This window comes from Salmo salar, chromosome ssa03, assembly GCF_905237065.1.
Source record: "Salmo salar chromosome ssa03, Ssal_v3.1, whole genome shotgun sequence".
Lineage (NCBI taxonomy): Eukaryota > Metazoa > Chordata > Actinopteri > Salmoniformes > Salmonidae > Salmo > Salmo salar.
In genome coordinates this window covers 68,815,560-68,959,738 of record NC_059444.1, presented here as the reverse complement: position 1 = coordinate 68,959,738, position 144,179 = coordinate 68,815,560, and the positions used below count along the sequence as shown (strand labels likewise).

The 144,179-nt window shown below is 43.1% G+C and overlaps 2 protein-coding genes across 2 annotated transcripts in view; one reads left to right on the top strand and one right to left on the bottom strand.

Moving 5' to 3' along the window:
• LOC123724057 (C-X-C motif chemokine 11-1) overlaps positions 1-9,328 on the top strand; it is a 16,316-nt gene extending 6,988 nt beyond the window's left edge. The window contains exons 3-6 of the mRNA XM_045716183.1: positions 8,297-8,415; positions 8,576-8,693; positions 8,803-8,877; positions 9,080-9,328. Of these exons, the coding sequence (XP_045572139.1) occupies positions 8,352-8,415; positions 8,576-8,693; positions 8,803-8,877; positions 9,080-9,161 (339 nt within the window). The 5' untranslated portion in view covers positions 8,297-8,351 and the 3' untranslated portion in view covers positions 9,162-9,328. The remainder of the gene's footprint in view (positions 1-8,296; positions 8,416-8,575; positions 8,694-8,802; positions 8,878-9,079) is intronic.
• Positions 9,329-26,524: 17,196 nt separating this feature from the next.
• LOC106601383 (ubiquitin carboxyl-terminal hydrolase 43) lies at positions 26,525-119,834 on the bottom strand. The gene is made up of 16 exons (XM_045715187.1): positions 118,867-119,834; positions 105,805-105,954; positions 79,977-80,080; positions 71,011-71,103; positions 63,219-63,354; positions 62,930-63,074; positions 52,356-52,518; positions 45,917-46,028; positions 39,725-39,828; positions 36,593-36,670; positions 36,266-36,395; positions 30,122-30,370; positions 29,951-30,062; positions 29,566-29,724; positions 28,516-28,686; positions 26,525-28,275 (listed from the first exon to the last, which is right to left on the bottom strand). The coding sequence occupies exons 1-16, from the start codon at positions 119,485-119,487 to the stop codon at positions 27,134-27,136; spliced, it is 3,669 nt and encodes a 1,222-aa protein (XP_045571143.1). The 5' UTR covers positions 119,488-119,834; the 3' UTR covers positions 26,525-27,133.
• Between the last annotated feature and the right edge of the window lie 24,345 nt (positions 119,835-144,179).

Below are 144,179 nucleotides of genomic sequence, written 5' to 3'. Positions count from 1 at the left end.
ATAAGTGCATGAATTAGACTATTTTCCTGTCCTGCTAAGCATTCAAAATGTAACAAGTACTTTTGGGTGTCAGGGTGAAAAGTACATTATTTTGTATAGGAATGTAGTGTATGTAAAAGTTGTCAACAAAAATAAACAGTTAAGTAAGGTACAGATACCCCAAAAAAGGACATAAGTAATGTAACGGCTGTCGTCGGGAATAGAGGACCAAAACGCAGCAGGAATGTGGATGCTCATCTTGTTATTTATTTAAAATAAAGAGAACACCAAAATAACAAAATGAAGAACACACGAACAACAAAACAGTCTTGTCACGCTCACACAGGCAAAACAAGAAACAATCTCCCACAACACCAAACCAAACAATTACCCATATATAGGACTCTCAGAGGCAACGAGAAACCACCTGCCTCCAATTGAGAGTCCAACCCCCCATCAACCTAAATATAGAAATACAACAAACCAGAAAGAACATAGAAATACAAAACATAGAACATAGACCAAAACCCGGAAATAATAAATCAAACACCCTACTACATACACCACCACCCCGAAACACATAAACAAAATACCCTCTGCCACGTCCTGACCAAACTACAATAGCAAATACTCCCTAAACTGGTCAGGACGTGACAAGTAAAAATACTTTAAAGTACTACTTAAGTACTTTACACCACTGTCCCGGGGTATGGGGTAAGTTGAGCTGCAGGACAGGGTATGTTAAGCAACCTACACATTTCTATATTGAATAAATATTACCACCTTTTTAAAACCATATCTATCTTTATTTCCCAAATACAGCACAATCACTTTTTTTTTTAATGTTTTAAGCATTTTAAGCATTTTTTTAACACAGGCTTAACACCTAAAACTATGTACTTTTTAAAAACATTTTCAACATAGACCAGGTCCTGTTATTACCTCATATCCCAGTGAGAATGCCCTGCATTACACCTGGGAAGAAAACACTTAAATTTGCTCAACTTGCCATTGGCTGACCATTGGCTCAACTTACCCCAAGGCAAAAATGTTGACAGTATTAGCCCATACAGCTACAAGGATGCACTTTCATGCTGGATTTAGGACATAATATTGAAGCTTATAGAGACACAAAATGATGTATAGAACAATATTAAAATTACATACTTTGGTTTAGATACCAGGATCTTGTAACCTATAACAAAATAAATGATTTTTTTGGGACCTAACTTGCTTACCACTTTCCCATGTGGTTTCTTCCTTGATGAAATGATGGCCTCTTCTAAATTTGGGGTCATTATTAATTATTATTAATTTTGTGTATGGTTTCCTAGAAAAAAAGATGACTCAATTACCTCTTTCTCCCCTGCTCTATATTTGACTGTGATATGTGATTGTCTCACACAGCTTTCTTAAGATGAATGCACTTACTGTATTTCATTCTGGATAACAGCATCTGCTAAATTACTAAAACATCAAATCTAAGTTTATTTGTGAAATGCGCCGAATACAACCTTACAGTGAAATGCTTAATTACAGGCCCTAAGCAACAGTGCAATTTTTAAGTAAAATATAGGTATTCGGTGAACTATAGATAAGTAAGGAAATAAAAAACAACAGTAAAAAGACAGTGAATAATAACAGTAGCGAGGCTATATACAGTAGCGAGGCTATAATAGTAGCGAGGCTATATACAGGCACCGGTTAGTCGGGTTAATTGAGGTAATATGTACATGTAGGTATGGTTAAAGTGACTATGCATATATGATAAACAGAGAGTAGCAGTAACGTAAAAGAGCGGTTGGTGGGTGGCGGGACACAATGCAGATAGTCCGGGTAGCCAATGTGCGGGGGCACTGGTTAGTTGGGCTAATTGAGGTAATATGTACATGAATGTATAGTTAAAGTGACTATGCATATGTGGTAAACAGAGAGTAGCAGCAGTGTAAAGAGGGGGTGGGGGGGGACACAATGCAAATAGTCCGGGTAGCCATTTGATTACCTGTTCAGGAGTGTTATGGCTTGGGGGTAAAAGCTGTTGAGAAGCCTTTTGGTCCTAGACTTGGTGCTCCGGTACAACTTGCCATGCGGAAGTAGAGAGAACAGTCTATGACTGGGGTGGTTGGGGTCTTTGACAATTCAGGGCCTTGTACGTTTGCCCACTGACAAAGAAATGGTCAGTCTATAATTTTAATGGTAGGTTTATTTGAACAGTGAGAGAAAGAATAACAACAAAAAAATCCTGAAAAACACATGTCAAAAATGTTATACATTTATTTGCATTTTAATGAGGGAAATAAGTATTTGACCCCTCTGCAAAACATGACTTAGTACTTGGTGGCAAAACCCTTGTTGGCAATCACAGAGGTCAGACGTTTCTTGTAGTTGGCCACCAGGTTTGCACACATCTCAGGAGGGATTTTGTCCCACTCCTCTTTGCAGATCTTCTCCAAGTCATTAAGGTTTCGAGGCTGACGTTTGGCAACTCGAACCTTCAGCTCCCTCCACAGATTTTCTATGGGATTAAGGTCTGAAGACTGGCTAGGCCACTCCAGGACCTTAATGTGTTTCTTCTTGAGCCACTCCTTTGTTGCCTTGGCCGTGTGTTTTGGGTCATTGTCATGCTGGAATACCCATCCACGACCCATTTTCAATGCCCTGGCTGAGGGAAGGAGGTTCTCACCCAAGATTTGACGGCACATGGCCCCGTCCATCGCCCCTTTGATGCGGTGAAGTTGTCCTGTCCCCTTAGCAGAAAAACCCCCCCAAAGCATAATGTTTCCACCTCCATGTTTGACGGTGGGGATGGTGTTCTTCTGGATTTTTTTGTTGTTATTCTGTCTCTCACTGTTCAAATAAACCTACCATTAAAATTATAGACTGATCATTTCTTTGTCAGTGGGCAAACGTACAAAATCAGCAGGGGATCAAATACTTTTTTCCCTCACTGTAAGTATTCAACCCCCTGAGTCAATACATGTTAGAATCACCTCATGAGTTGAATTGGAGTCAATTCCAGAATTGAGCCCAACCCTGTTGCTTACATCACCAAGTTATGGGTTTGAATGATGTTAACATTTACTTCAACATTGCACATTATCAGCTGGCCATAACTCTCTTACCCAACTTCTCCAATAAGCTTGGTGTTGGTTGACCTCATACATAACCTCCAAAGACATCAGGCATGTTCTAAATTGACTGAACTGAAATGCATTTGACCCTGAAACTACTAACCAAGCCTTATCCCTTCTCCCAGAGATAGACAAGCTGATGTAATGCTATTTTATCATGTTCAAGCCCATCTCATTTGAATTTCTCTAAACTGTCATGTCACTTCCTGTAAACTATTTACTTCACTTCCCATAGTGTGCTCCAAACTCCTTTTCACCCACGATGACATCCAGACAGGGACATTCCATTTTAGCCTGGAACTGTGGTCACTCTGCTGCTACGAACCCAAACAGGACCTGAAACAAGCATTGCCCCATCTTTATGGTTAAACTGATCTTTAAATTGTGACAGAACCACTTTTACAAGAAAAACATACTTTTTTAAAGAAAGTAAAAGGGAGAGTGAAAACAAAAGAAAAAAGGTGGAAAAAACGAAAGTGAGAAGGGGAGTGGAATCTCCCCTAAGTAGCTCCAAATCATTAACTATGGTGTGTATACAGTGCCTTCAGAAAGTATTCACACCCCTTGACATTTTCCACATTGTGTTGTGTTCCAAATTGGGATTAAAATGGATTTAATTGTCTTCTTCTTTTTACGATATACACAAAATACTCTGTAATGTCAAAGTGGAAGAAAAATTCTATTTTTTTTAAAGATTAATGAAAAATAAAACACTAATAAACCTTGATTAGATAAGTATTCAACCCCCTGAGTCAGTATATATTTGAATCACCTTTGGCAGCGATTACAGCTGTGAGTCTTTGGATAAGAGCTTTGCACACCTAGACTGTACAATATTTGCCCATTATTTTTTTTAACTCTTCCAGCTCTGTCAAGTTGGTTGTTAGTCACAGCCATTTTCATGTCTTGCCATAGATTTTCAAGACGATTTAAGTCAAAACTGTAACTAGGCCTCTCAGGAATATTCAATGTTGTCTCGGTGAGACACTCCAGTGTATATTTGGGCTTGAAATTTAGGTTATTGTCCTGCTGAAAGGTGAAATTGTCTCCCAGTGTCTGTTGGAAAGCAGACAGAAACAGGTTTTCCTCTAGGATTTTACATGTGCTTAGCTCTATCCCGTTTATTTTTTATCCCCCAAAGAAACTCCCTTGCCAATGACGAGCATATCCAGGCTTTTTGCATCCACCACCATGCTTAAAAATATGAAGAGTGGTAGTCCGTGATGTGTTGTGTTGGATTTGCCCCAAACATAATGGTTTGTATTCAGGACAAAAAGTTAATTTTTAGCAAAATTTTTTGGAGTATTACTTTAGTGCCATATTGCAAACAGGATGCATGTTTAGAATTTTTCCCCCCTTCTTTTCATTCTGTCATTTAGGTTAGTATTGTGGAGTAACTACAATGTTGTAGATCCAACCTCATCATCCTTGAGATGTTTCTAAAACTTGTAGTAAATTAAATTGATTGGACAATATTTGGAAAGGCACTCACCTGTCTATATAAGGTCCCACAGTCAACAGTGCATGTCAGAGCAAAAACCAAGCCATGAGGTCCAAGGAATTGGCTGTAGAGCTCCGAAACAGGATTATTTTGAAGACCAGACCTGGGGTAGGGTACCAAAACATTTCTGCAGCATTGAAGGTCCCCGAAAACACAGTGGCCTCCATCATTCTTAAATGGAAGAAGTTTGGAACCACCGAGACTCTTTCTAGAGCTTGCCGCCCGGCCAAACTGAGCAATCGGGGGAGAAGGGCCTTGGTCAGGGAGGTGACCAAGAACCCGATGGTCACTATGACAGAGCTCCAGAGTTCCTATGTGGAAATGGGAGAACCTTCCAGAAGGACACCCATCTCTGCAGCACTCCACCAATCAGGCCTTTATGGTAGAGCAGCCAGATAGAAGCCACTCCTCAGTAAAAGGCACATGACAGCCTGCTTGGATTTTGCCAAAAGACACCTAAAAGAACTCCCAGACTATGAGAAACAAGATTCTCTGGTCTGATGAAACCAAAATGTAACTCTTTGGCCTGAATGCCAAGTGTCACGTCTGGAGGAAACCTGGCACTATCCCTACGGTGAAGCATGGTGGTGACAGCATCATACTGTGGGGATGTTTTTCAATGGCAGGGACAGGGAGACTAGTCAGGATCGAGGGAAAGATGAACGGAGTAAAGTACAGAGAGATCCTTGATGAAAACCTGCTCCAGAGCACTCAGGACCTCAGACTGGGGCAAAGGTTCACCTTCCAACAGGACAACGACCCTAAGCACACAGCCAAGACAACGCAGGAGTGGCTTGGGGACAAGTCACTTAATGACCTTGAGTGGCCCAGCTAGAGCCTGAGATTTGAACCCGATCAAACATCTCTGGAGAGACCTGAAAATAGCTGTGCAGCGTTACTGCCCATCCAACCTGACAGAGAAACTCCCCAAATTGTCACGTCCTGACCAGTATAGGGGTTATTTGTATTTGTAGGTTGGTCAGGACGTGGCAGAGGATATTTGTTTTATGTGGTTCGGGGGTTATGTGTATTGTAGAGGGGTGTTTTATTTATGTATTACGGGGTTTTGGTGTATGTTCTGGGTTTTGTATTCTAGGTTGGTTTTCTAGTTTGTTTATTTCTGTGTGGTCTGTGTGGCTCCCGATCAGGAACAGCTGTACGTCGTTGTTCCTGATTGGGAGTCATATATTAGTTGCGTGTTTTCACCTGGGGATTTGTGGGTAGTTGTATTTCGCACTGCTAGTGATTATTGTAGCCTGTGAAACTGTCACCTGTCGTTTATTGTTTTGTTTCGTGTTATCGTTATTCATTAAATATAATGATGAACATGCAACCCGCTGCGCCTTGGTCATCTCTACAATACGCCAGCCGTTACACAAATACAGGTTTGCCAAGCTTGTAGCGTCATACCCAAGAAGACTCAGGGCTGTAATTGCTGCCAAAGGTGCTTCAACAAAATACTGAGTAAAGGGTCTGAATATTTATGTAAATATAATATATATATATTTTTTATACATTTGCAAAAATGTCTAAAAACAGGTTTTTGCTTTGTCATTTTGTGTAGCTTGATGAGAGAAAAAAAACGTTTTAATCCATTACTGAATACAGCAGTAACGTAAGAAAATGTGGGAAAAGTGAAGGGGTCTGAAGACTTTCTGAATGCACTGTGTTGGGTATATAGATGGGGTAATCATAAAAAAAATCATGTTAACCACAATTATTTCTTAAATAGTGAGTCCATGATACTTATTGTGTGACTTGTTAAGCAAATGTTTACTCTTGAACTTATTTAGGGTTGCCATAACAAAGGAGTTGAATAGTTATTGACTCAAGACATTTCAGCTTAAATGTTTTGTTAATTTGAGAAAAAAAACATTCCACTTTGACATTGTGGGGTATTGGCACAAAATCTGAATTTATAAAATTTTTAAGTCAGCTGTAACACAACCAAATTTGGAAAAAGTCAAGGGGTGTGAATAGTTTCTGAAGGAACTTTAATTAGTCCCAATGAAAGAATATGCAATAAAAAAATGGTAAGCCCACCTCTTCATAAAGTCTCTTTATCGCAATTACAACTGATCAATCTTACACACATGATGTGAGCTAGATGTATTAAATTATTTAACCTTTATTTAACTAGGCAAGTCAGTTAATTAAGAACAAATTCATATTTACAATGACGGCCTACACCGGCTAACGCTGGGCCAATTGTGCACCGCCCTATGGGACTCCCAATCACAGCCAGTTGTGATACAGTGTCACGTCCTGACCAGTATAGAGGATATTTTGTTATTGTAGTTTGGTCAGGACGTGGCAGAGGGTAGTTTATTTATGTATTACGTTTTTTTTTTGGTCACTGGTCTATGTTTGTTTTTCTATGTGTATGTTCTAGGGTAGTTTTTCTATGTGTAGGTTGGGTGCTGGACTCTCAATTGGAGGCAGGTGTTTCTAGTTGCCTCTGATTGGGAGTCTTATAAATAGGTGTGTTTTGTTTGTCACTTGTGGGTAGTTGTTTGAGAGCACTGCTTTTGTTGAGCCTGCTTTGCTGTTCCTGGCGTTAGTTTGTTTATTGTTTTTCCGTGGTGTTCGCATTTTTTTATAATAAATATGTTGAGCACGCAACCCGCTGCGCCTTGGTCCCATTCTCTCTTCCATGACAGCTGTGACATACAACCTGGAATCGAATCAGGGTCTGTGGTGATGCCTCTACCACTGCGCCACTCGAGAGCCCTAGAGACAAAACTCAGTTTGTCAATGACCACATAACTCAACAAATGTACAGTTGGTGGAAAAATGTGTGACATGTTTTTTGATGGGGAACAGAAAGGTGAGAATTATAAAGCTTCTTACACTGGAAATATTAGAGGAGGTTCATCTGCAGAGATACTACATGTGTTAATGATGTGTGATGAGAGCACTTCGGCAAAGACTCCCTTCGCAATGGAACGGTCTGAAACCCCTTAACACTTACCCTCCACCGTCACATAAAGATGCACGCACACAACAAACACAATATATTTTTAACCCATCTCTGAAACAATTGTTTGATGTATGACATTAAACATCCAGCAAATTATGATTGAAAATACATCACAGTCATAGATAGTTCTGAAATTATATTTCTATCCATTATTTCTGTTCCTAATTCTATTTAGTTACTACTAAACAGATTACATTAACATAACATTGTAATAGGCCTACTGAGCTGAAAAATCTTTTTCCACAGAGAATTCGAAATAATAAATAATATGATTTAAAGGCATATACATATTTTCCAGAAACTCAGATTAGGGATTTTGTTAATTCCTCTGATCTATAGAAATTGTATTTGTCACCATTCCTCTGACTAAACGATTTATTTAACTAGAATTTTAAAACGGTGACTCAAAGCCAATTTAATTACTATAAATCTTGAAAAGCCAGATGTATTATAATCCACACTAAAATTTAATAATTAAGTGAGGTTGAAGAGTGGGTGGAAAAGAGTGGGGGGCATTTTCTTGTGGTTGCTAGTTAGTTTCAGTTTCCATTATAAAGGGAAATTTCTTCTGATCACTGGAAAGATAAAGGCTGTGTATAAGAGGGGCCCCTTCTCTCAACTCCTCACAGTACCTCTCTCTCGTCTCTTCTCATATCTCTTTACACACTCAAATCTTATCTCCAGTCCTCCATCTCTTCACACCAGACAGACTCATCTCTACCAACAGTTGGACCAGCAGAGAACACCACAGCTTGAACACATGACCATGATCACCAGAATACTCCTGCTCCTTGCTGTCACCATCTGTGTCACAGCCGCCCAGCGTGAGTCTACCTCTTTTTACCATAATTGTTATTATTATGGTATGGAACGTTTATTACATGTGAATATTTTTTGAGCATGGTAATTGTTTTTGTATTATGATTTAGTAATTCCAAGTAGCTCGACTGTACTCAATTCATTGTCCACTGATTCTCTGTATAGGTTCTGTGAGCCAGCGATGTTTGTGTCGGAAGGTGCGGGACAGCTTTGGCGCTCCAAACACTGTTGAGGACATCCAGATCATTCCGCCAACTCCCTCCTGTGACAGGCTGGAGTTCATGTGAGTATATATAATCTCATCAGTTATGATGAGGATGATGTTAATATGATGACGTCAATTAAAATTAAAACCATTGCGAAGTAAATTTAACCATTCTATATCTTGATAGTGTTAGCCTTAAGAATGGAGTGCAGTACTGCCTGGACCCCAGTATGAAAGTGCAGAGACTTCTCACTCGCCTGATGTGAGTCATGTAAACCAATTTCTTTTCTGTTTACAACTTGGGAGTGTCATAATTTACTGTACAAAATATTAAATCATTCTTCAAAGAACTAACATTGTTGCATACATTTTTTTTATTATTTAGTACAACAGTATGTTGAGGACATATGAGTGAAAGGTGCATGGGCTTGTCTCACCATCGTGTCCAATTGCTTAATTCACAGGAAGAAGTCCTCTCCCCCAACTCTCCCCACTCCAATTGAGGCCATCCCTAATGAGAGAAGCACTGACCCTGCTGATATCTGATTCCCTGTCTCAGACTCCCTCTATGACTCCATTTAGCAGGGTTTCCCAAACTCGGTACTGGGGCCCCGACTTGCTGCATGTTTTGATTTTTGCCCTAGCACTACACAGCTGATTCCAATAACCAACTCATAGTCAAGCTTTGATTATTAGATTAATCTGTGTAGTGCTAGGGCAAAAAAAAAAATGCACGGGGGGGGGGGGGGGGGTTGTAGGACCGAGTTTGGGAAACCCTGCCACATTGGACCAGCTTTGACTCACAACAAATATCTTGTTATCCTATAAGTTCTGACATCCCATCACTCTGAATGTTTAAGACCAAGTCAATGTCAAAGCAGTTTAATGCAGAAGCTTCTTGTTCTAATTAACTTTATACTTCTATTTTGTACTTTTTTTATATTTCAATTTCATATGTCTGTGTTGGGATGTTATGCTTTATTGTGTTCTGTTTTGCACAGTTGTTGTCTCAAATGATTTAAAATACTTTAATAAATCTATTTTCTCATGATTTCGTACGAGTTTCACTGGATAATTTTGTTATGAAGCAAAATGTATCAAATGAGAAGGAACATTGTTAATTGTTCTGAACCAGGAATCTTGTGAATAGTGCTATTTTGTGGCTGCAAAAGAGCAGAGCACTCCACGTAAATAGAAATGACTGAGGCGGGTCTAGCTTACAGAAGGAAAGCTTGCACTCATGCCACATTGCAGGTACACTGTTCACAAAAATGATAGCCTATACTACGGATGTCCTTTCCAGCTTCTAATAAATCATGTGATCTCTGCGTCTTGCATAAACGTTCCTCTGCCTGAGGACTATCACATGCCATGGTCCTAGACGCTCCTACTGATGCTCACCGATCGACCATTGCGAGGCTGTGGTTATTTTAGGGTTGATATTAACCATGTTTAGACTATGTTTCCATTCCATGGTGTAGGGGTGTGTCTCTGGTCCCCAGATACAGACCACACACAAATACTGTAATAGTCTCCTCACTTTTTGGTGCAAATCGGTTGCAATCTTAGAGATCAGTTGTCTTGTCCACTCCAAACTAATGAACATGCATTGCGAAGAAATTCATCCAAAGTAGCTGAAATCTATGAATCTATTGCTACTGTATATACTATGTCGGGTCCAATCCATGTTTTGACAGGTTGTAATGTCATCTGGACTCCTTGTAGTTAACTGAGAAGAGGGTGTACATCTATTTATGATGCCTGAAAATTCCCCAGTCATGTGCATTGGGGAAACTATTGCGTGACTGACTGTGTGTACTGCCTTTAACAACATTATGCACTAGTAGTAGAGAGGCTAAAGCAACTCAATATCCGGAAGGTGTCCTTCATGTTTGTACACATGGTGTATATTTCAACTGTGATGTTTCATGTACATTCTGAACCTTGCTAATCTACAGATTGTAAATTAATGATAAATATTTTTACTAAGAGTGTTACTATATTGTTGATTGGTTGACAATGGCTTTCCAAATCTCCCAACAGTGCTATTTGTAGGGTTAGTTTCAGGTAAATGTGATTTTACAGACACTCCTGAACCTGTGACCAGAAACAAGCTACATAGAGGCAATACCAGAATAAGTGCTCAAATGATTGAATCTCTTCGCAGAAAAATCTGCAGAGCTGAGATGACTGTACTGAATGTCCAATATACGTAACATTCTGTTGGTGGAATGAATTTTGTATAATTTAAATTTAAAAAAAGTTTTGAATCAAGTGTTGTTTTGTGTATCAGTTCATAAACCATGTGCCATGGAATCGGAACATCAAAAATCTCTTCTCAGCTATTTTGCAACCTGTATGGTGCCGATGTCAACATTTTGGTCCTCAAATTAAACTGGTATATTGTCTATTTATGCCAATGTTGGTCTTTAATGAAGGGCAGACAAACAAGCTCCATACCTTCTCCCCATTCCACCTGCCTTCTCCATTTTTTGCAGTAATGCTGCAGTCAGTTGACTGTAATTTTGCATAGAGCATACATTTCCATATATTTTAGTTAACTGCATGTGTGGCATTTTTGAAATTGGGGTCGAAAATTTGGCTTACTGTTCCAAATTAAGAAAACTATTTTTGTGAAAACTATACAGTGGCTTGCGAAAGTATTCACCCCCGGCATTGTTCCTATTTTGTTGCCTTACAACCTGTAATTAAAATAGATTTTTGGGGGGTTTGTATCATTTGATTTACACAACATGCCTACCACTTTGAAGATGCAAAATATTTTTTATGGTGAAACAAACAACAAATAAGACAAGAAAAACGGATGCAGTGGTCTAAGGTACGGCATCTCAGTGCAAGAGGCGTTACTACAGTCCCTGGTTCGATCCAGGCTGTATCACATCTGGCAGTGTTTGGGAGTCCCATAGGGCGGCGCACAATTGGCCCAGCATCGTCCGGGTTTGGCCGGGGTAGGCCATCATTGTAAATAAGAATTTGTTCTTAACTGACTTGCCTAGTTAAATAAAGGTTACACACACACACACACGCACACACACACACACACACACACACACACACACACACACACACACACACACACTAAAACCAAAAAGTAATTTTGTTGGCATTTATGTATGTCCCCATTACCAGTAAAACATCATTAAAACCTAATTATTTAACTTACTTGTTGTGCTGCTTTGTTGTTAATTTGTTCAGTCATTTCATTCTCAACCAGGATTTCTATGGATCTGGATTGGGTCTTTGCTATGGAACGCCGTTTGGGTCTTTGCGTGTCAAAAAAGAAAACAATGACCAGTAGATAACACTAATAAGCTTGTTGACCAATCAGGATGTGAATATGACTGCACGTCACATTACAATTTAACGCGTTCGTAATTTCTATATGTCTTTATTACACATTGATTACACAATCACTTGTATTTCTGTCACGTCCTGACCAGTAAAGAGGTTATTTTGTTATTATTGTCACGATACCAGGATCAGTAGAGAGGCAGAGTCAGGTGCAGGAGACAGAGGTCCGGAGTGATAGTGGTTTTTAATAGGAAATCCGGGAACAACACAAGAAGCCGAAAGGCACAGGGCGCACATAAACTCAACTAGGGAAAACACGTTCCCAAAACAAAAGACGCACGGGGCGCAGCCCGGTAAATATATAAAACAAAGAGAGCAGCACTCACTAACAACTGTCCAGAGTTGACATAAAACAATCCCGCACGTAATCCTGAACTGAAAAGACACACTAAATAACCTAACTAATGACAGACAAGAAACAGGTGCGGATCAGACAGACAAAACCAAAAGACACAGAAACATAGATCGGTGGCAGCTAGTAGGCCGGCGACGACGACCGCCGAGCGCCGCCCGACCGAGGAGGGGCGCCACCTTCTGTGGATACTGTGACAATTATAGTATGGTCAGGGCGTGGCAGGGGGGTGTTTGTTTTGTGTGTTTTGGGATTTTGGGTTTGATCTATGTTATCTATTTCTATGTTTTCCTTTCTAGTTCTTCTATTTCTATGTTGTGTATGTTTGGGTTGATCTCTAATTGGAGGCAGCTGATCCTCGTTGCCTCTGATTAGAGATCATATTTAAGTAGGGGTTTTTCTTCATGGGTTTTGTGGGTAGTTGTTCCTTGTATAGTCTGAGCACCTTACGGGACTGTTTTTCGTTGTTTGTTTTGTTGTTTTTTCCTTCTAAATAAAAAGAAGATGATCACCTTAACCGCTGCATATTGGTCCGATGATTTCTCCTCCTCAGACGACGAACTTTATGACAATTTCATGTCACAATGATTCATCGATGCTGGTAAAGTTGTCTCGCGCACCTACAGTGCTGGTCATAAAAAAATCTAGCTTGCTCATGAATGCAAACAATGTTCTTCCCCAAAAATATAGCAAAATGACATAATCTGTTTCAGTAGCTATAGTTAGCTAGCTATCTATATAGCTAGGTGTCATCTAAAATAACTCTAATTTATAAGACCGTTTTTATTTGATTAATGGTGTTCGGACCCATCTATGTAAAGCTAGCCACAATAAGAATTAGCCACAATAGTGGACTTTGCGGTTAGCTTTCAAAATAAAAGTATGGCATCATTCTACTATTTCTATTAATTTCCATCACTGTCAATTACATACTTTTATTTTGAAGACAAACCGCAAATTCCTCTATTCCTTATTGTGGCTAGCTTCACAACATATAACCAAGTCCGGTCGAGCTTCACTAGCCAGATGAAGCTAGCTGGCTACTTATAAAGTTAGCTTTGGGCAACAGGGTTAAGTAGCTGTCTAGCTATTTATTTTCACTTTAGTTCAATTTCAATAGGCGAACAACAAGTGGCAACCTAGCTAATACTTACTCACAAGGATTCCTAAATAATTGCTAAGAGTAATGAAAATGACTTCAGTTTCTACTGGTCATTGTTTTCAGGCTGGTTGTTAGGGTGCTAGCTAGGTACCAAGCTAAATCTAGCTACCCTAGAAGTTGCGGTCGAACAAATTATGCTTTATTACCAAAGCAGTATTGTAAACACATCGTTCGTGGCCGGTGTTTGCTTGTTTACAGACTTTTTGTACAGCTTTGACAGTGCTACTGTATATTTTTTGACACGCAAAGAGTATGTATGTCTTGAAGCTTATAGCAGTGATGCTATTACTGTGTAACTCCCGTAGGGCAACATCTGAAAAATAGCGCACTTGGTAGTGTGTACCGGTGCTCGACCAGTCGGCGAAAGCCAACATCACCCATGACAGAGAACAGTTGATTGGCAAGGGCAATGAATTCCATTATCTTGCCTTTAATGGATTTCGCCTTTTGAGTTGTCTCGCTGAAATGTTATTACTCTTTCAATTGACTGCACGACTTGTTGACTGCTCGATCCACACAGCAGACATTGTGGGCAAGGTTATGAATGCTGTGTTGCACGTGTAGCGCAAAATATTACATGGCGTCATTACGGCATATACCTACGTTATATAGATATGCACATCAGCTTTTTGCACATCGGCGTTAAAATATTCGATATGTTCACCGATATATTGTGCATCCCTAATTTTCACCCATTGTGTAAGAGATTCTCCAAAATGAAAATAGTCCAGGCATTTATATATAAATTCTAGTTATACTTAATCAAAGTCCTTTTCTAAAGGCTAGGTACAAGGTCGTTAAGGTTCTCATTAGTAGCTTTGAGAATTTCCTTGTATATTGTGCTCTTCCATCAGGGGGCTCTGGCTTTGAAGGACCAACCCTGCCAGGCAGGCTCAGAATCTTGAGGGGGCAGTGTTGCTCTGGTAGGTCTCTGACCGAATTTATCTTTCTGTTTTGGCTGCATATAGGCAGCTTACAGCAGGCCCATAAAACAGATAGGGACTTCTCTTCGTGTATGGGTCGTTCAGGTGGGTGTATAGGGTTGTGGACCGTTCCATCATGATAGGACAATAAAATAAATTAGATGTATAATTTATTGTAAAATGTAGTTCCATTATGATAGGACAATAAATAAATAAATAAATTAGATGTATAATTTATTTTAAAATATATATATCACTCATCTACACAAAATTGAAAGCTCTCTCTCACAACCCCTGCTCACAGACACACATTGGTTCCGGGATATGCAACCATTTCCTTTCTCACTCACTTAACCTGTTATGGATAGGGGGCAGTATTTTCACAGCCGGATAAAAAAACGTACCCCATTTAATCTGATTATTACTCCTGCCCAGAAACTAGAATATGCATATAATTATTAGCTTTGGATAGAAAACACTCCAAAGTTTCTAAAACTGTTTGAATGGTGTCTGTGAGTATAACAGAACTCATTTGGCAGGCCAAAACCTGAGAAGATTCTGTACAGCAGAGATCCTCTGTAATGGATAGAGATGGCAAGACCATTTCTTGGCCTTCTTTGCCATCTCTATCCATAACAGAGGATCTCTGCTGTTACGTGACACTTCCTACGGCTCCCACGGGCTCTCAGAAGGCGGCAAAAAGCTGAATCGTGGCTTTGCAGGCTCTGGTTGAAACAAAGTAGCGCGTTTTGGTAGTGGCTGGTTACAGTACTGTGAGACTCAGGCGCGTGCCCGCGTCGAAAGAATGCTTTGTTTTCTTTCCTCTGTTTACCTAAACGCAGATTCCCGGTCGGAATATTATCGCTTTTTTACGAGAAAAATTGCATAAAAATTGATTTTAAACAGCGGTTGACATGCTTCGAAGTACGGTAATGGAATATTTAGAAATCTTTTGTCACGAATTGCGCCATGCTCGTGACCCTTATTTACACTTCGGATAGTGTCTAGAACGCACGAACAAAACGCCGCTATTTGGATATAACGATGGATTATTTTGGACCAAACCAACATTTGTTATTGAAGTAGCAGTCCTGGGAGTGCATTCTGACGAAGACAACAAAGGTAATCAAACTTTTGTAATAGTAAATCGGAGTTTGGTCAGGGCTAAACTTGGTCGGTGTCTAAATGGCTAGCCGTGATGGCTGGGCTATCTACTGAGAATATTGCAAAATGTGCTTTCACCGAAAAGCTATTTTAAAATCGGACATATCGAGTGCATAGAGGAGTTCTGTATCTATAATTCTTAAAATAATTGTTATGTTTTTTGTGAACGTTTATTGTGAGTAATTTAGTAAATTCACCGGATGTTTGCGGGGGGTATGCTAGTTCTGAACGTCACATGCTAATGTAAAAAAGCTGTTTTTTGATATAAATATGAACTTGATTGAACAAAACATCCATGCATTGTATAACATAATGTCCTAGGGTTGTCATCTGATGAAGATCATCAAAGGTTAGTGCTGCATTTAGCTGTAGTTTTGTTTTTTGTGACATTATATGCTAGCTTGAAAAATGGGTGTCTGATTATTTCTGGCTGGGTACTCTGCTGACATAATGTAATGTTTTGCTTTCGCTGTAAAGCCTTTTTGAAATCGGACAGTGTGGTTAGATTAACGAGAGTCTTGTCTTTAAAATGCTGTAAAATAGTCATATGTTTGAAAAATGGAAGTTTTCGGATTTTCGAGGAGTTTGTATTTCGCGCCACGCCCATCATTGGATATTGGAGCAGGTGTTCCGCTAGCGGAACGTCTAGATGTAAGAGGTTATTAACACCACACTTTTCCAAACACCAAAAACACACACCACATCTTCCATCACAATACATCCACATATACCCACATACTGTGCCTTCTATGTCTTCAGATCCTCCTCTCCACCCTCTCCGAGTTGGGCATCTCCGGCGCGGCCCACGCTTGGATTGCGTCCTACCTGACAGGTCGCTTCTACCAGGTGGCGTGGCGAGAATCTGTCTCCGCACCACGTGCTCTCACCACTGGTGTCCCCCAGGGCTGTGTTCTAAGCCCTCTCCTATTCTCGCTATACACCAAGTCACTTGGCTCTGTCATATCCTCACATGGCCTCTCCTATCATTGCTATGCAGACGACACACAATGAATCTTCTCCTTTCCCCTTCTGATAACCAGGTGGCGAATCGCATCTCTGCATGTCTGGCAGACATATCAGTGTGGATGACGGATCACCACCTCAAGCTGAACCTCGGCAAGACGGAGCTGCTCTTCCTCCCGGGGAAGGACTGCCCGTTCCATGATCTCGCCATCACGGTTGACAACTCCATTGTGTCCTCCTCCCAGAGTGCTAAGAACCGTGACCCTGGACAACACCCTGTCGTTCTCCACTAACATCAAGGCGGTGACCCGATCCTGTAGGTTCATGCTCTACAACATTCGCAGAGTACGACCCTGCCTCACACAGGAAGCGGCGCAGGTCCTAATCCAGGCATTTGTCATCTCCCGTCTGGATTACTGCAACTCGCTGTTGGCTGGGCTCCCTGCCTGTGCCATTAAACCCCTACAACTCATCCAGAACGCCGCAGCCCGTCTGGTGTTCAACCTTCCCAAGTTCTCTCACGTCACCCCGCTCCTCCGCTCTCTCCACTGGCTTCCAGTTGAAGCTCGCATCCGCTACAAGACCATGGTGCTTGCCTACGGAGCTGTGAGGGGAACGGCACCTCCGTACCTTCAGGCTCTGATCAGGCCCTACACCCAAACAAGGGCACTGTGTTCATCCACCTCTGGCCTGCTGGCCCCCCTACCTCTGAGGAAGCACAGTTCCCGCTCAGCCCAGTCAAAACTGTTCGCTGCTCTGGCTCTGGAACAAGCTCCCTCACGACGCCAGGACAGCGGAGTCAATCACCACCTTCCGGAGACACCTGAAACCCCACCTCTTTAAGGAATACCTAGGATAGGATAAAGTAATCCTTCTAACCCCCCCCCCCCCCAAAAAAAAAGATATAGATGTACTATTGTAAAGTGGTTGTCCCACTGGATATCATAAGGTGAATGCACCAATTTGTAAGTCGCCAATTAGCTATATTTGAAGATGTGTTATTTCGCTAGGTATCCTTTCTTCTAATGCCGTCTTATCCATTTATAAAATACTATAAATGGAAAATTCAATACTAATTATTTTACAACATTCCCTATCTTGAAAGGTACAGTGTAGTTGTACTTTATTTAACAATTATTTTATTTCATTGCTTTTCTATCTATTTTTTATCATTATTACAATCCCTACTGTGGCTAGTATTGGGTGTTCCATTATTCGACTCCTCTGAGTAATTTGTAAGTATTAACCCAGTTTAAAACCAAACTAAAAAGACCCCACACAATAAATCAAACACAGTACTAACCTATATTCATAACTGGTGAGCTATGTGTGCATGCTGGTGTGTGTGTCGTAAACTGTAGTTCAAAAACACACATGGCCAGACCTTACTTATCTGGGAGCTCTCTTTACGGCTGAATCTGGATACCTTTATACTTATAAAACTGCAGAATTTCACTAACTGCTCTCCCAAGACAGCAGTCTCTGGAAACTTGTCAAAGAGAGATAACAACACCCCATCGTCTCCTGGAAGAGAAAGTGTACATTTTTCGTTAGCATTAACTATGCTACATCTTAATCATCAAACCAAAAGTTTTAAAAACAAACCTAACATGATAATGATAAGTCCACTGTCCTCCCTCCAATCATTCATCTTTTGTTTTAATCCACCCCGACGTTTATGAATGCTTATTTAGACATGGCAACATTTATCTCGCCGCCGAGTCTAAAGATTTACTCCTGTATATAACCGGTCTCTCTTTTCCCCATGATTTTCCATTTCCACTAGGCCCTTCATGTTCATGAACAAACATTTTAAAAGGTCATTTTAGGTTTGGTAACCCCAATGCTGTCGCTTCTTTAAAACTCTAACAATTACTCACAATATTAACTCCAATCGAATTCCTCGTGACCCCTCCTCCCCTTTGTCCATTCTATAAATCTATTTCAGAATAAGACAACATAGATAAGAATTTTATTTCATAATAAACTAAATAAAATGTCTCACAAGATTAAAACACCCCAAGGTTTTCTGAGTTTGCAAGGAGTATTTGGACTAGTACTTTCAAAGTATTACCCATTAGAATCCATTCCCCTGTCATTTTGCAAAGATTCCCCAACCCCAAAATTGTCTCCACTTACTCCCATGTAAAATTATCTGGGTATTGTTACTGGTCCATGTTTAAAGACAGGTACTAATCGTATCGCTTTCGATGCTGCCCCTGTTACCTTGTTAAATGTAACACTTTCCCTGTCGTAACTTAAGCCTATTTCTCATCGTAAGGAGTCAGTGATATTTGATCCCAGGCATCTATTCAAAAGTTGTGTGAGACATGGCCTCCTACGTCTCCCTTCACATAGAGGTTCATAGAGATGAAAGTTTCAATCGATTGAACCAAGGCCATACGCCGCTATGTGAGAGTTGCCTGCCCCGCTGCTTTCAAGAGTGTTGGCTGCTGGTTCTTTTGTACAAAATGCATTCCCTCTGAATGCAACGGGTGCAGTGGGCTCCATTACTACTCATTCTTCCAATGACCAATGGCCCCACATCCAAAACAGGGATCTATCGCCCTACTTTATTGTCTTTTTTGCTACATTTCCCTTCCTGTATAAGGGCACAAGGCGAGACCCAGATGCAAACAGGGGAGGCAGATGGTTTGAGTCTTTGATATTTATTAATAATCCAAAAGGGGTAGGCAAGAGAATGGTCATGGACAGGCAAAAGGTCAAAACCAGTTCAGAGTCCAGGAGGTACAGTGTGGCAGGCAGGCTCGAGGTCAGGGCAGGCAGAATGGTCAAGCAGGCAGGTACAGAGTCCAGAAAACAGGCAAGGGTCAAAACCGGGAGGACTAGCAAAAGAAAATATAAAAGGTAGGAACATGGGAATAACACGCTGGTTGACTTCAAACATACAAGACGAACTGGCACAGACAGACAGAAAACACAGGTTTAAATACCCAGGGGATAATGGGTAAGATGGGTGACACCTGGAGGGGGTGGAGACAAGCACAAGGACAGGTGAAACAGATCAGGGTGTGACAGCATCTCACCATGTACGCCGGATGGCCACCGATGACACGGGCCGGAGGGGTGGGCCTGGAAACAAAAGACAAAGGGCTGTGAGACACAGGCTTAATCCTAGACACATGGAACGTAGGGTGAATACGGAGCGTACGGGGTAACAAAAGACGAACAGCAATGGAACTAAGGACTCTAGAGATAGGGAAAGGGCCAATGAAATGGGTGGAACGTTTGCATGACTCCACCCGAAGGGCCAGGTCCCATGTGGATAGCCATACCCTCTGCCAATGCGATAGCAAAGAGCTGGAGTCCGGCGGCAATCCGCTTGTCCACGATACCTGGAGTTGGTCTTGAGAAGTGCTGCCCGGGCTCTTCTCCAGGTACGCCGACAGCGGCGGACGAACATCTGGACCGAGGGTATATTGACTTCCTGCTCTTGTTCTGGGAAGAGCGGAGGCTGATACCCCATGGAGCACGCGAAAGGGTAGAGTCCCGTGGCTGAACAGGGAAGAGTGTTCCGGGCATACTCCACCCAAACCAGTTGTCGGCTCCAGGTAGTGGGGTTGTTTGAGACGAGATATCTTAAGGTTGTTTCCAGGTCTTGGTTTGCCCGCTCCGACTGGCCGTTGGATTGGGGATGGAATCCTGGCCGACGACCCAGTAAGGGTGCAGAAAGCCTTCCAGAACTGAGACGAGAACTGGGGACCCCGGTCGGAGACAATGTCCACCGGGAGTCCGTGGATCCTGAAGACGTGCTGCACCATGAGCTGGGCCGTCTCTTTGGCAGAGGGTAGTTTGGGGAGAGGGATGAAATGGGTGGCCTTGGAAAAACCGATCCACTACCATCAGAATGACGGTGTTGCAATCAGACGGAGGGAGCCCAGTGACAAAGTCCAGGGAGATATGGGACCAGGGACGATGAGGGACAGGTAGTGGCTGAAAGAGGCCGGAAGGGACTTGCCACAGAGTCTTATTCTGAGCACAACCGGTGCATGCGGCGATGAAGGCAGATGTGTCAGGAACCATTGTGGGCCACTAGAAATGTTTGACGGGAACCCAGATGACAGGTGAGCCTGGAGGAATGAGCCCATTCCAGGATGGAACGAACAACCGGTTAGCCGGGCCCCCTCCAGTGGCAGGCTGGGAACGTTGTGCCTTGCGGACCAGGATCTTAATACCCCAGCGCACAGCAGCCGCATGGCATGAGGTAGGGAGGATGGTCTCGGAGTCAGAGGATGTGGCAGCAGGACTGTACAGGCGTGAGAGGGTGTCAGGTTTAACATTCTTGGACCTTGGGCGATAGGAAATGGTGAACCTATCGCGAACCTGGTGAATAACAGAGCCCACCGGGCCTGCCTGGAGTTAAGGTGCTTGGCTGTGCAAAGATATTCCAAATTCTTGTGGTCGGTCCAAACCAAAAACGGATGTTCTGCTCCCTCCTGCCAGTGTCTCCACTCCTCCAGTACCATCTTGACCGCCAGGAGTTACCCACGCCGTAGTTTCTTTCTGCAGAGTTGAGACGATGGGACAGGAAGTCACAGGGATGGAGCTTTTGGTCCTGGACGGATCACTGGGACAGGATAGCCCCCACTCCAACGTCAGAAGCATCGACCTCAACCACAAACTGACGGGACGGATCTAGATGGACGAGGATGGGGGCCGTAGTAAACCCACGCTTCAGGTACACAAAGGCTCTGTCAACCACTGGGGACCATGTGAACGGTACCTTGGGAGAGGTGAGTGCCAAGAAGGGGGCCGCCAGGGTGCTGTAGCCTCGAATGAAACGTCGGTACAAATTGGCAAACAAGTCAAAATATGTTTCTATCTAATCCTCAGGTACCCTAAAATGTAATTAAACTATAATATTTCATACGAAAAGAAGTATGTTCAATTGAAAAGTAAAATTAGCAAGTGCGCGTCCTCTTCGTCGCACGCGCAGAGACTGATTTCCAACTCTGACTCCCTGTACCAAAACTCAAAATTCTTCCTCGTTTGGGAAGAAACAAGCCTGAAACCTTGAACAAAGACTGTTGATATCTAGTGGAAGGCATAGGAATTGCAATCTGGGAGCTGGAATTGCATAGGACCCATAGCTTTCCATTGAAAGAGCATACATTATTTTAACATCTCTACAAACTTCAAAGTGTTTTCTATCCAATGGTACCAATTATATGCATATCCTGGCTTCTGGGCCTGAGTAACAGGCAGTTTACTTTGGGCATGTCAGTCAGACAGAAAGTGGAGAAAAATAGACCTTAAGTTAGCTTTTTACATGGCACATATTGCACTATTACTTTCTTCTCCAACACTGTGTTTTCGCATTATTTAAACCAAATTGAGCATGTTTCAGTATTTATTTGAGACTAAATAGATTTTATTTAGGTATTATGTATGTATATGTATGAAAATAAAAGTGTTCATTGTTCATTCAGTAGTGTTGTAATTGTCATTATTACAAATATATAAATATATATATATGTATATACAAATCGGCCAATTAATCGGTGGCAGAACTTTTTGGTCCTCCAATAATCGGTATCGGCATTGAAAAAAATCATAATCGGTCAACCTCTAATTTAAATGACTTTCTTTCATTGATCCCTTATATTCTGAACCGTTCTCTCCATATATTCTAGTGAGTCTGTAGAGAAAACTCAAATTAAAGGTACACCCAATTTAAAGGGATGGCTTTAGATAAATGTCCTGAAAACCCCATTGAATGAAAACTCCACAAGGAATTCTGCTAGCCACGCCGGTAAAGCCTGTTACACACCTGCATAAGGTAAGTCTGAATACCAACTACTGAGAAGTGAGTAGGAAAGGCATACATTTCCCTAAGAGCACAGCTCACATGGCAAGAGAACTATTTGGAATGTGCTCTCCCAATATCAACAAAACGTGTATGACACACTGGATGATACATATAAGAAAAATTTGGAATACAATTTTTTCTCCACAAATGATCAACTTTTGTTAATCAGTTGTTCTCTACACCTTGGTTTTGTAAGTTAAGCTGGTATGATGTGGTATGGAAATGAGCAGAACCTGAGGCAGTTCAAAGTCCAACTTAGACAGATACAATGAACATGCAATGGAATATCTCCTCGTTTGTATTATGATATAATAAAGAGAGTAGTTGTGAGAAAAGCTGTGTTTAATTTGCAATTCAAATAAATTCCACTATGGTAATAAGCATATATTAGAGGCAGATACAATATATATGTTAAGTTCACAATTCAAGTCCACTTGTGCTTTATCCTGACGTTGCTCTCTGATCAGAAGCATACATTATCTGATTTGATCATCTGGAGCCTTCATTTACATAATTACAAATCAGGTATAAAATGTAGACTTTTACAAAAGTTGCATATAAAATATACTCAACCCATGCCCTCCCAAGGAAAGCATCCTTCATTTAGGGTCCCTTCCAAAACAAGTGCTCGTTTTGGTAAACAAAATGATACAGAAAAGTTAAATAAGGTTGCAGAAACAAAATTGATGAGAACAAGTGAATAAAAAAAAGGCATAACATTTGAGCTAGTGTCATCAGCCAATGTTGATGGTATAGTGTCATCAGCCAATGTTGATGGTATAGTGTCATCAGCCAATGTTGATGGTATAGTGTCATCAGCCAATGTTGATGGTATAGTGTCATCAGCCAATGTTGATGGTATAGTGTCATCAGCCAATGTTGATGGTATAGTGTCATCAGCCAATGTTGATGGTATAGTGTCATCAGCCAATGTTGATGGTATAGTGTCATCAGCCAATGTTGATGGTATAGTGTCATCAGCCAATGTTGATGGTATAGTGTCATCAGCCAATGTTGATGGTAGAGTGTCATCAGCCAATGTTGATGGTATAGTGTCATCAGCCAATGTTGATGGTAGAGTGTCATCAGCCAATGTTGATGGTATAGTGTCATCAGCCAATGTTGATGGTATAGTGTCATCAGCCAATGTTGATGGTATAGTGTCATCAGCCAATGTTGATGGTAGAGTGTCATCAGCCAATGTTGATGGTAGAGTGTCATCAGCCAATGTTGATGGTATAGTGTCATCAGCCAATGTTGATGGTATAGTGTCATCAGCCAATGTTGATGGTATAGTGTCATCAGCCAATGTTGATGGTATATTGTCATCAGCCAATGTTGATGGTATAGTGTCATCAGCCAATGTTGATGGTATAGTGTCATCAGCCAATGTTGATGGTATAGTGTCAGCCAATGTTGATGGTATAGTGTCATCAGCCAATGTTAATGGTATAGTGTCATCAGCCAATGTTAATGGTATAGTGTCATCAGCCAATGTTAATGGTATAGTGTCATCAGCCAATGTTGATGGTATAGTGTCATCAGCCAATGTTGATGGTATAGTGTCATCAGCCAATGTTGATGGTATAGTGTCATCAGCCAATGTTGATGGTATAGTGTCATCCAATGTTGATGGTATAGTGTCATCAGCCAATGTTGATGGTATAGTGTCATCAGCCAATGTTGATGGTATAGTGTCATCAGCCAATGTTGATGGTATAGTGTCATCAGCCAATGTTGATGGTATAGTGTCATCAGCCAATGTTGATGGTATAGTGTCATCAGCCAATGTTGATGGTATAGTGTCATCAGCCAATGTTGATGGTAGAGTGTCATCAGCCAATGTTGATGGTAGAGTGTCATCAGCCAATGTTGATGGTAGAGTGTCATCAGCCAATGTTGATGGTATAGTGTCATCAGCCAATGTTGATGGTATAGTGTCATCAGCCAATGTTGATGGTATAGTGTCATCAGCCAATGTTGATGGTATAGTGTCATCAGCCAATGTTGATGGTGTAGTGTCATCAGCCAATGTTGATGGTGTAGTGTCATCAGCCAATGTTGATGGTGTAGTGTCATCAGCCAATGTTGATGGTGTAGTGTCATCAGCCAATGTTGATGGTATAGTGTCATCAGCCAATGTTAATGGTATAGTGTCATCAGCCAATGTTGATGGTGTAGTGTCATCAGCCAATGTTGATGGTATAGTGTCATCAGCCAATGTTGATGGTATAGTGATCAGCCAATGTTGATGGTATAGTGTCATCAGCCAATGTTGATGGTATAGTGTCATCAGCCAATGTTGATGGTATAGTGTCATCAGCCAATGTTGATGGTATAGTGTCATCAGCCAATGTTGATGGTATAGTGTCATCAGCCAATGTTAATGGTATAGTGTCATCAGCCAATGTTGATGGTATAGTGTCATCAGCCAATGTTGATGGTATAGTGTCATCAGCCAATGTTGATGGTATAGTGTCATCAGCCAATGTTGATGGTATAGTGTCATCAGCCAATGTTGATGGTATAGTGTCATCAGCCAATGTTGATGGTATAGTGTCATCAGCCAATGTATCATGATGGTTGATGGTATAGTGTCATCAACCAATTTATCATGATGGTTGATGGTGTAGTGTCATCGACCAATTTGTCATGGTGGTTGATGGTGTAGTGTCATCAACCAATTTGTCATGATGGTTGATGGTGTAGTGTCATCAACCAATTTGTCATGATGGTTGATGGTGTAGTGTCATCAACCAATTTATCATGATGGTTGATGGTGTAGTGTCATCAACCAATAGTTTAGGAGAATAGTAAATGACTGTATAATTTCATTGGGTTTAAATTCTAGATCATTTCAGATACATGAAGTCAACTCAGTTGATAGTTGATGGCCAGTTGATGGCCTATGCTTCTCATGGGGCGATGAGCCTAAGTAATTAAGTAACTCAGAAATCTAATAGATAAATACATTTACTCTAATAGTGTTTTTCCCTTTACAGAAGCACTGTATGCTATTGTGTTGGTAATATCAGTATTACTACTACATTTGTCCATATACAGTTGATGAAAGCGCAAACACATGTGCTCTACACCCTCCTAACATAAAACACACATCATACGTTTCCATCCATGGTTGCTGGGAAATCTGCACTGACTAGAACATACACAGAATGTGCATATATCTGAATTGGCATGTACCCTCTGGCTGACAATTAAAATGCATTACAACACTCTATAGGAAAAATTACAATATGATCTTCATGTATTGTAATAGATCGTCATGTACTGTATATTGGAACCTAAGGCAAGACATGTTTTGGGTTGAAAATGATGAAAATCAAGACATCCCTGCCCCTCTGCAGAGTACATCAGTCAGCAGCACCTTCACAGTTGGTATCTTTAAGGGAGTTTGCCATGGCAACAGGGGAGCAGGTTTAATCCCCCCTGGTGAGTTATTGTGAAACACAGGCAGTAACGTTCTCTGGAGCTCAGCAGTGGGGAGATACAGGGAGTGACATTAAAAGCTTTGAAATGGGCTGTCAGTCTGTCCCTGCTGCTCTATAAGGGGCTTACCTAAACCACCGGTGTGAGGAGGTTCCATAACAGTTCACCATCACATAATAGCACCCATCTAAGTTCACACAAGTCAATGTACAAAACTCTCAAGTGGCTCTTTTTGATTATTTTTCCCCATTTAGATGTAAAATAGAAAGTCCAAGATACTGTCTGGTATTCTTGTATGCTCCACAATGAATCTTAAACTAGATTATCTAGACCTTTATCAGGGTCCTGATGAATGTTCTGATTGACACAAACTTTGGTTCAAGATCCATTAAATCTATTGTGTATACAAGACCATCACTGTGCTGGAGTACATGGTGTGCCAACTACCCTGTTTTCAACCCAGTATTTCAATCATGTTAGTTACGAACATAAATCGCCATTTCATTCCTCTACCCTTACTTCTCCTCCAATCACGCACCATCGTTACAGTACGGTAGTCAGTAACAGGTGTGTAACAACCAGGTTATTACAGTACTTGTTTCTTTCAGTTGCCACTGACAGTGGATGATACATGATGAATATTAGCAATAACATAAGTGTATGAGGTCCCATCAAACAGTTTACAGTGGAAGCACAGACAGACAATCATTTAATTGAATCCTTTTGTGCAGGCTATTCCTCCATGGTTACATCAATAGAAAATCAAGGACAGCATAAAACCAAGAAAGATGCTTGACATGTCTGTGGAATAAATATGATCACAATACAGCAGTTATACCTCTCCATTGTACACAGTCTGCATAGATTCACTTACACACAAAGACAATACGTCAATAAACATCAGTGTTAACAGAGGGTACATGATGCCCTTCAGAAACAACAGCTCTGCTGGCTATACTACAGAGACCTGGTGACCGTCTGGATGTGATGTGTGTCAATCAATAGCGTGGTTCCAGTGTTCAACAAACAATCATTCTGAACTGTCACAGAGGCACTTACATTAAACAGAAGACTATGACAGACAGTTAACTGTTACGCACTCCATTACTGATCTCAGCTGTTGGCAAAGCCTCCCCTAACAACCTGTCTTATAGTAACACCGTGATTATTCCTCTGCTCTAGCAGCTCACACTAACATGCTAACCCTGGCAGTAGCATTGGCACAAACTCTAAATAAAGAGACACACACGCCAGATAACTCTACTGCTGTGGCAGCAGCCAGTTAGCCTAGCGGTGCGGAGGGAGTCAGAAGCAGGACTCGGGGACGGGTCTCTGCTGCCTGCCCAGGGAGGTGGTGCTGTAGCGTGCCCGCTGCAGGGTGGCATAGCTGGGCTTGTCTGTGGCCAGGCTGCTGCGGGGGGCCGGGGGAGCTACCTGCCCATTCCTCTGCAGAGAGGCACACCTGCGCAGGGTCAAGTCCAATTTGGTCTGGATGTTACTGGAGCTGTGGGCACGCTTGATGTCCGCAGCAGAGCTGTTACTCCCTGTCCTCCCGTTGACAAGCTGCCCTTTGCTGTGACGGCAGTCACTTCTAGGGGTGCCGTTGGCCCTCTTTTCCTCCAGCGCTACGCCGTTCAGGGTCCCATTGGAGAGGGAGAGTTTAGACGAACTATCGTTTGCCACCTTGCTGGCTCGTCCGTGGCCATTGGCCCGGACCTCCTCCCCCTTGCTAGGTGTACTCTGAGCGTCTTTCTTCAGGAAGCCTGATTTGAAAAAGGACAAGAGGCTGTCGTGGCTCCTTACTTCCTGACCCCTCATCCCCTTCCTCTCCTCAGGCTGTAGACCAGCCTGCAGCACCCCTACCCTGGAGGTCAGCCCTGCTTGGGCCTTGGGCCTCTTCAGTGTGGAGTCCCTACTTGGGGGGGCACTGTGGCTGATGTGGACCCCATCAGTGGAGCATCTATGGGGGTGAGGGTCCAGGGTCCTGCCTTGGTCCTGCCTGAACCTCTTGGAGGACCTCCGGCCCAGTGAGCTGTCATCCCTGGCTTTAGTGATAATACTGAGCCCCAGGCTGGAGCTCCTCTCTACGGCAGGCCTGCTCTGGCCCTCTGGTACTCTTGGGGAGTCGCAGGCCTCAGAGTTGGACCTGTCCATGCAGCTCAGGCTGCTCCCACTGGGGGAGCTGCCCAGGTCCCTGTGCCCGCCCTGGGGCGGGGTGGCCACTAGGGTGATGATGGGGTCCTTGGTGCACCGCGGCCTGCGCCCTGACTCCAGGTACTCCACCAGCTCCCCTCGCCTGGGGGAGGAGGGTTTGGGGCGGTCCTTGGAACCAAAGGACCAGCGCAGGGGCAGCACTTTGCTCAGGGTGTCCTTGGTCTTAGTGGGTGACCTCATACTCACGCTCCTGCCCTGAGTGCCTCGGACAAATGGCTTATTCTCAAACCCATCTGGACCCAGAAGAAAAACAAACACAGTTAGGATTTTTCCTCATATTCCTCCTATTTTATAATGGTTCATTGATTGACTTATCTACATAATCATCTGCTTTTTAATGATGTAATTATCTCAAAGAGATAATCCTCTTTGAGTAACAACCAGAACTTCAGACCAATCAGACACAGCGAACCATAGTGTTTTAATTTATTTAGAGACAGACTGGGGAAATGGTGTCCAAATGGGCTACTCACCTGTCTCTGTTTTGAGAGGCTCGTCCTCGAACACAGGGAGCTCTGGGGATTCGGGGGTTGGTGTGGGGCCAGGAGGGCCAGAGGTGGACCCCCCAGAGAACAGGCTGTCCCTCTTACAGTCCCGCATCAGACGGATCAGCCAGTGGTCTGACGTGGAGGAGCTGGTGGAGCCTGCAGAAATAGAGGAACACTGTTATACAGAGCAAAGTGCCTTCTACTGGACTCAACACAGCTAATACATACAAACCTGTCTCTTTTTCCTAGAGGGGGACAGTAGGCGTCCACATGCTTCCCAGCCGAAACATTTCGGAAGAGTTTGTGCATATATTATGACAACATTTTGTTAGTTGTTGTTAGTTTGAAAGTCTATATCCCTTTGTCGGAGATTGGTCAACAGTAGGGATTCTTCAATAAACTTTTTCATTGTGAAATAGTGCACCAAACATCTTAGTTAGATGTAAAAATGCACGACTAAGATCTCCTCTGAAAAAACGTCAAAATGAATGACAGATTTCTTGAGTTATCTTAGATTAATTCTGACTATTTTGAGGAAGTGTATACTGGCTACAGCATCTCAAGAGGGACAATTGCCGCTATTGCAGCTTTTTTCTCGTTTTTCAAGCGAAAGTCTTTTAAGGGAGTATGCAATGCACAGACGTTCACTTTGCCTATCCGAGTTCTGCTAGGAGCAAACCAAACCTAGTATGCAGACGCCTTTACTGTACCTCAATCCTATGATGGACAAGGTTATTACACACTGCCAATCATATACTCTTTTGATTTCAACATTAATGCTTTAAATTCGATAAATGTCTGGATACTGTCATTGAAGTGCCATTCATTATTGGGTGATGAAAGCCATCATTTCACCAATAATGGATTTCAGAAGCCTTATTTCCATTACATGGACTTACTTTCAACTGAAGACCTCTAAAGGTCAGTATTCTTCCAGAACCAATTGGTATATATCATCTATTGAAATGACACAATAGAACTGCAGGACATATTGCAGACTGTGGCTTAATTAAAGGACTTGTCAACACGGCTCACCTCTGAGAGAGGAGCTGGCTGACCATGGAGGGATGGTGTTGCGTCTTTGGTAGAAGAGGATGTAGGCTCCCCGTGTGCACACCTCCCCCTCTGTGACTGGCTCTGCACTGCTGTCATCATACCCATACCACTGGGCATCCAATGAGTTCCTGCAGAACGCTGCAGAGACACAGACACCTGTTCAGACATGCACAACAATGTGTACTTCCATACATACTGAACAAACCACCACCATATCTTTATTATCATCATCATCAAACACATTTTTGGACTGGATCTCACTTCAACACACCTTGCTGACTAAGACCACTTTCAATGAGATTGATATTTCATCGAACATTTACAGGATGTGAATATGACAGCCAGACAGTCCCTCCATACAAACCTGTGTAATGTCCCCCGTGCATGCCTCCGTGGTGGTTACACACAGCATAGAGGTCATATAGGAAGTCTGGAGGGGCCACGTCAGGTGGGCAGGGCGGTTTCCAGGCTGGGTACTGGGGGCCAGGGAGCAGAGGACCGTGGGGGGGCAGAGGACCGTGGGGGGGCAGAGGACCGTGGGGGGCAGAGGACCGTGGGGGGGCAGCCGGGTGCTCTGACTCCTCTTCACCACATGGGGAGCCATGTCTAGGCCGTCCAGGGGGAAGCGCACCAGCGTGGCCAGCTTGTTGCGGCGCTCGCCCACCTGCCGGAAGCGCTTGAGGTGGAGGATGAGGATGTCAGGCAGCGTCCACAGGCTCATCTTCACCATGCCCTGCTGCAGCTGCTTACAGTAGGGACATTTCCATGCATCGTCTGGGGCCAGCTGGCAGAGAGAGAGAGAGAGAGAGAGAGAGAGAGAGAGAGAGAGAGAGAGAGAGAGAGAGAGAGAGAGAGAGAGAGAGAGAGAGAGAGAGAGAGACAGAGAAACAGAGAGAGGGCGAGAAAGACAGAGTATTCATCCATATAAAAAAATATGAAATCTTGTCCCTCAATCAACCCACTGAAATCATTTCATAACACACTCTAAAGGTGCTACATTGGATTGTTTTACATTTTTGTATTGTAATTTCAGAAAATGTCCATAATATATCTGACGCTAATTGTGGAATGATGATGTTTCACAGTATTACTTACCCGCCAGTCTTGTGATTGGCTGTGTGCTTTTCCTATTGATTTCTCCCTCCGGAGCGGCAGCTGCTCTGACTTTGTGGCTGTGTTATCTAGCGAAAATCGCTAATTTCCTGGTTGCAAAAATTGTACACTGTTCGCTCAATTTCAGTTTATGTGAGAAAGCAAGCACTGAATAGTGTAGGGAATCATTGTACCATCTAAATCGCTGTGAAATATATTTTCAATAACCAAAAATATTGTTTTTCCAGCAGTTTGAAGCTGGTGGATAATGTTTTAGACATGAAATGTGGTCTGATGCAGGTCGCGGTGGTCTTCAGTGGTAGCTCTGTGCATGAGACCGTGTCTGTTTCATCAGAACAGTATGTGAAGCCTAATTTATCAGTCACTTTCACAACCTGTTGCTGGGGCGACCGCCTCTTGCACTGTAATCCCTCTGATTAGTGTGCATGAAGAAGAGTGGAGGAAGGAGATGGAGGCAGCTGTATCCAATAACCTTCATGTTCAGTCGAGGATACTAATCTGGTCACGAATGGAGCTAAAGAAAGCTTAGTCATTTGCCTCATGAATGGCAATGGGAAATTATTCACTCCTATCAGAAGCCGACATAGGACTCAAACAATGCTCAGGAAGAAACTAAGAGAAGGCTCTTGAGGAGGACATGTTCTGGACATCTATCGCACATGTCAACTTCATAAGTGTATTACATAAACCAAATTACAGGCTTTGAAGTTCCCGTACACCTCTATTACCTAACTAACATGGTCCAAGCACACCAAGACAGTCGTGAAGAGGGCACGACAAAACCTACTCCCCCCCCAGGAGACTGAAAAGATTTGGCATGGGTCCTCAGATCCTCAAAAGGTTCTACAGCTGCACCATCGAGAGCATCCTGACGGGTTGCATCACTGCATGGTATATCAACTGCTCGGCCTCCGACCGCAAGACACTACAGAGGGTAGTGCGTATGGCCTAGTACATCACCGGGGCCAAGCTTCCTGCCATCCAGGACCTCTATACCAGGCGGTGTCAGAGGAAGGCCCTAAAAAGCCACCCTAGTCATAGACTGTTCTCTCTGCTACCGCACGGCAAGCAGTACCGGAGCTCCAAGTCTAGGTCCAAGAGGCTTCTAAACAGCATCTACCCCCAAGCCATAAGACTCCTGAACATCCTGCTATTCTGTTATTATCTATGCATAGTCACTTTAATGACTCTACCTACATGTACAGTTGAAGTCAGAAGTTTACATACACTTAGTTTGGAGTCTTTAAAACTCATTTTTCAACCACTCCACAAATTTCTTGTTAACAAACTATAGTTTTGGCAAGTCGGTTAGGACATCTACTTTGTACATGACACAAGTAATTTTTCCAACAATTGTTTACAGACAGATTATTTCACTTATAATTCACTGTATCACAATTCCAGTGGGTCAGAAGTTTACATAGACTAAGTTGACTGTGCCTTTAAACAGCTTGGAAAATTCCAGAAAATTATGTCATTGCTTTAGAAGCTTCTGATAGGCTAATTGACATCATTTGAGTCAATTGGAGGTGTACCTGTGGATGTATTTCAAGGCCTACCTTCAAACTCAGTGCCTCTTTGCTTGACATCATGGGAAAATCAAAAGAAATCAGCCAAGACCTCAGAAAAAAAATTGTACACCTCCACAAGTCTGGTTCATTATTGGGAGCAATTTCCAAATGCCTGAAGGTACCACGTTCATCTGTACAAACAATAGTACGCAAGTATAAACACCATGGGACCACGCAGCCGTCATACCGCTCAGGAAGGAGACGCATTCTGTCTCCTAGAGATGAATGTACTTCGGTGCGAAAAGTGCAAATCAATCCTAGAACAACAGCAAAGGACCTTCTGAAGACGCTGGAGGAAACAGGTACAAAAGTATCTATATCCACAGTAAAACGAGTCCTATATCGACCGAACCTGAAAGGCCGCTCAGCAAGGAAGAAGCCACTGCTCCAAAACCACCATAAAAAAGCCAGACTATGGTTTGCAACCGCACATGGGGACAAAAATCTTACTTTTTAGAGAAATGTCCTCTGGTCTGATGAAACAAAAATAGAACTGTTTGGCCATAATGACCATCGTTACGGTATGTTTGGAGGAAAAAGGGGGAGGCTTGCAAGCTGAAGAACACCATCCCAACCGTGAAGCACGGGCTTGGCAGCATCATGTTTTGGGGATGCTTTGCTGCAGGAGGGACTGGTGCACTTCACAGAATAGATGGCATTATGAGGAAGGAAAATTATGTGGATATATTGAAGCAACATCTCAAGACATCAGTCAGGAAGTTAAAGCTTGGTCACTAATGGGTCTTCCAAATGGACAATGACCCCAAGCATACTTCCAAAGTTGTGGCAAAATGGCTTAAGGACAACAAAGTCAAGGTATTGGAGTGGCCATCATAAAGCCCTGACCTCAATCTCATAGAAAATTTGTTGGGCAGAACTGAAAAAGCGTTTGCGAGCAAGGAGGCCTACAAACCTGACTCAGTTACACCAGCTCTGTCAGGAGGAATGGGCCAAAATTCACCCAACTTATTGTGGGAAGCTTGTGGAAGGCCACCCGAAACATTTGACCCAAGTTAAACAATTTAAAGGCAATGCTTCCAAATACTAATTACATTTACATTACATTTACATTTAAGTCATTTAGCAGACGCTCTTATCCAGAGCGACTTACAAATTGGTGGATTCACCTTATGATATCCAGTGGAACAACCACTTTACAATAGTGCATCTAAATCTTTTAAGGGGGGGTTAGAAGGATTACTTTATCCTATCCTAGGTATTCCTTAAAGAGGTGGGGTTTCAGGTGTCTCCGGAAGGTGGTGATTGACTCCGCTGTCCTGGCGTCGTGAGGGAGGTTGTTCCACCATTGGGGTGCCAGAGCAGCGAACAGTTTTGACTGGGCTGAGCGGGAACTGTGCTTCCTCAGAGGTAGGGAGGCGAGCAGGCCAGAGGTGGATGAACGCAGTGCCCTTGTTTGGGTGTAGGGCCTGATCAGAGCCTGAAGGTACGGAGGTGCCGTTCCCCTCACAGCTCCGTAGGCAAGCACCATGGTCTTGTAGCGGATGCGAGCTTCAACAGGAAGCCAGTGGAGAGAGCGGAGGAGCGGGGTGACGTGAGAGAACTTGGGAAGGTTGAACACCAGACGGGCTGCGGCGTTCTGGATGAGTTGTAGGGGTTTAATGGCACAGGCAGGGAGCCCAGCCAACAGTGAGTTGCAGTAATCCAGATGGGAGATGACAAGTGCCTGGATTAGGACCTGCGCCGCTTCCTGTGTGAGGCAGGGTCGTACTCTGCGAATGTTACATTTACATTTACATTTAAGTCATTTAGCAGACGCTCTTATCCAGGGAGTTGTCAAGGGAGTTGTCAACCGTGATGGCGAGATCATGGAACGGGCAGTCCTTCCCCGGGAGGAAGAGCAGCTCCGTCTTGCCGAGGTTCAGCTTGAGCTGGTGATCCGTCATCCACACTGATATGTCTGACAGACATGCAGAGATGCGATTCGCCGCCTGGTTATCAGAAGGGGGAAAGGAGAAGATTAATTGTGTGTCGTCTGCATAGCAATGATAGGAGAGACCATGTGAGGATATGACAGAGCCAAGTGACTTGGTGTATAGCGAGAATAGGAGAGGGCCTAGAACAGAGCCCTGGGGGACACCAGTGGTGAGAGCGCATGGTGCGGAGACAGATTCTCGCCACGCCACCTGGTAGGAGCGACCTGTCAGGTAGGACGCAATCCAAGCGTGGGCCGCGCCGGAGATGCCCAACTCGGAGAGGGTGGAGAGGAGGATCTGATGGTTCACAGTATCAAAGGCAGCAGATAGGTCTAGAAGGATGAGAGCAGAGGAGAGAGAGTTAGCTTTAGCAGTGCGGAGAGCCTCCGTGACACAGAGAAGAGCAGTCTCAGTTGAATGCCCAGTCTTGAAACCTGACTGATTAGGATCAAGAAGGTCATTCTGAGAGAGATAGCAGGAGAGCTGGCCAAGGACGGCACGTTCAAGAGTTTTGGAGAGAAAAGAAAGAAGGGATACTGGTCTGTAGTTGTTGACATCGGAGGGATCGAGTGTAGGTTTTTTCCGAAGGGGTGCAACTCTCGCTCTCTTGAAGACGGAAGGGACGTAGCCAGCGGTCAAGGATGAGTTGATGAGCGAGGTGAAGAAGGGGAGAAGGTCTCCGGAAATGGTCTGGAGAAGAGAGGAGGGGATAGGGTCAAGTGGGCAGGTTGTTGGGCGGCCGGCCGTCACAAGACGCGAGATTTCATCTGGAGAGAGAGGGGAGAAAGAGGTCAAAGCACAGGGTAGGGCAGTGTGAGCAGGACCAGCGGTGTCGTTGGACACTGGACAACACCCTGTCATTCTCCGCTAACATCAAGGCGGTGACCCGATCCTGTAGGTTCATGCTATGCGACTTAAATGTAAATGTAACATTCGCAGAGTACGACCCTGCCTTACACAGGAAGCGGGGCAGGTCCTAATCCAGGCACTTGTCATCTCCCGTCTGGATTACTGCAACTCCCTGTTGGCGGGGCTCCCTGCCTGTGCCATTAAACCCCTACAACTCATCCAGAACGCCGCAGCCCGTCTGGTGTTCAACCTTCCCAAGTTCTCTCACGTCACCCCGCTCCTCCGCACACTCCACTGGCTTCCAGTTGAAGCTCGCATCTGCTACAAGACCATGGTGCTTGCCTACGGAGCTGTGAGGGGAACGGCACCTCCGTACCTTCAGGCTCTGATCAGGCCCTACACCCAAACAAGGGCACTGCGTTCATCCACCTCTGGCCTGCTGGCCCCCCTACCTCTGCGGAAGCACAGTTCCCGCTCAGCCCAGTCAAAACTGTTCGCTGCTCTGGCACCCCAGGCTCTAATAGAATATCAACACTCCATGGATAGGAAAATAAGAGCCCGATTGGCAAGATTAATTCCACCTCAGGTCATCTTGACTGATTTGACTGAAGGCAAATTTTGTTCTTGGCATCATACCACAGCATTCACATCCTTGTTACTGTTGACATTGCATCTTATAACACTAGGTAGTCAGTAAGAAGCATTATGGATTCCATAATGATGTCCTTAAAGGGATTGTTCACCCAAATAACAAATGTGCATCTTATTTTTAAGATAGCATAAAATTCATGAATTAGTAATTCGGATGAATTTCCCTTAAAGGACTGTTTCAAACTAGAGGAAGTCTCCCCTATAAACAAAATACAGTATATAATGAAAATCACAGGTAGGAAGGATTTCCTTGCTCCTTGTCAGTCATTCAGTCAGTGGGTTCGGTACATAAGGTTCTATGACACGTCAAACTCATTCCACGGAGGACCGAGAGTCTGCGGGTTTACGCTCCTCCCTTGGACTTGATTTATGAATTAAAATCACTAATTAGTAAGGGACTCAACTCACTTAGTTGTCTAGGGCTTAATTGAAAGGAAAAAACTAAAACCAGCAGACACAAGGCCCTCCGTGGAATGGGTTTGACACCCTTGTAATCTATAGTGAGACAACAGATTGTACTCAGCAGTGGTTGTTGCCTGCCTGTAGGAGGAGATAATGTACCTGTTCCTCTTTAGTGTAGAGCTGAAAGCACTCGTCCAGGGTACAACTGTGCTGCTGGACGTGCTGCTGATGCTGGCCTCTCACACTCTCAGCATCCTTCACCACCTCCTCCTGGATGTTCCCAAACAGGCTGCAGGAGACCGACCACACACACACGCACGCAGACAAACAGACAGAGTTGGGAACATGCACACAGAGAGAGAAAGAGGCTGCCAGGCATGAATAAAATAAGGCATGTGCAGCAGCATACATACTGTTTTATGATTACAGTTGGTCTACAATAATTCAGGGCTAGAAAGTTATAGACTGTCACTGAGATTGACTGACCAGTCTTTGATTCTGTGTTCCCACTCGATGATGAGCTTCACATGGGGCGGTCCTCCTGAGCCACAGAGATTAAGAGCTCTGGGAACAAAAGGGTCAAAGGTCATCAAATTAGCGAGGTAAAACTTCACCATAATCCCCTTCGCACACTGTCCACCTATTATTTTGGTGGTATGTACATTTTGTTATGGTGCTTTTCCATTGAGTCTTACCCTCCTCACCAGTGGGCCACCAGTGTTTTATGTTAATGTAGGCCAGCGTTTCCCAAACTAGGGGTCGCAACCCCATGTGGGGCCCCCAGATTTGAAAATGGGGTCACAAGAGAAACTCTGGAAAAAAATAATGCTTGTTTCATAGAACTGGGGTTATGTCAGTAACCTCCGTTAGCCGCTAGATGTGGTTGTAATAAACAGACAGGTTTCTGTTTTCTTCCTACAAATGTGGCTCTATCCTTTGAAAGGTTTAAGATACAAAATATTATGACCCCATCACTGAAAGATAAGACTCTCAGGAACACATGTGTGTCTGTTTCCCTCTACAATGCCCACAAGCCTTATTAGAACAGAGTGGACAAGATCAGGCACTAAATCAGGGAAAAAGAACATCATCAATGATTGTTATTTTCTGTACAGAAGATCATAGAAAATGATTACTGTCAAAAGTATTATCAGACTGATTTGTAATAGATTGTCATAGCCCCAACTAAAAAAGTAAACATTGGCTGTTGATTTCATCACTTTTTTTTTACAATGGTGTTGTCACGTATTTTTTTATATCAAAATGGGGTCACGGGCCAAACCAGTTTGGGAGCCCCTGATGTAAACTCTAGCGTTATTGTGTTTCCATTAGGAGTGTGGCACTAAATACTTATGGCGAGCAGAATCATCAAGCTCTGCATCATTCAAGAATACTGTAGTTTTGCGAGAAGGTGTTAAAGTTCAGAATTATCCATCATGTAAATGCCAGCTGAAAAGTACCCAGGGCTTTGCCATGGCTCCAAGTCAGAGCAGAGCCATGGCCTCGTGAGACATAGGTGCCAGCCCACGTAGATGGAAACAGAAAAGTCTGAGCCTTTTGGGTAAAACACCAGGGTAAATCCTCATTGGAAATGCGGCATAGAGACCTTTTCAGAGAGGGCCTTTGTGCAGCAGCATGTATTTATAGAATCTGTACAGCCACTAGGTGTCAGCATGACCTTACAATTAAAGATCAACCACATGCTGGGATTCAAAAAAAGTAGCAGATCATGGATTTCTAGATAGTGCTTTCAGAAGTGCGTTTTCAGAGGCTGAATATACAGAATATCCACAAACTATTCACACAACAACATATATTTAAAGCACAATCGATGGTAAGAAAGTCGTTGAAGAAAAAAGGAATGACCGCAACTCTGGTATTCTCCCATGGTGATTTAATCAGACGCACAATAAAGATGACGTTTTGATCCGAGTTGGATCTTCGTCAGGTCAAGAAAGTAGTTAAACATTAGCTTTTCATTCAGAGTCTGTGTTAACGTTACTGTAGGCCCCTTGAAACCCGGACAGCATTGAATATCATCATGTTGGGGGTCCTTTCCCTTTACTTTCCTAAAGCATGTTATGATTCAGATTGATTTAATGTAAAAGTCGAGTTTTATGTGCCTTACCAAACCCTAACAGCTGAAGCAATGAATGAGGCTATTCTTGGTGTGACAGAGCCCCACCAGAAACCCAGCTCCACTAATTGGGTCAGTTACAAATAGGATTTAAATGGTAGGTGGGATTTTAAACAATTTGTGACAGATTCATTGGGGATTTTCCTTAATGCTAGTTATTCATGAGCAGTAGAAGAAGAGGTGGAATGGGGACAATACAGAGAAACAATTAATTTTTCAGTCTCTACTACAATGAAGCGTGTTTTCTTGACTCAAGTCTTCTGTGACAGTTGTGCTTTTATAATGGCCTCGAGAGATCCATCCAGTCTCAAAACGACTCAAATATACAGTATATGAATTCAGAAATATCTCTCAGAGCATTTGGCAAGATTGTCTACAGTTTTCTTGGCAGAGAGTAGAATAGTAAGTTCACTATCACAATGTCTATGACTGTTTGTATAAATCTTGTGCTCTGGGGGTCCCTCAGGTAAACTACATTATATTCTGGGCTGAGAGTCAATCAAAGCCAGCTGAACTCTTCAAGCGAACACTTCAAACAGAATTTCATTACACAGTGATCTTCATGGCTATGGGGTGCCTCTCAGTATGAGCCCTGGAGATTTCAGATCTGTAGAGACAGTACATGTATCTCTCCACAGGCTATAGCTGCTTTTATTTACCACCATCACAGCTACTATTATGACTCTACACAGCCCTGAACGTGATGAAGGCTGGCTATGGACACCCACAAAATAGCAACAGAATAAATGCATCTATACTGGTCAAAGGAGCACAGTATGGTAGCAGACAACCTATATGCTGGAAGAAGAATTTTCCTTCCTATCGCTTTATTTTCCAAAGTAAGGGAAAGCTATTGATTGAAATGCTAAATGCTTTTACTGATGGTGTTGTTGAAGGTTAAAAAAAAATCCCATAAACCTTTGAGGGGCACTCGTGCAGCAATTTAGTAGTATTACTGAAATATCAATACATTAATGGGTCTTGTAGCACCATCATCAAATAGAAGTGTTCTGAATACTGTGCACACATGCACTTCAAAAGCACCACGCCCCCCAGCAACCATTCAAATGGATGAATGGACATTTCAAAGCAACTGGAGGAATTCTGCCTTGATAAAGTGCCCTTTAAAATGGCAATTAGCTTCCACAGTTTGTAAACCATTAGACACACTCTCCTGAAAAAGAACCTTACAAAATGGCTGCATATTTCACTGCTGTAAGAAATGTGCATTACATAATCCACTACACCATATGGTCTGCCTCTCAGTAAAGAACTACCAATACAAAATATAGAGAGAAGAAACTGTGGTTTTGACACATTACTCTTGAAATGCTTAGAAGACTTGCTTGAACACCTCTACTGCTTCACTTTAGCTTGATGAACCACCTGTTCGCGTCCTTACCTATCTCACTACCTAACTGTCTGACCTGCAGACGCTTAGCTAGCTACAGTATGTGGCCTGCAGAGGCTGTCTGTCTCACCTGTTCACTGCTGGGTGGTAGAGCGGCCGTCCATCCTGGGGGGAGAGGTAGCTGTAGGACGCTGATCCTCCCACCACACGGATCTTAAACAGCACTCTGGCATTCTGCAAGACGACCACAGGTGAAAAATGATGATTATTGAATGAATCAATATTGGCATTGCCACTGGAGTTAGGAGCAGGGACTAGAGTAATGTACAACTATGAGTGTACAGTATAATCAGGGATCCCACTGGTCTTGGTGGACTTGCATATGGTGATGGATAGCACAGTTCTTTGAATCCTAATTTGAATCCTGTCTGCACAGCACAGATCAAGGTTTGTAGTCAGTAAAAAGTGCCCTATCATCAGATGTGGAGGTTGAATAATGGTTTGTAAAGGCAACATCCCCCAGCAATAACATCCTTTGAATTGGCACTGTTTGTTACGGTCATAACCGCACGGCAAGTCTAGGTCCAAAAGGCTTCTTAACAGCTTCTACCCTAAGCCATAAGACTCCTGAACAGCTAATCAAATGGCTACCCAGACTATTTGCATTGTCTCTCCCCCCTTTTACGCTGCTGCTACTCTCTGTTTATTTACTCTCTGTTTATATCTATGCATAGTTACTTTAACTCTACCTACATGTACATATTACCTCAATTACCTCGACTATCCTGTGCCCCCACACATTGACTTTGTACCGGTACCCCCTGTATATAGCCTCGCTACTGTTATTTTACTGCTGCTCTATTTTTTACGTAACACTTATTTTTCTTAAAAGTGCATTGTTGGGTAAGGTCTTGTAAATAAGCATTACACCTGTTGTATTCGGCACATGTGACAAATAACATTTGATTTGATTTAATTGGCCTGAGAAAACACAAAAAGAGATTACTAAAAAGTTGTATGGCTTAGACAGAAAAATAGAGAAAATAACCAACTTCTAATGGGTCCATTTGAAATACTGCCACCAGAGAGAAGATGAGCAGCCAAGCATTCAAATCAATACATTGGAGAGTTAAAAGTTCCAAACCACATTTTTCCTGGCCTAAGCCTCTGAATCTTTTTGATAGGCTTGGGGCCCTGCACCAAACTTGGAGGACGCTAGGAAAGGGTGGGTCTTTCCAAATGAATCATCATTAAGATTTGTGTTAGTTTTCGCCTCATCTCTGCGAGATATACAGGAGAGACTGTTTACTGAGAACTGTTCTAGTTTGGAGGTACTACCAGGAACACAATCAATAAAAGTATATATTTTTTGTCTAGTTCCAAAGTTTCACAGGTTAATTTTGATGTGAAACACCCAATAATCCCAAAGATAATCACCCTCCTTATGCTTGTTTTGATTGCATCTGAAAAATCGAGAAGAGAAGAAAAAATATGTTTATATTACTCAGAGACCTGCTGGGATTGGATGTTCTGGAGTGCTTTGCAGAAAATGAAATTGATTTCCTCTCCTTCAAATGAATTCCTGTGAGTTGCTGGCCAGATTCCAGGATAAACAACAACACTGATTCTTGTGAAGAGGAGAAAACCAAAAAAAAGGTGGTGAAGGCATTATGTAAGTAGGAGAACACTGAACCGACTCGCCCTGAAAGGATTGAAACACTACAGTCCTGAAAATACTGTAAATATTGCAAAGATGTGCAAGGTATTTCCTATTTCTACGATGGCTGTTGCTACGAGTGTGAAAATGTTGACTTTCCATGTCAGAAACAAACTAAAGTAAATTAATCAGTTAATAACATAATAGCATGGCTTTGAAATTCATTAAGCGTAAATCATATAAGATTGACTAAACCTTTCCATTATTTTAGCAGGATAATAATGGGATGGTTGCTGTTTCTCCAGGCATCCTGATGGGGGCAGCTCCCATCTGTCTAACAGCCCTCTCAGGGTTTGTTTAACACTTAAAATAAAAAATTCACTCAAAAACAATATTTTGTTATTATTTTCATTAGTCCACTGTTAATACAGTCCCAGAATATTTTGCATGTCAACAGTCAAGTTTTAAAGAAGCAAAGTGTGGGACATCACCACTTGGCACATCACCATGATGATGTGGAACATGGTTATTCTGACTTTCAGGGGTGGTCAGAAGGTTTACAAACTCATGCCACCTGTTTAACTGTCCCACATTTTCAGATATTGTACTGTTGCTGGTGGTCTGAAGGGCCGTGTTCCCACCCATACAGGACATTTACTTGAAACGGTGCCTGAGGAAGTCCAGCAGCATTGTCAAGGATCCCACACACCCCAGACATGAGCTGTTCACTCCCTTACCGTCCGTCAGACGGTATCAAAGCATAAGGTCTGACACCAAGAGGCTCAGAGACAGTTTCTATTTTTTACTCCTTTTTCTCCCAAATTTCGATCTTGTCTCATTGCTGAAACTCCCCAACGGGCTGGGGAGTCGAAGGTCGAGTCATGCATCCTCCGAAACATGACCCGCCAAACCGCGCTTCTTAACCTCACACACACACACACACACACACACACACACACACACACACACACACACACACACACACACACACACACACACATCCCAATTGCTGCTACCAGACTCTCATTTACTATTGCTATACTACACAATTTCAACACTTCCCCCCTAATCCCCCCTTTCTCTGATACATGTGTAAATATTGGACTATAAATTGTGCTTTCCTGTATTATACTTATGCTAAAATGTTTATTCTATTTTCCTGAGCCAATTACTTTTTGTTCTTATTGTTATCTTTTATTATTTCTTATTGTTGTTGTATTGTCCAGAAGGAACCTTCAAGTAAGCATTTTATTGGACGCTATACACCATGTGTATCCTGTGCATATGACTAATAAAACTTAAGGGAACGGGAAAATGGATGTCCTTAAGTGGATGTCCTTAAATGGATGTCCTTAAATGGATTGCCAAAAGGGGGATCCACTACTCCTCTTGATGCATTTGGATTGACATTATATTATGAACAAAATTGAAATGATAAAAAATGAATTATATGTAGAAAGCTGCTATGGGACTGTACATTAGGATGCCGTGTGGGCATACAGCTCGACACCGACCTGTCATGGGATAACCTAGAATAAAGATACTAGATCTAAATTCTAGGACGTCGGGGGAATAACCAGACCTCATAAAGGAATCTGTGAGGCCTGCAGTTTGTCTAAATACCCTAGAGAGTCTTGAAGAGGGTTCTTCTATATTTGTTCTCAACCTGAGATAGCGAACACAGAACACATTAAGTGCTCTTATGACTGCTCCAACTGAAATGCCAGAATGGTTTAAAATGGAAGAAGAATGGATTCCCACTGGGTCATACTGTCCTCTATAAATGCATGTGTAAAGCAGCTACATATTTGAGGTCCTAGTGTTTATCGCATTACCCTCTGGCAGCTTTCCATGCCGTCTCTGAGATGTTTTTTTTGTGAACGCCTTCACTGAGAATACCTCAACCTTCCCAAAGTCTTCAAAGTGAATTACCTGTCAAAAGTTTGAAACGAAAGATGACAAAAGTGGACCTGAAATTAGTTTTCCTCTCATCTAGTACTTAGCCACTTTGTTTAAGCCCTGTTTTCTGCTTAGCATAATAGACTTGTGTCTACATGCAAAGACCACCCATGCCACACACAGATACAGTATATACCCGTGTGTGTGTGCATCCCACCCACTGCAGGCTGCAGTCTAAGAATGTGTGAAAAGCACTGGTGTGTGTGAAGCAGAAAGAGGCTCAGCTCAGGTGTGTGTGACAGGTGTATGTGTATGTGCGTGTGTGACAGGTGTGTGAGAAGGTATGAGTAAGTGAGAGGGAAAATGAACAAATAAGCACCTAGGTTTGGTCTGGCTCTGAGTAATGTCATACCCTGTCAAATGACTGCTGGGTAGATAGGAAGAAAAACACAGCTAAAACTCAACACCACACAACACTACACCTCTGAGCTTTTACCTGTCTCAGACAGAACACTGCATGAGGCAAGAGGAGACCAAACAATACTGAATTAGACACTAGAATTGTTATAGTAGCACACGCATTCCAAGAGAAAATCATTGCTTTCAGTTTCTTTCTGTCTTAAATCTACCTGGGTTAATTACTGCTTGTGTTAAGAGAACATTATGATTTGGTAGATAGCAACAGTATTTACACGTGAGAATAATGTTCTAATGCTTTCCCATTACAATCTAAGCACTGACGGATTTCTGCTTAATCCCTCACATATTACCATAACATCATCTGTCTGTGACTGTGTAACATGGTCTGTCTCTGTGTGACAAATATCCATTCTCCATTCCACATTTACAAATCTCCTCATCTCCCGTATTGCATCTTCAATTAAATCTCATCAGTTCCCCATCCTCACAGAGTGTGTCACTGTGAGGACATCATGTAGTGTCATGAATTACAGCTGTGAGTCTGAGCCACAGCCTGCTCAAGGAGGGGTGCTGTTATTCTCTAATTATACACAGTCACCAGCACCATGTCATCTGAATGGTTAGCGTAGCATACGTAGCATGTCACCCTGTCTACCCTAGTGAGCAGCTCCATGCTGACTGAGATGTCAGGCAACTGAGAGGCAACATCAGGATCCAATGATGCAGACTGACTGGCTTACTGCCACTCTGCTGCTATTGGACTCCATTGCTTTGGTCTAAAATTAGATAAGTGTAGAAAATCCACTTTTGAAAGTAAGTGATTGCTGCCATAAACGCAGGTTGACGCATATCTGTCCTTTCAAGCTCTAGAGAATTGTATTTTTTTGTCAAAACATCCATTTGGAGTGTCTCTCTCTTGGCTGAGGTAGGCTCCTTACACTGATTTTTTAAGCTAGACTTTAATTAAATAGCCAGCTGGAGGTTTAAAAAAGGACAGGATAAATCCAATACAGAGAATTACTGAGAGTTTAACACTCTCACTCTTCCTTCATGGCATCTCTGTCTCTCCTTCTCTCTTCACGGAATGCTAACCTGTCATTTCTTTCTCTCCCTAAAACATCAGGAGCCTTTAGCAAACAGACAGACAGACAGACAGACAGACAGACAGACAGACAGACAGACAGACAGACAGACAGACAGACAGACAGACAGACAGACAGACAGACAGACAGACAGACAGACAGTCTGGTGGCCATGCAGCCGCCTGCATCAGGAGCCTTTAGCAAACAGACAGACAGACAGACAGACAGACAGACAGACAGACAGACAGACAGACAGACAGACAGACAGACAGACAGACAGACAGACAGACAGACAGACAGACAGACAGACAGACAGACAGACAGACAGACAGACAGACAGACAGACATGCAGTCTGGTGGCCATGCAGCCGCCTGACAGAGTCAGACACTAACTGGAAAGCTGTTTGGTGACATGATTAACATCATGCTATGCTGCGCTGAACCGCAATCAGAGGTCATACAGCATCTAAGCAGACTGTTTTGTCTGCATTTGTATCATTACATGTTTGTCCAATGTTCTGTGGTTGCCCCAACAAAGGTGGAGACAGTGCAAACAAGCCACTTGGTTTGGATCTTCCAGCAAGACAATAACCCCAAGCACACATCAAAATCCACAAAGAAATGAATTGGCCACAAAATCAATATTTTGTAATGGCCATCTCAGTCTCCAGACTCGAAACCCATTGAAAACCTGTGGTTTAAATTCAAGAGGGCAGTCCATAAGCGCAGACAAGGGTTATTAAGGATCCAAATGAATTATGTATGGAGGAATGGTCTAAGATCCCTCCCAATGTGTTCTCCAACTCATAAAAGGCTCAGTGCCGTTATCCTCGCAAGGTGAGGAATTGAAAGTATTAAAAACAGGGGTGTCAATAATTTTGACGCCTAACTTTTTGAGAAAAAATATATTACTTGTTAGACAAAATATTTTGTTTAAAAGCAATTGTATTAGTATAAAATAATATCATAAAAAATGTAGCATACAATATAGCTCAGTATTTGAATTATTTATTTTATACTGTAATTTTTGCTCATCTTTATCAAGGGGGTCAATAATTTCGAATCTGACTGTATATGAACATACCGTAATGTAGTTTTAGTTAGGTGTTTTTTTTATACTCAAGAGGTAGCCCATACTGTACTAGAAGACAAGGCATAGAGAGATATGACAGGCAGAAAACACACTAGCCCAGGGTTAGAGGTTAGGGTTGGAGAGTCACTGAGCCATTAGCTGTGTGTCAGCTATGGGATTCCAGTGTTGTACCTGGGCCTGTGCTCCGTTGATCATCAGGTAGTAGAGCTTGCTGAGGATGCTCTGCTGCAACTGGTCCCAGGAGATGGAGCGGTCCTCCCTCATCAGGAACGGAGGTCCAAACCTGAGGAGCAGATGGGAACACATGATGACAATTCAGTCAGAAGAGAGAGGATCTTAGACAGTTATCAATGGGATACGTGAAGTGAACTGATCAAAAAACGTAATTTCAATGATGAGCATGTTTGTGGTCAACTAACATTTCATTAACCCAAATGTTTAATCAATGTACAGTGAGTGAAAGAATAGAATACAGTACACATCCTGCATTCACTTCTAACACTGTCATATAGGCAGAACCACACTAGCCCTGCTTAGGTCGCTGGTTTCTTACTAGTCTTCAGGCCCCCTTCACCTATCGTCACGGATGACGCTACACCTATATAATCATCATTATACCAGAGCTCTCATTACACTGTATCTATATGAGACACACAGAGATAATTATACATTATAACAATAGCACAGGCATGGCCCTACATCAGAGCTGAAGGATCACTTGATGCCTTCATTAAACGGCACCTCAGATTGAGGCCATGTCTCTGTCATAAACTCCTCATCTCTAACTGGGAGAGGCTGTGGCTCACACACATAATTGAGAGATAACACCACGGTGAGGATTCGTCACAGGGTTAATCAGGTTGCATCTCAATGATCTATCAAATTAAGATGAAATGTTTTCCTCAGTGTACGTCGATCTGGCAGGTAACAAGACCCAGAGCTGAATATTTTGTGAATATTTCGCAAATATTTCTCTGGCCTTCACTACAACATTTTGCTTGATTAGGTCTATGTGAAAGTGCACGAAACCCTATCAAAATGTATTTCTCATCTGACTCTTAAAGTAAAATATTTATTCTGTTTTTATTCAATACTCATCATAGTTTCATGAAGGGTTGTCCCATTAACTCATGGAAAACATGTAGATACTCAAGGTACATTAAGTTATCGCAAACACTGTTCAACATTGTTACCATTATTGTCATTGTCCTCCATTCAACATACTGTACTTTCCACGGATTGTTCTGTAATTGCAGACCCACATTCCATGGTCACTATGAGCAACAGCTGCAACAACCAGGGAATAAAGAGAGACAACACAAAAAAAGCTTTAATTTTCTGTGCTTTGAGGTGTTTGTTCCTTTATTTCCAGGACTTGGTATGCTGTTCAGATCATCGGCCCATAGTCTTGTCAAGCCCTCTCTCTATGGCGGGCCCTGGTGCACATTACTACCCCTCTCTCTTCACCTGAGAATGATGCAAGATTGGAAGTATGTTAAATTGGCTTACAGACGTGTCCATGTTCATCCCACAATGATCCCCACACAGTTTATGGTGCCTCCGAGGCACCGTTTTAGCAGTAGCCTTGTAAAGTCTTGAGCTACTACAGCAGTCTTGTGAGTTGTCTCTGAAGCACCGTTGTGCTTTATTTGTCTTAATGTACACAGAGAAGACAGCAAGGAACATATTGTCCACTGGGCTGCTGGTGGGCATCACTCAGACTGATGGATTTAAGATGTGAGTGTTGATCGTCAGATGATCGCTCTGATAGTTTTGTGTGGGATCATCCATCTAGAACAAAGGCAGCTGTGAGGACTAGTGCATGGCCAAGCCTGCCAACGTCAACACCAAGGCAGTAGAATGGAGCGTAGCTGGGGTAGTGGTGCGATAACAATCCAAAGACATACTACAGAAATACACAGAATTAGCTCCATTGAGACAGACTTTTTCAGAGGACAATTTCACAAATATTTTCTGAAGAAATGAATCGTCATGATAACTAACCCCTGATTAACTAAGAGTATCACACACAGCTTTAAGAGGGTGCATAAATTATAAAGACTACACAGGTCAAAATTGAATGATTTGGGTTCATCTCAGGGCAAGAGCCTAAAACAGACCCCAACCAGCTAGCACATAATGTTCTGAGAACCATATGTTTCTTAAAGCTTGGCGAGGGCCAGGTTGTTCTATGGTTATTTTGTATACAACCTTCCCACAACTTTCTGGGAAAGGTACAGGATTGTTGCCTGGCTTTGGAACATTCTCAGCACATTTAAGGAACCTGACAAAACTTTATTTTCTTGGTATTTCATTACGTTAACAGAACGTTTCCTAAAAGTTCAAACATGTTTACATTTAATTTCAATTTTGGTAATGTTCTACTGTAGGAACATTATCCAACTGGTTTGACATTGGGAATATTCTCAAATAGTTCAGAGAACGTTAAAAAACTAAGTACTTCAGCATAACGTTTCACCATGGTTCTATCTGAAGTCATGTTCTCTAATTGTTCCAAGAATGTTAAGAAACAATGTTCTTCTGTGGGAATTTCAGTACTTTAGCGTAACGTTTCCTACAGGTTTCATCATGGTTCTATTTAAAGTCATGTTCTCACATTTTTCAGAGGGAGGGTTACGAAAACGTTCCATAAAAACCACAAGAAAACGTTAGTAATGTGAAGAGAACTTTTTAAGAACGTTATTTAAAAACATATACATTCTGTTCTCAGCATTAACAAAACTCTATCCTCTATCTTGTTAAGTATGTTCAGGTGCTTTGGCCGCGCCCACTAATTGGCCACACCTGATCATAATGAGTGCTTGTTTCATATGAAATTGGGTATGTTTGAATAGACTAAAATTAACCGTTTTTATTTTGTATGCATAAAAAAACATGGCATGTTAGCATTGCATACGGACAAAAAGCATTGCAAACATTGCATACGGACAAAAAGCTTATTTCTCTCAAATTTTGTGAACACATTTGTTTACATCCCTTTTAGTGAACATTTATCCTTTTCTAAAAGAATCCATTCGCCTGACAGGTGTGGCATATCAAGAAGCTGATTAAACAGCATGATCATTACACAGCTGCACAAAGGCCACTCTAAAATGCGCAATTGTGTCACACAACACAATGCCACAGATGTCTCAAGCTTTGAGAGAGTGTGCAATTGGCATGCTGACTGCAGGAATGTCCACCAGAGTTGTTGCCAGAGAATTGAATGTTCATTTCTCTACCATAAGCCACCTCCAACATCGTTTTAGAGAATTTGACAGTATGTCCAACCAGCCTCACAACCACAGACCATGTGTAACCACGCCAGACCAGGACCTCCACATCCAGCTTCTTCACCTGTGGGATTGTCTGTGAACAGCCACCCAGACAGCTGAAGAAACTGAGGAGTATTTCTGAAAGTTTGAAAGGAAGTTATTCAAAAACCTCAAAATAACATAGGATTTCTGTTCTCAGAGCGTTAATAAAACCTCCCAGGAAAACATTCAAGGAACCAGAGTAAAAAATTCTCAGAACCTCCCTGCAACCTAAAAATAAACGTTCCCAGAACAGGCGAAATGTTCCCTTCTGTTCTCAGAACGTTGAAAAAACATTCCTTTTTACCAGTTACAAAACGTATGGCTTTGTCCCCACAACCATTGTGAAACCAAAAACATACGTTCACTAACCCACAACTTCCAAGGAACCACATTTTCTAGCTGCGCAGTCTTTGGAATGAATTGCAAAAATAATGCAGAGCTCATATCTCTTAATAATAATTTCACGCTTATGGCAGAGTCAGATTTATTTTCATCTGTCAGACCAAAACAAATGAGAAAGTTATTTGATCCAAAAAACATCTGATAAGATCATCCAATGGAGACTATGAAATGTGTCAGAATTCCCACTGATCCGCATCGCATCTCTCTCCTCAACAGGCAGTTTGTCTGCGTGGAAATAAGACTCAGCATCAATATGGGTCACATTATGATTTGTTTGTCCTGTTCCACACTGTGCATAATGATAGGATCACTAGGAAAGAAACATCTAAGCAAATGCAAAATACATAAAATCAATATGGGTGAGGTGGCCTGCTACAAACAGGACTGGATTTCAGACTATAATGTCTAGCAATCTGGCTTTGAACGATCTCAGTGAGGAACTCACATCTAAAGCATGCCGTGTCCAGAGAAGATATGGATTAGACAGCAACTCTTAGCTCTTTTACTCAGTTATATGGAATTATTTTAAGAAGGTCATACCAAGGATAATTTAGCTATTTGATTTAGAATTTTATTTGGCCCTACTGCTATTAGCCCATACAAACACTTTGAATAACAGATTCACTACTTGGAACGACAGATAGTGCCCACATTCGGAAATGTCTGCCCCTACATTTTTGATAGGTATTTAACCCCTTATTTTTGGCACTAAACAGTCTCCATATATACTGTAATTCCATAATTTGTTTCAACTGGTACCGGGAGACTTTCAGACGACTCTTGTTGTGGGCAACTGACACGCACGTGAGAGTCTCAGCTTTCGAAAGAGGGGTCATATTAGTGTGTAGACCACCAAACTGCTCAGACGCTACAGACAGAAGTTGTCAAATGGGCTGTACCGACTTCAGATGACTTCCAAGACACGTGTAGGGGTCGTAGAGCAGAACGGACAACACCATCGTGTTCGTGAAAGTCTCATGTTTTGTTCGGACACTACAGACAATTTTGTGAGAAGACCGATTTTCGCTCTAGAGCTGTTACCTTTCACTGCAGATGTGGAAGTGCGACACCGGCGGATGCGGTGGATTGAGACGCATCCAATGCAAAATGACTGATATCTCTAGTTTAAACTAAATTTTTATTATACTAATTACATTCATCAAGAAGATCTTGGAGTTGATGTTTAAACAAAGCAATGACACTGAAATGGACATTTCACACTGTGCTTGTTAGAGGAATGTACCTGCAAAACCTATTCCCTGTAGAACAATAAGAGAAAGACAAAGAATACAATCTCCACATGTCATTTTCTCGGCACACAAATATCTTCACCCTTCACCTGATGAGACAGAGACAGGTCTGAGCCCAATTGTGCACACACTGGTTGAATCAACATTGTTTGCTACCTGTAATATCGTATAGCTTTGGAATCGTGACATTACGTACTTTAGATGAAAATAGGCACGTTTCTCGACATATTCACTGACTCTGAGAAGGGATTGCGTGACGATTAGCTTAGCGACCGTGTGACACAGCATGACAACGTGAACGCGAATGGTCGACAATCTGCTGGGTGGGGCGATATATGTTCCTTCATTCATTGGATTCCTATCTCCTTTCTTTCATATCTCTGGCAACGGCACCATGCAATGCACCCTGGATTAAAGAGGCAGACAAATAGGAAAAATGGGCTAGACCCTCTGTTAAATAAAAAAATTCTCGAGGTATGAATATTGCAAAAATATAACCATTTACATAGAAGTTCTTATCCAGAGCGACTTACAGTAGTGAATGCATACATTTCATGCATATTTTTTACTGTACTGGCCCCCCTGTGGGAATTGAACCCACAACCCTGATGTTGCACACACCAGGCTGGCATTGCAAACATCACGCTCTACCAACTTAGCCACAGGGAAGAACAATGGCTCATTTAAGAGAAGACATCCTCCCGAATTATGACATCGGCCAGTAATGAAATCTAACATGTATGATAGACGTTTTCACGATCTAAAAGTCCTATTCCAGTGTAGTGAGAGTGACTTTATCACAGTGCTTCGTCATACCGGACGGATTTCTGCCTGCTTGAACGCCAATAACTCAGATACACATGAAAACATGAAAGGACTGAGGGAATTGATAGAACATCACTCAGGGATGCACAAAAACAATATAACATTCAAAATGGGTGAACCTTTCCTTTAAATTGAAGTATTACACACGTTTTTATGTTTACAACTCTGGTTGAAATGAGATGAAAACAGTACTGGTTAATTACTTTTTTCAAATCCAATGTATTTTCCAAGTTGATTCCACATCACAATACATTGACAAATTGCGTTGAAACAACGTTGATTGGTTGGGAAGTTTGACATCTGACACCAGTGTGTGCCCAGTGGGAGGGTTAATCAGCAATGTTGAAGCATGGGAGAATGCTGAGAGACACTAAGCCTTCTGGATGGGATTGGATTTCTCATGGCCGACTCTGTGAGGTCTCCTGAGCGAGTATTGATCCCTCCCTGCTGTCGGGCTGGATGTCTGATGGATTACTCCATCGTGTCAGATGTCAAACTTCACAACCATTCAGTTGGAGACTTGCCTCTCAATTAGATTGACAAGAAACTCTCAGAGGCTGTGACTCATTGACTGTGGCTCATTCAACTGTCACATGAGATAGTAGAGGCCTTTCTGTGCTGTATATTTCCCCATCGACATTAAAGTTGTGAGGTCTTTTCCTGCTGGCCCAAAGTCTAATGAAAAGTCTATAAAATGAATCATGACCTTATGTTGTAACTGTAACTTTCTCTTTCACTTCTGAGTGACAGTATGAAGAGGTGAACAACACCAACCGCCCCTTAGACCCCAGAGTGTGTTTGAAACAGTCACCTAACCTGACAGCCTGCTGGGCATTCCAGGCGGCGTTGCACACCAGCAACAGGATCTTCACCGGCACACCATGGTTCAGGAACTCTGATGACAAAGTTCCGGATGGAGGTAACCTTTGACCTTCGGGCCCGGAGGAGTACGGCGAGGACGGCAGGCTGTGGTGGTACCCTGCAGGAGAGGAGGAAAGAGGGAGGAGACAAGAGAGGGCGGTGGGGAAGTGAAGGAAAGTTAAATATAAGACTTGGCGAGACATTCTATTTAGGGAGGAGCGAACCAGAAGCGAGAACAGATGGAGCTGGTGCTGTAGACTCTCCCAGCAGGAGGTCTTATCTGATGCAGCTTTTCACTCCTGGTGGGTGCCAGCACTTCTCACCAGCTAACTTCTCTTCCCTCACACTGTGGAGTGTGACTGAGCAAAAGCCTGCTGAAATTACAGCACTTACAGACGTGACATTAGCAGATGCTGTGTTACCAACCTACTAACCTCATCCCCAGGCTATTGCGCACAGCACATATAAGCCTGGGATATCAACCACTCAAAGTTGGCCTTAGTGGGAGTGACCATAGAATTATATGCAAGTAATTCTATGGCAAAGTATTTGTCATCATTTCATTTTAGCGAATCACATGTGCTTGTGGTGTGGTGTGCTTGTGGTGCTCTGTGCTTGTGGTGTACTAGCGTACGGGGAGGGTTAGGGGGAAGATGTTGTGGGAGATGATTGGTTGGTAGATTAGGTAGATTAAGCCAATGCCTATGTGCCTGGAGTTTCTCCCAGCTCTATGTTTTGGCCAAGTTTGACGCACTGGTCCACCAGACTCTACGCACATTTGTGTGGGAGTGTCTGGGAACGAGATTACCAACCTACAGTCAATACCAACCCATCAGGCGGCACTGGCTCCCAAAAATACTTGGTGATAAATCACATGGTAAATAGGACTGTAGACAGAAACGAGCAGCTATTGATTGGCCTGGCGACAGTGTTCTCCCAAAACCACAGCGTTGTATTAAACACCGCTGTTTACACCCATCCAGTTCACAATTAATCATCGCCAACGGTGAATGTCAAGCTTGAAGGCCCCAAAGCCGCCAAGATCCTGATTGTGCAAATATCCCACCATTCAATCCAGCCACACCACAGGATATAGGAGAGTGAAGGAATGCATGGAAACAAAGACCTATTCAATATCAATCAGACACTTCATGTAAACAGCTCTGATATGATATGATAGAGCCCTGACCCGAGAGTGAACATAATGAGGAAAAGTATTACTGCTCTTCATTTATTCATGTTCAACTAATGAAGCAGCTGATCAAACTCTCCTCAATCATGCTCTGCAATTTACATAAGTGTTGACCTCTGATCGCTGTGAGGATAATTTATGTAAAGAATCCCTTCTTTAACGACTGGTGAAACGTTCATAATTCAGCAGTAAAATGCAGAGGTCACCTCATGGACTGTCCCCACGTGATTGATGCTGGGAGGAGGTCTCTCATCGGTCATTAAATCAAAGTGTATTTCTTTATGTTTGGGCATCAGAAATGTATTGTTTCTAGACATCTCCCCCAAGGTCTTTTCACTGGTCTTTAAATTACAACCAGTTTCCTACCTTTAGGTTGATGTCAGCTTTTCAGAATGACGGATGGAGAGTGTCAAAATAGCCCACAGCAGATTCCTGTAGATACACAGAAACTTCAACTTGTACACACACGCATGCACACAAATGTAATTTAATATGCCTGTTGATTGTAGTCTCCTGTGATGAGTGATATGACTCTCTATAAGATCATGGAATAGTTGTGTATTCACTCTCCTGTAGTCTAGGGTTACGTCTGAGAAACACTTTAATTTTCAATTCCCTGACAGATGTGAAGGACAGGATGAGCCAGCCTGAACACTGTGAAAGCCAGTAATTAAACACCTCTGCCCCCAAAGAGATCCACTTCAATGACTGAATTAGCATGGTCAGGTACTGACTGGTTCCGAGAAAGCCGTGAAGCCCTATAGCGAAGACAGACACCAAACTGACCACATACCGAGACTGAGACGTCAGTGATTACTAGGGTGGTGGCGGTCATGAAATTTTGTCAGCTGGTGATTGTCAAGCAAATAACTTCCGGTCTCACGGAAATTGACCGTTAATAAACATAAACACATTCAGCATCTCCTGGCTTCCACACATAGCCTACAAGTCACTGATGCAGACCTTTGGAACATCTACATTTTAAAAAAGTCTAATAAATCCATAGCCAACACCATCACAATAAATCCATTATGTATTTTAGACAGGTCTAAAGAAACAGGATATGAAGAAAATGTAGTCTATTTCAGAAGAACAGAATACTCTGAGTTGTCCTTATGTTAGGTCCTGACCTGGCTATGCCAAATGGCTGTGGGCTACAATAGTTCATTTAACAGACAAGATCCGCTTAGAATTTCGTGGCATTATTTTATAGTATGAATAAAATCGAAAATATATTTTCTCTAAAGGATTTCTGAGGGAGTGCGCACATCCGGCTATTCTGTGTTGAGCGGTTAACAAAGAAACAGGTCTTCCTATATGCTTAATTTAGAGTTATTTATGCAACTTTAGTTGTGATCAAAACGTATAGAACAACATTTGTATTTTTAATACAAGGCTGCATGATGCCACTAATGATGATTTGAAAAAAGTCACATGAAAGGCATGAGCTCGGCTTTGTCATTTGCACAGGCTGTACACATTTAATCAAATCAAATGTTATTAGTCACATGCGCCGAATACAGTGAAATGCTTACTTACGAGCCCCTAACCAACGATGCAGTTTAAAAAAATACGGATAAGAATAAGAAATAAAAGTAACAAGTAATTAAAGAACAGCAGTAAAATAACAATAGCGAGACTATATACAGGGGGGTACCGGTACAGAGTCAATGTACATGTAGGTAGAGTTATTAAAGTGATGATAGATGATAATAACAGAGAGTAGCAGTGGTGTAAAAGAGGGGTTGGGGGAGCAATGCAAATAGTCTGGGTAGGCATTTGATTAGATGTTCAGGAGTCTTATGGCTTGGGGGTAGAAGCTGTTTAGAAGCCTCTTGGACCTAGACTTGGAGCTCCGGTACCGCTTGCCGTGTGGTAGCAGAGAGAACAGTCTAAGACTAGGGTGGCTGAAGTCTTTGACAATTTTTAGGGCCTTCCTCTGACACCGCCTGGTATAGAGGTCCTGGATGGCAGGAAGCTTGGCCCCGGTGATGTACTGGGCTGTACTCACTACCCTCTGTAGTGCCTTGCGGTCGGAGGCCGAGCAGTTGCCATACCATGCAGTGATGCAACCCGTCAGGATACTCTCGATGGTGCAGCTGTAGAACCTTTTGAGGATCTGAGGACCCATGCCAAATCTTTTCAGTCTCCTGAGGGGGAATAGGTTTTGTCGTGCCCTCTTCACGACTGTCTTGGTGTGCTTGGACCATGTTAGTTTGTTGGTGATGTGGACATCAAGGAACTTGAAGCTCCCAACCTGCTCCACTGCAGCCCCGCCGAGGAGAATGGGGGTGTGCTCGGTCCTCTTTTTCCTGTAGTCAACAATCATCTCCTTTGTCTTGATCACGTTGAGGGAGAGGTTGTTGTCCTGGCACCACACGGCCAGTTCTCTGACCTCCTCCCTATAGACTTTCTCTCATTCACAATTTGACAAGCACTTGATAATGCCTCATCCCCTTTCTGTGGCCGTAATTCCCCTAAAGAAATCCATGACTTTTGAGGCCAATGGCCGTTGTGCCACTGGGCTGAATATAATAATTATAATTCCCTTCTCCCAGCTGCGTGCTCTGAAACACCTCTCACTCTCATGGCTCTCTCAGATAGCTCAACTCTTATTAGCCAATGCCCGTCACGTGCTCTATCACATCCTGATCTGTTTCACCTGTCTTTGTGATTGTCTCCACCCCCCTCTAGGTGTCGCCCATCTTCCCCATTATCCCCTGTGTATTTATACCCGTGTTCTCTGTTTGTCTGTTGCCAGTTCGTCTTGTTTGTTCAAGTCAACCAGCGTTTTATGTCTCAGCTCCTGCTTTTCCCCGTCTCTCTTTTCGCACCCTCCTGGTTTTGACCCTTGCCTGTCCTGATTCCGAGCCCGCCTGCCTGACCACTCTGCCTTGACCACTCTGCCTGCCCCTGACCCTGAGCCTGCTTGCCGACCTGTACCTTTGCCCCCCTCTGGATTACCGACCTCTGCCTTACCCTGACCCTGAGCCTGCCTGCCGCCCGGTACCGTTGCCCCACCTCTGGTTTACTATCCATGCCTGCCTTGACCTGTCTATTACCTGCCCCCATTGGTATATTAAACTATTGTTTATTTGACGTGGTCTCCATCTGGGTCTTACCTTCATACTTGATAGTGATCGGATCTTTCTCACAAGCTACAAGTGAAGACAGACACATCAGGGACGCAACTGTGCTTCCTTATCCAATTCCGACTCGCACATCGAAAATATTAGAAGAACTGTCCACATTTACTTTTCGAGTAGGCCTAATGAACAGCAAAAGCACTAACTTATGTCAATCTACTACCCCCATAATACAAAAGTTGACCGATTCTATTCTGTGCGAGAAATAAATATTCCAAACATAGTCTGGGACAGTTGTGGAATGCAATAGATCCCAAATTAATACAACCACTAGCATCCCAAAACATTTTTTAAGCATTGAAGCTGACGCAACCGATCAGACCGTTTAGCTTAAAATGTTGATAAACCTTTAGGCTATTTCTTCACATTATAAGCGCAGTAATGAGCACACGGCAGTAGGCTATACGTGCGAATGTTCCAAAATGCAATCAATTAGCGGAAAAACACCATTCTCAAAAGTGTGATTATGCATGTAATGCTTTTATTATAAAGGTGAATTTTTATGGTGAAAATGATCTTCCCCAAACTTGAAACTCACGTACAGTATAGCCAGTTAGGCTCTACACCCATTGTAAAGAGGATTAATGTGCTTAATTTTAATAAGTTATTTTGACACTTTAGTTCTGATACAAACCGAATCAAAAAATATATGCCTATGGACTAAGCTACATGAGGTGCAAGACTATGACTTGAAAAAGTAAAAAAAAAAAGGCACGAGCTGTTTCTTGCCTTACTGCACAGCTGGGCATCATTCCCAAGTGGTAATATATTATTCACAAGTGATAGGCTAATATTGTTACCCATCAGACTGTTCATGATTTAATTTTGTCTTTACATATACTAAATAATATGTGTGAAATTTGTTTTGATTTAGAATGGACCATTATCATGCACCGGTCTCAAAACAGGGGCAGGGGGAAAAATACATGTCATCTATGCACTTAAATAACGAATGGAGGACACTTTTACCGTAGTTAATTTTCATGCCAGCTAGGTAGGCTATACTCCTGTTGTAAAGAGAAGAAATGTGCTTAATATTAGGAAAGTTGCTAAATAAATATAGTAGGCCTAGCCTATAGAAAGCTGATGGGATCCTCCTCTTTTTAAGAGGCCATCACTCTGTTTTACCATGCAATTGCATAGCCTGAAGATATGTTGCGCAACATGAGCTCATGGCCTTTCATGAAGTGTTTGATTAGATTTTCGATTACATTTGCATTGATGTCAGAGTGATTAGAGGGACAATATAGTGCTGAATACCAGGCAGCTTGTCACGCCTGCTCCCGCTCCCCCTCCCTGGCGCCAGGCTACCCGTCTTTACACGCACCTGTCACCATCATTACATGCAGCAGTTCTCATTTGACTCACCTGGACTCCTTCACGTGGTTGATTGCCCCTGTATATCTGTCTGTCCCTCAGTGGTGTTCCCTGTGTCCACATTAATTGTTATGTGTTCCTGTCCAGACGCTGTTCCTGTTCTGTTTCATGTCTGTCAGTTATTACACCTTCACTCCCTGTACCTGCTTCCTATCTCCTGCATCGATCCTTTCACAGTTAGTAAGTTTGGTAGGCTACTAATAACCATCAGCAGCATCAGAGCTTGGAGAAGTCTAATTACCATGACTAAACGGTCATGTGTAATTTGAGTGCCATCATGACTCATGACCGCCGGTGTGGCGGTAATACAGTCACCGTAACAGCCCTAGTGATGACTCTATGGCGTTCGTCTCCTCCACTGAGTGACCTAGTTAGCCAGGCTTCTGAATGTGTCCACACTGAGGAGCCTGAACTAATTATTGGGCTTTTCAAACAAGCGTTCCACATCAGTTCCACCTAAACTGGAAGCCCTGACAGTAAATTGAAGCGTGGAAAATCCCACTGATGCCCTGACAGGGGGAACTCTATAGCCTGGCAGCCAGGCAGCATACAGTATTACAACCATACTATATTAGAGACACAATGGACAAACCATGTCATGGTGGGCTGCAGGGTCGACTGAGTTTGGATCAGTCATTGATTAGATGAAGTCATGCAATCTGTTATTAATTTCCTTAATATGAGCCTGGTATGAACAACCTCAACCCAATACAACCTGAAGAAGGTGAATACCTGATGGGGAAAGAACATGTTATCTGTGTGTATGATGCACTTCACTGAATGTGAAATAAGATACTTCTATGAGAATTGCCATGACAATGGAGCTTTGTGGGTACAGAATCAATGTTTACATAAACTGACATAGGAAGTGCTTACACCTATCTTCCTATTTCACCATGGCATGAAAGGTCAGGCAGGAGGAAAAATACTCCCAGACACCATCATCTCTCATGAATCTTTTGTGCCACACTGGGTTATTCCATACATTGTAGATAGTTCATGTAAACCTTGTTGACAGCGACTCAATTACTCATTCTCCTCGCTGACAACCACCAAATGAAAATGCTGCCAGGCACAGACAAACGCACACTCTTTCATTTTTCTACAGGCCGCTCATCAGGGTGTGAAGTGACATTACTGATAGGCTGTGTGTCAAACAGAGGTGGACAGCCCCTGCTTCACATTTTTATGATTTTGAACATGATTCTAGGACATTTAGTGATAGCCATTAGTGACAGCCAGTCGCTGATGTGCTTACAGTGAGTCACCCTCTGAATTCACCAACTAATGTACATGCATGGTGCCAAGGCTCTTGTTTTTTTGTTGACATACAGTAAGTGCTACAATTCATTTCAGTTGATGCCTCAGCTTGTAACGCCCTGGCCATAGAGAGGGGTTTTTTGTTCTTTATTTTGGTTAGGCCAGGGTGTTACATTGGGAGGGCGTTCTATGTTCTTTTTCTATGTTTTTGTATTTCTTTGTTTTGGGCCGTGTGTGGCTCCCAATCAGGCACAGCTGAAGTTCGTTGTGGTTGATTGGGAGTCACACATAAGTGCATGTTTTTCCGTTGGGGTTTTGTGGGTAATTGTTTCTGTTCGTGTTTGCACCTGACAGGACTGTTGGCTGTCGGTTTTCTCTTTTCTTGCTTTTGTATAGTGTTCACGTTGTTCAATTAAATATTAAATGATGAACACTAACTCCGCTGCACCTTGGTCTTCTCTCCAGTACGACAGCCGTTACAGAATTACCCACCATACCAGGACCAAGCAGCGGAGGATATCTGGCGAGGACCGGGGACCACGGCTGGTAAGGGAACCCGAGAGGCAGCCCCAATAATTTTTTGGGGGGGGCACAAGGGCAGTTTGGCGGGGCGAGGATGAAGCCCCAGGCCAGCTCCCCGCACTAGCCCTGAGGTGCGTCAGCCCAGTCTGACTCGGCCTGTTCCCGCTCCCCGCACTAGCCCTAAGGTGCGTGTGCCCAGACTGGCACATCCTGTACCAGCCCCACGCATCAGGCATCTAGTGCGTCAGCCCAGCCTCGCCAGTCCGGAGCCGCCAGAGCCGCCCGCCAGTCAGGAGCTGCCAGAGCCGCCCGCCAGTCAGGAGCTGCCAGAGCCGCCCGCCAGTCAGGAGCTGCCAGAGTGGCCCGCCTGTCCGGAGCTGCCAGAGTGGCCCGCCTGTCCGGAGCTGCCAGAGTGGCCCGCCTGTTCGGAGATGCCAGAGTGGCCTGCCGGTCCGGATCTGCCAGAGTGGCCCCGCCAGCCGGGTGCAGCCATCGCCACCCCGCCAGCCGGGCGCAGCCAGGGTCGCCCGCCAGCCGGGCGCAGCAAGGGTCGTCAGCCAGCCGGGCGCAGTCATCGGTGCCCGCCAGCCGGGCGCAGCAAGGGACACCCGCCAGCCGGGCGCAGCCATCGCCGCCCGCCAGCCGGGCGCAGCCAGGGTCGCCCACCAGACCTTCGGTGCGGCCAGGTGCACCACCTAAGAGGGCGACGCCAAGGGTGGGGCAGAGGCCACGTCCCGCACCTGAGCCGCCGCCGTAAGAAGGCCCACCCAGACCCTCCCCTTCAGTGTCAGGTTTTGCGGCTGGAGTCCGCACCTTGGGGGGGGGGTACTGTAACGCCCTGGCCATAGAGAGGGTTTTTTGTTCTTTATTTTGGTTAGGCCAGGGTGTTACATTGGGTGGGCGTTCTATGTTCTTTTTCTATGTTTTTGTATTTCTTTGTTTTGGGCCGTGTGTGGCTCCCAATCAGGCACAGCTGAAGTTCGTTGTGGTTGATTGGGAGTCACACATAAGTGCATGTTTTTCCGTTGGGATTTTGTGGGTAATTGTTTCTGTTAGTGTTTGCACCTGACAGGACTGTTGGCTGTCGGTTTTCTCTTTTCTTGTTTTTGTATAGTGTTCAACTTTGTTCAATTACATGATGAACACTAACTCCGCTGCACCTTGGTCTTCTCTCCAGTACGACAGCCGTTACACAGCTTGACAGCTTATATTGGTACCTGAGACACTCCATTCAGACAGTCTAGGTATTCAGACATATCCAGTTTGTCAAAGCACAATCCTGCAACATTAGTGTTGAATATTTCTGTCTAGGAGTTATTATACAATTCAAGCGAGCTCAGGTTTTCTGTAACAAGAGCAAAGCCGAACATGAACACTTTAGAAAGTTTAACTTCCAGCTATAGAGGCATTACGGCAGTCCTCCTGACCCAGAAACTGTGGAGAAATTAGCTGCTGTCTGGTCAGTCTTTAGAGGCCACTTCATTCAAAGACACTGCCAGCCCTGTACCTGACCAACGCTGTTAATTGCTTATTGAAAGGATTTCTTCCAAGCAGAGAGGCCGAACAGAGCTCGGTAGAGTCCCACATGCTTTTCATACTGAGAGAAGTAGTGAGTAAAGTATGCTGTATGTAAACTAGGGAGTAGTACAGGAGTGGTATAGTAGAGGAGTCTTTTAAATCAATGTAGACACTGTTCTGGGGAAGAACAGATGCGACTCCATTCCCATCCCATTACCATTCATAGTTAATGTGCGTGAGGTGCATGATCCCTAAAGGCATATTGATTTCAAGTACACAAAATGTACCTTCCATTAGCAGCAGTGACCATAAAAGTTTATGAGCAGTGACAACTCATCATGATTTAAAGAGGCACATTACACAACCCAATGAGGTATAAGCTGAGGTGAAGCCTCCTCAGTCAGTACAGTACCACATTTCACGCCCGTCAGCTTTAGGCCAAATAGATAATGATTACAAAATTATTACTCAGTATTCATTGTGTAACAGTGAGTTTGAGTTCTGTTATTAGACTGGATGTGCATGAAATGAGAGGATGCTCTGTTCAGCAGGGAGGTGGTGAGAGAGGCCTCTCCACATCAACCCCACTACGTATACAGTCTGCTAAAACATCCCAGGAGGATTCAGTGTCTGCCTGTGTGTGTGTGTGTGTGTGTGTGTGTGTGTGTGTGTGTGTGTGTGTGTGTGTGTGTGTGTGTGTGTGTGTGTGCAGACCAATCAAACTGAGTAGTCAATTATGTGTGATCTAACTAAAGATGATAAAGGAGAGACAGATTTCTCCAATCACTTTGCTCAGTGGTGATGCAAAGAAGAGTCATTTTCAGGGACAAACCCAGCTCTGCTAAACCCAGGGTGAAAAATGTTGTAAAACTATCCACACAATCTGGCTTCTGGGTACAATGTCTGTTTGCCCTTCACATCATCAGTACAATTACAAAGGAGAGATATTTCAAACATAAATCATTCGATGACAGCAAATCTTTGCGGAAAATAATGGTGATTTGAGTAGATATGAGCATCTGAGTTTTATTGAAAATGTGTTTAAAATGTGTTTGTAAGCACACATGTTCCCCAAGGACTTCTTATTCTACATTGTGAGTTCCTCCTGGAATCTATCAGACCCAAAGTACACAAACAAATGTATGTGTGTATGGTTTCTCACAGCAAGGTCATTCATTATCTTGTTTAAAAAGAAACAATGCATTTCTCCTCAGTTGTTCATCCTGATGTTTGGAAGGCTTGTGCCAACAGTGCACAGCTAGGGTAAAAGCTACAGTACAAGAGCATGTAATTATCACCACCAGAGGAAGGACAGACTTTCACATAATACCCTGGTATTTCACAGAGGTTGTACATCCCATTCTGTTAATACAGTACCTCTGTATGCTCTTGACTGAAATGACCCCTGCTTGCTCATAAAGTGGAAAAGGGACAGATTCTATTGGATGATCTTGGTTGATAGTGGTGATATTGATCTGAATGTCTCTAGAATATGTAGTTGTTGCTATGGTTACCTGAGAATAGTGTAGAGCCTCCTCTGATGTATAGGGGCGGGGCCTGGAAGGCATAGATGATGTCAGTCTCGGCTATGCACGTCAGATCCTCCTCATCAAAGAAGGAGCGCTGAAAGCCTGTGGTGTAGATCTCTGTCAGGATCACCTGAAAGAGAGAGGGAGAGAGGGAGAGAGAGAGCGAGAGATAGCAAGAATATCCATCTTATTTAATCAGAGACTTGGAAAATGGAGTGAGAGTGAATCTGATGATAGTGTGCATCATCAAGAAGAGTGAGACAAGATCACCTACCTGGTCTGGGGAGATCTTCCCCTCATCCGCCAACATCCTTCTCAGAAAGGCCAGTGAGCCAAAGAGAGGCACAGCCAGCCCGATGCGCAAGTATCTCTGGCCCTTCGTACTGAAGACCAGAGTTACACACAAAGGCCTGTCGAGTGAAGGGGAGGGAGAGAGAGAGAGAGAGAGAGAGAGAGAGAGAGAGAGAGAGAGAGAGAGAGAGAGAGAGAGAGAGAGAGAGAGAGAGAGAGAGAGAGAGAGAGAGAGAGAGAATTGCCGCTGCATTGAAATCACTACCATTTTTATTACAGTCCATGACCAGGAAGAGACATATAGTTTTCATGAATTAATCAATACATTTTAGCATTAATAATAGATCATTGGGACAGTTTTTCTATGTGTAAGAAATAATGGAATCTGTATTGTGGGTCGATGCATTTCTAAAGCTGAGCACTTGGCTCTTACCTCTCTGTCTCCTTTGCATGGAGAAGCGACGCTGACATAGGCAGGGTAAAGGGACATAATGGCTTGTACAAAAACACTACACTGAAGAGATATGTGCCCTGTGATTCACCTGTGATAGTCTATGTGTGTCTATATGTGAGGACTGTAGTCAGCCGAGTAGACACCCCCCTCAGAAAGTCAGCCTCCTCCTCTGAGAAAGAGAGATATGGGAGCCAATGACAAAATGGCATAAGCGGGAGGTGCCGAATGTACAGCACCTCTATTCTACAGACAAGACTCTTAATTTTTATTTAACTAGGCAAGTCAGTTAAGAACAAATTCTTATTTACAATGACGGCCTAGGAACAGTGGGTTAAAAGATTTTTACCTTGTCAGCTCTGGGATTTGATCTAGCAACCTTTCGGTTACTGGCCCAATGCTCTAACCACTAGGCTACCTGCTGCCCCTTATCTCCTTACACTCATATTGAAGAGCTTGAGCTCAGGCTCAATTTTTAATTTTAAATAAGTCATGTTTTTCTTTTGAAGCGAGAAAGAGACTTGTTTCCACTCCCTTTTTGCCTGTAATCAACTATGGTGATACATTGTACATGTTTGCCCCTGTGGCTGAACACTGTGTCCCATGGGGTGTTGAGGTTTGTTACAAACTCCAATGCTTTCACCAATCATTGTACCCTCTATACCAGAGTGGGCTGGCCTTCATTAGCTCTTCAGAGACTAAGTCATTGGTATGTTGTTATTTACAAGGCCATACTGAGACAGCTCCCATTTTACCTGTGTATCTACATTGTCCAGCAGACTAATGACAATTATCAATTAAAGTGAGTTTTGTGATGTCTTGTTGATGACCTGCTCTATAATCCACCATGGAGAAGATTTAACGTGATAAAGATAGTGAGAGATGCCACTGCCAGCACACAGGCATTATCACACATGGGGACAGAGGACACACAGCAGTGGGGGATATACAGTATTATACAACGGGTGGGTCTAATCCTGAATGCTGATTGGTTAAAACCTCATTCCAGCAGGTGCCTATTCAACAAGTTACCACTGGCTAAATCTATGACGTTAAAATGCCTATTTACTCTGTTCCATCTGACTGCGCAATCCACTGTCTCATCAGCCCAGCCAGGCAATTTATAAACTCCACTATGAAAAGCATCTAACATTTCGTCCTCAACAGCAGAGATTTGAATAAACCTTGCTGTCTGTCACTCCGACATTTGCAATATTGTTTCAATATTCAAATTTGATCTCCAGCTGTCCCATAGTAATGAACGTGTCGGGAGTCAGGATGAGACAGACAGGTAGGCAGCTTTTCTCAGCCAGTCTAAATCATGAATTAGCATCATTTCTATGGATATATACAAATAACTATCAATAGAAAACAGGTAAAACTAAATGAAGAGCAGCTAGTTTCAAGTTTTTCCAGCTTCAGTTTGAAGTGATTGTGTTAGCTGTGTTGTTGGCTTGCTCTCGAACAACAGTGCCCTGACGAGAGAGTACATGTTCTACACCAGGTGAAATCGTGCATCATTAGCTCATTGTTATGGATGTATCCAAATAAATGTCACTAGAAAACAGCTTAAAATGCAAATGCAGCTACTTTGTTGTTATTCTGGCTGCACTGTTGACGTGACTGTAAGTTAACCGTAGTTGGCTGGCAAGCAAGTGATAAGAACGTTGCCAGCCAATATGGCAATGGAATATTTAGAATGAACGACTGGGTCGCGTCCATAGATAAAGAACAAAAAGACTGAACGACTGGGTCACGTCTCTGGCAACCGAACCGATAGAATGAACGACCAGTCGGCTTAGGTAGTCACCCTAGATTTGTGTCAGGACTATATCTTGTGGAAGGATGAAATAGTATGAATAAATTCATCAAAATAACGATTTTCATGAAAATGTGAATATTTTTTTTATTTGAATATTTTGGTAACCCATTGTATAAAAGTGACAATGCCCTCGAAGCCGGTGTTTGGAGGATATATTGGCACGGTTTGCTGGCCCTCAACTTCTTCTCGGGCCTAACAACACCCGTGCCAATATATCCTCCAAACACCGGCTTCTCGGGCATTACTTAAGTAAGTAAAGGTTGTTGAGCTGTGAGATCCCCTGCTGTCTGGACTCAGGGTAACCTTTACACTGGGGGTCAAGGATTCTCAGCATACGCTATAGCGAGATGCATGAAGCGGTCATGCAGTCTGTGTACATCTATATGCACAGACGCAGCGCACCTGAGTCCATTCCTTTATCTGTCTTTAACTAGGCAGTAGGAACACCAAAACAGTGCCTCATATTATCACGGTTCTTTTTGTGTCTCAAGACACAGACAGTGAAGGCAGTAGTTAATCAATGGTGCTCTGAGCAGGCAAGCGTTACTAATTCATACTAATTACCTTGTTTGGAACCATTCTGAGAGTGGCAAAACATCCCCACACACTCAACAGCTCAAAACTAGAAAGGCAGGCATAGGGATAATTAACAATCTATAACGTTACATGATGCACCCAATACCTATTATGGGAATTCAATTCCCAGTGACTGAATACTAAACTAAAGCCCTCAATTGAATGGGAATCTGAGTCTATGATTATTCTAAGCTACTGCAAATAGTGGCTACATCCCGAGAACAACTTTCAGAGGTTTAGCTCCCCGTCTCTGAATACAAAGCTGAATTAATGTGTCACGACTGTCTAGGACCAGTGGAGAGGTGGAATCAGGAGCAGGAGACAGAGGGCCGGAGCAACTGTGTTTTAATAATATTAGTAACACGCAATAGCCGTAGGGCACCAGGCACGTGGCGAAGTCTGCCAGGGGAAAAACACCTTCCCAAAATAAGCGCACTGGAAACAAAAAGCGCACGGGGCGCAGCCCGGCAATAATAATCGACAATAACAATTTACAATCCCAACTGTCCTGAGTGGACAATAAACAATCCCGCACGAGAACCCCAACTGAAAATACACACTAAATAACCCCCCACTAATGACAAACACAAAACAGGTGCGAGATAGACAGACAGACAAAACCAAAAGACACAGAAACAACGATCGGTGGCAGCTAATAGGCCGGCGACGACGACCGCCGAGCGCCGCCCGACCGAGGAGGGGCGCCACCTTCGTTAGATACTGTGACATAATGTCATGTCCTGACCCATGTAAGATGTCATTTTCTATAGTAGAGTAGGTCAGGGCGTGACAGGGGGTGTTTTCTATGTTTTCTATTTCTATGTTTAAATTCTAGGTTTCTATTTCTATGTGTTTTTTGGCGGGGGGAGTTGATCTCCAATTAGAGGCAGCTGGTCCCCGTTGTCTTTAATTGGAGATCATATTTAAGTAGGGTTTTTTTTCCCACCTGTGTTTGTGGGCAGTTATTTTCTGTTTAGTCTCTGTACCTGACAGAACTGTATTCTGATTGTTTGTTATTTTGTCTTTAGGGTTTTTGAGTTAATAAATATCATAATGAGCACTCAACATGCTGCGCTTTGGTCCCCTCTATACGACAGCCGTTACAATCAATCATGATAATGAATCGCAAACCTTTTCCTCGGGAGGACAAGAACATTATACAACAAGATCTCTGAAGGATCTTTACAGTAATAACATGCTGATCTGTAATGAGTGTCTCATTTAGTGAAGTTAATGTGTTTAAATGGAGACGCCTGCCATACCACTCAGTCCATTAGGGTAAAACATCAATATGGGTCCATGTCGGGCTGACTCTGCCACATTGGTTAACACACTAGATCATAACTAACCACATACTTACTGTATATATGACATGTGGGAACACATTTCTGTAAGAAAATAGCAGTCCAATAAATAAATGCATATGTGTGAGGTTGGAGTTGGTGTAAATGACTGTTGGTGTTGAAAGTCTGCACTTTAGTTTGTGTTAGGGTTTATGGAGATAGTTTTGTATATGATACCTTTTTTCTTACATGGGCAACCATGTACAAAATCTTAAAAGGCAAACCATCTGCTTCTTCCTTTCATAACTGTCTACAGTATTCAATGCCATTAGCCAAAAGTAGAACGAATGAGGCGATTATGTAAAGTTTGCCTGGCAAGCTGTTTGTTTGAGCTAGATTTAAAAAAAACGATTCTCCAATTAGCATACAAGTTTGCTTAAGGCCAGGCACCACAGGCTGAAATGACATTTTTGCATCTACAGTGCGTTCAGAAAGTATTGAGACCCCTTGACACTTTTCCACATTTTGTTACGTTACAGCCTTATTCTAAAATGTATTAATTTGTTTTTTTCTCATCAATCTACACACAATACCCCATAATGACAAAGCAAAAACTGTTTTTTAGAAATGTTACTTTAATTAGTACTTTGTTGAAACACCTATGTCAGCGATTACAGCCTTGAGTCTTCTTGGGTATGACGTTACAAGCTTGGCACACCTGTATTTGGGGAGTTTCTCCCATTCTTCAATGCAGATCCTCTCAAGCTCTGTCAGGTTGGATGGGGAGCGTCACTGCACAGCTATTTTCAGGTCTCTCCAGAGATATTCGATCGGGTTCAATTCAGGGCTCTGGCTGAGCCACTCAAGGACATTCAAAGACTTGTCCCAAAGCCACTCTTGCGTTGTCTTGGCTGTGTGCTTAGGGTTGTTGCCCTGTTGAAAGGCGAACATTGGCCCAGTCTGAGGTCCTGAGTGTTCTGGAGCAGGTTTTCATCAAGGATCTGTCTGTACTTTACTACGTTCATCTTTCCCTCTATCCTGACTAGTCTCCCAGTCCCTGCTGCTGAAAAACATCCCCCCACAGCATGATGCTGCCACCACCATGCTTCACCGTAGGGATGGTGCCAGGTTTCCTCCAGATGTGACGCTTGGCATTCAGGCCAAAGAGTTCAATCTTGGTTTCATCACACCAGAGAATCTTGTTTCTCATGGTCTGAGAGTCCTTTAGGTGCCTTTTGGCAAACTCCAAGTGGGCTGTCATGCGCCTTTTATTGAGGAGTGGCTTCCGTCCGGCCACTCTACCATAAAGGCCTGATCGGTGGAGTGCTGCAGAGATGGTTGTCCTATTGGAAGGTTCTCCCATCTCCACAGAGGAACTCTGGAGCTCTGTCAGAGTGACCATCAGGTTCTTGGTCACCTCCCAGACCAAGGCCCTTCTCCCCCGATTGCTCAGTTTAGCCGGGCAGCCAGCTCTAGGAAGAGTCTTGGAGGTTCCAAACTTCTTCCATTTAAGAATGATGGAGGCCACTGTGTTCTTGGGGACCTTCAATGCTGCAGAAATATTTTGGTACTCTTCCCCAGATCTGTGCCGAAACACAATCCTGCCTCGGAGCTCTATGGACAATTCCTTCGACCTCATGGCTGGGTTTTTGCTCTCACATGCACTGTCAACTGTGGGAACTTATATAGACAGGTGTGTGCCTTTCCAAATCATGTCCAATCAATTGAATTGACCACAGGTGGACTCCAAGGATGATCAATGGAAACAGGATGCACCTCAGCTCAATTTCGAGTCTCAAAGCAAAGGGTCTGAATACTTATGTACTTATTTATATTTTCTTTAGTTTATCATTCTACCGTCATCAACATTTTAATACATTTTAACCACTTTAATCATTTTAAAGCTCCCAACATTAAATTACACATAATTTAGAAGCCCATTTCATAGAGAGTGTTACAAACTGGACTATATTTAGTAACTTACTTTGTTGAGATGATGACTGGGTCTAAATAGGCGTTTGGTAGTCTAAATTCAGTGTACTTGTCTTTAGCCGCCATTTCCCGAAAGTCAGACTCTTCCCACATCTTCATTCACTAAATGTTGTGTGGTTATCCTTAGATATATTCTCCAGACTTACTCAGAGGGAATTGTTGATATGTTGTTTATATTCTAAATAAATAAAACTATTGGGAAAAAAATGCATCAAATGCATTTTACGTACATGTCTTCAGTATTTTACAGATAGAAAGATATTAAAAGTATTTATCCACAATCTGCTCCGGACAAGTCTGGTCCTGGAGTGTCTTAATAAAATAAAAACAAAACATTTAGGCTGACTTCATCCAGTGTCCATAAAAATATATTTGCGTGATATGCAAATATGTACATATTAATGAGAATTGGCTCATTTGCATATTTTTATTAAATAATTCAGAAATATCTGTATACAAAAAAGTATTATATTGTGTCTACATTCAACTGGTAAAAGATGATTGTGATATGATTGAAGGGGGAAAAAATTTTCCCTATGAGGGTGTCGTGCCTGGCCTTAATTTCTATTGACACTCCAGTTGCCCCCATGAGACTGAGCACTATTTCAATGACTGTATGTGTCACAAATAGAGAGCTCTAAATAATACCTGTAAAAGCTAGAATCCTTAATTGAAACAATAACAAAGCGTTCTCCCCGCCCTTTTATCGCTATAAAGCTAAGGGATGGGGCTGGAAATATGTAACCACTCTCAAATTCATGTAGCAACTAAGGATTCTAGCTTTACGTTGGATGCTCAGTATGAACGATCATCTACAGTATGAGATCAACGTTGTAGTGTCCATTTGTGGTGTAGGATTGGATAGATGAGTGTGTGTTAGGCTTTGAAATTTCTAGGCACACCCTGGTACCTCAATAGGAGGACACAGCTGCATGCACTTACTTCTATGACACTCCAGCCCAGGAATCTGAGATAGGTGTTAAACTCATTGCTTGACTCTAAATCATATTTTCCAATTAGGACAACTCCTCCATCTGCACTGGAGAATAAAGGTGAAAACCATACTGTTTTGACTTAGGGTTGGTCAGGCAGTGTGTGAGAGGAAACATTATCTCCTGCTTTTAACAAAAAACAAAGTTGTCAAAAGTCTTCACAAAGAGCACAATTAATGAGAGGGTGTAGGTGCTTGAAGAGTAAGGGCTTGGGGGGGACTAACTCCTTAAAAATGTATTTCCTGAACAGGCTAACAGCGGCCAAGCAGGGATGGAGTGATCTTTGTGACCTGGACATGAATGTGACATTGTTCCTGGTTTCTGAGGTGGTGCTCCTCAGGGCTTTCCTCTGGGCTTCAAGTACACTCCATCTCAGCCAGGTCTATTGTTTCTCTGTGCTACTCCAGATCTTTATTCATTCCTCTAAAATGATGAGCCTCTAGAGGACTGAAAGGGACGTTAAAAAGACACCAGTGCTTGAGTCTTGTCTACAGTGAATTTCTACGTCTGTACCTAAGGCAAGTCTTTCCGTCTACTATGGCTTTGAGTCTTACTGACAGATGTCTCCCAATAGCTTCACGTAGTACCATGGTGTGGTGTGATGTGTTGCATGGTTGTGTATTCAGTATGGTTTGTGCACTAACAGGGATAGTACTCACCTGGTGTGGCGGAGAGGGATGGGAAGTGAAATGCAGAGGAAAGGGTCAAAGGTGTTGCTCTGTTTATGACAATGAGGGCAGGTCAGCGATGACCTGTGGAAAGAAAAACAAGATTGTGTGATGTTTGACGCCTGTTTTAGACACCTGAACATGCACTTCTGTGTCAGGCCAGCAGGAAAGTGCATCTTGCTATTAAAATGGACACACTGTATGTACAGTATGTCTTGATGTTGCTGTAGAGATTTTCTATGGGAAAGATAAGGGGGTGGGTATTGGGAAAAAGCCTCACGATGCATCTGTCCCTTTAAATGGGAACCAGCACTCAGCGATTCCCTAATGATCACTAATATCATCATGGGAAGAATAGAGAACAGTCCTAAGAGATGGCTTGTTTCCTTCCTATATGAATGTTCAGGCCATAGGACTCAAAGGACAGGAAAAGAGAGCAAATCTTCCATTCTACCAATATTTCATTCCACACCTGGTTCACACACTGGCTCCAACAGACCCCTTTATGTTTAGGAGAGGAAGTTGCTTATTTTGGCAAATCACTAATTGTTTGAACAAAGAGTCAGAGGGTATTTCCATGGAAGTCCTCAGACTGCAGTGCTATTGAACTTGACTTGAATTGAACTTGACTTGAAGTACTTCTAAATCCTGTAATAGTTCTATGGCAAGAACTCCATGACTGTTTTTTCTAGTCAGGAAGCGAAAAGCATTTCACAAGGCTGCCTGAAACTATAAGAGCCTTTAGGACTGGAGTGGAATTGAGTTCAACAATGACTTTGCTGCATACAATCAAAACAAGTTGACAAAGCTATGGTTTCTTCGCAAATCTGAATTTCAAGCATAAATGTCCCTCTTACTCTTTTACCCAGCAAGGCGATGTTTTAAGACAGTATATCCCTATTCCTGTGTTTAGTATTTTTCATTGGATCAGTGCACAGAGCTTTCACTTCTCCAGCCTGCATGTCAGGAACCTTTACAAGGGGTAGCCTACCATGGGAATCTTAGCCAGAGCATAGCTGTTTAAATGTGTTTCCCTTCTAGGAAGGCACCTGACAGACCCACAGGGGCGAGTGGGGGAGAGTGAATAAAGCCCTATTCAACTCAACCCAGCTGACACTGGCTCTGAGTGGAGCTCTCTCTTGGCAGAGTGGATCGCTCCCCTACGGATGTCTTATTCTCAACAGGAAACAGAGGAGCTGCCCATGTTCCTTGCATACAAATAACACTCCAGGAGCTCCAATAAAACATAGATGTACTGTGCATTGGTAAGGAACACTTAGGCCTAAAGGAAAAGGAGGTGATATTCCCGTAATGCCTAATGGATGAAGTGTGAGCAACACTTGAGAGGGAATCCCTGTCTTTGAAGCAGTGATGCTGAAGGGTGAGAGTTTGAGTCAGCTTAAACACTAGCCCAGGGGTAGGCAACTAGATTCAGCCACGGGACGATTTTTGACAGAGCGGATAGTGTGGGACCTAAACATAATTATAATAATTTGTACACTGCAAATTGACCCCAACTAAGCCCAAAAAGAGATTATATTTGAAAATAACAATAATTTCATATCTTATTTACATCGAGACACGATCACATACACCAAGTGTACAAAACAGCCCTTTGCCCTCAGAACAACCTCAATTCGTAGGGACATGGACTCTGCAAGGAGTTGAAAGCATTCCACAGGGATGCTGACCCATGTTGACTCCAATGCTTCCCACAGTTGTGTCAAGTTGGATGGATGTCCTTTGGGTGGTAGACAATTCTTGATACACACGGGAAACTGTTGAACGTAAAAAATCCAGCAACAGGTTAGGCCAGGGGTGCTTTACATAGCACATCGTGCTCTAGCAACTCCTTGTGGTAGGCCGGGTGCCTGCAGGCTGACCTCGGTCATCAGTTGAACGGTGTTTCCTCTGACACATTGGTACAGCTGGATTCTGGGTTAAGAAACACGGTTTGGTGGGTCATGTTTTAGAGGACGCATCACTCAACCTTCACCGAGCTGCAGCAATTAGACAAGATTGTAATTGGATCACAATTGGATATTTTTTTAAAATTTTAAATTGAACCTTTATTTAACTAGGCAAGTCAGTTAAGAACAAATTCTTATTTATAATGACAGCCTACCAGGGAACAGTGCCTTGTTCAGGTGCAGAACATTTTACCTTGTCAGCTCAGGGATTCAATCCAGCAACCTTTCGGTTACCAGCCCAACACTCTAACCACAAGGTTGGCTACCTGCCGCCCTAAATTGAGAAATTGGGGAAAAATACTATATATTTTCCCAGAGAGAGAGAGAGAGATACAATACTTATTTAACCTGTCTCCTCCCCTTCATCTACACTGACTGAAGTGGATTTAACCAGTGACATCAATAAGGGATCATAACTTTTCACCTGGATTCACCTGGTCAGTCTATGTCATGAAAAGAGCATGTTTTGTGCACTTATTGTAGGTCTCCTTTTTTATTTGTGGGAATACTTGGGAACAGATTTCCTAAATTAAACTATTTTCCTGTTGATTTTAGTATTTTTTTACCAAACACTAAAATCCCCGCCCCGCAAAAAAACTTTGGGCGGCCCAAAAAAAACACTTGCGGGCTGCACTAGCCTGGGTAAAACGCTAAAAGCCATGTTTCCAAGTATCGGGACGTTCAATGTCACATTTCCTGAAAAATAAATGAATTAATTATATTTGTTATAACAGCTATTATTAGAACAATCTACTAAAGGTTAAGGGTCTAAAGCAGGGTTCCCCCAATTTGGCTTGCAGGAGGTTTTATTTGGCCCCCCCAAGTTTCCAGAGAAAATATATATATATAGTACCAGTCAGAGGTTTGGACACACCTACTCATTTGAGGGGTTTTCTTTATTTTTACTATTTTCTACATTGTAGAATAATAGTGAAGACATCAAAACTATGAAAAACAGATATGGAATCATGTAGTAACCAAAAGAATTGTTAAAACAAATCAGCCACCCTTTGCCTTGATCACAGCTTTGCACACGCTTGGCATTCTCTCAACCAGCTTCATGAGGTAGTCACCTGGAATGCATTTAAATTAACAGGTGTGCCTTGTTAAAAGTTAATTTGTGGAATTTCTTTCCTTTTTAATGCGTTTGAGCCAATCAGTTCTGTTGTGACAAGGTAGGGTTGTTTGGTATACAGAAGATAGCCCTATTTGGTAAAAGACCAAGTCCATATTATGTCAAGAACTACTTAAATAAGCAAAGAGAAATGACAGTCCATCGTTATTTTAAGACATGAAGGTCAGTCAAAAACCATCAAGGGCTATGATGAAACTGGCTCTCATGAGGACCACCACAGGAAAGGAAGACCCAGAGTTACCTCTGCTGCAGAGGATACGTTCATTAGAGTTACCAGCCTCAGAAATTGCAGCCCAAATAAATGCTTCATAGAGTTCAAGTAACAGACACATCTCAACATCAACTGTTCAGATGAGACTGGGTGAATTCGGCCTTCATGGTCGAAATTGCTGCAAAGAAAGCATAACTAAAGGACACCAATAATAAGAAGAGATTTGCTAGGGCCAAGAAACATGAGCAATGGACATGAGACCGGTGGAAATCTGTCCTTTGGTCTGATGAGTCCAAATTTGACATGTTTGGTTCCAATCGCTGTGTCTTTGTAAGACACAGGGTAGGTGAACGGATGATCTCCGCATGTGTGGTTCCCACCATGAAGCATGGAGGAGGAGGTGTGATTGTGTGGGGGTGCTCTGCTGGTGACACCTTCAGTGATTTATTTAGAATTCATGGCACACTTAACCAGCATAGGTACGACAGCATTCTGCAAAGATACCCCATTCCATCTGGTTTACGCTTTGTGGGACTATCATTTGTTATTCAACAGGACAATGACCCAAAACACACCTCCAGGCTGTGTAAGGGCTATTTGACCAAGAAAGAGAGTGATGAAGTGCTGCATCAGATGACCTGGCCTCCACAAACACCCGACTTCAACCCAATTGAGATTGTTTGGGATGAGTTGGACCGCAGAGTGACGGAAAAGCAGCCAACAAGTGCTCAGCATATGTGGGAACTCCTTCAAGACTGTTGGAAAAGCATTCCATTTGGAGCTGGTTGAGAGAATGCCGAGTGTGCAAAGCTGTCATCAAGGCAAAGGGTGGCTACTTTGAAGAATGTCAAATATAAAATCGATTTTGATTTGTTTAACACTTTTTTGGTTACTACATGATTCCATATGTGTTAATTCAAAGTTTTGATGTCTTCACTATTATTCTACAAAATAGTAAAAAATAAAGAAAAACCCTTGAAATGAATAGGTGTGTCCAACCTTTTGACTGGTAGTGTATATTGTTTTTTACATTTTCATTGTTGGACTGTAAAAACACCAGGATATGAGCTCCAAGTGATTTTATTTTTGGAAATCAGTTCCCAAGTACTCCCACGTATAACAGAGAGACACGTTATCATATACAAATGTAAGCAAGGTTTAAAATTACTATTTTGTAGTCAAATATATCTGTTTGGGCTTCTTGTGGTCAATTTGCAGTCTACAAATGATTTGTATTCACATTTTTTGTCATTTAGCAGACGCTCTCATCCAGAGCGACTTACAGTAGTGAATGCATACATTTCATTTCATGCATTTTTTTTTATTTTTATGAAAAATAATTGAGAAGGGTTATTGGAGTCTGTCAGTTGCCTTGGCAAGTCATTTAACCCTCCTGTTGTGTTCCGGTCGAATTGGACCAATTTACAAGTTCTCTCTCTGAAAAATGTTTTTTTTTGTACTGGTCCCCCGTGGGAATCAAACCCTCAACCCTGGCGTTGCACACACCATTCTGCCATTGCAAACACCATGCTCTACCAACTGAGCCACAGGGAAGACTGAGCATTTGTAGTTATGGTCCTGAGCATTTGTAATTATGGTCCGGCCCCCCGACCATCCTGTCCTGCGGCTGAATCTAATTGATGATCCCTGGCCTAAAGATTGGCTGTTAATTCTTCTCAGTGAGCCTGCAGCCTCACTGCATCTCTGAGTTCAAAAGGTCATGGCCTCTTTAGAGATTGTTGATATGTAAGGCATCATTCAGCAAGTGATCCTGAGCATCCAGACAAAACAAAGGAATTACCTTGAGTCACAGTAATAATCTCAAAAACGCTTCAAAGCCCTTTTTATTCAACCCTCTTACAGAAATATAAATAAATTAAGTGGCGAGACAAAATGAAGGTCACCCAGTCAAAACGATTCAGACAAAGAGAGGCGAGAAGCTCTGAGAGAGTGGTGGGTTTTCGTGCCGCTGTAAAAAGGCTGGGCTTCCTGTGAAACTACAGTACACCACATCCATGCTCTGCTGCCTACTGTTTGGTTTCACTCAAATGAGCAGCGCTTGACAGATAACACAGAGAGTTTCACTGCATATTACCCATGCTAGGCAGTGAGTCATGCTGTGGGATGAGAACAAAACTAGCTATATCAAAGCTTTACCTTCAAGAACTGGGCAATGCATGATTTGATCAGAGTCTACAGAGTTGTAGAGAAATAATAGGTTCAAAAGCAATACTTCCAGAGTTAGAGTAGGCACTTAACTTTTGCGGAGACATCACATTCAGACAGAGAGAATTGTAATAACGGTACTGTACAGTCAATTGAATGACAATCAATTGAATGACACCAACATGTGATGAACGTCAAATCGAATCAGCATCCAAAACTTAAAGAGATAAAAGGCCTGTCAGTATATATGAAGCTTGTTTGTACACAGACTAAGTCTTGTCAAGGATAATGGGCCTGGTGATTGTATAGTGACAAACAGACCCATTACAGTGATAATTATATTACATAATGTAGTGTTACACCCAGGACTCAAATGCTGGAAGGCAATGAGAGAGGGACAGAGGAACAGTTAACAAATCAAAGATAGGGACTCCAAAGGCTGTTCCTAAAACAAATAGCACAACAAACATCGTAAGTATATGTCACTTATAGTATTATATTAGTTATTAGTATGACAAATATTTAATCATATAAAATACATACAGTATTATGCCATTTCAAACCCCCCAGACAGAATGAGGATATGTATCAGGACATTTGATATGAAACAGGACATTTCACTGACCACGGGGACTCTGAATCCCACTTTCACACCTTATTCTAAAAAAGCTTTGACAGTAGCTTTTCAGTTTTACACTTTCACGCCCAGGCCTAAATCCTCATCTCAGACAATGATGCTGTTGCCTGAGTGAGTGATTTGGACTGGACTAAGGGAAAAAATCTGATGGTTATGGAAAGATATGACTATGGAATATTCCTTGAGAGACATTTCTATGTAGTCCAGAGCTCTTTTCCACTGAACTAAAGCCATGCTGTAGCTCTGAAATGCAAAGTTATGTTGTTTTTGAAGTTATACTATCAGTGATCATCAGTCAAGTGTTGGATTCCAGTCTGAATCATCCTGGGTGAGTCTGGCACAGTGTTTGAGTGGGTGAGCTAGCTATGGCTGCCGAGCTAGCTATGGCTGCTTCCTGTCTAGACGCCCAATTCCCGGGTGTCACAGCAGAAACATTCATCAGTGGGTAGCAATTAAGGGATGCGCTCTGACAGATGTATTAACGGCATAACACTAAGCTGCTGATTTTCTACGAAATTAGCAGATGGAGGAAACAAAAACAAGCAGGAAATTACAAAGCAAATGGAAACTTCCACAGAGTGGCAAGTGTTCTAATTACTTCTCGACAGAGTTAAAAGGTCCAAATATACATCTGTTCTATTGTGCAGTTGTTTCCATAATTCCTTGTCAATATAGTATGACATTAGTCAAGGTTACCCAGAGAAGAGTACAGCTAACGTAAAATTGGGGGCTTGACAGAGATTTACACTTGGCATTTCGATGCAGAACTCTCATTGGCGCCTCTGTGAGAGGAGTGGACAGCCAAATCATGATGAAGGTACTGCAACAGCGCCACTACCTTCAGCAGCTCCAGTGATCTCCCGACCACAACTGTGAGATGCATCTGTTTCATAGAAACACCTAGGAGGCTTTATCTCTAAGATTAAATGAACACTTGTGAAGCTTCAGAGGCTCTGGGTTCAAAGCTGCTGTAGCAGGCGCTGAGGGGCTCTGAACACGGATTGAAAGGAATGTTATAAGGACAAAAACTGTGAAAACTCAATCAGGTTCATCAATCACAGCTTAGCAGGAAAGCTACTAGAGCAAAGATTGTATACGTTTATTCAATATGTAGGTAATCTATGCCTATTCGATTTGTACAGTTGTCGTTTTTCACTTGACCTCAAACAAACCAACCAACCCACTCATTTTACTCAGGACCATAAAAGCACTTGAAGGGGTCCCTAGTTACCTAGGAGACATAAAGGTTAGGTGGAGGGGCAGTCTTTCTTACTGCACTCTGTGCATGGGCCTTGTCAGTATTGATGATCCAGCTAGGCTCAGTAATTACTGGAATGTCTGCAGTGATTTAATGAGGTTACTCTTTTTTTTGTATCCGTTATTTTACCAGGTAAGTTGACTGAGAACACGTTCTCATTTACAGCAACAACCTGGGGAATAGTTACCGGGGATGAATGAGCCAATTGTAAACTGGGGATTATTAGGTGACTGTGATGGTTTGAGGGCCAGATTGGGAATTTAGCCAGGACACCAGGGTTAACACCCCTACTCTTACAATAAGTGCCATGGGATCTTGAATGACCTCAGCGAGTCAGGACACCCATTTAACATCCCATCCAAAAGACAGCACCCTACACAGGGCAGTGTCCCCAATCATTGCCCTGGGGGATTGGGATATTTTTTAGACCAGAGGAAAGAGTGCCTCCTACTGGCCCTCCAACACCACTTCCAGCAGCATCTGGTCTCCCATCCAGGGAGTAACCAGGACCAACCCTGCTTAGCTTCAGAAGCAAGCCAGCAGTGGTATGCAGGGTAGTAGGCTACTGGCCTTTTTCCTGCTAATACATATACAACCTCTACCCACTTAGAGTTATAATGACATCTCCACTACATATATACAACCTCTACCCACTTAGAGTTATAATGACATCTCCACTACACATTATCTGATAATTACAATTTAATCCAATCAATGAGAACTGGATCGATGAGTCATCGGTAATAGAATGTGATGTGGGAAAAAAGCCTCCATTCCTAACTCTGCATTGGTTGTACAATAATTGTAAAGAACTCATAGGAGAGGTGCAAAACCCAATAGACCAAATTACAGGCAGTGTGACCGATGGACTAACAGCTTATATCAAGACAAGCATGAAACTGATTTCCACACAAATGACCATAATTGCATTGAACTGTATAACATATGGTTCATAATTAAAGGAAATGTATTAAAATTGGAATGGGCAACAAAGTTTTACGCAATACGTTTTTGTTTAGCCAACCTACAAAGTTTTTCTAAATCTCAATCAATCTCTCAACAACAGACTCCCTCGCAACCTCATCCAGGTGCACTGAAAGGAATAGAACAGGTTATACAAAAACACAACTGGCTCCTAATGGAAATAAAATAACAAAAGCTGTCACATTTTGACACTTTTTAATTATTTATTATTTTATAGCATTATCATCTAAGGAGCAGGTTGAGCCATGAAAAATATTTCACAATGAACCAAGGAAAGAAAAGTAACTCTTCTGTTTTACATTCAAGACACTGAATCGGAGGGAAATTGTTGACTGACACAAATATGAAAGACAATTCTCTGTATAGTAATTCGTTTATTTTTCACCTGTCCTTCAAGGTGCAAGGCAGCAGTTTTTACATTAGCACAAGTCCATGACTTTCCACATTAAGTTCCAGGGGTTAAGTCAACTGTATTCTACTCAGCTAAGCTCAGATGCCATCAATGCCATCAATGCTTGCAGGACTAAGGTGCAGATAGTAATAGGGCTATTCTCTAGCAGTATGCTATGGGCAGACCTGGCAAACTGGAAACTCACTTGTATTGTGCCTGGAAGTGTTCCTGTACAAAGCTGTGGCATGCCCCGGGCTGCTGCGAGTGGGAAAGCTCAGTGACCATCGCCTCCTCTGATATACCAGGGCCCTGGAATAGAGAGTGGACAAACAGAAACACATCATTGTAACATCTACAATCGCTGACAGTAAAAAAAACATCAGGTTCAACTAAATCCACTGCTATTCGGATGACACCCAGATTTACATCCACACCAAACCCACCTCTCACCTGTTTCCCCCGTCACTGATCAACTGTCTCCAGGACATCAAAAACTGGATGACACCCAATCTACTCAAACTCAACAGCAATAAAACTGAGGTCATGCTGGTGGCTTCCAAAGTTCCCCTCAAGAAAGTGTGTGACCTCATGATGTCCATTGATGGCTGCACCATCTGCCCATTATCCGAGGTCTGAAATCTGGGTGTTATCCTGGACCCCACTCTCTCCTTCGTGCCCCACATCAAGTCTGCCACCAAATCTGCCTTATTTCACCTCCGTAACATTTATTTTTATTTAACCTTTATTTAACCCTCCCCAAAACAAGACTGTGTACTATCGTGGACCGGGCTTTCAGCGCTGCTGCCCCCCCAAACTCTGGAAGTCTCTTTCCCCAGCCACCCAAAACTCTGGGGGCATTGCTACTAGCTACTAGAGTTAGCGCAATGACATGCTAGCTGTTCCCATTAATTTCCAGTCATTGAGCTAACAACTATCCATTTAAAAGTGCATCTTGGCAGAAATATATACTTATTTTTTTACATCAGTGGCAACAATTTAGCAGTGGTGTCTCACAAATGAATATAGGAGTTAACACGGGACTGAGGGGAGGAACAGATCAGCATAAAATATATTAAATGAATATCTGTCTAGCTAGAACATTGTTAAATGTCATTTTTTTGTATTAAAAGGGGATTTTCAAAGGCAGTGGAAAGTATTGACGTGAATACAACCCGCTTGGGGTACTTCTCTCGATATTCTTTAATCCACTCACCTACAGCAGAGCTGAACTGGCCTTGAAAAAGATAAAAGAGGAGGAAAAAGCGATTAAACTAACAGAGACTGATCACTGAAACCACGCAAGGTCAAAAAAACAAGCTGATCTGGGACGGCACACAACGAGGGCATAGCCCAGCTATGTGATAATGAATTAAATGAATTGAAAACTGTCCCGTCAGCGCAGATTTGACTGAACTAATCTACCTAGCCCTAGCTGCACCATCAACAACTATGGCAGCAACAACAGCAGCCTTTGCTCCTACTTCATCGTCACTTCTGAGGGAGTCTCTAGTACTTTCTAATGGCGGTTTGTGGCCAGTGTGACTCTGTGGAACAATAATTACTGCAGAGTATGTAATGGCTGGATGCAGTGTAGTCATTTGAAACCAATGTAATGTCAAATCTGAATCATTCTCTCACTATGGTATCAGGTTCATGGTTGCACCATTTCATAAAACCACGCTGTCTTGTGACAGGAGAGCCAGAAGGAGATGTGTGGTTGTGATGGATATTTTGGTACAGCAATGGTAAAAACGAAACAAAAGGTACCATACCATAGGCACTGAGACAGGATGGATGACTGAGAAAAAGAGAGGTAATACTGCATAATGTCATTAGGGGCATTTATTAGGCTTAATTACCCCTCTCATTTCCTGGGATAAAAAAAAAATGTTTTAATGTCACATACACCAGATAGGTACTGTGAAATGTGTTGTTTTGTGTTGTTTTACAGGGTCAGTCATAGTAGTACTGTCACGTGTGCTCCCTCTCTCCGGCCTCTAGGTCACCAGGCTGCTCGTTTAAGGCGCACACCTGTCACCAGTGTTACGCGCATTTGTGCATAATGACACTCACCTGGACTCCATCACCTCCTTGATTACCTGCCCTTTATATGTCACTCCCTTTGTTTTTTTCCCCTAGTCGTCATTGTTTATGTTTTATGTCAGTGCTCTGTTTGTGTTTCTTGTTTTGTTTATTTATTAAACGTATTCACTCCCTGAACTTGCTTCCCGACTCTCAGTGTACATCTTTACAAGTACGGCGCCCCTGGAGCAAATTAGGCCTAAGTGCCTTGCTCAAGGGCACATCAACAGATTTTTCGCCTTGTCGGTTCGGGTATGATGGCTTGATTACCGATTATTACTATAACTGAGCTCTCACAAACTCTCTTCGAAGACGTCTGAAACTTCAACATGCATCTGCAATATAGTCAATATCAACTGCACAATATGTGCTCACTGACAACGTCGGTTATGAAAGTGACAAAGTAGAACATTTTCCTTATTGTCTATTTCCTGATTTATACAGTTACGGTTACAGTTACCGTAGCTGATTATGCATCAAAGTATAGGTAAGACACAGTTAAGCCTTTATTCCTACAAAACAAGCGCATTGTTGGATAACAATGGTTATAAATAAAAAAATAAAGGCAGCATTATGCACCAAAGATACGAACATCAGATTTTCAAGTGCAAAGGGAATTGTAGCTGCCATTTGCCTTCAGGCATTCAGGATTTAGTGAAGTAACATGATGCACTTCAGATGCCTAGTGGAAATATTTAATGGTACAAAATTGTACATTATGGAGTAAATATATGACTACAATACAGCCTTTGTGTGTGTGTGTGTGTGTGTGTGTGTGTGTGTGTGTGTGTGTGTGTGTGTGTGTGTGTGTTTGCGTGCAATGTGTAGCTCCCAAACTGAAACAGCTTTGACCTTGAAGGTGACATTTGTCACAAAGAACATTTGATGTGTCTGGATTCTTTTAAATTGGAAATAAACATTCATACTTTAAACATTCAGCACCTGAACAAAGCCACTGGATGTACACGTTTAACTATGATAACAAATCTCTGACTCACCTTTTCTTATCAAGAGTGGTTCACTTGGAAAAAGGCCAAGCTATAACCACATTTCCATGTTAGCACATTATTACTGAAGTTACTGGAGCGTTACTAGACGCCAGGCACTTGAAAATGCATTGTCATCATATCAATTTAGCCCTCATTTGACAGGCTCATGGAGGCTGTCAGAGCATTATTGCTCACCAAGGCTCTCTGTTGACTCTTTCTCCACCACACCACGTCTCCTGTCCTGATCCCATACTGACTGCCACTGTTCCCAGGCAGCTAGCTCAACCATGACCCCGTCTCATGAATGGAGCTGAAAGGAGGTTTTGAATTTCGGTTGTAGAAAAAAGTGTAGCGTAGTGTGGTGTGGAGTGCTCAGGAGGAGAGTTCCTCTAACTAACCAACGCCACTGAGTCTTTTCTTCCAAGTCCACTTCAGCTTAGCACAGACCGGAATGTGACCGAAGCATGACCTTCCCCTCTTGCACAGGGCTTCAATAGGCACATACAATCACAAATGTTCCCTCTTCTCTCATTTCCCTCCACTCTCACTTTAGTGAGTTCCTCTATGGTTTTAGCTCTCTCCATCACACTCTACTCCACTCAGTCACTCCCTCATCCTTCTCTCATAACATTCTCTCTTTTCCCCTCCCTGTGTGGTACGGTCATGCTCTGCTGAGCCTCCTCTTATTTGTCAAGGGGTAACAGGTCTTTAGAGCAGGCATTGAGAGCAGAGAGAGAGAGAGAGAGAGAGAGAGAGAGAGAGAGAGAGAGAGAGAGAGAGGTTATGAGGTCTGCTCTCCTGAGGCCGATGCTCCTACAGAACATATTGCTAGCTGAATTCATGCCTTACTACCACTCTCTGGCCTCCTCAGCGGCAGAGTTGACTGGAGCTGGAGAGATAATACATTCCAGAGTTATCTTTATGCAGAGATAACAACACAGCGTTCCGAGACCAATGAGCCCAGCCCAGACACAGACTTATCACCTCACTAAATTCCCTAGTGAGCCTGGCCAAGTCATCAGACTGTGAGGCGGCAGCATCATGTTAGCAGCAACCGCTAGTATGGCTGGGACGATACCAGTATCTCAATCTGTTTTCAATGGCAAAAATTAAAACACGAAGCTGACCAACTCTTTGGTCCTTTAAAAACCTGCTGTATGTAAAATATTGTGTGCTATAGTTTGGAAAGTAAATAAATGTGAATCTGGATGACAACATAATGTTTGTTTCCAACATTAGGGCTGTTTTCCTAAAGAAGTTAAATCCGCTTCGTGTTTTGTTTCCTTGTCACTAATGAATATGGCGATACTACAGGTAATCAAATGGCTACAGGTAATCAAATGGCTACCCGGACTATTTGCATTGTGTGCCCCCCCCAACCCCTCTTTTACGCTGCTGCTACTCTCTGTTTATCATATATGCATAGTCACTTTAACTATACATTTATGTACATACTACCTTAGTTGGCCCGACCAACCAGTGCGTGTTATCTGCATTGTGTCCCGCCACCCACCACCTGCCAACCCCTCTTTTACGCTACTGCTACTCTCTGTTCATCATATATGCATAGTCACTTTAACCATATCTACATGTACATACTACCTCAATCAGCCTGACTAACCGGTGTCTGTATGTAGCCTCGCTACTTTTATAGCCTTGCTACTGTATATAGCCTCGCTACTGTTATTTTTCACTGTCTTTTTACTGTTGTTTTATTTCTTTACTTACCTATTGTTCACCTAATACCTTTTTGCACTATTGGTTAGAGCCTGTAACTAAGCATTTCACTGTAAGGTCTACACCTGTTGTATTTGGTGCACATGACAAATCAACTTTTGATTGATTTGATTTGATTTGATACTGGTATCCAGAGGTGTGGACTCGAGTCACATGACTTGGACTCGAGTCAGACTCGAGTCACAAATATGATGACTTGCAACTCGACTTTGACTTTAACACCAATGACTCGTGACTTAACTTGGACTTGAGCCTTTTGACTTGACCTGACTTGATACCCTCCCCAAGCCCAAATATAAAAAATGATGCTATTAAAAAAAGTGTGCAGCACATCAACTCTTCATTTAACAGATTACAGTTTGATTACAGCCAATCAAATTGTGCCAGCTGAGAACAAGTTGTGCGTGGCAGTGCAGAGGAACATCGGCAGGTGAATTCAGATGGAGCCCTTGGAAAGATGATACCCCAAATTATTATTTTCGGATATAAAGATGATGCTGTATCAACAAAAAACAGATTGCAACTTGCAAAACATGCAGGAAGAATATTACAGACGGAGGCGCAACAATTTCCAACTTTGTTCGACATTTAAAGCTGCACAAAGAACGGTAAGTCGTGGCTAATATAGCCGACAGCTATAGAAAATGTATAACTCTGCTAGTGTAGCATGTAGGTTAACGTAACGTTAAATCAATGAGCCTCCACACAGTCAGTCAGTGCGGGAACGTGATCATTGCATCCAAGATTGAGCTACAACTGGCTAGGCAGTTGGTAGCCTAAATCCTGCCTGATGTTACTGCTGTTCCTAAAACCATTGACATATGTTAATGTGTGTGTATGTAAGGTTGGGCGATTGTGTACAAGCCTACATCGCCCGATTGCGCCCCATAGTGATCCTCGATAGTCGATCACTATTGGGGGGGGTCTTTCAAGTGGCTACCCATGTATTTCCATGGAAATATAACGTTTATTTGGAAAGTAATAAATATATAGATATTTTTAAAGACATCCATGATTTGCGTAAACGTAATATACTAACTATTACTCTTGTTAAAAATATGAAATGGTATTACATTTGGTAAAGAGCACATTATGACTTGTTTAGGACACGAAACTCAAAGTTTAGGACTTGAGACTTGACTTGATACTTGTCGGTCTTGACTTGAGACTTGACTCGGACTTGCCTGTCTTGACTTGGGACTTGACTTGGGACTTGAGTGCTAAGACTTGAGACTTACTTGTGACTTGTAAAACAATGACTTGGTCCCACCTCTGCTAGTATCGTCCCGGCCCTACTAAAGACGTGAGCACAGTGAGAAACTGAGACACACAGACATATGATTCAGTAAGGCAGAAGTCATCTAAACTGATCAGGCTAGATAACGATTCCCATTAAATTAACTAAAACTGCTACTGTGCTCAAAGTAATATTTTGACAGTTTTTATATACCATTAAACCTCAATTAATAGCCCCGGCGTTTATTTGCTTCAATCACTGAACACAACCGGCGCTTATTAGAGACAGGTGTCTATTTCCTTAATGCACACAGCTTTTTCTCAATACAATTTTGAAAAGACTACAACTGTAACGTTCTGACCAGTAAAGGGGTTATTTGTTATTGTAGTTTGGTCAGGACATGGCAGGGGGTGTTTGTTTTATGTGGTTCGGGGTTTGTTGGGTTATGTTATTATGTAAGAGGGGTGTTTGTTTAGAGTGTTCCGGGGTTTTTGGGCTATGTTCTATGTTAGTATATTTCTATGTTTATCTAGTATGTCTAGTTCTATGTTTAGTTAATGGGGTTGACCTTCAATTGGAAGCAGCTGCTCCTAGTTGCTTCTAATTGAAGGTCCTACTTAAGAGGGTTGTTTTTCTGTGGGATGTTGTGGGTAGTTGTCTCCTGTTTTGTGTCTGTGCACCTGACAGGACTGTTTAGTGTCGGTCGTTGTTTTGTATTCGTGATTTGTTTGTTTTTCCTTCTTTTAAATTAATAAAGAAGATGAGTATACACGTTCCCGCTGCACCTTGGTCCAATCCTTACGACGCCCGTTACAACAACACTGTTTAATGTGACCAGTATGACCAGTATAAACATTATAATAACAAATCCATCGCAGATCATACTTGCAAAGACTAGGCTGCCTATCATACGCCAACAATTTCGCGCTTCAGCACCATTCTCTCACTCGTTGCGCCTTGTATCCCCCGTAGTTGAGCCGACCATGTCAAATCACACTGCTGTCTCATCCTTGGAAATTATGTTGCTCTCCTCTATCTTCTTTTGCGCAATCTTTACATTACTCACTGAAGTTTACTCATAAACAACTCATTTAGACCCAGCGTTTATTCGAAAAAGGCTGAAATGTGTGTCAATGCCTGGCTATGAAAAGGGAGACTGCGTTTATTTGAGACTGCGTTTAATTTAGGTTTTACGGAATGTGGACAACTATAGTATCTTGAGAGGTCTCAAACTTGAATGTCATGTCTAACATTGAGATGCTATCTTGGAAATCGGTTGTCAGAAAAAGGTCAAGCTCAAACCTGATAAAAATGCCAGTAAAAAAATGGATTAGGCAGAAAAAGGTGGAAAGTAGATATTTTGAGTCAACATGGAAAGCCTGATTTTAGGACAAAACGTATTCCTTCTGAAAATATAGTCATTTAGTGGTAATGCTATGGTATGGTACACTACAGTAATGTATCTGCTGGGACAAATTTCTGTAGCTCACTGTATGTTTATACAGGATGAAGTTTGTCCCTCGAAAAACTGTCAGTGGGGTGTCTTCTATCTTGTACAGTTTCTTGTGAGACAGTGTATGGTGCACACAAACACACACACACGCACGCCCGGACATACACACAAACACTCAAAAAGGCAACAGACTGATGTCCAAGACGGGAACATAATGTACTGTAATGTGTGTCCTTGATAAATGCTTTATCAAATGACTCCGCTTGTCATGGACACAAAGAGAAACAGCAAGTTGTCAAAAAGCCTGTGTTCATGTCTGCTGCTTCTTCTAGGCCATCAACTCTGTGACACAAAAAAGTAGTATGTCGGTGAAGGATGGCGCTTTAGTGCTCTGCTATAAGTGAAAATGGAGATGAACACATTTTCAAAAGGGAGATTCAGATTAAATTAAAATGACTTGAGCTCTTTCCAACAGTTCTAAGATGAGGTGGCTGTGGTTGAGTGGTCTCACTGACAGAGCAGAGCCCTGTAATGGAGAGGAAAGGCCAACTGATGAGGGAACATTTCATTAGAAGCAGAGTGGACAAATAATGATTTATTACTAAACCTGTATAAATAGCTTCATCGGCAAAGGCTACGATTGCTTGCCTGCCGCAGGCAACGTAGTCATGTTTATTTGACTTTGCCCTGGTGTTCTTATAAACAGCAATACTGTGTAAACAAACGAACAGATATTTCATTTGTTCAACTTAGTGCTTAACAAGGGTGGTGAGAGGCATCACAACAACTTCAAGCACTTTAGCGTCTAAATTGAGTAAAAGAAGCTGAATTTAATTTTGTCAGCAAATATTGTCATTAACTTTTTTGGGATGGGGGCAGCATTCGGAATTTTGGATGAAAAGCGTGCCCAAAGTAAACTGCTTGCTACTCAGGCCCAAAAGCAAGGATATGCATATAATTGGTAGATTTGGATAGAAAACACTCCAAAGTTTCTAAAACTGTTAAAAATGTCTGTGAATATAACAGAACTTATGCGGCAGGCAAAACCCTGAGGACAAACCATCCAGGAATTTTTGTTGTTGTTTAGGTGACAGTGTTTTCAATGGGTTTTCTATGTGGATCTAGATTTCTAAGGCACTTGCTTGCAGTTCCTATTGCTTCCACTGGATGTCAATAGTCTTTAGAAAGTGGTTGATGTTTTTCTTTTGAGTAATGAAGAAGTATGGCTGTTCAGAACGAGGGTCGAGTCTAGTGTACTGTTGTGGTTGGGGTGCGCGACCTGAAAGCTCGCTCCACTTTGTTTTAGTCCGGTATTGAACACAGTTTATCTCGTCTTAAATTTTATCGATTATTTACGTAAAAAAATACCTAAAGTTGTATTAGGAAAGTTGTTTGAAATGTTTGGATCAAGATTACAGGTAACTTATTAGATATTTTGTAGTCATGTTGCGCGAGTTGGGACCGGTGTTTTTCTGATTCAAACGCGCCAAATAAATTGACATTTTGGAGATATAACGACGGAATTGATCAAACAAAAGGACCATTAATGATGTTTATGGGACATATTGGAGTGCCAACAGAAGAAGATTTTCAAAGGTAAGGCATGACTTATATCGTTATTTCTGAGTTTTGTGTTGCGCCTGGCGGGTTGAATTATGATTGTCATGTGTTTTTTTGATGGGGTGCTGTCCTCAGATAATAGCATGGTTTGCTTTCGCTGAAAAGCCTATTTGAAATCTGACACGGTGGCTAGATTAACAAGAAGTTAAGCTTTAATTTGTTGTATTGCACTTGTGAATGTATGAAAGTTAAATATTTCTAATACTTTCTTTTGAATTTCGCTCTCTGCCATTTCACCGGATGTTGTCGAAACGTTCCGCTAGCGGAACCCCTAGCCGTAAGCAACTACCCACTGGGCACAGACGTCAATTCAACGTATATTCCGCGTTGGTTCAATGTAATTTCATTGAAATGATTTGTAAACAACATTGACTCAACCAGTGTATACTCAGTAGGTATCCTTAAAGATTATATCAAGTAAAATAAAATAAATTGAGATTATGATCAGCAATTATCCCCTTGAAAATAATTTCTGCCATAGATACAATACAATATCGCAAACATACAGCAGACCCACATGAAGAAAAGCATGGTCAGTGGTTACAAGTTTGTGTTCAGGATGGACATACAGTAGATCAACGTATACAGGGATCACAGTAAATATCAGATCAGATGGTCATTTGATTGGCTGATTACAATGGCTTATCAAGTTGTCCTTTCAAACAGTTCTAGTGAAAATCCCTTCTAAAAAAAGTACTCTGCTATATATCTTTACAGTATAAGACCACATTTTACAAAGTGAATGATTAATGTGAAGGGGCACTTGACTGGGCACAGAGGAGATGAGGACATTAACGAAGTCTGAAAAGAGAACATGGAGGAATTTCAGCCACTGTCAGTTTAATGCACAAAACAGAACTCATCATGTAGTAGTAACGTGCGACCGCTAATACCCAAGATATGTTAAGTTGTGAAATTGTCAACCTTTCTTAATCCAAAAGCCTCAATGCCAGGAGAGGCGTGTGCCGATACCCCGGGAGTAAGAAGAACATTAAAACTCCAATCCCTCACCCTGGCAGCTACAGCGGTGTAATTGATTCCTAGGATTTAGATAAATGACAAAGATACAGTTGTGAGCAACTGAGTGGAAGGACTAGAGCCTAGTTGCTAGCGCAGCACTGTCAACGAGGGGGACAGAGTTCATCTATTGTGATTCCTGAGCTGACCAACCAGAGAAAAATACTGCAGCATTGTTATCGGCTAGCGAAAGTGGACAGTGGCTCAAAGGGGTCACTTTCTGTAACCACCAGAGCATACAAGACAGTTTTGACAGCGATTTAAGTCCATGTCCAGACATTGGTAAGTGTAAAATCAAGATAATAAGCACTACAGTGCAAACAAGCTTCCTGCTCTTACGACGCTCCACCACGCTCGAGGCCATTCACTTCTGAAACACTTACCCATCGTCAACTCTCCATAGAGGGTAATGACTAGACTAAGACTGATAACGGGACTTTATTTCATTGTGGTGCTGACTGAGAGCCTGAAATCACACACATTAACAGAATGGTCTGTCCTCTAGTGAGGTTTTATATAATTAACCCAAATGTCACCCATAGTGATTCATACCAGTGTTCAGGAACCTGGGCACTTTCACTCCACCGCAGAGGAATTCCAGCAAATATCCTGCGTGGATCACCTGTCTCGTCCTGATGGGTTTTCAGGGATGGAGCGTAAAGGGGGACGAGGTTTCCCAATAATTTAAGCATCCACGGAAACACTGAGATGGACATGTGCCTGTGGAAGGAGCAGAGCACTAGGGGAGAGTGATTGAGAACAGGGGCTGCAAGAGCAGAGCTCTAACCTCTCCAGTAAAGCTGAACACACAGACAGTGAAAGAGAGAGAGAGTGCACTACACAGCGCTGACATGCACAGCGTTAATGAATAATGGACGTCTCCCTCTGAGAAACCTCCTACCACGTCCCTCTCTAAAAATAGCCCCTTCTTTTGTCAAGGTGGACAGGGGTAGCAGCACTACTGTCAGAGCCCCACCTCATAGGGAATCACTCTTTGTGGGAGCATCGTTATGGACATGCTAAGTGGGAATACTCTGCTGAACAGGGTGAGGCTGACCTCAGTGTGTAGTAGGTAGGTTGTGGCCTGCTAGATGATGTGTGTGTCTGGTCAGGTCTGGTTAGTGGGAATTTGTTAGAAAGCAGACCTGTCCAGAGGCAGAATTCTGGCCTTGGTATCCTTCTGTGAGTTCACAAAGGGTATCAGCTACAATGACCCCTGGGATCTCAAGACTGGTTATACACTACATGACCAAAAGTATGTGGACACCTGCTCATCGAACATCTCATTCCAAAATAATGGGGATTAATATGGAGTTGGTCCTTCCTTTGCTGCTATAACAACCTCCACTATTCTGGGAGGTTTTCCACTAGATGTTGGAACATTGCTGGGGGGGACTTGCTTCCATTCAGCCACAAGAGCATTAGTAAGGTCGGGCACTGATGTTGGGCGTTAGGCCTGGCTCGCAGTCTGCATTCCAATTCATCCCAAAGATGTTCGATGGAGTTGAGGTCAGGGCTCTGTGCAGGCCAGTCAAGTTCTTCCATACCGATCTTCACAAACCATTTCTGTATGTACCTCGTTTTGTGCATGAGGTCATTGTCATGCTGAAACAGGAAAGGGTCTTCCCCAAACTGTTCCCACAAAGTTAGAAGCACAGAATCGTCTAGAATGTCATTGTATGCTGTAGCGTTAAGATTTCCCTTCACTGGAACTAAGGGGCCTAGCCCGCACCATGAAAAACAGCCCCAGACTATTATTCCTCCTCCACCAAACTTTACAGTTGGCACTATGCATTCGGGCAGGTAGCGTTCTCCTCGCATCCGCCAAACCCAGATTCGTCCGTCAGGACTGCCAGATGGTGAAGCGTGATTCATCACTCCAGGGAATGCGTTTCCACTGCTCCAGAGTCCAATGGTGGCGAGCTTTACACCACTCCAGCCGATGCTTGACATTGCGCATGGTGATCTTACATGCTGACTTCACCGCTCGCATCGAGTGCCCGAGCATTGCAAAATAAATGTAAACATACATTATTTTATTATTGTTGCCAAGGGCTAAAATAGAAGTCAGTTCTATTTCTGACGCAGATCGCACCGCAAGTCCTGCCTCTCCCATCTCCTCATTGGTTTATAGAAGCAGATACCCACATGCCATCTCCTCATTGGTTATACCCACGTGGGTGACTGAAAGACGAACGGAGGTCGGTGGTGGTAATACACGTTATGAAAGTTAGTTGCCAGTCGCCAAAGTACAAAGAAGAAAAAGCCTGGAAGGAGGAGAGATGACTAGAAACGATTCGGTTGACCGTTTTATGTGTAGATTAATTGTCGGAGTAGAGGACCTTGTGCATTTCAGGTAAAATAACAACTCAACGTTTATATCCCAGGACAAATTAGCTAGCAACAGCAAGCTAGCAAAATAGGACAAATTAGCTAGCAACTGCAAGCTAGCTAGCTAAATTGCCTTAAATGTTTAATGCTTTTCGACCTGTCCCCAAATTAATATAATTGGTTCAGAGTTTGTTTTGATATTTTAACCTGTGTGTCGTGATCGCGTTTGGTGTGGGGGGACAAAATCAATTTGCGCACGATGGCGCACACAGTTAGGGTACGGTGTTATGCTTGTGTGCGGCTGCTCAGCCATGGAAATCCATCTCATTAAGCTCCCAACTAACAGTTGGTGTGCTGACGTTGCTTCCAGAGGGAGTTTGGAACTCGATAGACGATTTTACGCTCTTCAGCACTCGGCGGTCCAGTTCTGTGAGCTTGTGTGGCCTACCACTTTGCGGCTGAGCCATTGTTGCTCCTAGACGCTTCCACTTCACAATAACAGCACTTACAGTTGACCGGGGCAACTCTAGCAGGGCAGGACTTTTACGAACTGACTTGCTGGAAAGGTGGCATCCTATTAAGGTGCCACGTTGTGGGTCACTGATCTCTTCATTAAGGTCATTCTACTGCTAATGTTTGTCAATGGAGATTGCCTGCATGGCTGTGTGCTCGATGTTATACACATGTCAGCAACAGGTGTGGCTGAAATAGCCAAATCCGATAATTTGATGGGGTGTCCACATACTTTTGTGTATATATAGTGTACCATGATCTCTGGTTTGATTCTGACGACAGCTGCCCACATGAAGAAAATACTATAGTATACTATGGTATAAATACTATATTATAAACTGGGTGGTTCGAGCCCTGAATGCTGATTGGCTGACAGCCGTGGTATATCAGACCGTATACCACATGTATGACAAAACATGTATTTTTACTGTAATGTAAATACTGTAATAAAAGATAATGTAAATACTGTAATAAAAGATAATATAGTAATTCATGTAGTGTTTTTGCAGATTGTAGTATACTGTAGTATTTACTGTAGTGTTTTTGTGGACTGTAATATACTGTAGTATGTACTATAGTGTTTTTGTTTTATTATCTTTGATACATTGAAGTGGAGGCTTTCTCCTTGAGGAAACATATTGGAGATATACTAAAAGATAACATTTTCCATAACTTGTAGGTAGTAAGGACTAGGGTCTGAATAGATAGTTCAGAGCTTCAGCTCCTTCTTATAACCTGTAAGGAACACAATATATGATCTATACTTGCATGCAGGTTTCTCACTTATGGGTGGCACAAATTGGGATATGGAGAGGGGAATGGGTAGGGTATATGCAAATTATATGCAAATATTTCATACTGTAGTATTTACTATAGTTAAAAAAAAAGTGTACACCACAATCCAGATTGAATTATTACAGTACCCTGAAAGCACATGCAAGTGACAGTTAAGTTAAATTGTTTGCCTTGAGTCTTTTGATGTCATTCTCAGAAGTGCGGTTCCTGGGCCTCCCGAGTGGCGCAGCGGTCTAAGGCACTGCATCGCAGTGCTGAGGCACCACTACAGCCTCGGGTTCGGTCCCAGGCTATGTCACAGCTGGCTGTGACTGGGAGACCCATGGGGCGGCGCACAATTGGCCCAGCATCGTCCCAGCATCGTCCGGGTTAGGGGAGAGTTTGTCCGGACGGAATTTCCTTGTCTCATCGTGCTCTAGCAGGCTGTGCACCTACAAGCTGACTTCAGTCGTCAGTTGAACAGTGTTTCCTCTGACACATTGGTGCGGCTGGCTACCGGGTTAAGCGAGCAGTGTGTCAAGAATAAGTGCGTTCTGGCAGGGTCGTGTTTCGGAGGATGTATGGCTCTCGACCTTCACCTCTCCCGAGACCGTAGGGTAAGTTGCAGTGATGAGAGAAGATCGTAACTACCAGTTGGATAACACGAAATTGGTGGGTAAAACATTTATTTAATAAAGAAGTGCGGAACATGGCTACATACAATGTATTATATCTATAATCTTCTATGGAGTCATACATTTAGCTTTTTTTGCAATTGTTGTTGTTGTTCTTTTTTATGTTGAACAAAAGCCCCAACTTGTATTACTAAATGCACGCAATATCAATGGAAAAGTATGTCAACTCAATGTTCAGCATAGACTGACATATAATAATGTAAAATGGAGATCTCACATTCAAGCACTTCCATGAAGCTATAACCAAGGATGTAGACATCCTTGATATAAGTGAATCAGCATTAAGGGGCTATGGCTCTTCATACAGGCAGGCTGTTGGCACAACAGATCATCCCCTGCTCTAGCTGTATGCTCTAGACACACCATTCGATTGTCCGTTTCACTAAGCCAGTCAGATGGGTGGGCTAGTAATTAAATCCCAAAGTCTGGAGGTCAGAAATCCACAGAAGGGGATTGAGAATGAGACAGTCTCATAACTGAGAAGAAAAGACAGAAGAGGACTCTGGGAAAGGGAATTTTGTTATTTTACATAAGAATGAAGGGAAAGAATAAAATGATTAGCGGTTTGAGAGACAGAGGGACATAGTCCTGGAGGGGGTAATGATATAATTGCCCTCACAGGAGAGGAGTGTAGAAGGAGTGTAGAAGCCCTCAATGCACGGACACTTCTCTGTATAGTTCATCAGTTGGAGAATACAGCTAGTGACAGGAGGGTAGCTAAAGTGGTAGAGACCTCTGACAATGATTCTACAACAGTATATGAGATATCAACAGAGTGGGTTCAGGAACAGTGGTTTGAGGTGAATGACGATATAACACATGATTAGTTATAATGCATCAACTCAACCGACCCTAGCCAACCAACTCCTTCCCAGAATCCTTGCTAGCATGCCAACTTTCCTCATTTGAGAGGGAATTCCAGACACTTACCAGCAGGTCTGCACTGAGGTCCACTTCCTTTCCTTTTAGTGGAAATAATGGTCAGGCAGTAGCTAGAGGTCAGCAGGGGATGATGATGTGAATCAGTCCTGGTCTCTCTGACCTCATGTCAGTCATGGCTAGTGGACAACTTTCTGAGAGCATTATACAGATTTTCAACCATGGTAAAACCCACTGGTGGAGCACAATTATTGGCATCCTGTAACATTCTCTTATATAGTGTATGAGGTCATCTCCACAATGCTGCAGTCATTGGTAACCTACATTAGATATCATTCTATAGAGCAGACTCGTTGAACCTCCACAGTAAAAAGTATAATGACAGTAAAACATTACAGCCCAGTGGAGAGAATCATCCTCCACCAATGCTGAGTGGATCTGCCCTGCCGCCCTGCTGCCCCGCTGCTTGTTTTTTATGGAAATACCATCAAGTCTGAAACAAAAAGAGGGAGGAAACACAGCACTTTTTGGAAGTGCCTTTGTGAGCCAAGAAAATACTCAGAGCTACTATTCAAGAAAAATGCTGCTGACACTTTTTGGGGTGGATGAATATGACTTTGTGAAATTAATCATTAGTGTCTCATAAGCTGATTGGCTTTTAGGTGGCATCAGCGGCGGCAGAGGAGGAAATGAATTCATATAAAGGCAGGGAGGTGGGTCTCCTGAGCTGATGGGGTTTATTACTGTGCTGCTGACACACTGTGGTGACAGGCAGGAGACAACACCCACAGATGGGGATGTAATGATGAGCAAAAGTCAAGAAACACTAGTAACTATTTATATAGAAACATGTACAGTATGTCTAGCAAGAGCCAAGAACTGAAAATAATGTTTACAGCGAGTGTATAAGGTGTTATAAGGTTTACAAAACATGTTACCCCATTCAAAATAACTTATCAAAGACATCCAAATAAAGTGAAATGAAGTCAAATGGTAATGAAAATCTTCTGCCAACTAGCCTATATAATTATGAGCCCTTTTACAGGTAGACTTGGAGAAGGCATTCCACACAGAAGTGGTGGCTCAGCATCAGTGCAGTATATAGAAATGTCCTTAACCGCTCCTTAAACCTTGAGTGATACATTGGGGTGTCTGAGGCAGCTTAATTGTGTCTGTGCCAGTGAAAGCAACCCCGGCAGACTGCAGATAAATTAAAAAAGGTCCTTTTTCAAGAACAGTGCTCCTGGCAAAGGGAAGGACGCTCTCAAATTAAACCTCCATGAGAAGTCAACAATAATTCACACACACACAATCTCACACAATCACACACACACACACACACACACACACACACACACACACACACACACACACACACACACACACACACACACACACACACACACACACACACACTTTCTCTTGCTCTGTGGGGAAGCCGAAACAGAACATGAGCCCAGTATGTATCGGCCAATCAACACTAATCTGGGTTAGAGGTCAAAGGAGTACACAAGCACAGAGCGGTCACATTGGGACCCTTTCCTCCAAGCTGCTTTTCCAGCTGGGTGGCTCAGAGTCACAGGAAGTCATTCTGTTCTACAGAGCAGGCACAATAGGCCTGCACCCTGCCCTCCCTGACTGGAAAACAGCAATCACACATGGCACGTTGTGACGGTCGGTGCTACTGTAAGTGATGTTGTTGTGATTAGGTATTGGTGGTTGGCTTAGTTAGTGCACTCTCTGTAAATCACAGCAGATCTGTATGAGGAGACAGGGAAGAGAAGAGAGGATGATGCCTTAAAAGGTTCTGAGGATAGTGTTTCTGACCTTGGTGACCTTGATACTGATCATTGTGATGATTGTGCTCAGCGTGGCTGAGGACCCAGTGCAGGACATGAGTCATTTGACCCTGCATGGGAATGTCCTGCGTAGTGACCTTCTGTTGTTGAGTGTCTCTGGTAGCTCGCCTTCAGCGCCATCTCTTTTCCTGGCTTGCATCATGAGTACCACTGATAATCCTCTTTGACCCAAGATTGAACCCTGAACACTGTTCCTGTTTTCTCTACTCACACACCCCCCCTCTGCTTCTCCATGGGCACAGATACAGCAGATTCCCAAGGACCTCTGGTGAATATCCCATTCCCTAAAGTGAATGGCTCGGACCAGCTCAAATCTCTCAAAAGCTTTTTTTACTGCCTGTGTGTTTGCTGTGACAGCACTGACTGCATCACATCCACAGTCCCTTATTCATGTTCCAACTCTGTAGGAGGGCTGAGGGTTCACTGAGAGCAAAAGTCCTTACTGTACCCAAACTGCTCCTTGTTCTGGATAAGTAAACACATCTGTAAATCAGATACAAATAATTGAAATATCATCAAACATGACAACAGTTGCTGTACTGTACTGACTCTGCAACATTGCTGTCCTTGATTGGAGGTTTGCTTATCTGTCAGTCTGTCACAACCCGTTAAGGCTTCCCCACCCACAGCCACACTGTTGTACAGAGCCCAACACAACCCTGTCTCACCTCTCCCTCTCTTCACTAGCAGTGCTCAACAAGCGTCTCTTTCTTCCTCCGGCTTACAAAGGGACACATTCATGATACAGAGAGAGAGCTTCACACCAGCACTGTTTCCTAAGTGATAAACGGTCAACAAACTGAATGCCAGTTCCATGGTGTGACTACAGTATGTGTGTGTGTATGTGTGACTGCGTGTGTGTGTGTGTGTGTGTGTGTGTGTGTGTGTGTGTGTGTGTGTGTGTGTGTGTGTGTGTGTGTGTATGTGTATGTGTGACTGCGTGTGTGTGTGTGACTGCGTGTGTGTGTGTGTGTGTGTGTGTGTATGTGTGACTGCGTGTGTGTGTGTGTATGTGTGACTGCGGTGTGTGTGTGTGTGTGTGTGTGTGTGTGTGTGTGTGTGTGTGTGTGTGTGGGTGTATTCTTTTTAAGAAACTCAGCCGAGCTTACAACTTACTCTTGATAATAGTAACAGTAGAATGCATGAGGAGCAAATTCCAAATTGTGTGTAGTGCATAGTGCATCAGCAGTGTTCCTCTTGTCATGTCAGTCACTGCAGACCTTAGAGAGTGATTTATAACTTGTCAGAAATGTCCAGATCAACCAGCCCATGTCAGCTAATGTGTTTTTAGCTAGGTTTTTTAGCCTGTTGATTTTGAGTCACTCAGATATTACATGAACACACATAAGACATGGCAAAATGTGTAGAATTGCAGGAAATTAGCATTAAAACTGCAAAATGTTCAAGAGGGGTGTGAAAAGTTTGTGTCTGTCATGGACCGTACTTGTGTCCATTGAGGGAACGGCGATGATGGAAGGGGGGCTAGAATGAAAGTTTGGGAACCACTGACTTGAGCTTGGAAGATCAGGGGTGGGGGAACTCCCATTGTTCATCCGGGTCTCCTGTGCTGCTTATGGTAACTGAAGGGGTGCTGAAAAATAATTCATTCAGCCCCTGGGTTAGCAGGGATCTCCCTCCCTGGGCTCTGTGGGGACATGAGAGGACTTCTAAACCAGTTTCCTCACTCCCTCCATCCTCCCTGTGACCCGGGCTTACTCCACTGGCACGGCAGCTCCGGTAGGGTGGCAGAGCTGCAGCCTGCCACAACACAACAACAATCACAACACAACAAACCCTTAAACTCCTCTGAACTCCCTCTTTCAAGCCCCTTCTCCCAGACGTCAACAAGGGTTTGACTATTTGTGATGTGAGAAGGATAAACACAGTTAGATGTGATAGATGTCTGAGCAGTGCTAAAATAAGAAGACCTCTCTTCATGGAGTCTGTCACCTGAGAGAGCCATTAAAAGCCTTCTCCCCTGAGGAGAGCTCCTTTGTGGGTGGCTAGCTGATACTACTGTAAATTCTTAAGAGGGCTCTAAAAAGACCAATAAAGGGTTAGAGTGAGTATGGTAAGTAGCAGACTTTGAGCCAGGGGAGGAGGGAGGGGAGCACAGTGAGAATAGCAGGATAAATCCCGTTAGTAGGTAGTGTACTGTATGAGCCCTGGGATTATTTCCTTGGCTCTATTCTATCAGGCCACATGTTTCCATACTGATAAAAAAATGAAATCCATGACAACGCCGGTGCTCAGTCCACTCACAGGCGGCTGGGAGAGGGTCTGGCTAAACATAAGAGATGACTGTCATAAGAGATGTTCTGCTCTGGACAGAGACCACACGGTGCTAGTCTGTGTGTGTGTGTGTGTGTGTGTGTGTGTGTGTGTGTGTGTGTGTGTGTGTGTGTGTGTGTGTGTGTGTGTGTGTGTGTGTACGTGTGCGTGTGTGTGTGTGTGTACATGTCATTTATTGATATAGAGTTTATTCTGTTAGACAGTATTCTTTTGAAAAAATAATGACAAGATTGTAGGAGGGCTTTTTCTATCCTCAAAACAAGTTTTCAAGAAGAATACTTAATTCAGTCAGGAGAGAGGAGAACCTCACTACAAGCACAACCCTGACACCTGCTGAACTCCCACTATATGTTAGTCGACAGTCGTATACCTTTGTTGGCATACCCCATATCATTACAGAACATGTAGCATTAGCTTAGTACAAATTGAGATGCAGCTGCATGAGAGGTGTTGTCTGTCCATCGATTAGTCAGTCATGTATTTCAGGCTAAATGACTCAGTAGACTGTCATTATTAATAGCTTTGGCATTAATAAGGACATGCTAATGTGATTTCCAGGGCAGGTTAATAATGACTTCCACAGATCTAATTGAGGTCAATATGAAGCATGATTCCTATTCCTGTCAGTATAAAGCCAACATAGAGATAAGCAATGAGGCTCTGGAAGGGGTTGTCTTTACTCAACAGCCAGAGCAGAATGCATACATGATGAAGCCCTGACAAGCCCCATGTATTTACAATGAAAGGTGTAATATGTTATTATTCAAATGAAAACAAAACTACTGAATTAGTCGTTAATTTCTTCATTCTCTCTGGTAACGAAAACAAATACTTGAAATATGTCTCCAAATGCAACATATTTTTTACTTGAAATCCAATACTTTATACAATCTCTAGAATTAGTCAATAAAAGAAAACACTATTATTACAACTGTAAACCTGTCACGTCCTGACCAGCAGATGGAGCTGGTGTAGTAGTTTGGGGGTCAGGACGTGGCAGTCTTGTGTGTGTCTTGTGACTCCTGATCAGGAACAGCTGGGAATTGTTGTTCCTGATTGGGAGTCATATATGTAGGAGTTGTTTGTCACTGGGGGTTGTTTGTGTGCACTGTGTTGGTTTGAGCCTGAAACACTGTTACCATTGTAAGTACTGTTTATTGTTTTTCGGTGGATACTTTGCTTGTTTTTTTGTAAATTAAAGAAACATGAGTGTCCACACTTCCGCTGCGCCTTGGTCGTCCTTTCATATCCACGATGGAAGCCGTGACAAAACCCTGGCATTTATTTGAGGTACTTTAACTTTTGAAAGTCAATTCGTGAGTAAATGTTTTTACTTTTAATGTTTCTTCAGAGAAAATATATGTGTAGTGATGTCCTATGTTTCTTTGTTATTGTATTGTAATTTGAAGTATAACATATGTATACAGACGTGCTCAAATTTGTTGGTACCCCTCCACAAAAACAAAGAAAGCACAATTTTCTCTGAAATAACTTGAAACTGACAAAAGTAATTGGCATCCACCATTGTTCATTCCATATTTAATAGAAAATAATACTTTGCTTTTGATTTTTTTATTCAACATAATATTGTAAATAAAACAAATGAAAATGTCATGGACAAAAATGATGGGACCCTTAAGCTAATATTTTGTTTCACAACCTTTAGAGGCAATCACTGCAATCAAACATTTTCTGTTGCTTTCAATGAGACTTCTGCACCTGTTAACAGGTAGTTTGGCCCACTCTTACTGAGAACTGCTCCAGCTGTCTCAGGTTTGATGGGTGCCTTCTCCAGACTGCAAGTTTCAGCTCTTTCCATAGATGTTCGATAGGATTCAGATCTCATAGAAGGCCACTTCAGAATAGTCCAATGTTTTGTTCTTATCCATTCTTGGGTGCTTTTAGCTGCGTGCTTTGGGTCATTATCCTGTTGGATGACCCATGACCTGCGACTGAGACAGAGCTTTCTGACACTGGGCAGTACGTTTTACTCCAGAATGCCTTGATAGTCTTGAGATTTCATTGTGCCCTGCACAGATTCAAGGCACCCTGTGCCAGGCACAGCAAAGCAGCCCCAAACATAACTGAGCCTCCTCCATGTTTCACTGTAGGTATGGTGTTTTCTTTAAAAGCGTAATTTTTTTCGTCTGTGAACATAGAGCTGATGTGACTTGCCAAAAAGCTCCAGTTTTGACTCATCTGTCCAAAGGACATTCTCCCAGAAGGATTGTGACTTGTCAATATGCATTTTAGCAAATTCCAGTCTGGCTTTTCTATGTTTGTCTTTCAAAAGTGGAGTCTTCCTGGGTCTTCTTCCATGGAGCCCACTTTGCTCAAAACGCGATGGATGGTGCGATCAGAAACTGATGTACCTTCACCTTGGAGATCAGCTTGTATCTCTTTGGCAGTTATCCTTGGTTCTTTTTCTACCATTCGCACTATCCTTATGTTCAATTTGGGATGGATTTTGCTCTTGCGGCCACGACCAGGGAGGTTGGCTTCAGTTCCATGGACCGTAAACTTCTTAATATTTACAACTGTTGTCACAGAAACATCAAGCTGCTTGGAGATGGTCTTGTAGCCTTTACCTTTACCATGCTTGTCTATTATTTTCTTTCTGATCTCAGACAAATCTCTCCTTTGCTTTCTCTGGTTCATGTTCAGTGTGGTGCACACAATGATACCAAACAGCACATTGACTACTTTACTCCATTTAAATAGACTGAATCACTGATTACAAGATTGGAGACGTGTGATACTAATTAAAGAAACCAGTTAGTTTGAAATATCACTATAATCAAATTATTTATTATATTTTCTAAGGGGTACCAACATGTGTCCAGGCCATTTTAGAATCTCTTTGTAGAATAAGCAATCATTCATCTCTTTTCACAGCTTTATTCTATGACATACCAAAGGCATGCAAGTATGCATGATAAAATAGCTTTTAATTTCATCACTTTTCAGGAGGAATGAAGCATTATTTCAATGAGCTGTAAGGGTACCAACAAATCTGAGCTCGTCTGTATATACACTACCGTTCAAAAGTTTGGGGTCACTTAGAAATGTTTTTGAAAGAAAAGCACATTTTTTTGTCCACTAAAATAACATCAAATTAATCATAAATACAGTGTAGACATTGTTAATGTTGGATATGACTATTGTAGCTGGAAACGGCTGATTTTGTATGGAATATCTACATAGGCATACAGAGGCCCATTATCAGCAACCATCACTGATGTGTTGCAATGGCAGGTTGTGTTAGCTAATCCAAGTTTATAATTTTAAAAGGCTAATTGATCATTAGAAAACGCTTTTGCAATTATGTTAGCAAAGCTGAAAACTGTTGTGCTAATTAAAGAAGCAATAAAACTGTCCTTCTTTAGACTAGTTGAGTTTCTGGAGCATCAGCTTTTGTGGGTATGATAACAGGTTCAAAATGGCCAGAAACAAAACTTTTTTTCTGAAACTCGTCAGTCTATTCTTGTTCTGAGAAATGAAGGCCATTCCATGCGAGAAATTGCCAAAAAACTGAAGATCTCGTACAACACTGTGTACTACTCCCTTCACAGAACAGTGCAAACTGGCTTTAACCAGAATAGAAAGAGGAGTGGGAGGCCCCAGTGCAGAAATGAGCAAGAGGACAAGTACATTAGTGTCTAGTTTGAGAAACAGACGCCTCACAAGTCCTCAACTGGCAGCTTCATTAAATAGTACCCGCAAAACACCAGTCTCAACGTCAACAGTGAAGAGGCGACTATGGGATGCTGGCCTTCTAGGCAGAGTTGCAAAGAAAAAGCCATATCTCAGACTGGCCAATAAAAAGATGGGCAAAAGAACACAAACACTGGACAGAGAAACTCTGAGTCTGGCTGGCACTGGCAGGAGTATGGGGTAACGTTAGTTACAGCATGGTGAGGGTGAATTAAATTATTCAACATCTTGCTAGATAGCTAGCTAGCAATATCAGCGAAGGCAGCTGCAGCCACATATTGACTACCTAGCAACATGACATCATTTCTCATTTCTGGAGGCAGTGGAAATGCAATTTGAGCTAGCCTACCAAGACCAGCCCAACCTGGGTTGACTTCAAAGTGCCAATGGAAGCTGGGCTTAATGGGCCATATAGCTGGGAGGAAGTCCCTCAGACAGAGAACACAATAACAAGTTCAAAAGTTCAAATGGGTCTCCTTCACACAGAAAGGTGAACCATTGGAGGAGTGGTGTGGGAAGATAGCCTAACCAAATTGATATTACCAGTTTGTCTTGCCTAAACTAAAGTAAAAGTGTATAAAAGCAATGATGAAGCGGAGCGGCACGCTGTCAAAAACAGCAGGTTTTTGTCCCTCACACCGTCAGACTCTTGGGTGTTAACAAAGTGTGGCAACTTTTTCCTTGACGTGTCCCAGACTTATAATGACAGGCCTTATCAGCAGTCCTCCAGTCCCAGCCTCCTCTGATGTCCTATGTAGCCTCATACAGAGAGACAGAGACACCGTCCAGATCACCTCCTGTGCCCTCTGGCCCTGCACTGAAGGGCAACTCATCTCAGACACAGATTGAAGCTTTGTTCAAGTATCGGATAGACACTGCATAGTTCTGTATATGGCCAGATAAACAAAGAGGGGGGTGTCAATAGAAATATATAGAGCGAGAACAAGAGAGGGGGGAAGGATAGATGGAGAGAAAGGGGGAAAGTGCATGTGAGGGGACCGAATGCTCATTGCTCATAGCAAACAACCAAATTGAATGGCTCAATGAACTGAGGCCCATACAAACACTCACTGTCACACACACACAACTCACAGAGCATCCCTTAGCCTACACACATGCATACACCCATAAACACAAGAACACACCCACCCATACACAAACACACTAACCTGCTAACCTGAAGGAAGATAGATAAAGTAAGGAAATCACACTTTGAGGAATCTTACATACAAGACCACAAAGCTGAGTTCACACTGGCAACTGAATCTCAAAACTTCTGTCTTAGCCTACACACAGTCTAGTTTCTAGTCTTAACCATAGCCTTTGGTTCAGTAGGTCCCTACATGGTTAGTGTCAGTGAGATTCACTTCAACAGACCATGGCTTGAGACCACCTCTTACTTTGATCAATTAATTAAAGTATGCAGAGTGTCAAACTCAATTGATGCAATAAAGACCAAACTGTGTTTTATCCAAAACAAGAGCCAGCAGGCCTAGGCAGTAGCCAAGCCAATGGCTTCATTCTGGCCAGTCATCATGTAGTAAGCTGTGCTGGTCCGGAACACAGCACCATTTACCCTCCCTCAAACCATGCATCTCACTTCTGTTACTTAACACGCAAAAAAGTGTAACAGATTGTTATCCGTGTGTTCGAATACCAATTTGATAAAGACATGTTGAATCCCAAATACAGTGATGTATTGTTCTGTGAATCTGAGACTGAAATTCCCCTCCACCAGAATAGCGATGATACAACAGAATAAATCAGTGGAGTAATGTCTGTGGGAGAAGGGACACTAGCATTTAGATGTATTTGTGATGACTCACCAACAGTGAATTTAGCACTTGGTATGAATCATTCCATTGGTTATCACCCTGATAACACTGCTAAAGAGGGGGTGTATTTCAAAAGCAGAAATATGTTTTTAATAATGCATGAAACTCCCTGCTAATGGGCACAGTGGAACCGATCAAAGGCCTATCCAGGGGGTGTCAGGCTCCACTGTGCCCACAGGCATACCTTCAGGAGGAGCCATGCACAGAGAAAGTATCAAACAGCAAATTACCCAGCTTTGATTCTACTCCTCAGGCTGCACAGAAGACATTATAGAACAAAGTTGCAGGTCTCCTGTGAAAGCAGCTGTTTCACTTGTGGCATCAGCTAGACGGCTACAGCACACAGGGCATATTCACAGACAGAACTATGGAAACCCATCACAACAGCTCTAAGCTGTTCCTCCCCACAAACACAGGAAATGAGTTTGTCAGAGAGGCAAATTGTTTCCAAACAGGTATATGAACCAGTTCACCAAAGGGGGTAGGCAATACAAGGTATAGAGGGAGCTTTATCCCTCACACAGGATTATCAGAATTATCTGTTGAATCATATGCCATTTAGATCACAGGAGAGAAGGAAATATGTCACTTCTATGCAATGCTGCTCTTCCTCTCACATCTGTTCAGAATTTATCAGAATCACAGAGTACATCAATTAAAGTCGATTAATACTGTGTTAGCACATTTAGTATAGATCCAAGGGCAGATAAGTACATCAATAATTGAGAGCTGAATTTAAATTGTACAGACTTAGAGCTGCAAAGAACATAAAGATGCTGTTGCAAATGCCTGGAGAAACCGACGTTCTGTTGTGAAACCAAGGTTCTGTTCTGTAAGTAAATTAAAAGATCATTTTCTGTATAGCAATAGATATTTCAGACAGTAGTTGTTGCTCTTGTGAGTGGGGAGTGCAAGGCACTGTTGAGACTTGTGGCTCTAGCCTACACTTTGAGTTCAGTACAGTTCAATGTGACTGTGTGACAGTGGATGGAGAAGGCACTCTTACCTTCCCTGGGGCTTTGGTCTTGTTATTGCTGTTGCTGCAGGAGGACAAGTTGACATCCTCGTGAACTCGGTCCAGAAGCCAAAGCAGAAACTCCAGGGCGTCATGTTGGGAGTTTCCTCGGAATTGGGATCCATACTTGGATACTATACTCTAGAAAGGGAAAGGAGAGTCACATGGTCAATGAAGGAGTCAATGTAAAACTGTATTGTAAACATTGGTGAATTAGTGCGTCTTCAATGGACAGGGAAAACAGATTAGCTGACTGTTGTTTTAAAATCATTACATTGATGTACTATAACCACACAGTAGGCTTTTGAAGTAAAGACTTGCCTAAATGCATGAATAACCTTCTGCTGTCCGGATAATCCGAACATTTTGCATAAGAGTGAAAAACTAAAACAGCAGTGGGATAATTCAGATCCAAATCTGACAGCTTGTTAGGATTTGAGATGTGACGGGAATACCCAAATTGCATTACCAAAAGCTATTGGTTTGTTTCCTGTCATTCCCGCTTACATAGAAACATGAAACAAACAGTGCGATATTCACTGGCTAACTGAGGTGTGTAGGACCCTATATAATCAATTTCATTTTTTGCCAAATTCTATCAGTTTTTTTCTCAAATTCCGTTTTCTCAGTTTGGTTTTTCCAGGTTTCTGTTTTTCTCCAGTTTCTCACGTTTTCACTCTCAAAATATATTTTGTTGATAGAAAAACAACATTTTATGTTTTAGGTCCACACCAATGCTTAAACCACATCAGGAGACCACTTTTGAGGTCTGGGAAAAATATATTACATTTACATTTTTGGGTGTAGATACCCTTTTATTTATTGCATACCAACACTGTTTGGTTAGCGGTGTTTCTGGAGCACACGTGATTGCAGAGTTTGCTAAACAAATCGCCACTGGATTGATGCAAATAATCATGATATCATTCTGCCAGGTAGATATAGGCTTATAGGTGGGTATCTACCAGAAGATGGATCATTATTAGCATCATTGCTAATGCCTACACAAAAAGTGGTAGACAAACGCGCACACACAGACAGGGGCATTCACATGTTGCCTCTTCATAAGGTTTAAGGAAAATACGAATCACTGATGCATTTTGTTCATGTCTTCACACCATAGTGCCCTCAAAGCTCATCACTAAGCTAAGGACCCTGAGACTAAACACCTCCCTCTGCAACTGGATCCTGGACTTCCTGACGGGCCGCCCCCAGGTGGTAAAGGTAGGCAACAACATATCTGCCATGCTGATCTTCAACACGGGAGCCCCTCGAGGGTGCGTGCTTAGTCCCCTCCTGTACTCCCTGTTCACCCACGACTGCGCATTCAAGCACGACTCCAACACCATCATTAAGCTTGCAGACTTCACAACGGTGGTAGGCCTGATCACCGACAACGATGAGACAGCCTGTAGGGAGGAGGTTAGACACCTGGCCGTGTGGTGCCAAGACAACAACCTCTCCCTCAACGTGATCAAGACAAAGGAGATAATCGTGGACTACAGGAAAAGGAGGGTCGAGCACTCCCCCATTCACATCGATGGGGCTGTAGTGTAGCAAGTCGAGAGCTTCAAGTTTCTTGATGTCCACATCACCAACAAACTATCATGGTCCAAACACACCAAGACAGTCGTGAAGAGGGCACAACAATGCCTATTCCTCTTCAGGAGACTGAAAATATTTGGCATGGGTCCTCAGATCCTCAAAAGGTTCTACAGCTGCACCATCGAGCGCATCCTGGCTGGTTGCATCATCGCCCGGTATGGCAACTGCTCGGCCTTCGACCGCAAGGCGCTATGGAGGGTAGTGCGTATGGCCCAGTACATCACTGGGGCCAAGCTTCCTGCCATCCAGGACCTCTATACCAGGGTTGTGTCAGAGGAAGGCCCTAAAATGTTTTAAAGACTCCAGCCACCCTAGTCATAGAGTGTTCTCTCTGCTACTGCATGGCAAGCGGTACCGGAGCGCCAATTCTAGGTCCAAAAGGATCCTGAACAGCTTCTACCCCAAAGCCATAAGACTGCTGAACAATTAATTGAATGGCTGGCTACCTGCATGTGACAAATACAATTTTATTTGATTTATGATAATCTTGTGCAAATGAATGAATTTTCTAACAAGTTCAATACATTTGGTTGATTTCCTATTAAGTTCAATAAATGTTTTAATATTGTTGAATTCCGTTTTAATGTCTGGAATCCGTGATTCTGTCCGCGTTCTCCAGCATCACAGACTTTATAGGACCCTAGGTGTGTCTGTTTGTCCACCTGTGGCTGCACACAGGATCCCTTCTTCAGGAAGCTCAGCTGTAGGCCTAATTCCTGTAGCACAGTGCACACAGTGGACCCACAGTGGGTCAATCATTGCCTCAAGCCCTATGTCCGTCTCCACAGAACGCAGAACAGAGGGATTCTTGAATTGCAAATTTTCCCTAATGCTCTTTGCGCTTCCCTCGTCGCCCACTGTCTGAGACAAAGCTATTTAAGGTCCCGGGCAGAAAATCCTCAAATACTGCTGAGCCCAATCAGAGCTGACCTTGGATGGTTCCCACTGAACCCCATAATGAGTTCGCTGACTCATATTCAGTTATTCAGAAACATTTGTCTCAACACCACACACACACACACACACACACACACACACACACACACACACACACACACACACACACACACACACACACAAAACTACAGTACTAGTGTTACCCAAACTTAACTGACAGATATAAAGACCGTTCTTTTTACATTTAAGAAAGAAACATCAAATGAAATACGTCCGTAGATATCACTGTGCCACAAAAAAAGTAGGTTGAGGAATACTTAAGCCCACATGGAACACAATGTAAGTTGAAATCTGTGGTTTAAGACTGAGTGGCACACGACTCAATTACGCTGGAATTAACCGGCTGAACCGCAGCTGGCAGCCTGAAGGAGCCTCAGCAGTAAAGAGAGATTATGGAGAGAACAGCAGCCTGTGATCACTGCCTAATAATCCCTGGTATCTAACAGACATACTGTATGACTCTATCATACAGTACAGTAGATCTCGCTATCATTGGTACAACCTGTATAATAACACACCGTGTGTGGGAGGGACTGCTTTCTCTACCTATCTTCAAAGTAGTTGCTCAGCTGAACATTGTACAAAGTGAACACACATTCATAAACAGAGAGCAAAGTGATTATTGGGATGTGTCAAAGCAAAAGTAGGAGTAGAAGAGAGTAGTCTCCGAATGCTGTCTGAAAGTGTGCCTCTTCCTACAGTGTCTATTTTTAGTCAGAGATAAAGTCAGGTGAGAGGTATCACACTGTTTAGGTCCTTACACACAATTACACAAAATGTGGACAACAAAATGAAAACATCACAATCACAGGGCCATAACTCAGACTGTACAGACAAATCCATTGTCTGGTTGTCCCTGTGCCAGCAGCAAGTCTGTCCCATTTGTGTCAAGAAAGAACAGCATGACTTAATGGCCTCTTGGAGACTGGCAGCACAGTTTAGGGAAACAAGATAGCCTTCATGTAATAGTTTTGCTCATTGTACAGCTTTAACCTACTGTAAATATATTGCATGGAAAGCAATGCACAATTGAGGTAGCAAGATGAAAGACCTATATCGATGTTGTACGACTCGTTTTGTTGTGTTCTACATAGCCTAAGTTAGTCTGATGGCAGTGTACAGACAATAAAGATTTTAACTCTTGACATACTTTAAATTAACTCTCCAAGGCATTTTCCAGAAATAAGCTCTCTGTGGACACATAATGCTACAATTACAAGCTGCTGTTACAGTGGCAAATCTCCCATGGTAATTATAGTTATCTTCATCAGTGTCTCTGAATGTGGTAATTGCGTCAGATAAATAATTGATACTGTAGATAAGGTATAGTTCTCTCTGTGGTGTCCACAATGGCCATTTTGACCTAATTACGTATAACTCTGGACTGTGTAATATATGTGTATGATTAATGCTCTGGTTTATGAGGTACCTGACTCTAACTGACAATTAATATGGACCAGTCCCATTAGTCATATAAATATGACCACTGCTAGGGCTTTTTACTGTAACAGAAACTACATTAGATTACCTCTGAATGTTGGTATACACTGCCTCTTTCTCTGTAGTGTCATCATCAAGCAAATTAAGCATGATAATGACTATAGTGGGTGCTGGTACTGTAAAACTCTGCCTGAAAAATAATGTGACATATACTGTATGGGACCCCTAGTACGGGGAGTGCCCGGGGGGTAGGGGGTGATATAATATACTAGCTTAAACAATATATACTGACAAAAGCACATACTACAGGTCACGGAAAGACCTACAATTTAATTGTTTAAACATTTTTTTTTTGGGGGGGGGGTAACTGTGAGACGGTCAGTTCTGATGACTTTGTACAAGGACATTCTATTCCAAAATAAATGAAAATTCGAACATAGAATTTCCCACTCCAGAAATGAGCCCAATAACACATAGGTCCATATTATCAGGCAGGTATGTTATTTAGCAATAAGCATTATCCCCTAATGTAGCCCACCTGATGCTAACTCTTAGATCTAAACATTAGGCTATCTTGTTGCCAGTTAGGAACATATTGATGACTTGAAGGCCCCCCCAAGAAATTCCACTGGCACTCAGCTAACCAAGGATCATGTTACACCTGACCCGTGTTACATTTCGCCCCTATCTTATGCATTCAACGCCATTAGTGAGCTCTGACGAGCTTAAACCATGCCGCTGCTAAAAAATCTGGTTCTAATATAGTGCATTTTACACATTTTGGGGATTTGAGAAATAAGTGTAGTAACACTAGAATGCTCTGTGATCCTCCGCTATTTACAGTGGCCATCATAACTGCTTTCAAATGTGGGTTTTCCCGCGACTGTATTAAGAATGTTGTACAATGACTGGGCATCCATATTTCTCTCCCTGTGCAGCACTCGCAATTTGAGTGCTCCTCAAGAGGAATATTACTTTCTCGCATAGAATGCGACAGGCTGAACAATTTAATAGGTAAATTATTCTACTATTGGGTTGTCTGATTTTGTAGTTGCCTACTCATGTTTTCGGTTGTGGAAAATTAAAATGTGGACAACACATTTTTTCATTATATAATTCAAAATTAGGGAGAGGTGTCATGCCCATGGAGGGCACAGATGCACGTACCCCCACAGATTTGTCCTGTTTATATACACTGCTCAAAAAAATAAAGGGAACACTAAAATAACACATCCTAGATCTGAATGAATGAAATAATCTTATTTTTTCTTTACATAGTTGAATGTGCTGACAACAAAATCACACAAAAATAATCAATGGAAATCCAATTTATCAACCCATGGAGGTCTGGATTTGGAGTCACACTCAAAATTAAAGTGGAAAACCACACTACAGGCTGATCCAACTTTGATGTAATGTCCTTAAAACAAGTCAAAATGAGGCTCAGTAGTGTGTGTGGCCTCCACGTGCCTGTATGACCTCCTTACAATGCCTGGGCATGCTCCTGATGAGGTGGCGGATGGTCTCCTGAGGGATCTCCTCCCAGACCTGGACTAAAGCATCCGCCAACTCCTGGACAGTCTGTGGTGTAACGTGGCGTTGGTGGATGGAGCGAGACATGATGTCCCAGATGTGCTCAATTGGATTCAGGTCTGGGAAACGGGCGGGCCAGTCCATAGCATTAATGCCTTCCTCTTGCAGGAACTGCTGACACACTTCAGCCACATGAGGTCTAGCATTGTCTTGCATTAGGAGGAACCCAGGGCCAACCGCACCAGCATATGGTCTCACAAGGGGTCTGAGGATCTCATCTCGGTACCTAATGGCAGTCAGGCTACCTCTGGCGAGCACATGGAGGGCTGTGCGGCCCCCCAAAGAAATGCCACCCCACACCATGACTGACCCACCGCCAAACCGGTCATGCTGGAGGATGTTGCAGGCAGCAGAACGTTCTCCACGGCGTCTCCAGACTCTGTCACGTCTGTCACATGTGCTCAGTGTGAACCTGCTTTCATCTGTGAAGAGCACAGGGCGCCAGTGGCGAATTTGCCAATCTTGGTGTTCTCTGGCAAATGCCAAACGTCCTGCACGGTGTTGGGCTGTAAGCACAACCCCCACCTGTGGACGTCGGGCCCTCATACCACCCTCATGGAGTCTGTTTCTGACCGTTTGAGCAGACACATGCACATTTGTGGCCTGCTGGAGGTCATTTTGCAGGGCTCTGGCAGTGCTCCTCCTGCTCCTCCTTGCACAAAGGCGGAGGTAGCGGTCCTGCTGCTGGGTTGTTGCCCTCCTACGGCCTCCTCCACGTCTCCTGATGTACTGGGCTGTCTCCTGGTAGCGCCTCCATGCTCTGGACACTACACTGACAGACACAGCAAACCTTCTTGCCACAGCTCGCATTGATGTGCCATCCTGGATGAGCTGCACTACCTGAGCCACTTGTGTGGGTTGTATCATGCTACCACTAGAGTGAAAGCACCGCCAGCATTCAAAAGTGACCAAAACATCAGCCAGGAAGCATAGGAACTGAGAAGTGGTCTGTGGTCACCACCTGCAGAACCACTCCTTTATTGGGGGTGTCTTGTTAATTGCCTATAATTTCCACCTGTTGTCTATTCCATTTGCACAACAGCATGTGAAATGTATTGTCAATCAGTGTTGCTTCCTAAGTGGCCAGTTTGATTTCACAGAAGTGTGATTGACTTGGAGTTACATTGTGTTGTTTAAGTGTTCCCTTTATTTTTTTGAGCAGTGTATATTATCCATATTATTATTATTTTTAAATACTACTAGCAACCGAGCAATGTTATGCCCAGATAGGTTCCTAATCTCCCAACCTCAAACTAGCTACCAAGAAGCCATTTCAGGCTATCAATCAAGTTAGAGTAGCTAGCTTGTCTAACTATATTAGCTGGCATGCCTTTAGAAAAGCAAGCAATTACTATATGTACTGATTAAGACTCACATTACTTTCATTCTTTGACCCACATTTTTGCAGGGATATTTAGTTTCTTTAAAAACAACTGTCAGGAGGATACAGACAGCTCAAGAGGTAACCTATGTTTAGAAATGCAGAAGAATAAACACTTTTGACGTAGAATTAAGCAAAATTACTATGGTTTTTGATTGCAGCAAAAAGCTGTTTCAGGTGTTTGAAAAATGCTAAATTCTCCAACTTCAGGACAGGGACATATCCCCAATACGGATCACCCCCAAGCCATCCTCGTGTACTTTGTGCCCCCTCAGATTTTGGGGGTACATGACGCCCCTGACCAAAGGTACCGGGTCTCATTTGAATCATAGGTGCCAGGTGTCGGACCCCGCGGGACCCGGCCCAATTAAACCCATGTGTACACCTGAAGAGAATATTTACAGAACAAGAACAATTGTCATTGTTGCGGCCGTCGTAGAGAGGGGACCAAAGCATATTTATTAAACAATGAAACACTAGAACAAAGAAACAAAACGAAAAGCCAAACAGTTCCGTCAGGTAACGAAATACAAAACAGAAAACAACTACCCACAAAACACAGGTGGGAAAAGGCTGCCTAAGTATGGTTCCCAATCAGAGACAACGATAGACAGCTGCCTCTGATTGGAAACCATACCTGGCCAAAACATATAAATATAAATACATAGAATGCCCACCCCATATCACACCCTGACCTAACTAAACAGAGAAAAACGTCTCTCTCAGGTCATGGCGTGACAGTCATCTCCCTGCGACTTCACTGAGTCACTTAAAACCTGTTGGGGCTACAGGTTAGCAATGAACCCCGAGTCGGGATTGCTAACAAGGCTGGAAATTCAAAACATCAAAAATCTAATAATTTCAATTTCTCAAACAATCAACTATTTTACACAATTTAAAAGATAAACATCTCCTTAATCTAACCACATTGTTCGATTTTCAAAGAGGCTTTACGGCAAAAGCATAAAGTTAGATTATGTTAGGACAGTACAAAAGTAGCCACAAAAGTACAAACATCCATTTTCAATTCAAGGTCAGGCGTCACCAAAAGCAGAAACCAGCTAGAATTATGTACTAACCTTTGTCAATCTCCATCAGATGACACTCCTAGGACATTATGTTATACAATACATGCATTTTTTGTTCCATCAAGTTCATATTTATATCCAAAAACAGCATTTTACAGTAGCGTGAAATTCAGATTTTTTTCTTCTCTGAAATGCTTCCGGTGAACATAACAAAATTACTATTCGAAAACATTGGTAAATTATAATATTGTCATTCAAAGAATAATATATTATCATCTCGTAATTGCTACCGAATGGCCAGATCTCAAAATAACTTTACTGGGAAATCACATTTTGCAATAAACGGGGTGCTATGCTAAGAACAATAAGCTATGCTATACAGTTAGCATCATCTAAAATCGATAATAACATTGTAAATATCCCCTTACCTTTGATTATCTCCATCAGAAGGCAGGCATCCCAGGTCCGGAAGGCATCCCAGGTCCGGAACAAATGTGGTTTCTTTTGACAAAGTTCATAATTTATGTCCAAATAACACCAAGTACTTAGCGTTCATTATGCTCCCACAAAACGTGGTGGGGGGAGTGTAAAATCACGCCGAAAAGCTAAAAAAAACTAGTAAATAATCTATTTACGTTCGTTCAAACATGTCAAATGTTGTTTAGCATTAATCTTTTGGTCCATTTTTAACGTTAAACATCAGTAATATTTTCACACAACCTATCCTATGTCTAGATAAACAATGATGACAAACTCACGCTTCTCAGATTTATGCGCAGGCGCAAAAAAATGAAGTGATGACATGTCAACTTCCTTGGATTCTAATTTGCTCTCTGTTTATCATAGACGCTTCAAACAACTTTATAAAGATCGTTGACATCTAGTGGAAGCCGTAGGTGTTGCGAAATGAATCCTTTCTCACTATGGTATCTATAAAACAATGACACTAAATAGTACACTCACAAAATTCACATTTTTTTTTTGATCTATTTTTCACAGGTTTTTGCCTGCAATATGAGTTTTGTTATACTTACAGACACCATTCAAACTGTTTTAGAAAATTCAGAGTGTTTTCTATCCGAATGTGTTAATAATATGCATATCCTAGCTTCTGAGTTGGTGTAGGAGGCAGTTAAAAATGGGCACATATTTTTTTCAAAATGTCTCAATACTGCCCCCGAGCCCCAACAGGTTACTTCATATTTAAAGTCCTGAAACCAAAAGTTCTCCCAGATCAGATAGCCTAATCATTAAAAGGCCTACATGGAGACCCCAAATATTGACACTTCCTTGGAAGCCAGAGTCACTGTCACCGTGATGAGTCATCACACAAACATGTCAAAACTCTAAACTGATTTAGCCTTCAATCACGACCAGATAGTCCATCTGCTCTGTAGAGAGGGAGGGAGGACTGAATTCCAGCTCAAGAGGCCTTCATTCCTCCCTCCCTCCCTCCCTACCCTCCCTGACCCCTGTCCTAGGCCTCTTCCATGTTATTGAAACCTATATACTAGCTGTTGAGTAACTGTTTGAGTTTCTGTTTTCAAACCTTCTCTGGCCCCTCTATGCAAACATTGAAATCCACCAGGAGGGATTCAGAGAATGCACTAGGACAAACAGATCAGATACTCTTTAAAACACACATCTGATTCTGATCCCAGAGCAGATAGAATGAAGCCCTCAGATCAGAGGACAGTGACAGGTAGGACATGATGAAGGGGAAGAATATATATAAAGTCGCGGGCACAGTACTTAACTTTTCATATAACATTTAAGTAACCCTCCCCCTACAGTGTCAGTCCTGCAAGGTGCTACTGGAATGTGGCTCAGTGCCAGTCATCCTGTGGTAGCTACCTTTTTGTTTTATTTTTCTCCTGTCTGCGCCACCAACCTGCCTGAGAGGACACTGGGACAGATCACCATTTAATGGTAACTTTTGCATCCAATTAACCAAGGACCTCTCTTCTGAATTCACTCAAAATACATTTTGTCTGCTTATAATGAGGATTGAAAAGTCATCTCTTTCTGTCAAGCTGCCAGTCATTCTCACATTAGAGTTTACTTGGTGCATGTTAGTGAATATTAGCCTGTAACTGAACAGCACAAATGTGTGCAACCACCAAATTGCTTTTACTAATACATTGTGTTACATCATAAAGTTTACTTACATTCACTTTCATTTTCTCCTCCAAAATTGTGTTTGTTCATTTTTTATGGGATGTGACGCAAACACTTATCCACCTTTGCTATTCCTTGTCTATGCTATTCACTCTATCTCCTCTTACTCTGTCAGAGGCATGTGGACTGGCTGATAATACTGTTTGAGAATTGCTCTGAGATAATTATGAAGTGGACCATTTAAATTACGGGGTAAGGTTTTTGATTGTTTATAGACGGCTGGTTGTTTTGTCTGATGCTCCCATGACCTAAGGGCTCAGACAGGGGCCTGACAGCTATCTGATTATCTCATGGTGCCTGCAGACAGCTGTGGAATTACATAGAAGACAGTTTTAGACGGCCAGACATGAACTCATGACCCTTCTGGTCACAGAGCCACAGCCAAGATGCACGCCTGTGTGTGCTTAAACCCAGGAAAGATCTCATCACATGCATTGAGTGTTTTCATTACAGCTATTTTGAGATCTCAACTATCTTGACTACATAAAGCCAGCTCAGATTTTTGTCCTCTCAAAATCTGATAGGAGAGTCCCACAAGATAAGAAGGAAGTGGCTATAGATGGAGAGGAGTTGGCAGGGTGTACAGAGAAGAGTGAGATTGTGAGAAAGAGTTACTTTTTGGAGGAGAGGAATGGTCACACAGAACATTGGGTCAGACAGAAACCAAATAAACTAGTTAGGATTGATTATCCTCTGAGACCTCTCTGGCAGGAAGTACAGCACTGACTGCACAATAAAGGTAATACAATCTCTGGGTGGTATTTTAGTCTGGTATTGTGGTGGGGCACTCTCAATCTGCCCCTCATTGACCACCACCCAGACAAAACTTCTCTAACTCCTGACCCCTCCTGTCTCAGCCTCCAGTATTTATGCTGCAGTAGTTTATGTGTCAGGGTATTTCTCCTGTCTTTCCGGTGCCCTGTGTGAATTTAAGTATGCTCTCTCTAATTCTCTCTCTCTTTCTCTCTTTCTTGCTCTCTTTCTTTCTCTCTCTCGGAGGACCTGAGCCCTAGGACCATGCCTCAGGACTACCTGGCCTGATGACTCCTTGCTGACCCCAGTCCACCTGGCCGTGCTGCTGCTCTAGTTTCAACTGGTCTGCCTGCGGCTATGGAACCCTGACCTGCTCACCGGACGTGCTACCTGTCCCATACCTGCTGTTTTCAACTCTCTAGAGACACAGGAGCGGTAGAGATACTCTGAATGATCGGCTATGAAAAGCCAACTGACATTTACTCCTGAGGTGCTGACCTGTTGCACCCTCTACAACCACTGTGATGATTATTATTTGACCCTGCTGGTCATCTATGAACATTTGAACATCTTGTCCATGTTCTGTTATAATCTCCACCCGGCACAGCCAGAAGAGGACTGGCCACCCCTCATAGCCTGGTTCCTCTCTAGGTTTCTTCCTAGGTTCTGACCTTTCTATGGAGTTGTTTCTAGCCCCCGTGCTTCTACACCTGCATTGCTTGCTGTTTGGGGTCTTAGCACTTTGAGATATCAGCTGATGTAAGAAGGGCTTTATAAATACATTTGATTTGATTTGAACTCCTCTACTACCAGTACATTACACTGAGCTAGAGGAAAAGTGATTGAGCCCCTGGCTTTGCACAATGCAGGGTGAAGGTGTGCCTCTAGTTATGCTTACACCTCTTCTCCTCACAGATCAATTAGCATTTCCAAGAATAAATCCATTGTGAATGTATTGTCCTACCCCTTATCATCTTCTCTTTATCTGGCCTTGAACTATATAGGAGCTTAGCACTGCAGGCGCGGGAGTGTGATAATTGTTTTTTCCTCCTCTTTAGCGTGGGCAGGGTGGGAAAGCCTGAGGGGAAACTGATACTTTCACCGCCTCCTGATCCACAACAAGGTCCACTCTCAGATCCACACACTCGTATCCACACTCAGATCCTTTAATGGAGAGTGTTCCTCTCAATAAACAGTCTTCTCTATGGCAATGTTGCCTAACTAACATAATGAAGTGTGTCCAATTCAGAAACACTCCAATACTGTAAATGGTAGTGAGTCAGCCAGGTGCTACGCTTATCATCTCAGCGACTGGAATATTAAAGCCCAGCGTTCAAAGCCGCCATACCTGGAAAACACTCAATATAACACACCAGCTTTCAAAAGTCTGTTTAGAGAATAGTAAGTCCTTTGTTTATGTTCAAGGTTCTTCTGTGCTGTGAGCATCTGATGGAACAAAGTGCACTCCAGACAGACACCTGGTAATCCCATGCCCTCAGACTCCAGTGACACACAGTGCCAGCCAGCCACCTCATTAGTAAGTGGTGAACTAAAAGCCATCTGGGTAAAACCACAGACTTTAAAAGCACCGTAGAGATGAACTCGAGTTCAGCGTAGTAGCTATCAAAACTCGCGGATGCACTGACTTATAAAGTAATCAATCCTGGAGAAAAATAAACAGGTTACCTACAGGCTAATAAATCTTATGAGCTCCAATGTCATGGATTGTGCTTCAGACAGCATTTCTGGAATATAAAATCAAATCAAATGTTATGTGTCGCATGTTTCGTAAACAACAGGTGTAGACTAACAGTGAAATGCTTGTTGACCAATATGATAACATTTTCTGTTAATCCCTTCAATATTTTAGGCAAATGTCACACAAATTGTTTTTTATCATGTTAGGAATGACAGCAGCATAGTTGTTTTATGTTGCGGTTTCAATCAAGGTGCAATCAAGGTATACAGGGGCAGGGGCAAATGGAAATACAGCAGTCATCTTCACCCCTGGCTCTCTGGTACTATAATAGCTTGTCCTGAGTTTATTACATAGTAAGTATATTGCTAGTACACAGTTATAAGAGCAACTACATTTAATAATAACCAACTATAGCCTACCTTGAATTCCACTGACAGTTGCGGGATGTATTCCAGAGTCCAGAGTGCCCTAACAAGTGATGCCAACTGCTCCGTGACTTCACCTCTGGCATGCTGCGTATCTTCACTTTTAACAATCCCATTAATTCTCCTTCGACTCAAATCCAATTTGTACCGTTCCAACCCGAGATACTCTGCGAGCAGGTCAGTGTTGCTCAAGCACTGGACCACGGCGTTCATGAAACAGGTGTTCCCGTGATTTTTCAAGCCTAGAACACCTGGAATGTTGCCACCATAGCACCATAAAACCCTTTCTTTCACCGAGCAACGGGAAGAAGCTATCGAAATATTTTTAACAGAATCATCCCCGGCGACCTGGACATCCTCTTTGATATTTCCTGAGTTGGCACTGAGTGTGCAAGGTGTCCCGTCACGAAACCCTCCATCGTCATCCTCTGCGCCCTGAACTGCAACGTCTCCAAAGTGGGTAAAAGTGCCAAAAGTTTTGATAATTTTATTTACAAAACTCCCCACCGACTTCAATGATTTCTTTCGAAAAAGCCGTCCATGTTTCTGTTTGTTTTCCTTGCGCTTTGTTGCCTTTGACGTGGCTTCATCCTTCACTCTGCAGTGTTTATCCATATCTTTGTAATACTTTACCGATGTTGGAGAATTCTGGAATTAATTTCGAGGCCAGTGTGCCACTTTTCTGCAGAGATTTCCCATCCGAATACCGTGAGGAGGACAGAACACAAGCGCACAGAGGTGAAACCATCGCGGAGCCATGGCACATCAACACACATCGACTCCGTGCAGCCGGTAAACGTCAAACAGTTCAACACTTACTGAAACCCTTAATGCTTGTTGACCAAATTACATGAGCTCCATCGATGTTGAACATTACCTGCGCCTTTCCTTGCCTCCTACTTGCAGCCTTTAAGGGCATGTACACACGCACTTATCCATCGCTTCGAATTTCGCCTCGAAAGAGGCGTGTATTCATATGCGTAGTGTGTGACTATTCCCTCCCACTTTGATTCTAGTCCCCGTATCATCAAAGTAGTTTAGGCTGGCATAGTAGGCTATACAAACGCTGACTCACAAGTTGATGTTTCCAGGTTTAACTTCTATTCTCATGAAAACAATCAAGTTGATATTTCCAGGTTTAACTTTTATTCTCATGAAAACAATCAAGTTGATGTTTCCAGGTTTAACTTTTATTCTCATGAAAACAATCAGTTTTTCATGGTTGAATGTTGAAACAGTCATATTTTCTTTTTGCCATGTTTTCTCTGTTAATATTAAATATATGGATTAGTCATGGACACGTTTTTGCATTTAGAACACACACATATTACCCAATCATAAATGGATGAATGATGTGTAGACGTTATTCAAGTAGGTTATGTGGGTTTCCCAATATTTGGGAACCCCTGCTGTTTCAACCCACTGGGATGAAGGGCAGTGGTGAGGTGCTCACCTGAAGAGAGCAGTAACCAACCATACACAACAAGATAGAAGGATATGATGGAAAATAAGCAGACATATTTCAGTCAGGTTCATCTCAAACGCGAACTTTATGGAGTTTGTTGGTTGGGGGAAAAAAACAGTCCACTATCTTTGCAAAAGCATAAGTGCATTCCTTTTACATTAACAACAATATCATTTGATACATTGGGGAATGTCCTGGCAGAAATGGAGACCTTGTGAAATAATGTCTTGTTCATCTATACTCAGGCAATGAAATGCGAACACTAATAGGAGTGGGATCTTTAAAGGTCCAATGCAGCCGATATCAAATCATTTCCGGGTAACATTACTGCTGTTGTCACGTCCTGACCAGGTAAAGAGGTCATTTGCGATAGTAAAATGGTCAGGGCGTGGCAGGGGGTTGTTTTGTGTGGGTTTTTGGGTTTTCTGTTTCTATGTGGGAATGTTCTAGTTTTCTATTTCTATGTGTTGTTTTCCATGCTTGGTATGGTTTCCAATCAGAGGCAGGTGTCTTTCGTTGTCTCTGATTGGAAGCCATACTTAGGCAGCCTGTTTTCCTTTGGGGTTTGTGGGTAGTTGTTTCCGTTTAGTCTAAGTGTACCTGACGGGACTGTTGTTGGTCGTTTTGTTGTTTTTTGTAAGTGTCTTCATTAAAGAATTAAGAATGAGTACTATCCACGCTGCGTCTTGGTCTCCATTCATCGACCCTTGTGACAGAACTACCCACCATAAAAGGACCAAGCAGCGTGAGAGGAGGTACCTGGAGTCATGGACGTGGGAAGAAATCCTAGATGGAAAGGGACCCTGGAGCCAGGCTGGGGAGTACCAGCGCCCGAAGGAGGAACTGGAAGAAGCGAAGAGGGAACGACGGTATTATGAGGCGTTGTATCCTCCAATTTTCAAGGTGAAGGGGCAGCCTCCCCAAAAAATTGGGGGCGGGGGTGGCATAAGGGGAGTTTGGCTAGATCAGGGGGGAGCCCTGACCTAACTTCCCGGGCATTTCGGAGAGAGCCATGGAGGAAACCAGACCCAGTCGAGGAATCAAGAGCGGTGTACGACGCTAGATTCCGGAGAGAGGGACTGGCGGAAAGGGCACGACGGAGCAGGCGCACAGAGGGGCAAGCAATGCAGTATGGAGTAATGCGCACTGTCGCCCATACGCACTCACAGTCCGGTGCGGTCGATACAGGCTCCTCAACGTTGTCGTGCGACAGTTAGCCGGCAGCCAGGTAAAAGTGCGCCTGCTCAACATATCTGGCCTCCAGTGCGGCTCCTCGACCCAGGATATCCTACGCCTGCTCCACGCACGATACCCCAATTCCCCAGCACAGCCCAGTTCGTCCTGTGCCAGCGCTTCGCCCTTGCCGGGCTAGAGTCAGCATTGAGCCAGGACGGGTTATGTTAGCTATAAGCGTCAGACCTCCAGTGAGAATCCAGGGGCCAGTATATCCTACGCCTGCTCCACGCACGGTACCCCGCATTCCCCAGCACAGCCCAGTTCGTCCTGTGCCGGCGCTCTGCCCTTGCCGGGCTAGCATCAGCATCGAGCCAGGACTGGTTGTGCTAGCCGCAAGCACCAGACCTCCAGTAAGCCTCCATGGCCCAGTACGTCCGGTGCCGGCTCCGCGCACTCTTCCCACAGTGCGCCCTCCGCTCCTCAGCCCAGAGCCTCCAGCGACACTCCTCAGCCCAGAGCCTCCAGCAATGCTCCTCAGCCCGGAGTCTCCAGCAACGCTCTCAGCCCGGGGCCTCCAGCGATGCCGCGCAGCCCAGAGTCTTCTGAACGGGAGCTATGCCCAGAGCCAGAGCCACCTCCGTAGTGGGAGGATTGGGAAGGGGGGTGTAGCACAGGGACCGTCGTTGACGGTGGCCACCCTCCCTTCCCTCCCTTTAAATTTGGGTTTGTTTTTGTGGGGGTTTTGTTTTTGAGGTGCATTCAGGGTCTGCACCTTTGGGGGGGGGTACTGTCACGTCCTGACCAGTAAAAGGGGTTATTTGTCATTGTAGTTTGGTCAGGGCGTGGCAGGGGGTGTTTGTTTTGTGTGTTTCTGTGTTTTTTGGTTTAGGTTCTATGTTTTCTATGTTTAAATCTAGGTCTATGTTGGTTTTTGGTAGGACCTCCAATTAGAGAGAGCTGGTTGTCGTTGCCTCTAATTGGAGGCCATATTTAGTTGAGGTTTGTTTCACTTGTGTTTTGTGGGTGGTTATTTCCTGTATAGTCTGTGCACCTTATGGGACTGTTTCGTCTTTTGTTTAAGTGTTAATTCTAATAAATTAAGAAGATGAGCACTTTATCCGCTGCGCCTTGGTCCAATCCTTACGACACCTATGACAGTATGTTAAATATTATAGGCCTTGATGTGCAGTAAACAAGGATCGTAGAATAGTTGTGTGAAGAACTCTCATTAAACTGCAAAATGCATACAATAACAATGTATAAAATCCACCCAACAGTTTCCAAAAGCGCATACTCAGTCACGACTTCCGCCGAAGTTGGTGCCTCTCCTTGTTCGGTGATCGTCGCCGCCGGCTTTTTAGCTGCCACCAATCCACGTTTCTTTTTCCATTTGTTATGTCTTGATTGTTCACACCTGGTTCCCATTACGTTATTATTTCCCTATTTAACCCTCTGGTTCTCATTATGTTTTGTGCGTGATTGTTTCCTGGTTTTTGTGTTAGCATTTTGTGTTAGGGTTTGTTATCCCTGCGTGGATTTATTGGCTAATTATTTTCCAGAGTAAAGTATGTTATTTTACTCAGTTCTGTGTCCTGTGCCTGACTCCGTCCTCACCTCTGCACAACTGACACTTGACATGCTCATTATTTTTCAACCAGGATTATAATATGCAGTCTTTCACAATGACCAGTATTCATTATTCAAACTTTTTAATCAATGCAAGTCTGTGTCAAAATCTCTCCTCCTGTTTAAAAAAATGATAAGCAGATGTATTGTGCATGCCAGCATTTATTGGCTGGTAAATCATTTTGGGAGATTTATAACTAAAGCCTTGACTTTCTCCTAATGAGTCCTTCACAGTATGCAAATAGAAACTGCGACCGTCTATCAAATAGTAAAATGCAGTGGTTAAAACATGGTTGTGTGTGGGAATGAACCATAATCATCTCTGGGGTTGGCAGCTGTCTCCTTAGCTTCTCTGCCTCCCGTTGCAACTGTTATTTGAAGTTATTTTTAGACCACAAATACCACATTTCCCTTTTAAAATGCAGGTGCCTTTCTATTTTCCCTTGTTGAAAAGTTAATTAACCTACAAAGAAGGAGCTCAGGAAAAGTGTAGATGTTACATCCTATGTGATTGTGTGCACCACTTTTCATGAAAAAACATGTGCTCCAGTAGTGTAGAGTTTAGAGATACCTAGTCTATTGATGTAACGAAATTATGCCAGCAAAAACTATATTCTATTTATACACAAAACACTCCCCCTCAGTTAAAAATAAAGAGAAAAGTGTGTTTCTTTGAAAGTGTTGCAGTGTGATCCAGAGTCCTGAACCTAAAAAATCAGGTCCACACTTCCATCATGAAGACATATGGATTGTACTCATGAAATACTCCATTATAATACTATGAAAACCAAGCCTCAAGAGAAATGATCTCTGTGGAATACCTCAAAAGAACAATATTTTATGTGATGTTAGTGTGCTACTCAATGGATTGCTCTGTTACACCAGTGAAATATATATGTTTTAAGTTAAACAAGGAGAGATAATTTTCCAATTAGGTTTTCTCTGTGAAGAAGTAAACATCATCCTAGATGAAGTGGGTGACAGAGACCATCTGGTCGCCTGAGTCATAGCTATGCCGTCTGCTATGGGAATAAACAATCCCTTAGCAGAGAATACAATGCACTGTCATTGTCACTGCATTACGCTACTATGACATCTGGCGCTAAAATATGACCAGTGGCAAGGAGAGGGCGCTCACACACGACTCACTGTGCGATCATTCATCCATTGTGTTTCAAATTTCATGGTAATAACTGTAAATAAATACTATGGTAGTCATCTATATCCTACTGTGGTGGTGGATGTACCTTTCTGTCTGTGCTACTAGTGATGATCTGGTACTCCTCAGGGTGGTAGCAGACACTTCTAACCAGAGTATACACTATCTGCTGCTTCAATTTGTTTCACTATCAGTTTCACTTTTTCACTGTTTCACTGTTAGTAATTGATTCTATTTGTTAAACTATTAGTCCTTTCTTCATATCAATAGCATTGTAACCAGATTCTGTTATGAATAAACATGAGCAAAGGCGTGCAATGCTTGTGGTTTTTGAAAACGTTGTTTATCTGGTAGGCCCTAACACAGTGCAGTGGTTTCATGCCCACTAACTAAAGGTATCTATAATAATATCATTTGGTTGGTGCTTTATTTGTCCTATTTCATGCATGTACAAGTGTGTATTAATATGCATGTGTGAATTGGAAATGTGTATTTTTGCATATCCCAACTCTCCTTGAGACACCCTCGGAAAGTGGGGTCACGGCCAGGGTCTGCCATTATCAACGGCGACCCTATTTGTACTTTGTAATGCTCATGGTTCTTTATCTCCATCATTGTTGTTTATCTTTATCTCCATGGTTCTTTACCTCCATCATTGTTGTTTATCTTTATCTCTATGGTGCTTTATCTTCTTGATCTTTACCTGTCCCTCCCCTCTCCGCTGGCAATCCTCTTGCAGCCTCTGGTGGTGGCGATGGCTGTCACTCACACCCATGCTGTGGGCGTTGTGCACAGTCATCATCAGCCTGCCAGTCTCAGGAGTGAAGCCACAGATCTTACCATCATTCCAGGCTGAAAGAAAACAACACAAAAAGTCAATGACTGGGAGAAATACAAACATGAATGCGTGACAGAAAGTATTGTTTTTCTTTCATCCGAGTTAAAAATGGCACAACTGTTGTTGCCCAACTAAATCACCACCAGAGGAATGCATTTGCATTTCCAGACAGCAGACAGGGCTTATAATAGAAAGCCCCTGAGTTTCTGCTGCTAAGAAATGGAATGGGAAATCCACCACTGATGATGCTCCTGCCGTCAATCATGAATTCCACAGCGTTGCAGCCAGGTCATGTTGGGCACAGTGATATGTAGCACTTCTTTAGATGTCTCCGTATGCCACATCCAGATGTCATTCTCAGAACGTGGCAAAGAGCTCAGATGAGCCACTGTGAGATATACGTCAAGATATATATGTTAAATTAAAGCACTTATTATCAGCCCATAATGAATTGATCTAGCTATTGACCATGACTATGATAAATATCATGCTTAACAATTTCTACTTTGGAGGACACAGGACATGACTTACAGTAAATGATAGTATAGCCCCCTCTACTGGTGTCATTTAAAAAGGCAAATGTGCTTTAAAATGAACAGCCAGTCAAGCAGAATCAGTTCCCTATTTGCATTCAGTAGGGGACTGACCCTGCACACAAATGGAATGTGATGGCGTATATTATGTGACCTTTTAGCCTGTTGTGTCACTCACATCGTTCACGGTGCTGTTATGGCTGGTGGTGATCAGGTGATGAACTCCGCTTTGAAGTCAGTATTGTTGAAACAGTAGATCTGTGTCACTTCTGTGCCCACAAAGAACTGGTGACCATCACCACAGGGCGCTATGGATGTCACCCCTTTCCAGCTGAACCTTCCTGCCAAAGATTAGAAACCAAAGAATACACATACAGGTAGTATTCATTGAGTAGTACAGTGGTGTATTAGATGCTTTTGGAAGATGCACACAGGATTACTGAAGTGAGAGAATAACTATAAAAGTGAATAGACCTCCATTCCAGACACTTGACTCACTTGATGTGTTTGAAGTTGGATGAGGATCCCGAACAGAGGGAACGTGCCATCTCCTGAGCCGACAATATGTTGCCTGTCTTCATCACAGATTGTGTTCACCCCATGTAGACAACAAGGGGCAATGCATGCAGAGTTCTGAGGTTTGTACTGCAGTCTATCTAACTAAGCCAGATATTAAACTCCTCTTACCGTGTTCCTTTTTTGAAGCCACCTTGTTGAACTTCTGTTTCACTGGGCCACGGCCCATTAAGAAGCTTGGTCTTGAGATTGACTTTCAGGATATCCCCACTAGTGCCACAGTAGAAATAGTATAGCTGAGCCCAGTCTTCCTCTGGGATCTGTACCATGAAGCAATAGCAAGTTATTCAGGCTGCAAACTGCAGTATGCTGAGGAAATAGCACTCTCACAAATGTATCAGGGCTATACAGCCTACATTTTTCAACTTAGGTGCACACGTGCTCCTTGTATGAAAGGTCAGCATAGAGCCCTGTGTATAGCCATGTGTTACTGCACTGTATGTTCTGATATTATAATTTGTATAGAACAAGAAGGCCCGCACTCTGTTTAAGCTCCGAATTCACAGATTTATTGACAACGTTTCGATCCGAAACGGATCTTAGCCGATTTATGACCTGACGAAGATCCATTTCGGATCAAAACATCAATAAATCGGTGAATTGGGAGCTTTAACAGTGTGTGGGCCTTCTTCTTATTTACTAGTATTCTTTATTAGCCCAGCACCTATGTTTTTAAGGATGTGGTATGATCACAAACTCTTCTGATATTGTAATTACCCAAATGCATTTCACAATTGTTTTCAGCTGCCCTGTCTGACATTCAGTGGACCTAATCATGTGGGGAAAATTACATTCCCAAATGGGGAGAGTGTCGCTACAAGAGATGATCAATATCCTTATAGGCCTTTAGTTGTGACATTTCATTAGAATGTGTGCCAAGACAAAAGTATACAAAAATAGCTATTTAAATATACATACTATTCTGCCTATAGAAAGATGTTGTCGCTTGTGTTGGAGTATTGCAGAGTAAGGCAGTGACCACCACTGTGGGCTGAGGCCGGGTTCCACAAATGGATTCTCTGTTTTCTATATTCCATACCACTATATGGAAATTACAGACACACAGTTATTCAGTTAAAATGTATGAATACGACTATTTGTAACTATTATATTATAACAGAGGATCTGAGTCAAATGTCAGTATTTCACAAAGTTTGACACACTATTGCTATGGCTAGTACCTGCCATCATCGTGACCCCCAAGGGTCACCAGGTACTTGACATTGGGGGGAGAAGGCCAATCCTTCCACCTTTGCTAACACCAAATTATATATTAACTCCATAAAAGAATGACATACTAAAAGCAAAACTGGTTACGTATGAAGATATGTAGAAACTGCCTCTCGAATAGAAATCTTTGATCACATGATGTATATAAACTCTGGATGACTGAGGGGGGGGGGGTGCTTACTCCTCCATTGTAAAGAACATTTTGGAAGCTATAGAAATTCATTTTTTAATGACTTCAATAGTTTTGACACATTTATTCTAGTACAGACACCTTAATGCATACTTTAAAATTATATTATGTTAGCTAAACATAAAACTACGAAATAAAAATAAATATAACAACATTTTCCTTAAAGTACTTTTTTTGTACTAATGTTACAGTCCCCACTACAACAAGAAAACACTTAAATACATGTAACTTTGTCCTTTAAACATTTAATTGAAATACTATATAATTCCATTCATTCTTATGGTGGACTGCTCCTACTGGGTAATGCCAATGCCAATGCCGACGGTGGCTTCAAAGCCTCTCAATGGGCAATACATAGCATTAGCAATCCAGGGTTTATACACACATCATTGGGTCTAACGGTCATCTCGCGCCGAACTACGCATGTGCATCCGTCAGATCAAAAAGCACAGTTTCGATATAAAGTTGTTTTTGACGAAAATGAAAATGTGTCAGTTTGTCACTTTGGCGAGGTTGGAGTAATAACATGTTCACCTGCACAAGACATTGTCTCGAATCTAGGTTGTGCCTTTAGATTTCGAGACAATTAACAAATAGGAAGATTTTTTTTACATCTCTCATTGACTGCTCAAACCACGATCTGGTCTGCGGAGCCTGCTTCACAAGCGTTCCCGGAAGTCTTGGGAAAATGAATGGAGTTTTTGTAGGGTCCACCAGCTATGTGATATTATTCTGGATTTTTTTCTGATCGATTGATGAAGAGATGACTAAAGTCTAGCTAGCTAGCAAGGACGTACCAGTATAACCAATAACTGCATCAAGCTCAAGAAGTGAAACATTTTAAACGTTTACGAAGCACTCTCACTTTTTAGCTTCGACACTGATTGCCAACTAAACTTTTTTCATAGCCCTCCAGGTAGCAACGCTTGGCCCAGGAGCACCTCTGTGCATGCGCATACAAAACGTTTGACCCATATTGAGGGAGAGATTACAATGTTTCAAACCTTTCAGTGGACTCAATTTTCTCTCATGATTTTGGCCAATAACTCATGCAGCAGCGTGAAATGTGTGATAAGTTTGACAGAAACGGAATATAATACATTTAATTTATATAGCGCTTTCATTACTCTCCACCATCCAGGCAAGCACACTCTCCTCCGCTTCTCCTTCTATGGCTCCTCCAAGACCCAGAATGAAGCAGGTAGTGACATTATATAATACCTTATCCTTATGGCTGAGTTCATAGCTATTCTTATATCACCAGTGGAATGCTCTTCTCTGTTGGAGTTTTGCATAATGTGTTGTGACTCAGTGCCCCTTGACACCTCAATAAAAGTGGTCATGCAAGGGCAGCCACTGTTCAGTGTAGGGGTCTTTATTGGGGTCACATCCGTCTCAGATCCCTCATCTGTGTGGAAGACACCCATTCATGACCATGTGAGCTGGACCGCAGGCTTCTTTGCCATGATGACAAATGAGGGAATAAAGTAATTATCCTGTCATGGTCATGCATGACCTTTGGCACCTTAATGAAAGAGCGTATTTAGTGAAAAGCTGCAGTTGACCTCTAGAATCGCATCGTCAGGAGAAATATGACCAACATCGAAGATACAAGACCCACTCTCTCTTTAAAATGTCTCACACCAAAGATTAACTTCCTCTGTCCAAGTATTTGGTATAGCCTAATACACACCTCTTTATGCAGACCTTTTGTGCCAAATGCCTGTGTTGATTTCTTTTTTTCCCCCATTTCCTGCAGAGGGCAGTATTTTGAAGGGTGGTTCACTGAATTGTTTTTAATTCGGCAGATTTTATGAACACAGTGTCAGCACAAATCCTAATGAATGAGCTCCCTGCTTGTTATGACTGACATGGGACTGTGGGCAAAGACAGACCTCAGTGGAAGAAGATTGTTGCTGCAGGTAGCCTAGTGGTTAGAGCGTTGGGCCAGTAACTGAAAGGTTGCTATATTGAATCCCTGGGCTGACAAGGAAAAAATCTGTTGTTCTGCCCCTGACAAGGCAGTTAACCCACTGTTCCTAGGCCATCATTGTAAATAAGAATTTGTTCTTAAGTGACTTGCCTAGTTAAATAAAGGTTCAATTTAAAAAAATGTCCCAACCAGGATGAAGAGGTAAAGACACATATGATTGGTAGTAATGTGTCAGGGACATTCTCACTGTGATTTTCTGAGTGTCAATTTTAGTGCCCATTGTCTTTATTTTGATAGTACTGGCTGTTAAAGAGAAAGCAATGTTGAGCCAAGTCATTTTTTGTTGCAACAATGACATTTCAGGCCAGAAGATGAAACCTGAGGACAGTCAGAACACAGCAATTCCTGCAGATGGATGTGTAAAAAGACAGAAGAGGTGTAGGACAATAGGACACCATGTCGTCACTGAAATATCTAGATCAACAAAACATAGCTGGATCTTAAACTGATCCCCATATAATTGAAAGTGAACAGACAAATCCGTAATATAGAACCCTTCAAAATGAATTTTGAAACTTAAAAACAGTGGTCTAAAAATCCCAGTGTTGGGTCTCCGTGTGCAATGTTGATGTTACAGTACTTGTGCTCTAGTAATCTAAGCTTTTTCCCTCCATGATACCATTGTTCAAGAACTATTTGAGGAACAGCATGTTCATTGAAGAATAGCCAGGAAAGAGAGGAGACAGTGCTCCACCCATTCTAAGACATTGTTGTTCCCCCTGCATGGGCAGCCCTGAGACCCTCTCCTGGCAGCACTCCAATGTGAACACAGGCCTTATATGCGCCTGATTGGCTCAGCAGGTCTCGGTAGGTGGCTAATTGAATAAGCTTTTAATCTTCACACTATCGCCGCCCTGCTGGATCAGAGGCACAGGGAGACAGAGATCAGTCCTTTGGTAAAACCATCAGGCCTCTGCACAGCCCAGTTCGCCCTGTACCAGCACTCCGCTCGTGCAGGGCTGCTATTTCCATCCAGCCAGGACGGGTTGTGCAAGAGGTGCTCTCCAGTCCTCCAGTGCTTACCCATGTCCCGGTGTATCCAGTTCCTGCTTCTCGTGCTGACCCTGAGGTGCGTAGTCTGGCATCTCCTAAACCAGCACCAGGCTTCCAGTGCGTCAGCCCAGTCCAACTCGTCCTGTTCCTGCTCCCCGCACTAGCCCTGAGGTGCGTGTCGCCAGTCTGGTACCTCCACTACCAGCCCCACGCATCAGGCTTTCAGTGCGTCAGCCCAGTCCCGAGCTTCCGACGACAGTACCTCGTCCAGAACTTCCGGCAACAGTGCCTCGTCCAGAACTTCCGGCAACAGTGCCTCGTCCCGAACTTCCGGCAACAGTGCCTCGTCCAGAACTTCCGGTAACAGTGCCTCGTCCAGAGTGTCCGGTAACAGTGCCTCGTCCAGAGTGTCCGGAACCAGGAGAGACGGCCCACTGTCCGGAACCAGGAGAGACGGCCCACTGTCCGGAACCAGGAGAGACGGCCCACTGTCCGGAACCAGGAGAGTCGCCCTACGGTCCGGAGCTCCCAGAGTCGGTGACGGTGGCCACCCTCCCTTCCCTCCCATGTAGTTTTGGGATTTATTTTGTTTTGGGGTTATTTTTGGTTATTTGTGTGAGGTGCATCCGGGGTCTGCACCTTTGGGGGGGGGGTACTGTCACGTCCTGACCAGTAATTGGGGTTATTTGTTATTGTAGTTTGGTCAGGACGTGGCAGGGGGTGTTTGTTTTATGTGGTTCGGACTATGTATTTAGGTAGAGGGGTGTTTGGTTTATGTGGTCCGGGGTTTGTTAGTCTATGTTCTATGTTAGTGTATTTCTATGTTCTGTCTAGTCTATTGTAGTTCTTTGTTTAGTTAATTGGGGTTGGACCTTCAATTGGAGGCAGCTGGTTATCGTTGCCTCTGATTGAATGTCCTATAATTAGGAGTTTGTTTGTCATGGGATTTTGTGGGAGATTGTTGCTGTGTATAGCTTTGTGCCTTACCGGCATGTTCGTTGTCGTCGTGTTTTTTGTATACGTGTTTATTTTGGTTTTCCTTCTTTATCCTTTAACAAAAGAAGATGAGTATACATTTTCCCGCTGCGTCTTGGTCTAAACCTTACGACACCCGTGACACTATCAATGTTACACAGTGGTGGCTGAACATGTTGGCTAAGGCATGGCATATATCAGGGAAGAGGACACAGGGGGTATCTGTGGGTTCCCGTTGGGGTGGTGGTTTGTTGCCAGCTGTTTGAACCACATGTTCAACTTCTCCAGATGGTGGAGATGTCTTTGTGAATGTGTGTGTCTGTGTGCGTTTGAATGAGTTAGTGTGTGTTTCAAATCAAATTTGATTTGTCACATGCGCCCAATACAACAGGTGTTGACCTTACAGTGAAGTGCATACTTACAAGCCCTTAACCAACAATGCAGTTAAGAAAAAAAGTGTTCAAAAAGTATTTACTAAAAATAAACTGAAGTAAATAAATGAATAAAACAAAAAGATAAAAATAAGAAAAAAAGAAATAACAAATAATTAAGGAGCAGCAATAAAATAACAGTAGCAAGGTTATACACAGGGTGTACTAGTACAGAGTCAATGTGCGGGGGTACAGGTTAGTCGAGGTAATTGAGGTAATATGTACATGTAGGTAGAGGTAAAGTGACTATGCATGGATAATAAACAAGGAGTGGCAGCAGAGTGGGGGTTGGACAATGCAAATAGTCCGGGTAGCCATTTGAGTAACTGTTAAGCAGTCTTATGGCTTGGGGGTTGAAGCTGTTAAGGAGCCTTTTGGTCCTAGACTTGGCGCTCCGGTACCGCTTGCCGTGCGGTAGCAGAGAGAACAGTCTATGACTTGGGTGACTGGAGTCTTTGACCATTTTTGGGGCCTTCCTCTGACACGCCTAGTATATAGATCTTGGATGTCAGGAAGCTTGGCCCCAGTAATGTACTGGGCCATACGCACTACTCTCTGTAGCGCCTTACAGTCAGATGCTGAGCAGTTGCCATACCAGGCGGTGATGCAACCAGTCAGGATGCTCTTAGATGGTGCAGCTGTAGGATTTCTGAGGATCTGTGGACCCATACCAAATCTTTTACGTCTCCTGAGGGGGAAAAGGTGTTGTCGTGCCCTCTTCACAACTATCTCAGTGTGTTTGGACCATGATAGTTTGTTGGTGATGTGGACACCAAGGTTCTGGAAACTCTTGACCTGCTCCACTTCAGTCCCGTCAATGTTAATTGGGGCCTGTTCGGCCCTCCTTTTCCTATAGTCCATGATCAGCTCCTTTGTCTTGCTCACATTGAGAGAGAGGTTGTTGTTCTGGCACCACACTGCCAGGTCTCTGACCTCCTCCCTATAGGCTGTCTCATCGTTGTCGGTGATCAGGCCTACCCCTGTTGTGTTGTCAGCAAACTTAATGATGGTGTTGGAGTCGTGCCTGGCCACGCAGTCATGGGTGAACAGGGAGTACAGGAGGGGACTAAGCACGGGCCCCAGTGTTGAGGATCAGCGCGGCAGACGTGTTGTTGCCTACCCTTACCACCTGGGGGCGGCCTGTCAGGAAGTCCAGGATCCAGTTGCAGAGGGAGGTGTTTAGTCCCAGGGTCCTTAGCATAGTAATGAGCTTTGTGGGCACTATGGTGTTGAACGCTGAGCTATAGTCAATGTACAGAATTCTCACATAGGTGTTCCTTTTGTCCATGTGGGAAAGGGTAGTGTGGAGTGCGATTGAGATTGCGTCATCTGTTGATCTGTTGGGGCGGTATGCGAATTGGAGTGGGTCTAGGGTTTCTGGCATGATGGTGTTGATGTGAGCTTTGACCAACCTTCCATCAGAAATGAATGTACTTCTGGTGTACCAAAATGCAATGAGGCTGTCGTGTATTGCAGTGCGTTCTGTGTGGTGCATATGTTGGATTTATCAAATGTATGCATCAAATTGTATGTGTAGATTGCTTGACAGAAATGGTAGCAGAAGGTGAATGTTGAACTTTGTTGCACACATATCCAGATGATGCTGTGTACCATTTTGTGCAGTGATGCAGTAGGTGTGATCGAGGTGTAACAAAATGATCCCAGTGACCTGGACATCCTCTGATATATGTGTAAGGTGTCCCTTCCCGAAACCCTCCAACGTAGTCCTCTGAATCCTGCGCTTCAACGTCTCCTAACTGGGTAAAAGTGGCCAAAGTTTAGATAATTTAATTTACAAAACTCCCCAAGGACTTAAATGATTTATTTCTGTCACGTCCTGACCATAGTAAGATGTTATTTTCTATGGTAGAGTAGGTCAGGGGGTGACAGGGGGGTGTTTTGTGTTTTACTATGTTTTGTATATCTATGTTTAGGATCTAGTTTTCTATTTCTATGTTTTTTGGGGGGATGATCTCCAATTAGAGGCAGCTGGTCCTTGTTGTCTCTAATTGGAGATCATACTTAAGTAGTGTTTTTTTCCACCTGTGTTTGTGGGTAGTTGTCTTCTGTTTAGTTTATGTACCTGACAGAACTGTGCGCTTTCATTTTCTCTTTGTTATTTTTTCTTTAGTGTTCTAAGTTAAAATAAGGACGAGTACGAGTACGCTTTGGTCCCCTCTCTACGACAGCCGTTACAATTTCGAAAAGCCGTCCAGGTTTCTGTATCTTTTCCTTGTACTTTGCTGCCTTTGGCGTGGCTTCTTCCTGTTTATCCATATCTTTATAATACTTTGCCAATGTTTGAGAATATTTCGAGGCCAATGTGCCACTTTTCTGTAGAGATTTCCCATCCGGATACCGTGAGGAGGACAGAACACATGCGCACAGAGGTGACACCATCTTGGAGCCAAGGCACATCAACACATCGACTCTGTGCAGCCGGTAAACGCCCCTCATACATTCCAACACTTACTGAAACCCTTCATGCATACATGTATGTTGTGGAAATTACCACCAGGGACACCTGAAGTCAATATTAAATTAATAAGTATTTATTATTAGCAAGCTGGAGAGATTCCAACAAACTTAATGCACCATAGTACATGTCGGTTGGGAGCTCCCCCGGGGCAGTCCCGCTAGTTCTCTTATATACTGCTTACACAGACAAGTTATATTTGCATGATTAACATTATTCATTATCCATAATTAATTCATCATTAATGTTTGGTTCATGCATGTGAGAGACCAATACCTCACGAGACTTCCTCTTTCCAAGCTGAGACCTTGAAACTGAGAACCCCTTTTGGTCTCAAAGCAGTGTCCTGGGTGTACTGCCAAATTGCTTATACTGATAGTGAGAATTCCTCCCAGACACGATCAATCAGTCACTTGCATGAACCCAGTCGAATTGGTTATTAGAAAAGCACAAACATAAAACTTCCCTTCACACATATTCAAGAGAGGAGGCTGGCATTGGACACACAGACAGACATCAGTACCATGGACAGCCACATCATATTTAGCTGACGTTGATTGGACTAAATTGTTTTAGGTATGTTTTGGTTGTCACTGTATTAGACTAAGCATAGTGGATTTGATGATTTTGAAATATTAAAGTTGAAATGGTGCTTTAATAGTGTAGGCAGCTCCTGTTTTTCTTTGCGACTTACCGTAACTGTCTGTGGTTCAAAATCAATAGTTGTTTACTAGTCCAAAAATGTCGGAAGCATGAACTTGCTTGACCATGCTGTAGGTCATAGAACTGTTTGTTAGCCTACTGTGGTAAACTGTGGGGTGTTGGGTTGAGCGTGCAGAGATTAATACAGAGACAGGGAGGTTTGCCACAGCACTGCGGTGTGCCACAGTGCTCCTTTTATTTGGCCTCCACGGCTGGTTGGCACTTTCACCTAATTACTTCCACTTGGAGCTATCCGTGTCGGTGTGCCCAGCTCATGTGCTCCCAGCAGAGGGAGCCAGCGTCGCATCACGTACCTCCCCTCTATTACCATCCCCCGGGGTAGACCTCATGGGATACTACCCCCCCCCCCCCTTAGCCCTGACTGGGAGGGAGGCATGCTCAGGGCTAGGTTTGCATCCCTCCTGGAGAGGGCGTCCACATTGCCGTGCTGGGCCCCCGACCTGTGGATGACAGAGAAAGAGAATTGTTGTAAGGACAGGAACCAGCGAGTGACACGGTCATTCGTGTCCTTACCTCTTGCCATCCACACAAGGGGGGCATGATCAGTGATCAGGGTGAACTTCCTACCGAGGAGGTAATACTTGAGGGTGTCCAGTGCCCACTTCACGGCGAGGCACTCCTTCTCGACAATCGAGTACTTCTTCTCCCTCGGGAGGAGCTTCCTGCTAACATACATGGGTGCTCCTCGCCTTCCTGCTCTTGGGACAAAATGGCCCCTACCCCTGTGTCAGACGTGTCTGTCTGGACCAGGAGTTTTTTTGAGAAATCCGGGGTGACGAGTACCGGGTGCGAACATAGCGTATCTCCAGGGATTGTGTCCTCCGTCCATCGCACCGTCTGGGGTAGTTGTGCCTTTGTTAAGTCTGTGAGGGGAGATGCTATTGCGGCAAAGTTAGGTACAAATCGATTCTAGTAGCCTGCTAACCCCAGGAATGACTTCACCTGCCTCTTGGTTTGGGGGACCAGCCATCCCCTAATGGCAGCGATTTTATTTATTATTTTTTTTATTTTTATTTTTTCTTGGGGCTTCACATTTCCCGTCCCGATCTGATACCCCAGGTACTCCACCTCGGCGTAGCCCAGCTTGCACTTGTGGGGGTTCACAGTCAGACCTGCATCCCTTAGCGCATCCACCACGGCCTGTAACCTACAAAGATGTGACTCCCAACTGTAACTTTGCACAACTATGTCATCCAAATAAGCAGCCGCGTACTCACTGTGTGGCCTCAAGACGCGGTCCATGAGTTGCTGAAAGGTCGCTGGTGCCCCGTGGAGCCCAAAAGGAAGAACCTGGTAGTGGTATTGCCTTCTCCACCCCGGGGGGGCTATCTTCTCCCGGGAGGCTGCTGCCAGCGGCACCTGCCAGTACCCCTTCGTCAGATCCAAGGTGCTGACATATCTTGCCATCTCCAAGCTGTTGATCAGTTCGTCCACCCGGGGCATGGGGTAGGCATCGAACTTACTGACCTCGTTCAGGCCCCGGAAGTCATTGCAGAAGCGGACGGTTCCGTCCGGTTTCGGAACCAGCACTATAGGGCTAGACCACTCACTGTGGGTCTCCTCCGGTACCCCCATCTCTAACATTGTCATCACTTCCCGCTGGACCACCACCCTCCGGGCTTCTGGTATCCGGTATGGCCGTTTACGCACTTTTTCTCCCGGACATGTGTGGATATGATGTTCCACGAGATCCGCGCGCCCCGGCACCTCGGAGAACACGGCCGTATTCTGCTGGACCAACTCTCTGAGCTCTTGTTGTTGGGTCGGGCTGAGCTTTTCCCCCATTGCAACTTCGACAGAGGGCGGGCACTGCTAAGGCCGGGTCCACATTACTCACAGCACCTCTCGTGTGTGCCATTTCTTCAGCAAGTTCACATGGTAAAGCTGGAGGGGTTTTCTCTGCCCCGTATGGTGGACCTTATAATTGATGTCCCCTACCCGCTCAACGATGTCGTAGGGCCCATTTTTCATTGCCAGGAATTTACTCTCTGTTGTAAGGATCAGCACCAAGATCTTCTCACCTGGTTGGAACTCTCGTGATTGGGTCCCCCGGTTGTAGAAACGCTCCTGGGAACATTGTGCCTGGGCCATGTGCTCTCTCACCATTGGCCAAATCGCTATCATCCTCTCCCTCATCTCCTCCACATGTTCTACTACGCAGTGAAGGGAGGTCGGCTGCTCTTCCCACACCTCCTTGGCTTGGTCCAGCAGTCCGCAGGGCCAACGGCCATACAGGAGCTCAAAGGGGGAGAACCCAGGGGATGCTTGGGTACCTCGCACACTGAAAACATCAGGTGGGGTAGCAGCTGGTCCCAGTTCCTCCCGTCTCTCTCGATGACCTTCTTCAGCATCTGTTTTAGGGTCTTGTTGAAGCGTTCAACTAGCCCATCCGTTCGTGGATGGTACAAACTGGTCCTGACCTGTTTAATTCATAATAGATTGCAGACATCTTTCATCACACGAGACATGAACGCGGTGCCCTGGTCCATCAGGATTTCCCGCGGAATACTCACCCGGCTAAATAAATGGAAGAGCTCCCGTGCGATACCTTTTGCTGCCGCCGTGCGTAGCGGGATTGCCTTAGGATACCAGGTGGCGTAATCCACGATTACCAGGATGTATTGGTGTCCCCTCGCGGTCTTCACCAATGGACCCACCAGATCCATTGCCACCCGCTCAAATGGCACTCCTATAATGGGCAAGGGAACCAAAGGGTTTCTATAATGTACCCTCAGCTGTGATCTGGCACCCCAGGCACCTACAGCAGTAGTCCTACATGGCGTGCTTGACTCCGGGCCAGTGGAACTGGTTCCCGATCCGCTCCCTGGTTTTCTCCATCCCCAGGTGTGCCCCAAGCAGTTGTGTGTGGGCAAGGTGCAACACAGTCCTAACATACTGGCTGGGTATGAGTAACAAGTCTTTTGTCTCCCCATTGTGCTTTACTACCTGATGCAATAAATTATGCTTGATGGTGAAGTGGGGGTAGCACCACTCACTTACCCCAGGTAACAGTACACCAGGAGTCACAATCACCTGGAGATTGGGGTCTTCTAACTGGGCCATCCAGAACTGACCCGTGAGGATTCCCGTGTCGGGAGGTCCGTCTAGGGCCTCCACCTCCATAAATGGGAGCCTGATGTCTTCCTCGCACGGTGGCTCGCTCGCCGGAGCAGGGCCGTCTCCCTCCTCTGGGTCCGACTCGGGCCCAGTGGACACCTCTCGTGGCGGGTGGTGGGTACTGTCCTTTTTCCGTTTCTTCCTACCTCACGTGCCACAGTGCCTGGAAGAGAGGGCAGTCTCGACCGAGGAGAATGGACACGGGCAGGTTAGGAACAGCCCTCATGCGCATTCCCGAGGACCAAGTTTGAGGAACTCTGAACTTTCTTTAGTAGTTGTAAAAAGGCATTTACAGTACATTCGGAAAGTATTGAGACCCCTTAAATTTTCCCACTTGTTACGTTACAGCCTTATTCTGAAATGGATTTAAAAAAAAGAATCCCTCATCAATTTACACACAATACCCCATAATGACAAAGTGAAAACAGGTTTATAGACATTTTTGCAAATGTATTAAAAGCGCGATGAACAGGCCGTGGCTCAGGTGGTTGATGTCCTTGATGATCTTTTTGGCCTCCCTGTGACATTGGGTGCTGTAGTTGTGCTGGAGGGTAGGCAGTGTGCCCCCAGTGATGCGTTGTGCAGACTGCACCACCCTCTGGAGAGCCCTGCGGTTGCGGGCGGTGCAGTTGCTGTACCAGGCGGTGATACAGCCCGACAGGATGCTCTCAATTGTGCATCTGTAAAAGTTTGTGAGGGTCTTAGGGGCCCAGACACATTTCTTCAGCCTTCTGAGGTTGAAGAGATGCTGTTGTGCCTTCAACACACTGTCTTTGTGGGTGGATCATTTCAGATTGTAAGTGATATGTACGCTGAGGAACTTGATGATTGAGTTGGAGGCGTGCATGGCCACTCCGTCATGGGTGAACAGGGAGTACAGGAGGGAGCTGAGCACGCACCTTTGTGGAACCACAGTGTTGAGGATCAATGAAGTGGAGATGTTGTTTCCTACCTTCACCACCTGGGGGCAGCCTGTCAGGAAGTCCAGGACCCAATTGCACAGGGCGGGGTTCAGACCCAGGGCCCCGAGCTTAATGATGAGCTTGGAGGGCACTATGGTGTAGAATGCTAAGCTATAGTCAATGAACAGAATTCTTATGTGGGTATTCCTCTTGTCCAGATGGGATAGGGCAGTGCGATGGCGATTTCATCTTCTGTGGATCTATTTGGGCGGTAAACAAATTGAAGTGGGTCTAGGGTGTCAGGTAAGGTAGAGGTGATATGATCCTTAACTTCTCTAGGGCCAGTGGGACGAAATCGTCCCACCTACGTAACAGCCAGTGGAATCCTGTGGCGCGTTATTCAAATACCTTAGAAATGCTATTACTTCAATTTCTCAAACATATGACTATTTTACACCATTTTAAAGACAAGACTCTCGTTAATCTAACCACACTGTCCGATTTCAAAAAGGCTTTACAACGAAAGCAAAACATTAGATTATGTCAGCAGAGTACCCAGCCAGAAATAATCAGACACCCATTTTTCAAGCTAGCATATAATGTCACATAAACCCAGAAGACAGCTAAATGAAAGCACATTTTGCAATATTCTCAGTAGATAGCCCGGCATCACAGGGCTAGCTATTTAGACACCCAGCAAGTTTAGCACTCACCAAAGTCTGATTTACTATAAGAAAAATGTTATTACCTTTGGTGTTCTTCGTCAGAATGCACTCCCAGGACTTCTACTTCCATAACAAATGTTGGTTTGGTTCAAAATAATCCATAGTTATATCCAAACAGCGGCGTTTTGTTCGTGCAACCATATTTCCAGTCACCTTTCCATGGTTAATTGCGGTTTGCGCTTTCAGTTTTGTGTGAATGCTGCAATCTATCCACAGTTTCTGATTTGGGTAGGTTTTAATAGTCACCATGGGAACATCATCCCCTATACACTTCCTGATTAACTCAGTCACCGTGTTTTTGTAAATGTTAATGTATTTCTCAGAGGCTACCCGGAACATAGCCCAGTCCGCATGATCAAAACAATCTTGAAGCATGGATTCCAATTGGTCAGACCAGCATTGAATAGACCTTAGCACTGGTACTTCCTGTTTGAGTTTCTGCCTATAGTAAGGGAGGGGAAAAATGGAGTCGTGATCTGATTTTGCAGAAGGGAGGGCGTTGCAGGCATCTCGAAAGGGGGAGTAGCAGTGGTCTGGTGTTTTTCAAGAGCGAGTACTACAGTCAATGTGTTGATAGAACTTAGGTAGCATTTTCCTCAAATTTGCTTTGTTAACCTCTTACATCTAGACGTTCCGCTAGCGGAACACCTGCTACAATATCCAATGATAGGCGTGGCGCGAATTACAAATTCCTCAAAAATACAAAAACTTCCATTTTTCAAACATATGACTATTTTATAGCATTTTAAAGACAAGACTCTCCTTTATCTAACCACACTGTCCGATTTCAAAAAGGCTTTACAGCGAAAGCAAAACATTAGATTATGTCAGCAGAGTACCCAGCCAGAAATAATCAGACACCCATTTTTCAAGCTAGCATATAATGTCACAAAAAACAAAACCACAGCTAAATGCAGCACTAACCTTTGATGATCTTCATCAGATGACACGCCTAGGACATTATGTTATACAATACATGCATGTTTTGTTCAATCAAGTTCATATTTATATCAAAAACCAGCTTTTTACATTAGCATGTGACGTTCAGAACTAGCATTCCCACCGAACACTTCCGGTGAATTTACTAAATTACTCACGATAAACGTTCACAAAAAACAACAATTATTTTAAGAATTATAGATACAGAACTCCTTTGTGCAATCGAGGTGTCCGATTTTAAAATAGCTTTTCGGTGAAAGCACATTTTGCAATATTCTGAGTAGATAGCCCAGCCATCACGGCTAGCTATTTTGACACCCACCAAGTTTAGCCCTGACCAAACTCCGATTTACTATTAGAAAAGTTTGATTACCTTTGGTGTTCTTCGTCAGAATGCACTCCCAGGACTTCTACTTCAATAACAAATGTTGGTTTGGTTCAAAATAATCCATAGTTATATCCAAATAGCGGCGTTTTGTTCATGCATTCAAGACACTATCCAAGGGTGACGAAGGGTCACGCGCCCGACGCATTTCGTGACAAAAAAATTCTAAATATTCCATTACCGTACTTCGAAGCATGTCAACCGCTGTTTAAAATCAATTTTTATGCCATTTTTCTCGTAAAAAAGCGATAATATTCCGACCGGGAGTGGTGGTTTTCGTTCAAAGACGAAAGAATAAAAACATGGAGTCGACTCGTGCACGAGCCTGAGTCTCATAGTACTGTGACCGGCCACTATCCAAACGTGCTACTGTTTTTCAGCCAGAGCCTGCAAAGCCACGATTCAGCTTTTTGCCGCCTTCTGAGAGCCCATGGGAGCCGTAGGAAGTGTCACGTAACAGCAGAGATCCCCTGTATTGGATAGAGATAATCAAGAAGGCCAAGAAATGGTCAGACAGGGTACTTCCTGTACAGAATCTTCTCAGGTTTTGGCCTGCCAAATGAGTTCTGTTATACTCACAGACACCATTCAAACATTTTTAGAAACTTTGGAGGGTTTTCTATCCAAAGCTAATAATTATATGCATATTCTAGTTTCTGGGCATGAGTAATAATCAGATTAAATCGGGTACGTTTTTTATCCGGCCGTGAAAATACTGCCCCCTAGCCATAACAGGTTAAAATCCCCAGCTACAATAAATGCGGCCTCCAGTTATGTGGTTGCCAGTTTGCATAAAGTCCAGTGTAGTTCCTTTTGGGCCGTCGTGGTATCGGTTTGAGGCGGAATATACACAGCTGTGACTATAGACAGAGATTTCTCTTGGGAGGTAATACGGTCAGCATTTGATTGTGAAGTGTTCTAGTCGGGTGAACAAAAATATTTGAGTTTCTGTATGTTATAATGAGTAGTTAATCATGAAACCTAAACCACCGCCTTTCTTCTTCCCGAAGAGTTCTTTATTCTTGTCTGCGTGATGAACTGAGAACCCAGCTAGCTGTATGAATGGGGACAGTATATCCTGAGAGAGCCATGATTCAGTGAAACAGAGTATGTTACAGCCCCTGATGTCTCTCTGGAAGGAGAACCTCGACCTGAGCTCGTCTACTTTATTGTCCAGAGACTGAACATTAGCGTTTAATCTACTCGGAAGCGGTGGATGGTGTGCTCACCTCCTGAGTCGGACTAGAAGTACACTTGGAGCAGCCTCCGAGATAAGTTCAATTGCCCTGGGGGGTAAGAACAAAGGATCCAATTTGGGAAAGTCGTATTGCTGGTGAATTAGCGCCGCTCTGATATCCCAAAGTTATTTCTGTCTGTATGTAATAACACAACAAACGTTCTCAATTCAAATCAAATGTATTTATATAGCCCTTCTTACATCAGCTGATATCTCAAAGTGCTGGTCAGAAACCCAACCTAAAACCCCAAACAGCAAGCAATGCAGGTGTAGAAGCACGGTGGCTAGGAAAAACTCCCCAGAAAGGCCAAAACCTAGGAAGAAACCTAGAGAGAAACCAGGCTTTGAGGGGTGGCCAGTCCTCTTCTGGCTGTGCCGGGTGGAGATTATAACAGCACATGGCCAAGATGTTCAAATGTTCATAAATGACCAGCATGGTCAAATAATAATAATCATAGTAGTTGTCGAGGGTGCAACAAGTCAGTAACACAAGAGTAAGTGTCAGTTGGCTTTTTCATAGCCGTTCTTTGAGAGTAGGTCTGGGACAGGTAGCACGTCCGGTGGACAGGTAGCACGTCCGGTGAACAGGTCAGGGTTCCAGCAGGTCTGGGACAGCAGGTCTGGGACAGGTAGCACGTCCGGTGAACAGGTCAGGGTTCCAGCAGGTCTGGGACAGCAGGTCTGGGACAGGTAGCACGTCCGGTGTTCTGGGCTAATGTAAGAAATAACACACAAATAAACAAAATACTGCAAAGTTGCTTTGGAGCTAGAACCAGAGCTCCCATGTCTGTCGGCACCATTATACTCTATCATTAACAAAATTATCCTCTTTCCTAAAACCTTGATCATGACTTTCTACATTAAAGGGGAGGTTAACTTGGCCCCAGACAATCGATCTGGTATTTTTATATGCTTTAACCCCTGTGACAATAAAATATGGTTTAATTTTATTGTTTTTATAGGTACAGGGTCCAGGAATAGGAATCCTGTCCATCTCGAAGAGTGGGGAACTGGCTCTGTCCATGGCGTCTTTTCTATCTGGCATCTCAGCCACAGCCTGGATCAACGGCAGCAATGCTAATATGGTGGCGCCACTGCACTACAAAGACCTCATCATCCCTTCCATCACGCCTATCGTTGAGAACCGTCCGGCATCCTCGACATCCGAGAGGCCTTACCGGACCCAGAGACTGAGGGGAACCGCGGTTCCGTGATCCCAATAGAACGTTCCAGTTCTAGGTTCCTCTTCACCACCCCTGAGGACGACAGGAACTGGAACAGCTGTCTCTTCGCCCTACAGGCCGCCGCCTGGCTGAGGCATCATGGGAAAGAACTTTGAGGTAAGAAAATAAACTTGAACACAAACATTGTGATAGCAAAAAGTTTAATCAAGTACTACTAGATAAGCACATGATATTTCAGCCTATATTGCATTTACTCAATAGCCGGGGTTGAAACTGAAATTATTCTTCCAATTGTTGCGTTCTGAACAGAACCTCTATTTATTTTGTTCCGTTCCATTGTTCGGACCAGCAAAATAAATTTCTGAACCGGTTCGAACCATAAAAAATAACTGGTTTCTTAAATTCCTTTCGGTTCCTTTTAACTTGTGAAATCA

Bases quoted from the DNA above. Each gene is read 5' to 3' on its own strand.
- LOC106601383 (XM_045715187.1), bottom strand. From the start codon at position 119,487: ATGGATAAACACTGCAGAGTGAAGGATGAAGCCACGTCAAAGGCAACA. The intron at 71,104-79,976 runs GTGAGTTTCCAG...TTCTTTCCACAG, and splicing joins CACTTCCAGGCACAATACAA to GTCATCGCTGACCTGCCCTC. The intron at 29,725-29,950 runs GTTTGTATGGAG...GTGTCTCTGCAG, and splicing joins GCACGGGGGACATTACACAG to CGTTCTGCAGGAACTCATTG.